General features: G+C 42.5%; 4 protein-coding genes across 4 annotated transcripts; 3 read left to right on the top strand and 1 right to left on the bottom strand.

Moving 5' to 3' along the window:
- The first annotated feature begins 51037 nt into the window (after positions 1–51037).
- Positions 51038–57558, top strand: Wwox (WW domain-containing oxidoreductase). Its single transcript, XM_080266141.1, has 9 exons — positions 51038–51199; positions 51816–51916; positions 52083–52147; positions 52831–53067; positions 54044–54239; positions 54751–54930; positions 55495–55634; positions 56398–56519; positions 56995–57558. The coding sequence occupies exons 2-9, from the start codon at positions 51828–51830 to the stop codon at positions 57490–57492; spliced, it is 1527 nt and encodes a 508-aa protein (XP_080122267.1). The 5' UTR covers positions 51038–51199; positions 51816–51827; the 3' UTR covers positions 57493–57558.
- A 1430-nt stretch (positions 57559–58988) lies between these two features.
- LOC145390767 (protein phosphatase 1G) lies at positions 58989–95841 on the bottom strand. The gene is made up of 8 exons (XM_080265572.1): positions 95648–95841; positions 92812–93070; positions 92173–92294; positions 81819–82447; positions 81239–81374; positions 69832–70066; positions 68413–68627; positions 58989–67230 (listed from the first exon to the last, which is right to left on the bottom strand). Exons 1-8 carry the CDS (start codon positions 95756–95758, stop codon positions 66949–66951), a joined length of 1989 nt encoding a protein of 662 aa, XP_080121698.1. The 5' UTR covers positions 95759–95841; the 3' UTR covers positions 58989–66948.
- A 7774-nt stretch (positions 95842–103615) lies between these two features.
- Positions 103616–113262, top strand: LOC145391142 (uncharacterized). Its single transcript, XM_080265823.1, has 8 exons — positions 103616–103671; positions 104107–104278; positions 104763–105014; positions 105716–105905; positions 108469–108602; positions 109100–109186; positions 109728–109949; positions 112267–113262. The coding sequence occupies exons 1-8, from the start codon at positions 103616–103618 to the stop codon at positions 113260–113262; spliced, it is 2109 nt and encodes a 702-aa protein (XP_080121949.1).
- A 12690-nt stretch (positions 113263–125952) lies between these two features.
- On the top strand, positions 125953–128544 carry LOC145391137 (uncharacterized). Its single transcript, XM_080265820.1, has 3 exons — positions 125953–126067; positions 126514–126593; positions 127266–128544. Exons 1-3 carry the CDS (start codon positions 125953–125955, stop codon positions 127431–127433), a joined length of 363 nt encoding a protein of 120 aa, XP_080121946.1. The 3' UTR covers positions 127434–128544.
- Positions 128545–144179: the final 15635 nt, after the last annotated feature.

Here is a 144179-nt window from a genome sequence, read left to right as displayed (position 1 = left end):
AAAATACTCAGTGAATCCCATGAAGAGCTAAGATAAAGAAAAATACAGAAAACTGCAAAATATGATGGTCCTGTCGCCTTAAGAATTACTAAATTTGGTTTGACTGAATTAGTATAGGTTAGTGGGAAGAAATCATTATTAACAGACAGATTTTCGAGCCAAATCAAACTGAAAGTCTGACATGGCAGGTGGCCACTTGCCACAGTATGCATGTAAAACTGACATGGTTGTATAATTGATATCTTTAAATTAGGCCCTTCTGCAACTTGTTATAAGTCACAAGGATAACTGTAATATCTATCTATCTATCTATCTATAGCCCGACGCCCTAATCCCGCAAAGGGTGGCCGCAGACAAAACGCCTCCAAGTCACTCTGTCACCCACCATTTGACTCCCCTCCCCCCAACTCACCCCCCCCTCCCTCATATACCTCTCAACTCCATCCCTCCACCTCATCCTCGGTCTACCCCTCCCTCTCCCTCCCTCCACCTCACCCACATACACCCTCTTAGTCAGTCTTTCACTCTCCATCCTCTCCACATGTCCAAACCACCTCAGTGTATTTCTCCTAATCTTTTCAACCACATCCACATCTACCCCACAACGTTCCTTCACTTCTTCATTCGTCAACCTGTCCCTCCATGTCACTCCACATGCTCCTCTCAAGTAACTCATTTCCACTGCTCTCACTCTTGACTTGTTCCCCTCTTGCAAGGTCCACGCCTCGCTTCCATATGTCAGGGTAGGGATCACAATACTGTAATATAATATATAGAAAAAAAATACAATTCTAAATTCTACGAATGGGAGCTCTCCTGCAGTTTCACCACTGTTTTTTGCCCAGTTTGGTCAGCAGAAAAATACAGCCTAGAGTCAGCAACAAAAATACAGTACTGTATGCAACAAAAATCAAATCTGTACCTGGCACAAAATCATGTGTGCAGCTTCTTAACTCCAAACAAGAGTTTCACAGCACTATCGGGTCGCTCCTGCAGACATGCAGGAAAATCTCCAAAGTATTCAGTGTATTGTAACATAAATGGGAAAAAGTACGATCAGAACACCCCTTCGGAAAAATTACAATCAACATGAAATTGAAAGGGGCCTATCTGTGACCCAGCTACAACCATCCTGCAAAGTTTCATCAAAATCTTTCTAAGTTTTGGTTCACACACACACACACACACACACACACACACACACACACACACACACCACTCGCCGGCTCAGTGGTAATGCTCTCGCCTAGCATCTGCCAAGACGGGGGTTCACGCCTTGCTCAGGATGCAAAAAGTTTCACTGACGAAATGGGAGGTTACCGTCCCACCTTGAGCAAGGAGATGGGTGTGTGCGTGTGTGAGGTTCAAGGTTTGCCCTGAGATTGGACTCTATGAGCTCTCAGCTCTATTCCAGGAGGGTAAAAATCTGTTGATCACAACCATCGCGTGATCTTGACTGACCCAGTGAATTACACATACAGAATTATCATATAAGTTTGAGGGACGCAGACAAAACAACGGCCTAATACCCTTCTGATGCAAACTGATTAACCCGCCCCGTCCCGACGACGTATGGGTACGTTGCAACGATTTGCATTTGCCAGTCCCGGCGACGTACCAGTACATCGTGCAATTGCAATGTGCATAATTTCGACAATTTTCAAATTTCGCGCTTGATTTGCGGTACGTACCCTCGCCTGACCTTCCCCTACCTGCCACCAGGCGGGGACACTCGGCAACCCCGCGTGACCCGCGCTAGCCCGCCACTCGTCCACTCACCTGGTAGCCACGGTCCTGCTCAGACATGGCTAAGAGAGGTCTCTCAGAGAGCGAAATTCAAGTCGCCCTGGACACCTTTACCAGCGACAGTGATTCCCCACTGGATGACGAGGAGATGGACAAGGATTATGTGCAGCCAGAGGAGGAAGAAACCACCAGCAGTGACGAGGAAGTTCCGTCACCAAGGAAGCAGCAGTACGTGACTTACCGTGCTGCTAGAGAGGGGCAGGAGGCAAAGAAGGCACGTGGTATGTCATATCCCTATCCCCAGCGTGCCTTGGAAGCAGAATTCGAGGTCGAGGACGAGGACGGAGCCGTGGGACGTGCTGCCACGTGGTATGGACGGGAGGTGATTACCCATCGTGGCCCAGAGCGCACACCAAGTCGTCTAAGCAGGTATGGGCCTAGCATTCTGTTTGGGGAGGTAGGAAGTGAAGTGGAGGGAGTGGGGAGTGAAATGGAAATTCCTGGGATTAGGGAAAGTGAGAGTGACATGGGTGAGTCATTTCTCTCCCTACGCAGTGTGAGGCGGCAGAGTGGATCACGTGGGCCAGTGCGGGTGCGTTCAGTATCACGTGGGGTTGTGAGGGAGGGGGAAGGTGGGGAGGAACCACTCCAAAGCACGTCTTATGCTCCCCAATATCCCCTAACACGTGGTCGAGCAAGGTTGCGTGAAAGAGCACGTGGTGTGGTAATGGAGGGGGAAGGTGGGGAGGAACCATTCCCCAGCACGTCTTCTGCTCCCCAATATTCCCCTATTTCATCCCCACAGCCCCCTAATGTTCCTCAAGGCCGTAAGGGTAAGGGAAAGGGAAAGGGTAAAGGCAGAGGGAAGAGGAGTGACAGTGGGGAAGCCCTCCATTCTTCTCCCCAACCTCCCCAACCAGGATCTCCTCCCCACCCAGACGAAGGCGGTGATGGGGACGAAGGATTTGTGTCGTGGGATTGGGAGGATGGGAGTGATTTTTCTCCCCTCATTCACCCCTTCACTGAGCAAGGGCGATCTGTCTGCATTGCACCAGGTATTCACTGCAATTCAAGCAGGTTGGATTTTTTCCACCTGTTTTTCAGTGAGGCCTTCGTCGATCAGATCGTTTTTCAAACAAACCTGTTTGCAAGCGCCCAGCGCCTAGAAAGTGAAAGATTGGGAACAAGGAGTAGGCATTCTATGATTTATGATTACCCTGTCTCCATTCCAGAAATGTTCTTATTTTTTGCCCTTGTCCTTTTGATGGGTATAATAAGAAAAAATAGAATTCCTGCTTACTGGACTAGGGACCCTGTTATGTTTACCCCCATATTTGGTCAAGTGATGAGCCGTAATCGGTTTCAACAAATTCTAAGTCGCCTCCATTTTTACGATGCTAATTACCCTGCAAATGCAAACAACACTGACAAAATGAGGCGAATTAGGCTGGTCTTTGATCACCTGAGGCAAACCTTTCGATCCTCATTCTATCCCTATAGAGATCTCGTCATAGACGAGAGTCTCGTGTTGTGGAGAGGCAATATTTCATTCAGACAGTATATACCCAGCAAAAGGCACCGTTTTGGGTTCAAGATCTTTGTTATGTGTGACTGTAGGACTGGATACGTGCAAGACATAGTCTTGTACACCGGTGCACAGACAGACATAATAGAAGATCGAAGTATAGGACTTTCGGGAGCAGTGGTAAAGACGATGATACAAGACTACCTTCATCGTGGTCACGTTCTCTACCTCGACAACTGGTACACTAGCCCTCATCTCGCTCGTTATCTTCACAGACATGAAACGGGAGTCTGTGGAACCGTAAAGGTGAACCGGCGTCACATGGTCAAGGTAGGGCGGAAACTTGCAAGGAGTGAGGTTGTCTTCTTCAAAGCAAACAACATCCTTGCAACAATGTGGAGCCACAACAGAGAAGTAAGCCTCTTGTCCGCGGTTCACCGCCCCTTGATGCACCGTACTGATTCTGTTGATTACCATAGCGAGAGCAGGCGTCGTGTTTGGAAACCTGAGTGTGTAATGGATTACAATATAAACATGCGCCTCGTGGACCAGTCTGACTCCATGATATCGACGGTAGAGTGTGCCAGGACCACGATGAAGTGGTATAAAAAACTGTTCTTTCACTTGCTAGATATCACTGCTCTGAATTGCCACCACCTTCACGCCATGACCACAGGAGTTCAGGAAACCTTTGAAGGGTTTGTGAGGGAGCTCACACGAGAAATCTTTGCTAAGTATGCTGTTGAAAGGCCCCAACAGCGCTCCCGCACTGCCCCTATTACCCAGACTCCCCAGAGAATATCCGGCCGCCATTTCCCCACTCCTATCCCTCCCCAGCCCAACAGACCTAGGCCCCAGCGCAGGTGTCACGTGTGCAGTAATTCCCAGGTGAGACTCACGACACAGAGGAAGGACATCCGCTATGAGTGCGTGCAGTGTGACGTGGGTCTGTGTATTCACCCATGTTTTAGTGAATATCACACGTTGCTGCAATTTTAGCATGGTGTGAATGCGAAAGGACGCTGAAATTATGAGGTAAATGCGACAGACAGACGCTCTGTGAAAATATCAGTCATGTGGATCGCCAAATATTAGTATAAAGTGCCTACGGGTAGAACATAAGTGAAAACATTGGGTGTAAGTATATAAATCTGCCCTAAGTTGAAACTTACATAGAGAGGGTTGTTTGATGCGATATTCTGTCGCTCAGTGCAATAAATACGGCCCCTTATTATATATTTTCTATTATGTGACATTCTTACGGGTATAATATAAGTTCAAATTATTGTATATGATGATGTATATTCTAAGTCAAATATTCATAGCGTGTCTATAAAGATAAGATTTCCTGACGCTTAGTCGAATGAATAAGGCACGTATTAGTCAAAATAAAAGTCAGCAAGTGATAAAGTGAATAATTAGTATATAAGTGTGTGAGTGAATTAGTATATAAGTGTGTGAGTATTATGTATGACGTAACATTCCTTGCGAGGGTATTTTCAGGCGATATTCTCACGCTCACTTGAATAAATAATGGCAGTATGTACAGTGCATTGGAGGGGTGTAAACGTGTGTAATGTAAGTGGGAAAATATAATTGGAGTGAATAAATAAAGTAGATGATGAAACACGAGTGTTTGAGATCGTGGTTGCTACGTGAATAGGCGCTAGCATATTGCTAAATGCCCTCGTAATGAATGAAAATAATTGAAAACCTTCACAGTGGTGGGGGAAAGGTTCTATGTAAATGGGAAAATAATTGGAAAGTGATAAAACAATTTGGTATGTTGAAATACGAGTCATAGCGAGTGCGCTTACTAAGCTGATGTGCGCTAAACTTATGCTGCATGTCATCATAATGAATGAAAACATCTGAAATCACTTACAAACAGTTGTAATTGGTAAATTGTCATTGAAACAGAAGTATACAAGTAGAAAAAATGATAGGTAGACTCATACCAGAAAATTAGCATATAGCATGTTACGACTCGGACCTAACTCGCTATGCTCGCGCGATGGTACAATGCTTATTTTTCCTATATATGTGTCTGAAATCCATTATATTGTTACTGTTATTGTTTATTAGTTCAAATTCAATAAATGTAGAGGTGTTGTGTGTTGTTTGTCCCATTATTCCTTACCATAGAAACGTTAACGCATATCCAGCCCATTACAGAATACGATACCTGCGGGGGGAAACCGCACCTGTATAGACCACTTATAGACCGCAGAGACCACTTTCTTCATGATTTTCCATCGTTTCTCGACCTAAGCGGAAGTTTTATAAGAAAATTTTTTTTTCCAAAAAGGCTCGGGACTGGGGGATGTCATAGGTGCGGAAAGGCTCGGGACGTGACGGGTTAAGGCCTCAGGTCAGACACAGGAGAGCTGCCCAGATTTATGGATGAAGTCAGACGTGTACCACAGACACACTGCCACAGCCAAAGGTCCCCATCACCTCCCCTAAGAAGGATGTGAAGCAACAGGCTCATGCTCGTAACTATACCATACGTATCAGGTATATACAGTAGTCACTACTTGTTATACGTTGAACCAGTACTGTATATGATAATTCGCTACAATGATAACAAAAGAGTTACACCCAAAAATCCAATTTACAACAAATTTCCCGCTATAACGACGTTTCCATACGAAAATTTCGTACGAAGCGCCAGGCACACGCAAAGCAACCGTCGCTTGTCTCAGGCAAGATGACGGCCCCAGCATGTAGAGGATTGTTTTGGTTCAGTTGCGCAGTCCCACCACCCCTTCAAACCCATCTTTTCCTCTCATTCACGTGTGCCCCCCTGCTATCGTCACCTCTCAGCCAAGCATCGTACAGTATGCATAGTGTAGCGCTAGGCCAACATTACGCAAGTGTGATTGTTGTGTTGTTGCAATGATTTACCGTACATGAGTATCGCTGCCTGTATTAGTGTGATAGTGTTTGTTTTGGTCTTGGAGACAACTTGGACCGACACAAGAAGTGATTAACGTGGGTTGTCATTTTTGTTTCAGTCTTGGGTAGGTGAGTTTGGGAAGTTGAGTTGACGTAACCCCCCTTTTATAATCTATTTCAATCTCCCGATTAACGATAAACTCACTATACGTTAAGGTATGACCTGATGTAACCCATCGTATAACGAGCGGTGACTGTATAAATATATATACACACACACACACACCTGTTTTTTTTTTTTTTTTTTTTTTTTTTTTTTACAAACTGCAGGTGAGCCCCCATTAGCAAATTATGAAAATTTTACAGCAAGGATTATCTTTCATACTTGTAATTTCATTTACGACATCAATTCTGCAGAAAAATCATTTGTTACTACAGCCTGTATGATCTACAAAAAGAACATGTTTCTCGGTCACAAAGTCTGGTTTGCTGCAGCAGCGGTGGCATTCGACAGACAGCACTGGGTCGACTCACAGCCAAATCTCATTCACTCCCAAACCGTTCGTTACTGAGTTTGGTTGAATGAGGTTAGGTTGGGTTTGGTTAAATGAATTATTAGTCAGGTTAGTGGAGTCAAACGATTAGTGACTGAAGCTGAATCAACCTTGAAAGCGGCCACTTGCCATAGTTTGCATGTGAAACTGGTGGCTTTATAGTTTTCTTCAAAATTACACCTTCCTGCAACATTTTACGGCTGTCACAATAACTCCATTGTAGTTTATTGAGAAAAAAAATAGAAAGCTGTAAATTTCACGCATAGGAGCTCTCCTGCATTTTAACTATGCCAAAATTACCTTACACCTTCTAGCAACGTTTTGAAGCTGTCACAATAATAGGTGAGTATGGAAGTTAAGAAGTCACTGCATGATGGTATTGTGATCCCTACCCTGACGTATGGAAGCGAGGCGTGGACCTTGCAAGAGGGGAACAAGTCAAGAGTGAGAGCAGTGGAAATGAGTTACTTGAGAGGAGCATGTGGAGTGACGTGGAGGGACAGGTTGACGAATGAAGAAGTGAAGGAACGTTGTGGGGTAGATGTGGATGTGGTTGAAAAGATTAGGAGAAATACACTGAGGTGGTTTGGACATGTGGAGAGAATGGAGAATGAAAGACTGACTAAGAGGGTGTATGTAGGTGAGGTGGAGGGAGGGAGAGGGAGGGGTAGACCAAGGATGAGGTGGAGGGATGGAGTTGAGAGGTATATGAGGGAGGGGGGGGTGAGTTGGGGGGAGGGGAGTCAAATGGTGGGTGACAGAGTGACTTGGAGGCGTTTTGTCTGCGGCCACCCTTTGCGGGATTAGGGCGTCGGGCTATAGATAGATAGATAGATAGATAGTTTTTTGGGGAAAAAAATATAACAGGGCTGTAAATTTCATGCACAGGAGCACTCCTGCATTTTACTTTTCAAAATTATGCCTTCCTGCAAAGTTTTAAAGCTGTCAATAATTACATTATACTTTATCGCAAAAAAAAAATAGAAAGCTGTAAATTTCATGCACAGGAGCTCTCCTGCATTTTATTTTTAACTCTGCCAGGAAAACCAACAGCTCTCTTGATGGTGCCTACTATTCTATGCAACTTATATTTTCTACTGGAAACCTCTGATCTTTGGAGCTCATCAAAATGGTGACAAAATTATGCATATAACCCAGATTACTGAGGTTCCTGCTGCTGAACAGTGCTAAAATCAAAACAGGGTTTCATTTCTCAAGAGGAATATATTGTACTTAATTAGATTATGCAAATATTTAAAAAAAAATCAAATTAAAAAAAAAAATCACATTATAAGATGGAAGAAATTTCACTGATATGCATGCAAATTCAAGTATGTCCAAACCTGTCAGCAAGTCCTAGGGCCTAGTTCACAACCCTACTTCATACCTTGCAACACTTTATTAACATGGTCAGTAAGTAAATATTCACAAATTTCAATTAACTGCACGTGAATCTTATTAAATACCTGTTCTAGAGATGGGTGTGTGTCCCTAGTAGTGCAGAAAATTGCGACGGGTGCATCCCTGACAGTGCAGGCCATTTTGGAACGCAGAATAAACCGAAACTGTTGGTATTTCGGCAGATTAGGCACTCGTCGTTCTTCTGTAAATCCTCGTGGACTGCCAGGAAATCCTACATCAGCCGTGGTCTTCTCTAAGGTAGAATTTAGGAAAGTCGTCGGTGTAAAAATTATTCTTATCCGCCATTTTGAGCTTCCTCTTTCCTCCTGTGTGTGACGTGGCCGGTCAAGATGCACATGCGCAGAAGTCAATAGGAGATCCAAAATGTTTTAGAATCTTGAAAATCTAAATATTAAACTTGTACGTGAATCTTATATATAGAGAAATATATAAAAGTGTACAAAGTAATATACAAGGGCGTGAATGACAATCATATGTTAAGCTGTTATTTGAATGCAGGCGCGAATTCAAACGAGTTAGCCTCCGCAAAACAGAAAGGCTCATCACTGCCTCTTCTGTTATGTTAAAATTATGCAAAAGAATCCTAATTTACCTCCGCCACGACCTAAGGAAGAATTGAACTTAATTACGATTGATTTCCCTTCGTAACTATTATTTTGCAGATATCAAAAAGTGAAGAATCTGCCTCTATTTTTCTTTTTCAGTAATAATACAACTTGGCTAAGAGAGGAAACATTACATTAATTGTTTATTTCTGCAAGGACAAAGAAAGGAAAATTAGATTCTTATACCTCCTGCTCTTCCTGCTAAAAGAAATCTGGACTATGAGGAAATAAATTGCAAGGTTGTTACACTTTGTGTTTGGTGCTGGAGGGACGCCTTCCAAGGGTGGCACTTATGATCAAGCTGTTCCACTGCACGCTTATATAAGTCCCTCATATCTTTTCCTATCCTCTGGAAGGATGATGGTGACTGAAGGGGTAGGGTAACTTCAACCACTGGGTACACTTTCGTATGGGTTTATGGTTGCAGCTACTAATACTAATACTTTTACTACTATTATTGCTCAGTTACTAATATTTCTACAATTACTGCTGCTGCTGCTACTAGGCTGCTGCTACTACTACTACTACTACAGTTACTACTGCTGCTGCTGCTGCTGCTTGACCTATAATTGCCGTCTCTCCATCTCGAATGCTGAGCAGTGATAAGATAACAAAATAACTACACTAGACACGAAGAAGTGTTATGGGAAGAACACAGATCCGCAGCATCGCCTTTTTCCACCACTGCGCTACATGAAGTAAGCTGTAAAAGAACGAAAATCTTGGCCAAGTTAAGGTGAAAGGACTATCTGATCGCGGAATTCACAAAATTGCGATCTGTTCTTTTTCGTAACCTAGGATTTTGAAATGCAGGAAAAGCCAGACATATAAAGTTTGTACACTGTTCTCTCCCGTGTCTTTCCTGTAAAATAAAAAGAATAAATATGATAGCTTTCCTCTCGTGACCCACTAAATCTCTCTCTCTCTCTCTCTCTCTCTCTCTCTCTCTCTCACACACACACACACACACACACACACACACACACACGGCCCATTTTTCAACTATTCCATTAATTTTCCTTCATAATAATCTTGCTTTAGGCTCTTATAAGGGAAAAATGATCCTTTTTGAAAGTAGGAATCATTCACGGGAACTGTATGCACGAAATTTCTTTATATTTTACGCTTTACTTAACAAATCTACTACTACTACCACTACTACTATTACGGTATTACCACTGCTGCTGCTGCTCCTGCTGCTACACTACTACTACTACTACTAGTACTCTCTCTCTCTCTGCAGGTGGCTTTTATAAGTTAACGTTTCGCAGTCAAAAATCTATTAAGAAAAGTCTAAGCAAAATAAATGTCATCAGGTGGGCGGCCGCTGAGTGGGCATGGTGTGGAGCGGGGCGTGTGCTGATGTGGGCGGGGAGAGGGGGTGGCAAGACCAAAAACACTCGAATTCTGTGTTATCGGGGCGCATCTAGGCACGACAATAGCGACAAGAAAAAGGGATAGCACGCCCTTCGCCTCATCCCCTACTTCCATCCCCACCATCCCATCCCAGGTATATAAGAAGCAGCGTCCGGCCCAGGGAAAGGACATAGAAACACAGAAAGTGGTTGAAGAAGCTAAGATCGGGCCGGGACGCGTTGGTGAAGAGGCCACAGCGATCACATTGAAGACGCCAGAATTAAAAAACGCAAAATGAATCCGGGAGTATGCATCAGGAGGAGGGAGGGACAGACCGAGAATGAGCCTCCTTATCCCTGTTTCATAAGGGGTAATGAAGGAACACGATTTGCTTATTTTTTTTTCCTTATTAGTGTAATCAATCAACAGTGCTGGTAGATCTGCATATATTCTGGTGTAAATAGATGTACATATCCTCTAGTATGAAGTAAATAGATGTACATATCATCCAGTATAAAGTAAATAGATGTACTTTCCCTCCAGCATGAAGTAAATAGATGTACTTTCCCTCTAGTATGAAGTAAATAGATGTAATTTTCCTCTAGTATGAAGTAAATCGATGTAATTTTCCTCTAGTATGAAGTAAATAGATGTACTTTCCCTCTAGTATGAAGTAAATAGATGCAATTTTCCTCTAGTATGAAGTAAATAGATGTACATATCCTCTAGTATGAAGTAAATAGATGTAATTTTCCTCTAGTATGAAGTAAATCTATGTAATTTTCCTCTAGTATGAAGTAAATAGATGTACTTTCCCTCTAGTATGAAGTAAATAGATGCAATTTTCCTCTAGTATGAAGTAAATAGATGTACATATCCTCTAGTATGAAGTAAATAGATGTACTTTCCCTCTAGTATGAAGTAAATAGATGTACTTTCCCTCTAGTATGAAGTAAATAGATGTACTTTCCCTCTAGTATGAAGTAAATAGATGTACTTTCCCTCTAGTATGAAGTAAATAAATGTAATTTCCCTCTAGTATGAAGTAAATAGATGTACATATCCTCTAGTATGAAGTAAATAGATGTACTTTCCCTCTAGTATGAAGTAAATAGTTGTAATTTCCCTCTAGTATGAAGTAATTAGATAAGCATATCTTCTAGTATGAAGTAAATACACCTACGTATCCTCTAGCATGAAGAAAATAGATATACACACCCTCCAGTATGTCGTAAACCGATGTACACCCTCTTGTATGAAGTAAATAGATGTACAGTCACGCGTACTAATTTCTGCTCAGGGGTTACCCCTTCCTTCCCCCCTCTACCCTGGACAGAGGGAAGGGGGGAATCGCGAACAAGTCTACCCCGCCTTCTGCCCCCAACTCCCCCACCCTCCACGTCCAGCTGCCAGTTACTGATTAGACGCAAATTTTCTCATGTCCTGTAAACATGACTAAACTGTCGTCGCACATGCTTTCAACGGCCAAGAGTTGGACTATATTTTTAGAATAAATTATTACCGTATTGAACTGCATTCTCAAATTGAAAATATTCACCATCATTGTAAACCAGTGTCGTCAGCTGCACAATTCTGGGCTCCAGTGCTTTCCTTTTCACTTCCCCCAGCTCTCTCTCTCTCTCTCTCTCTCTTTCTGAATTTACTTTTCCCACTCACTTTCTTTTTAAATTTATATAACTTTCTCTTTGCTTCTCTCCCCCTTCTATCTCGTTCTTTGTCTTAAGTCTTCCCCGCCTCTCACCCCTCCCCTCCCCCCACCTTAGGCCTGATCAGCAGTCAGTTATACCGTCACCGCTCCTCCGTCTATCGTGTGCAGGCAACATCTATCACCCACCCAAAGGTCATATGTATGGAAATCTAATTTATATATATATATATATATATATATATATATATATATATATATATATATATATATATATATATGTATAAAATTGTATTTCTCATTATGTGCCAAGTTCAAAAAGAGAACACCAGATAAATATTCGTAATTTTTATTAGAGTGACCGTTCCACTTCACATAGCTGGGTAGCTGGGCTTATAAACTGCACACACACACACACACACCGCTCGCTGGTGCAGTGGTAACGTTCTCGCTTGCCAACTGGTGGACGGGAGTTCGCACCTCGCTCAGCTTGCGAAAAGTTTCACTGACGAAGTGGGTGGTTACTGTCCCCCTTGAGCAAGGGAACGGGTGTGTGCGTGTGTGAAGGTCACAGCCTTGCCCTTAGATCGGACTATATGAGCTCTCAGCTCCCTTCCGGGAGGGTAAAAAGCTGACGATCACGACCATCAAGTGATCCTGACCGACCCGGTGAATTACACACACACACGACTTAAATTTTGCACTGACAGCGTGGCGACTACAAATATAGTCATTCTAACAACTGGATCTGCTGGCTCCAAACCATCCATGTCCCAGTCAAACTCCTCATTCAATAACCGGTTATTGAATGAGGAGTTTGACTGGGACATGGATGGTTTGGAGCCAGCAGATCCAGTTGTTAGAATGACTATATTTGTAGTCGCCACGCTGTCAGTGCAAAATTTAAGTCGTGTGTGTGTGTAATTCACCGGGTCGGTCAGGATCACTTGATGGTCGTGATCGTCAGCTTTTTACCCTCCTGGAAGGGAGCTGAGAGTTCATATAGTCCGATCTAAGGGCAAGGCTGTGACCTTCACACACCCACACACCCGTCCCCTTGCTCAAAGGGGACAGTAACCACCCACTTCGTCAGTGAAACTTTTCGCAAGCTGAGCGAGGCTCGAACTCCCGTCTACCAGATGGCGAGCGAGAACGTTACCACTGCGCCAGCGGTGTGTGTGTGTGTGTGTGTGCGCGCAGTTTATAAGCCCAGCTACCCAGCTATGTGAAGTGGAACGGTCACTCTAATAAAAATCACGAATATTGGTCTGGTGTTCTCTATTTGAATTTGGCACATAATGAGAAATACAATTATATATATAATTATATAAAAATTAGCTTTCCATACATCTGACATAAGTGTGTGTGATAAATGTTGCCTGCACAAGATATACGAAGGAGCGGTGACGGTATAACTGACTGCTGATCAGGCCTAAGGTGGGGGGAGGGGAGGGGTGAGAGGCGGGGAAGACTTAAGACAAAGAACGAGATAGAAGGGGGAGAGGGGGAGAGAAGCAAAGAGAAAGTTATATAAATTTAAAAAGAAAGTGAGTGGGAAAAGTAAATTCAGAAAGAGAGAGAGAGAGAGAGAGAGAGAGAGAGAGAGAGCTGGGGGAAGTGAAAAGGAAAGCACTGGAGCCCAGAATTGTGCAGCTGACGACACTGGATTACAATGATGGTGAATATTTTCAATTTGAGAATGCAGTTCAATACGGTAATAATTTATTCTAAAAATATAGTCCAACTCTTGGCCGTTGAAAGCATGTGCGACGACAGTTTAGTCATGTTTACAGGACATGAGAAAATTTGCGTCTAATCAGTAACTGGCAGCTGGAGGTGGAGGGTGGGGGAGTTGGGGGCAGAAGGCGGGGTAGACTTGTTCGCGATTCCCCCCTTCCCTCTGTCCAGGGTAGAGGGGGGAAGGAAGGGGTAACCCCTGAGCAGAAATTAGTACGCGTGACTGTACATACCCTCCAGTATTAAGTAAGTAGATGTCCATACCTCAGTGACCTCTATTCTTACGCTGCACTTCTTCGTGACTTAGCATCATATTCCAGTGTCAATCTACTGTTTACAACGCAGCATTTATGATGGAGAGATGGCAATTTTAGGCCAAGTTGGAGAGATGGCAATTTTGGATCAAGTTGGAGAGATGGCAATTTTGGATCAAGTTGGAGAGATGGCAATTTTAAGCCAAGTTGGTAAGATGGCAATTTTAGGCCAAGTTGGAGAGATGGCAATTTTAGGCCAAGTTAGGGTGAAAAGAGTATGGCAATTCCTCGTCACTGATAATTACAAACTCAGTTACTCTTCACAAGCTTTATTACAAATTATACCCCTTTAGACCCAGGATGTATTCATTATTTTATTCCGGCTACTAAAAAGGCGATGAAGTAATTTTTTTCTATTTTTTTTAGGGACCTTGAATGCAAAGTGGAATGCAAACTCCTAATTATAGAGGGCCATTTACGTAGTGCCTGTGGTTATTTGGTATCGTTAGCCTGCATCCCATATTACAGAATGCAGTTGGCAGCCATACAGGAGGGCTAAATATGTTCCACTATCACGACCTTTCAAATAATCATACAAAATTTGGGGTCTGCTTCCGACTTTGCGATTTCACACACACACACACAGATCGAGAGAGAGAGAGAGAGAGAGAGAGAGAGACAGCAATTATAACATTATTGGGGACAGCAAGAATAAATTAACAAGTCACCGTAATGAAAAGGTTAACTGTATCAGCAAGTCAGTTTCTGGATTCGTAAATGGGAGAAAAATTAACGAAACACTCAGCTATAATCCTTTCACCATAACTTGGCTATAATTGTCCTCTTTTGCATTTTATTTCACTTAGCTCAGTGACATAAGACAATACTACGGCTCTACATCCTTTCAACAGCACTTCTTCATGACTTGCATCGCGTTCTGGTTTTAATCTACTGTTCCAACTCTGATTTCAAGATGGAGTGATGACAATTTTGGGCCAAGTTAGAGTAAAAAAAAAAAAAAAAAAAAGTAGCTTACAAAATTTCTAAATCTAAAACAATAAAGGTATATAATTATATGGATTAAGTAAAAAAGAGAAAAGTAAACAAAACACTAATAATTTACAAAACCTTTAAACTCAACAAAAAACAAATGATTCAATCAAGACTTTGTTGTCACAGAAACTACATATCTGTTCCCACTTGATATACGGAATTAGAGGGATGATTACGAGTGAAATATTATATACATGTTATTTGTTACCGTAGGCACTTTTCCTTCCTTATATGAGTCAGTCTTTTTGTTTAATCCAATGGCTGTCTTCCATGTTGCACAATCTCCTTCCAAGTTGCATAATCTCCTTCCAAGTTGCATAATCTCCTTCCAAGTTGCACAATCTCCTTCCAAGTTGCATAATCTCCTTCCAAGTTGCACAATCTCCTTCCAAGTTGCATAATCTCCTTCCAAGTTGCACATTCTCCTTCCAAGTTGCATAATCTCCTTCCAAGTTGCATAATCTCCTTCCAAGTTGCACAATCTCCTTCCAAGTTGCATAATCTCCTTCCAAGTTGCATAATCTCCTTCCAAGTTGCATAATCTCCTTCCAAGTTGCATAATCTCCTTCCAAGTTGCACATTCTCCTTCCAAGTTGCATAATCTCCTTCCAAGTTGCACAATCTCCTTCCAAGTTGCATAATCTCCTTTCGAGTTGCACAATCTCCTTCCAAGTTGCATAATCTCCTTTCAAGTTGCATAATCTCCTTCCAAGTTGCATAATCTCCTTCCAAGTTGCACAATCTCCTTCCAAGTTGCATAATCTCCTTCCAAGTTGCACAATCTCCTTCCAAGTTGCATAATCTCCTTCCAAGTTGCACAATCTCCTTCCAAGTTGCATAATCTCCTTCCAAGTTGCACAATCTCCTTCCAAGTTGCATAATCTCCTTCCAAGTTGCATAATCTCCTTCCAAGTTGCACAATCTCCTTCCAAGTTGCATAATCTCCTTCCAAGTTGCACAATCTCCTTCCAAGTTGCACAATCTCCTTCCAAGTTGCATAATCCCTTTCCAATTTGCATAATCTCCTTCCATGTTGCATAATCTCCTTCCAAGTTGCATAATCTCCTTCCAAGTTGCATAATCTCCTTCCAAGTTGCATAATCTCCAAGTTGCATAATCTCCTTCCAAGCTGCACAGTCTCCTTCCAAGTTGCATAATCTCCTTCCAAGTTGCACAATCTCCTAAGCTGCACATCACCTTCCAAGTTGCACAATCTCCTTCCAAGTTGCATCATCCCCTTCCAAGTTGCACAACATTTTCCAGCATACCAGTTAAGTTCTCCTACCTTAAGTTCCTTTCTTAGATATATTATTATTTATTTTATTTATTTATTTACTTATTTTTGCCAGCATGGGTTGTCCTCTCCACATTTAGGTTTGTACAGGGCTTTATTTCGCTACTCTCATATACCCTCTTTGCACGTCCAAGCCACCTCAGCCTACCTATGGGCTTCACTATACTAACACTCACAATGGCCAGCGTCCTTCTCAGTTTGCACACGCAGTTCTGTTCCCCACCATAACACTACACATCCATCCCATCAGGTCATATTATTTGGCTCGACTCTGCAAATTTGAACCTCCTTTCCTGGCAATGTTTCCTTACTACACAGCACTGCACACATGAAGTACTACACAATATTAATTCCAGTGTACAAATTCTCTTAAACACACACACACACACACACACACACACACACACACACACACACACACACACACCCGGTAGAGAATGATCACTTCTGCTTATTAGAACACAAGTGGATGGAGGGCCCCCAGTATGACCCAGGTGCCAGATCTGGGACCTCTCCACTAGCACATGACCCAGGAGTTAACGTAGACGGGGATATAGCTCCAACTTCACATTTATGGAAGTGGCGAAAATAAACTTATAAATAGGGGATGTCTGGCGGCCTGGAAGAGTGCAAAGAGAACCCCTTGCAGGACCTAGAGACCCCCCTGGCACTGACATTTCTGACACAGGTTCTGATAAATCTCCACCTACAACAATGAAAAGAAAAGTAGATACGGTGGGAGAAGGTGTATCAAAGCGTCCAACAGCAAGCGTGGACAGCCCCCAGCAGGACCAACAGGACAGTAGACAGACAAAGGGCGCTGGCACTGGCACTCTTGATGGCGTAATTCCAGCCTCTCACAGGAAGGTCTGCAGAGGGGTGGCAACATCATTCCTCCATACACGGGCGTCATAAAGTCCTGTACAGCACCTGAAGGACTCCTAGCAGAACCCAGAGGCCTGACATCCTAGGGGCCCCACCACCGGCACTCCTGATGTAAGCGGTGACGGAGCTCCAGCCGCCACACTGTATTTCGTCTACACCTCCGTCACAGAACCGATCGCAGTGCCCTTCAGGAGCTCTGTCCAGGTCCATGGTTTCACTCCTCCTGTAGGGGTGGAAGGAGAGGATATAATGTTGTCCCCAATATGAATCTGTCAAGTGAAAATAATCCGAGAATAGAAACCAAGGAGACTCATTCCAACCTCATACCTAAGGCTTATATGATTTCAAGCAACCACGACGTAGTATTCAAGTTGTGGTAGTGGCAGTTCCATCAGGCAAAAAGTAAATAAATTAATTAAACCAACAGTAACCAAGGAGACTCATTCCTACCTCATAATTATGGCTTATACAATTTCAAACAACCATGACAGCTTTCAAGATGTTTTAATGGCCTAGTCCCATCGAGTAAAAAAAAAATGACTATAAAGCCGGTACAGCCACAGTAGCAATACTCAAAACAGCACACTTTCCCACATCCAGTCTATCTATCTATCTTACTTTCCCACATCCGCAATCTATCTATCTATGAATCTATCTATCTCACTTTCCCACATCCACAGTCTATCTATCTATCTATCTACAGCCAGACGCCTTAATCCCGTATGGGGTGGCCACAAACAAATCGTCTCCACATCGCCCTGTCCCCTGCCATTTCGCTGCCGTTCTTTCAACTTGCACCCTCTCTCTCATACACCTCTCTGCTCCATCCCTGCATCTCATCCTCGGTTTCCTCCTCCCTCTCCCCCTTCCACCTCTCACATACACTCTCCTAGTTAGTCTCTCTCTCCACAGTCGATCCTCTATACTATTACAGCCTATACTCCTACTCCAACTGGATCTAAAACTTCCATCTCTCCATCTTGAATATTGTGTTGTACTGTGATATTAACACTAGAATAAGATGCTAGTCACGAAGAAGCGCAAGGATAAGATTACATAGCCATAGCAATGTCTCTTGGGCCACTGAGCTACGTGAAATAAGTTGCAAAAGGACGAAAATCCGGGCCAAGTTAGAGTGAAAAGTCGTGCTGTTTATGAAATCCTGATGCTATACTCTCTCCAGTCGTAGTTCAACTGTACGAGTATAGCATGACACCAAAGTGAACATTTAGAGCAACTGTGCGTGTGTACTATTACACTCACAATCAACAGGTGTGGTATCTCGTTGTCTGTGTATGGCCATTGATTGTCTTTTTATATTGCCATCGTGTCTGGTTATAATTAGGAGGAAAGTTGTCCATCTTGCGAGCACATACTCTCTCTCTCTCTCTCTCTCTCTCTCTCTCTCTCTCTCTCAAATCTGGTTATATTTGGACGAAAACTATTTTGTACACACACACACACACACACACACACACACACACACACATCTACTTTTCCATCAAATTTGGTTAGTATAAGACGAAAACTGCATATCTTCCACACACACACACACACACACACACACACACCTCTACCTCTCCATCAAATTTGGTTCCAGTAGGACGAAAACTATCTTGTACTCTCTCTCTCTCTCTCTCTCTCTCACACACACACACACACAACACACACATATCTACTTAGACAGAGGAAAAGCAAGTGGTCCTGATGAAATTTCATGTTGGGTACTACGAGAATGTGCAAAGGAGTTAAGTAAACTATTATTTTTAATTTTCAAGAAATCCTTGAGTCAAGGGAAACTACCTGATATTTGGAAAAAAGCAAATATTGTCCCCTTATTCAAGAAAGGAAACAGACAAAATCCACTAAACTACCGACCAGTATCACTGACCAGTGTTGTAAGCAAGGTATTAGAAAAGCTTATAAGAAAAGCTTGGGTAAATCATCTAGAAGAACACAGTATGATAACAGAAAGACAGTTTGGTTTCAGAAAAGGAAAATCATGCGTTACTAATCTGTTGAGCTACTATGACAGAGTAACAAACACAATACAGGAATGGGAAGGATGGGTGGACAGTATCTATTTAGATTTCAAGAAAGCTTTTGACACAGTACCACACCAAAGACTTTTATGGAAACTGTACCATCAAGGAGGAATTCGAGGCAAACTGTTTTGTTGGATGCAAGACTTTCTCATAAAAAGAGAAATGAGAACAGTACTAAGAGGAAACTACTCATCATGGAAAGAAGTGACTAGTGGAGTACCACAGGGTTCAGTGCTGGCACCAATCATGTTTTTAGTGTATATAAATGATATAAACAGTAACACTGGAAATGAGAGCTATCTGAATATGTTTGCAGATGATGCAAAAATACAAAGGAGAATACAGACTCTTGTAAAGAGCTACAAGAAGAATTAAATAAACTTCATGAATGGAGTAGTACATGACAAATGGAATTCAATGTGGACAAGTGTCATGTAATCAAGTTTGGTAAAAGTGGAAAAAGACCTGATTGGGATTATAAGTTAGGAAATAAAACCCTATACACATCAGAAAGAGAGAAAGACCTAGGTGTGATCATCAATAACAGACTATCTCCGGCTGACCACATCAGCGAGAAGGTACGGAACATGTATACACTGTTTGCAAATATGAGAATAGCATTCACATACATAAATGAAGACATGCTAAGAAGGATAATAACATCATTCATTAGACCAACCCTGGAATATGCATCAGTAGTCTGGAGTCCTCATCTCAAAAAGCACATAGACAAGATTGGAAAAGTTCAAAGGGCCGCTACAAGATGGATACCAAGCTTAAGAGACCTAGGCTACGAAGAAAGACTAAATAAACTGAATCTACCAACACTACAGGAGAGAAGGAAAAGAGGTGACATGATAATGCTATATAAGTGCATATCAGGGAAGGAGAAAATAGACATAAATGATTACTTAACATATGGAGAAGCATCAGCAAGAGGACACTGCAAAAAACTGCATAAGAAGAGAGGTGATAAAGACGTAAGGAAATTCAGTTTCCCAAACAGAGCAACTGATCAATGGAATGCACTACCGAATGAAATAGTGTGTGCCAAAACAATTCACAAATTTAAGGATATGTACGATAAATATGGTTTAAGACACGGGACAGTACGAGCTTGACTCATTCCTGTAAAGACACAATTAGGTAAGAACAATTAGGTAAGAACAGACCTCACGCAAAACACAGCACCCGCGCTCTCTTCGCGTGTGCGGGTTTAAACATACACTTACCCACATCCACAGTAGAGCTTATCAGTATTTAGGAGCTTCACCAAGAGGACATCAGCTGCTGGGTAGATATGGGAACAACTGCGGGAACATACTACCAGCGCCACACCTTCTCCTTCCAAGTACATAGTCACTACATTCGACTCATTCACCTTCGTCTCATCAAAACAGCCGTGGAAGGTGAGGGAAAGTGACTTGGGTAGGGTGATAGTGGTGGTGGTGGTGTTTTGGGGATCCGTGGTGAAGGTGGTGGTGACTGTGGTAGTTGTGGTGGTGGTAGATGTGGTAGTGATGGTCTGTGGTAGTCGGATTTCGAAGCGAGGGCAGGCTCCGTCCGTATGGTGGATGGTGTAAACGCTGGATGCTTTCTGGCTCCCACACTTCTGACTATCGTGGTCTGGACACACGTAGCAAGAATAATAGTCCTGAATCATACCAGACCTGAAATGTAGTAATAGTAGTGGTAGTAGTAGTAGTAGCAGTAGCAATAGTAATAGTGGTAGTAGTAGCAATGGTGGTGGTGGTGGCGGTGGTGGTGGTGGTGGTAGTAGTAGTAGTAGTAGTAGTAGCAATAATAATAATAATAATAATAATGATGATGATAGTCTATCTATCTTTCTACAGTATCTATTGCCAGACGCCATAATCCCGTAAGGGGTGGCCATTTGACTGAGTTATTTGTTTTACGGGGAGGGGCACTAACCCTCCACCAACCCACTTGCTGACACGTAGGAAGCACGTATGGTTTGGTTATATGGTTACCAGCCAGAGCTGTAAATGGTTTCTTGGCTTAGAGGAAACCATTTAGCTTGTCACTCAATGTAAAGCCACCTGTAAAGGAAAGAATAGCAATAAGAAGTGACAGGAAAGATGGGAGTAATAGGAAGGGAGGAGGACAGGCACAGAAAAAGAATGATAAACGCTAAGAAAGAAGTAGGCAGCACTACATCAAGTGAGTGGATGATGGTCGCCACCTCCTATCGACTCCACGGGGGCCATCCAAAACTTAAAAAAAACAGCTTAGAATTAAATAAACTAATCCGAAGCCAGGCCTAAAAAAAAAAAAATGAAAAAAGAGGCTTACAATAAAAAAAAAAAAAAAAAAAGGCATTAACGCCTGTCAACTGCATTGAGAGGTAGTGTGCCGGCACAATGAGAGAGGGGGTGTAAGTTGGTGGGTGGGCAGCGAAATGGCAGGGGACGGCGACATGGATGCAATTTGTTTGTGGCCATCCCTTCCGGGATTCAGGCGTCTGGCTATTGACAGACAGACAGACAGACAGATAGATGGACTGACAAATAGATAGACAGACTACATCGAGGTGGAATGCATACTCCTTTCTTTCGATAATTTTTGAAGTACTTGAAGAAGATGGAACATGTCTGGCCTTTCTGTATGGCTGCTGACTGCATTCTGTAATATGGGATGCAGGCTAAACATACGTAATAATCAAAGGCATTACATATTGCTGCAAAAAATCATGAGATCTTTTGTGTCTGGTGCACGTTCTTCCATTTTTAAGTAAATTTCGTCACTAATACAGGTTTTAAAGCTGATTCCAAATTTAAACTTACTTTTTGGGAGAAACTGTACTTTAAAAAGTTGTTAGGATAGTTATTAATAAGGTAGGATAGTTAATAATAGTATGTGTTATTTAAATCATTCTAATATCACTGTACACTTCATAAATAACGTACAAATTTTACATCAACAGACCGTATCCAAAAAATAAATTGCTATGGAAGAAGTGCAACCATGATCCTAACTACCGACTTCACTTCTAGTTAGTAGTAAGCTTAGAAACAGAGCGTAAACTATCAGTCCCATTATTATTATTATTTACTCTACTACTACTACTGTACTATTACTACTACTACTACTACCACCACCACTACTACTACTGCCACTACTACTGATACTACTACCACTATTGCTACTACAATTACCATTACCACAACTACTACTACTACTATTACTGCTGCTGCTGCTGCTGCTATTATTACTACTGTTACACTTGAGAAAGCATAGTGAACGACAAATCCCGCTGTTTCAGACGTATTTACTGAAACATTATGAAAAATTACAAGCCAAAATCTCACTCAAATTGCACTACGTAACGTGGAGACGGACCGACCATTCCCTATCATCTTAAATGATATTCTTTAACTTACTCATATATCAGGGGCTTGTTTACACCTTGGGGCACTCAGTTTTAATTATAGTCCTTTACTGTTACGCGAAGTTTTAATTAGAGTCCTTTTATTTATAGCCCTTTACTGTATTGCTAAGTTTTAATTACTGAGTCCTTTTATTTATACAGTCCTTTACTGTATCGCTAAATGAATTGGGATAAGTCACTAGGAAAGTACTTAAACTCATCTTTCTTAAACTGTGCCTAAGATTGTTTGTGTATACCTTTGTCTTCGCTCCTACACCTACCATCCACAACTGCCAAAACCTGGGCGAAAAGTGGCAAAATACAGTACTCTTGCTAACATCTATAAGACGTTACCTTCCAAACTTTTTAGTTTCTTCTACGTTTGTGAAAATCCAGGAGAGCTACCATTCATATATTCACTTATCAAATACATTTTTATTAAAGCATATGGTTTAAAAGGTTTCAGAAATGCATTGTCTAATACTGGTTATAAATTAGAACATCCTTACTTCATTTTACAGGCAAACCTGGCCAAATGAGAGTTAACTTAGTGTCATATCCGTCGGTCCAACTCATGATAATAATACAGTACTTCCTCTCACCTGTTTCCTAGGGCTTGTTCGCTGCCACACCCACAGGTCAAAAGCTCGTTTACATTCACAAGCTTCGCCATTACAACTTCCACGTTTGGGTGGTGTTGCAGGCAGGTTACGGCGCAGATAGAAGCTGATCTCTCCTCGTCTTGGGGATTATACATGTCCAGCTGGCTCCAGTCGAGGAATAAATCATCGTAGCAGGCGTGATAGCTGAGACACACAGACCCTTCCCCCGAAACACGAGCAAAAACGACTAAGAGAACGAGAAATACAACTTCGTCCATGTTTGCTGTGGTATGATGGTGAAGCGGGTGTTAAGTGCGGTTCGACTGCGATAAAACCGATCGCCTAACTTTGCTGCTCAGATTATCATTAGTACCTTTTAATACCAATTCTAATTTCGTTTTTTATATTTTGGTTAATATTACGATCTTATAAATGACTAAGAGAAACTGGAAATCGCTCTTTCCATTTTTGTTTTGCAGCGGTGATGAGGCGAAGCTGTAATTCGACTCGGCTTCAATAACACTGATAAATCTAAATGCTGTTCAGTCTGCCACTTGTACTTTATCTTAACACCATTTTTGTTTCCTGTATTACATGACGATCACCTTATAAGCAGCTAAAGGAAACAGAAAAGCGGCTCCGTTATTTTGTTATCTTGGTGGTGGCGCGGCGGGGCGTGACTGCGAGAATGTAGCTTGACTCAGCCCTCGATAACGCGCTGATAACGCTAGATAAGGTTACTATTACCGCTCGCACTTTATCTCAAAAGATTTTTTTTTAGTCAGCCTTACGATCTCTTTAAAATTAATGTGCAGGTTAATCTCTATGCCTGTCAGCTATTTCCCCACAGTGGCGTAGATAGCAAATAGCTTTTGGCCATTTGGCGAAGATTAGTGTGTGAAGTGCCGTATATTCACTCGTGTTAACTCTGTGGAGGCTTTCCTTTTGCATACTTGGTTCCCGGATGGACGCTGCATTTGCGCCTTTCCGTCCTATTACCAGGGGCACCATAGTAGGCTCCATATCACCGTGTTATTTGGTTATATGGTTACTACTCAGCGCTGAAAGTGTTACCCGCTTCACAGGAAACAATTAGGCTTGCCACAAGTGTAGAGCCAACTGAGGTGGAAAGAAGAGTAATAAAGAGTTACGGGAATGATGGGAGAAGTAGGATGAGTAAGGGATAGTCACAGGAAAAAGATAAAGGTCACTGAAGAAGTAGGCAGCACTACATCAGGTGAGTGGATGATGGTCGCCAGCACCTACCGCCACGTCAGTACTTGTAAATAAATTGAAAACTGACATGCTAGTATTACCTTCACAGTCAGCGTTATCAGTGCCTATCCTGCATCATTCTTTCATTTCCTACTTCCACTGCTACACCCACGCCCACATCAGCAGACATTCAGCGTTATCAATGTCTATCCTGCATCATTTTTTCATTTCCTACTCCCACTGCCACGCCCACACCAGCAGGCAGTCAGCGTTATCAATGTCTATCCTGCATCATTTATTCATTTCCTACTCCCACTGCCACGCCCACACCAGCAGACATTCAGCGTTATCAATGTCTATCCTGCATCATTTATTCATTTCCTACTCCCACTGCCACGCCCACACCAGCAGACAGTCAGCGTCATCAGTGTCTATCCTGCATCATTTATTCATTTCCTACTCCCACTGCCACACCCACGCCCACACCAGCAGACAGTCAGCGTTATCAGTGTCTATCCTGCATCATTTATTCATTTCCTACTCCCACTGCCACGCCCACACCAGCAGGCAGTCAGCGTTATCAGTGTCTATCCTGCATCATTTATTCATTTCCTATTCCCACTGCCACGCCCACACCAGCAGACAGTCAGCGTTATCAATGTCTATCCTGCATCATTTATTCATTTCCTACTCCCACTGTCACACCCACGCCCACACCAGCAGACAGTCAGCGTTATCAGTGTCTATCCTGCATCATTTATTCATTCCCTACTCCCACTGTCACACCCACGCCCACACCAGCAGACAGTCAGCGTTATCAATGTCTATCCTGCATCATTTATTCATTCCCTACTCCCACTGTCACACCCACGTCCACACCAGCAGACAGTCAGCGTTATCAGTGTCTATCCTGCATCATTTATTCATTTCCTACTCCCACTGTCACACCTACGTCCACACCAGCAGACAGTCAGCGTTATCAGTGTCTATCCTGCATCATTCATTCACACCCTACTCTCACTGCCACACCCACGCCCACACCAGCAGTCAGCGTCATCAGCGTCAACCCTGCATCATTTATATTTGTCCTTCTCCCACTGCCACACCCACGCCCACACCAGCAGTCAGCGTTATCAGTGTCTATCCTGTATCATTTATTCACATCCTACTGCCACACCCACGCCCACACCAGCAGACAGTCAGCATTATCGGTGTCTATCTTGCTTCATTAATTCATATCCTGCTCCCACTGTCAACACCCACGCCCACACCACCAGACTAAGCCATCCCATCACCTTAAATAGAGCCAGGTGAGTTTCCAGTGAAGCTCTATGGATTACCCTGTATTAAATATGTATCAGACTCTATCTCAAGCTCTACAGTATAAGGAATCGAAGTCTGAATTTATTGTCAATAAGGAGACTGGATCTTGCAATTTCTGTCTGTATATAAAACTCATATAAATAATGATCAAAGGAATATTATTATTATTCAATTTTGTCTTTGATCTTAAAACTTCAATTAAAACTCCTATGAGTATTTAAAGCCTACCTGTAATTTCACGACACGAGAGAGAGAGAGAGAGAGAGAGAGAGAGAGAGAGAGAGAGAGAGAGAGAGAGAGAGAGAATAATCAATTGAATACTATATTCTGGTGAAATATTGAGAGAGAGGATGTGTGTGTGTGTGTGTGTGGAGAGAGAGAGAGAGAGAGGATGTGTGTGTGTGTGGAGAGAGAGAGAGAGAGAGAGAATAATCAATTGAATACTATATTCTGGTGAAATATTGACAGAGAGGATGTGTGTGTGTGTGTGTGTGTGTGTGTGGAGAGAGAGAGAGAGAGAGAGAGAGAGAGAGAGAGAGAGAGAGATGATTAACGAAGCTGATACAAGTTATTTTCAAGTTTATTTCAATTTTATAACTCCATGCAAAACCCATGTCAGTAAAGTTAACTTTCTTCATATTTCTTTACAACCTCACAACTTCCTCCTGTAAATCAAGCCTAAGCAAATTTTCCTCAAGTTTATTTTTTACAACTGCAAATAAAACTTTTTTTTTTTTTTTTTTTTTTTTTAGCACATCTGTGTTTTCTTCACTAAACCTTGATGGGGGTTATCTGGAACGCATTAGCCAAGCAAATTTTCTTCAAGTTTATTGTCATCGTTACAGATAAGCAAAACTGGTAAATAAAGCTGATTTTCTTACTGATTTTCTTTGTACACGCATTTTCTTCAGTAAACCTCAATGTGGGCTATCTGAAACCCATCACTCCCCGACATCTTCCGGACTGAGAGGAACCTGGCGGATACAGGGTACGGGGATTCCAATATGACCTCTTGATTGCTGGCAGCCTGACCCGGGAAGTCGCCAAAGAAGTCATAAGCTGAGATGTCCCCAAAGGATGTCGCCGCGATGTGCCCCGTTCGCACCTCAACGTTCCAGAAGCGAGATGCAGTCATAGCCGATGCAGCGAGGAGCACTACCCGTTGAAATGTCACCTCCTGGCCAAAATCCAACACGAACCACTTTTCACTGTTGGAATAATCGCTTTGAAAGGTGTTCTCAAAGTTGTAGTCATATATCCCATCCACTAGATTCTCCTTCACACGAGACTGCGAAGATCCAACAATCTTTCCCCCTGTGATGGCCGCCCCCGTTGCCATGTCTATCTGCTTGTGTGTGTGGCAGGTGATAGCGTCTCCTGTGCTGGTTTCAAGGTAGGTTGGCATGGCGATGATGTTGGAGAGGATGCAGGTGCTGGTGTTGCTGCCGGGGAGGTGACAGCTACTGGTGGGGGGACAGGCACACCATAAGTTACACCAGGGCAGACGTGTGCAGGTGAAAGAGCAGTAGAGGACCTGGCTGGCTCCCGAGGACACGCTGGGTTTCTCCTGGATCGTGCTTGATGGGGTGACTTTAATGTGGGAGATCTGGACTGGCCGCCATAGTCTCATCACCTTGTCGTCACCCCCCGTGCTTCTTGTTGTTAGAAGTAGAAGTAGTACAGCCTTCAACAATGGCCTCCCTCTGCTTCGATCTACGGGTCCGATCAACATCATAACCACTTTCTGTACCTGTGTGAATAAACCTGTCAGTCAGTTAGAAAATACGCTGAGAAGCAAAGCAGTGGGACACTACGATTAGTTAATTGGTAAGTTAGTTCGAGACAGACAGACAGACAGACAGAGACTTTAACTGGTGAGGGAGTTTAAGTACCTTGGTGCAGTAGTATAAAAAACATATATATAAGTGGTAAGTGGAAAGCAGCATACCAAAAGGGAAGAGAAGTAGTTGGTGCTATGAAGGGCTTGATAATGAAACGGAGATCTGCGTGTGGGGCCTTGAAAACAGGATTGCGTGCAGGTGCGTTAGTGTCCACGCTGAGCTGGGTACAGAATGAGGACAAAAAGTTTAGTCTCGTCCTGTTTTTGCCTTAATTTGGTCTAGATATTCGCCCTTTTGTAGCTTATTCCACGTACCTACTCGTGTCTCAAGATATACTGCGAAACTTCTCCATTCTTTCCACAGCAGCCCTTCGTGACATGCACTGTATTGGAGTGCTACTGTTAATGTTACAAACCAGCATGCAGGATGGAGAGATGGTACATTTTGGCCAAGTTAGAGTAAAAAGGTTTAGGTGGAAGAGTGTTTGTTGAGTGGTAGAAGAGTGTGTGTTGAGTGGTAGAAGAGTGTCGAATGGTAGCAGAGTGTGCTGAGTGGTAGAAGAGTGTGTGTTGAGTGGTAGATGAATGTGTGTTGAGTGGTAGATGAATGTGTTTGTTTTCAAAGACTATTTACTTCATCTCGTCACTTTAATTTCTCTCTCTCTCTCACACACACACACACACACACACACACACACACACACCGAGCTAAACAACACCCTGCTCTCTCCATCGCGACCGCGGTTGTAAAATGATGCTACCTCATTGGAGACAAGATATATTGCGTTTTCTCATCTAACGGAAGTCCTCACCCATTTCAGCTCAGGTGATGGCCGGACTGGAGGGTTGATTTGACTAGTAACCAAGGAGACTCATTCCCACCTCATAACAAAGGCATAATATGGAGGGTTGATATGACTAGTAACCAAGGAGACTCATTCCCACCTCATAACAATGGCATATGGAGGGTTGATTTGACTAGTAACCAAGGAGACTCATTCTTCCCTTATTACAGAGGCATATGGAAGGTTAATTTGACTAGTTACCAAGGAGACTCATTCCTCCCTTATTACAAAGGCATATGGAGGGTTAATCTGACTAGTTACCAAGGAGACTCATTCCTACCTCATAACTAACGCATATACTGTACATTACCCTGAACACAGTACCTTGAACGCAGTACCATGAACACATAGTACCTTGCACGCACCCACTGCAGTCTGTCAATGTAGTGGTCTCAGTACAACGTCCACACAGTTACTGACAGCGAGAAGAGCATGTCACGATTGTCACGGTACTATTGAGCAACGGTGATGACCCCGCACAGTCGTTAAAAAAAAAAAAAAAAAAAAAAAAAGTTTGCCTATACTCTTTTTACTTTAACTTGGCTCAAAATTGCCATCCCTCCATGATCCATCTTGAATGCTGCGTTGTAACAGTTCCTTAACGCTGGAATACGATGCTAGTCACGAAAAAGTGCTATGGCGAGGATGTACAGGTAGAGCCATAGTATTGTGTTTTTCTGGCAACGAGCTTCGTGAAATAAGCTGCGAAAGGACGAAAATCTGGGCCAAGTTAAGGTGAAAGAACTATAATATTTCACCTCCTCTACTTGTCACTTTCCTCTGCTGGCTAATATTCCTAAGCTGAGAGAGGCTTGGTATCTTTCTCTGTAATATTTCACCTCTTCTACTTGTCACAATTCTTCCTTCCCTGAAAGCTGGATGGTGGGCTGCAGAACAGAGGCAGTTTCAGCCTGTAGTTCACTGGGTACAGATGCAGATACGCCTGGGGTTGCAGCTACTACTACTATTATTGCTACTACCACTACTACTGCTACCACCACTACTACTACTATGGCGACAACCTCCACCAACACCACCATTACCACCACTACTACTACTGCTACAGCTACTACTGTTACTACCACTTATTAATTACCCTCTTCAGTAAAACACATCAGAGAAGAAAATGTCAAACCAAAGTGCGAAACAGAGGAAGTGAAATCCCAACCCAACTTAAAAATCAACTTGTACATTGATCAAGACATACACTATTGATAGCTGCGTGTGTCGTGTGGAGGAGTTATTCACATACTTTTCACGTGGTACAGCCGGGAGAAATAGTTCGCCTAGAATACACCAACACACTCCTAGCTTCCATATTTTTCATTCTCCCCCACACGATACAGTATTCTTCCTTCACATACTTCTTTGTCGTGTGTTCAAATTTTCTTTCACATACAAACAGTGCCTCCGAAAGCCATATTGATACAGTTGGGAGCGTCGGAAACTTTTGCTGATGGCTGTTCCTCTTTTCTGACTTTCCAATATTCATCTATAATAAATGTATCTAATAAAGGCGTTTAAGTCACGAAATGGGGACGATATTTTTTTTTTTTCTTTTTTTTTTACGCTTTCAAAATTTGGGTCCGTATTTCTTTATCTGCTCACCAAACATTTTCTATTTTCATTCACCTGTCTGTCTAGCTACCTGTCTCTATCTATCTGTTTATCTCTCTACCTATCTGTTTTTCCTATCTCATTCATGCATTTATAGTAGCCGCAGCGAGAAATGAACGCTGTGGTGGGGCAGCCGGTCATCCGGGGATTCCCCCACTGTAGCCATATCCTCATGTCACCGACCATAGAGGTAGGATGTCACCGACCATCGGCCACCACTGCAGCCCCGCTCCATGATCCTTACCCTGTGTCTCTGGCTTTCTCTTTCTCTCTCGGTTTCTATATAAACTGCTGTATTTCCGAAACTAATTATGAAATTATTATGACTTTTGTTCCACACCACCTTTGAGGTAAAAATCAAGGAGAGTTTTCTGTATAAAGGTTTCCCCCCCCTTGTCTGAGGGCAGGTCAGTTCTGGCGAGTGTATAATTATAGGTCAGGCGGAGGTATCGGCAAGGCCGCACTCCCCCGCTCATATGCCACATTTAGGAGGGGGGGGAAACCTTTATACAGAAAACTCTCCTTGATTTTTACCTCAGTGGTGGTGTGGAACAAAAGTCATAATAATTTCATAATTAGTTTCGGAAATACACCAGTTTATATAGAAACCGAGAGAGAAAGAGAAAGCCAGAGACACAGGGTAAGGATCATGGAGCGGGGCTGCAGCGGTGGCCGATGGTCGGTGACATGTAAATATGGCTACAGTGGGGGAATCCCAGGTCATCCCGGCTGCCCCACCACAGCGTTCATTTCTCGCTGCGGCTACTATAGCTATCTATTTATGTATCTACCTATTTGTTTTCCTATCTCATTCATCCATCTACCTTCAGACGTCTATGTCCATCTATCTAACTATATATCTGTTTTTTCTTCTCATTCATCCATTCATCTCCCCCCCTCTCTCTCGATCTATCTATCTTTGTTTTTTTCTATCTCATTCATCCCTCCATCATCCAACTATCTATCTGTTTTTCCTCTCCCTCATTCATCCATCCTATATCTACCTTTCCTCTCCCCCATTCATCTGCCTATCTACCTACCTATCTAGCTATCTATCTACCTAGCCCTATCAATTATTCCAGCACAACCTACAAACTCACGACACCCCAATCCCACTAAAACGCATACTTACGATCTCACCATAATTTACCCAAACTTAGCCGAAATCTTAGAAAAACTCAGATACTGTATATCGAAGACTGTGCATCTCTGAGCAACACTGAAGGGTGCTGACTCCGTTCTAAAATTGACCTATTAAACAGTATGCTTCTCTGTGTATATTTCTTCCCCTCCGCTTCCCTCTCCTTTTTTGTGTCCGACTCCGGGTACACAAGCTTTCTCTAATATATTGATGTCATTGTACATCATTGTCCACTCCTTTATTCCCCCATAAGGAGCATAGCACCCCAGGGCTAGGCTACTCAGTATTGACATTTAAGGTGAGGTAGACCAACCTCACACATCCTTGAGTGCCATTACAGTATATGAGTAATAAACCCCAACCACCCCTAGACGTGAACCCTCGCAGGCCCCATCTGGCTGGAACACCTTCACCCACTAGACCAACAGAGGTCACTTGGCTATATGATTACTACCCAGCACCATAAATGGCAAACTGGGTTTCATTAGACCATTTGGCTTGTCATTCAATGTAGAGTCACCTAAAGGCAGCACTACATAGAATGAGTGGATGATGGACCATATACTGATGTCCCCTATATCAGTCCACATGCCTCACCTAACAGTCAGCAGGTGATGAGTGCAACTGTGCAGTATAGCATGATATTACACATTTGAAGTCAATAATGTTCTGTTGGCTGAGATACTTTGCCTTGAATCCTTTATGAATTTAGTTATTGTTCTGTTAAGGATATAGAATAAATTGGCAGTTTTAGTAGACTCTATAGCTCTTGTACGCTAACTTGGGAATATATTGTACATGACAGACAGGAAATTAATAAGCTCTAATATGCAATGCGGAGAGGATGGAGAATGAGAGGCTAAGTATGAGTGTATGCGAGTGAGGTGGAAGGGGAAGAAGGAGACTGAGGATGTGATGGTGAGGTATATTAAAGGGGTCTCTAAGTTGCATAGAGGGCAGTCTGAGTGGCATTATGTGGGCAATAACATCCCAAACATCCTTCACAACTAGCTGGGGTGCCATAATCCACTAGACCACCAGGCCACCATCTACTGGTTATATGGTCACCACCCAGTGCTGCAAATATGTTGACCTCACTACCGCAAACTATTTGACTTGTACAGTCAGCTACTTTATAGGAAGCTCTAAGTTGTATGAGTGGATGGTGGATACACTCACCTATCACTACAATATCCAAGGTTCTAATGATAAAATATAGCACTGCTGCAGCTCCAGGCTCATCTGAACCTGAACCCAGTGCATTGCAGGCTGAAGTTATCTTTCTCCTGCAGTCCACCATCTTTGTTTTAGGGAACAACGAAGAAACAGAGGGATGTTTGTATGACCAGGCAGTGAAGCCATCAGATCATATCAATGCCACTATATGAAGGCATCCCTCTACAGCACAGCTCTAATATAAAACTACCATTTTCAACACTAAACGCTAAAGACCAAAATTTTTGCAGTGCTGTACACTACCTTTCATGCCTCTATTCCTACCAACCTAAAACTACAAAACACAAAAATCTCTCAGAATAATACTCACATAGTAAGCCTAACTGTTGACACATTTTGTAGTTCAGTATCGCATGGAAGGTGGATAGCAGACTGGATGGGAAAAAGAAAACAGAAATAAGGGATAGTAACTGGTCTGGAGGTTCATGATTCAATTTAAAACAAGAGAAATTGAATGAAGTTATTATTTATTCTTGAGTCATGTGGCATATCCAGGTCAAAAGAGCATGTAAGCACTCAAGTATACTGTCAAAATTGGTATTCTCGAATGCATCACTTAAACATAAGAAACACTTACTCTGGAAACTAAAATCTAACTTGCTTCCATTTACAGCTATAAAAAAATATGGTTCTTGTTCTAATCCTTTAAGAAATTATTACTGGATATATCCGTTAAGGTTCTTGCATAAAACATTACAGTACTATGAAAAAATAATATTCTACATGGCAAACCCAATACAGTACAATAATTACTTTCAAACATAAGGTCAATTTAAACTAACAATTGTTTGGTAATATGAAATAATAAATATTGTATTGCAGGCTTTATAACTGCTAGAAACGTGAGAATCTAATACAGTAATCACTCTAATATCCGGACGCCCAATAACCGAACATCCCCACTACCCGGACCTTATCGTCCTGGGATCCAACATTCCCAAAATGGTCTGAAAACCCCCAAAAATTTAAAAAAAAATAGATTTTTTGCCGTCCATCATTTGAACTTGCCGCGCGTGCCGCGGGAGAGCATTGTTTTGGTTCGTCATTCCTCCGACGTCCGATAGAGCGCCGCTGCATCCTCCCCACTTCCTGCCTGTCTCTCACCGCGACTGGACCTACGCTCTTCGCAATGGCTGCCCACGTGCTCGCTTTTGTGGAGGTGCCGTACTTGCTGCAAGGCCTCCTGCTGCTCTCTGCCCTCCTCTTAGTGTGTGTGATGATGGCCCCGCCACCTGAGAAAAGGAAGAGAGTGGTGTTGACTCTGGAAAAGAAGAGGGAGATATTGGAGAAAGTTGATGCGGGTTGGTCTTCTTCACGCATTCTCCGCGAGTTTAACCTGGCCCGGTCGACTTTGTTCGATATCAAACGTTCCCGAGACAAACTCATGCAGTACACGGCTGACTTCTCGTCGAGAAGCAAACGCAACGTGGAAAGGAAGGTTACGTTTACCCCCAAGTTTGCAGAAATCGACTGATCCACGTTGATTTGGTACTGACAGCAACGTGCAGCTGGTGTGATGGTACGTGGAACGGAGCTGAAGGCTGCTGCTGAGAAGTTTGCAAGGCTTCACGACGCCCTAGACTTCAAGGCATCCGAGGGTTGGCTCTTCGCGTTCAAGTTGCGACATGGCCTTACTAACCGTAAAGCACATGGCGAAGCATTGGACGCTAACGAGGATGGAGTTGACGAGTTTCGGCACAAGGTGAAAGGCTTGATCGACAGGGAGGGCCTCACTCTCGGTCAAGTCTATAACGCAGACGAAACTGGCCTATTCTATCGCTCGGTGCCAACGAACACTCTAGCCGATGAGACGGAGAAGCGTGTACCTGGCCGCAAGCTTTCTAAGGAACGGATATCTGCTTTGTGTTGTGCCAGTGCTAACGCAGCATGCACCGGCTTAAGCCCGTTGTTGTTGGCCGTGCAAAGCAGCCTCGGTGCCTTCGTGGGGTGATGGATGTCCTTCCTGTCGTATGGTACCATTCTTTGAAAGCATGGTTCACAGCTGTGATTTTCAAAGACTGGTTTCACCGTCACTTCGTCAAGGAGGTCATCCAGTACCAGACGAAGACACTGGGAATCCCTCGCGACCAGGTAAAGGCTCTCCTTCTGCTCGACAATGCACCTGCCCACCCGTGCGACAAGGACTTGGTTGCTGAGAATGGCCGTATTAGGTGCATGTTTCTGCCACCTAATACGACTGCTCTCATTCAACCCATGGACCAAGGAGTGATCGTGGCAACAAAGCGCCTGTACCGTCGGAAGTTCCTGGACAAGGTGATGGTTGTTCTCGAGGACGAGGACGAGTGCAGGGAAGGACGTGACACTCGAGGCCAGCGGACTTTGGAAAACCTTCGCCGCTACAACATCAAGTCTGCGCTGTACAACTGGGCCAGTGCATGGAAGGAAGTCCCTGTCAAAACTCTTGAAATTGGTTGGTCTCGTCTGCTTCTCGGAACAGATGTGGAGTACGATTTCCTAGGGTCTGACGTGGATGACTTCCATGCACGGCTACGTACGCACGGCGACGTTGTTGATGTGGACGATGTACGTGAGTGGTTGGACGACGACGAGGGCGATCCTGGGTATCAGACGTTGTCTGATATCGAGATCGCGTCTTCGGTTGCTGGTGTCAGTTCCAAACTTGAAGATTCCGACGACGAAGGCGACGATGATGCGGACTCCTCTCAGCAGGACACTACTCCAGCCATCCCCAAGCTGAGCGCACTCCGGGAACATCTAGAGTTCGTCCTAGACTACCTGGAACACCCGGACTGCGACAGGGAGATGGGGCCCTTGGGACTCGTGGAGGAAGTGCGTGCTTTCCGGCAGCGCATCATCAATCGCCAGAATCGTCGGTCCTTGCGTCAGTCAACGATTGACAGTTTTTTCAGGCCCGTGACCCCCGCTGTGCCAAGCCCTGGCTCCACTCCGTTGCCTCCCCAAGACAGGCCCTCATGCTCCGCGCCACAGCCCAGCACATCAGCTACAGTGGAGTCACCGCTCGATGTGAGTTTGCGGCTTTCGTCAGAGTCTTCTGTAGTCGGTACGCCATCACCACGACCCAGCGATGCACCCCTTAGTCGCCTGCCAGTGATACTCTCGGACTCTGACAGTGAATAAACAGCAAGAACTTCTCCACTAGACCACACAGGAATTTTGAGTGTTGTGCAGTGAAAAAAACGGTGTGTTGTGTTAAGGTTTTCGAAATGAGAGAAAAGACAGTGGAAACAAAATTTAACGTAACTAACCTTCTTTGTTTTGGCTTTGGAAATTTTGAAAAGATTGGGAAAAGTTAATGTGCAACACTAAATTTTACTGGAACATTATTTGGACTAAAGTGAACACTGTGAAGAGAACGGACTTCTGTGTGTTATTGACTAAGTTCAGTGCAAGACTTCAGGAAGAGTGTACTGCAAGTGCTTCAGGAAGTCGTTCTTACTGTCAGAGTCCGAGAGGAGGCGGTTATTCATCGAGGTGGCCAGGGACTTGCTGTAAGTAGCCGGAATGTTTCATATTGTACTTTTTTCCATACTATACTTACCAGAATGTTTCATACTGTACTTTTTTCCATACTATACTTACCTCATGCATGTGCAGTAGGAATGTGTTTTTCAGAGTTAGGCTAGGTTAGGGTCCATAGGTACCAGAATGTTTATTAATGTATGAACATACTTCTAAACCCTCATTTTATGTTTCTTTTGCATTTATTTCAGTCATTTATGTGCCTTATTGGTGTGATTTGGGTGTTAAATAGGTGCTCTGTATGTCCAGAGGGAGTTGTATAGGTGTTTCTCTGAGTTAGGGTCCATAAGTACAAGTCCATAAGCTGGGGCCCAATATCCGGACGAAACCAATAACCGAACCTACCGATGGCTCTATTGATCCGGATATTGGAGGGATTACTGTACTTACATCAGTATTCTAAAACTGCTTAGCTAAAACTGAAAAGAATACTGTATATAATAACTAAAAGGAATATAAAGTACAGAATTAATCTGATTAAAAAAAGGGGACACTGCAGTAATATATAAAGTTGGCATCCCTACGTGTCAAGTGGGGTTGGTGGAGGATTAGTGCCCCTCCCTGTAAAACAATTAACTCTGAGCCCTTGACCACCCCGTTGGGGATACATGGCGTCTGGCAATGGATGGATGGATTTGCGACTCTACTAAATACTGACAAATTGCAAAAGATAACTATAATAATCCACTCACTCAATGTAGTGCTACTCTTGGGTGTCTGCCCTGTCCTCTCCTCCATCCTTCTTTCCTTCCATCTTCTTCTGTCTTTCTTTCCTTCATTCTTTCCTCGTCTTTCTGCCTGCGGGTGACTTTATACTCCCTCTTCTGTCTTTCATTCCTTCATTCTTTCCTCTTCCTTGTGCCTGTGGGTGACTCTACACTGAGTGACAAGCCAAATGGTTTCCTGTATACCAGGAAACCATTTACTAGCTGGGTGGTAACCATATAACCAAATTTTGGCGCCTGGTGGTTTAGTGGGTAATTATTGTGCTCCAATCAGATTGAGCCAGTGAAGGTTTATATCCAAGGGGTGGTTGGGGTTTACTGCTCACGTAATACCACTCAGGGATGAGTGAGGCTGGTCACTCTCATCTTAAATGTCAGGACCAACTGCCTAGCCCGGGCTCCTATGCTCCTCATGGGGCAACGTAGGATAGGATGATGGATGGATAAACTACTAATTCTAAACTAATCAGATTTTATATTTACATCAAACATTAAACTTCCTGGCACAGACTGAAACTAAACCTTCCTACTTTTTCAATCTAAACACTAAGCTAAACGTTCAAAATTAAAATATTTGCAATACTGTACACTAGCTCTGTCTCATTCCCACCAACTACACTTATTCAAGACGATAAAGATGATAAAATAGAAGTTATTGCTCTAAAAATAATCCCTTCACTCTAATAACAAAATTCTCAGTTTACTCTTGCTACTATTGTATTAAGCTAGACAATTATATTCAGCCTGGAAGACGTATCAAACTGAGGTGTTACATATTTGTCATCCTATCACCCTGCCTTTTTCCCAGTCACTGGTAGAGTAAGACTGGGTCCGGAAAGCAGCAAAAATGAAATATGCTAGTGAGAGAGCGAGTCAACAGCATGGCCAAAAGAAATGGGTCACACACTCACTCCTTCACCTTTCAAGTCTCTCAGAATCCTAACTCATAGGCACACATTTCCACACACGCACGCACGCATGCACACACCCACACACGCAAAACCTCATAATTACTTGCCAGACAGCCCTAGTTAACCTTTTCAATATCACAGCTGAATAAAATAATTGCATAAAACTGTCTACTGACTGAATATCATTGTGAAAAATCCCTCACTGGAATGGATGAGTTAAAGAAAGCATAAGCCACTTACAAAAACATTTGCACTGGAAGCCTAATTGTGAGGTCACTTTTTTGCTGCTGAAGGTGAAAGACTGACTGGACAAGACAGGACTCAGCAATGGGGAATAAGAACCGGTCTGCAGGTGCATATTGAAGTCTATGAAACACAAAGGAGGATCTTGGGAAGTAATGAGCTAATTTGGCACCTGATTTAGCTTTCCGTCAAGAGAAAGCATCAGCTGTACCATGGCCAAACTTAATATGGGGATTCCTTTAGAAGTATGGCATTATTTGACTGATTAAGTTAGCATATGTAAGTACTGTAATTTTGAAGGCTCACTTAATCTTCCAGCATTTTTAGTAAGTCTTCTGTACATATTTCTTGCATTCCATCTTCCATCCCCTGTTCACTCTTTTTACTTGCTTCACCATTTCCTCCCATTTCCTGTCCTCTGTCTCTTTTCTCCTCTTTTCCCAAGGTTTTTTCTGCATCATTCAGTTTTTCAAGTGCTTCATCTGTTGTGGCATCAGTTTCTTCTGCATTAGTTGACTGGCTGCTACTGAGGGTGTGTTTCTTAGAGGTGTCCGACTGCCTCATATTCTTACTTGATTGAGCTTCCATACCAATTTCAGTAGTTTCATTCTTTTCATTCTCTGCACTTTCTGGCTGGATGTGTGTGTCAGATTCTATACTTCCATTTTCCAGTCCCTTATTTTCTGTGGATGCTTCTCCATTTTCACCAATTCCTGAACTCTCTTCTGAATCTACTCTGCTCTTACCCACACTTCTGGATTCAGCAATGTCGGTAGTTGTTACTTTTTTCACTGTTGATACTGAGGACAACAAATATACATCTGTTATTGATTCCCTGTTGTCCTCTACACCATCATCATTCACATCTATCCTTAAATTATCAGTTCCTTGAGATGTCTTACTTAGGATTTCATGTTCATCTGTTACCGATTCCCTGTTATCCTCAATTACAGCATCATCATTTCCATCTATTCTTACAGTGTCATTTCTTCCAGATTTCTTGGTTAAATCTACTCCCCTATCTTCGCTCTCTCCTTTTTCCAAGTCTGTGTCTTCAGTAGTACGTTTTTTGCCACTATGATTAGATTTATCAGGTTCTTCCCCTACAATATCATCCAAATTTGTCCCTACACTATCAAATCTTTTGGATTTTTTACTTGGTGATATTTGCCCATCTTCCCTCTCTCCCTCCTCAGAATCCATATCTCCAACTATACGTTTTTTGCCAGGACGATGAGATTGAGGTTTAGCAAGTTCTTCAAATTTCTTACTCGGTGATATTTGTCCATCTTCATCCTCTCCCTCCTCCGAATCTGTATCTTCAATTGTTCGTTTTCTGCCACCAGTATGAGACCTAATCTTAACGGGTTCTTCGTCTACATCCATGGCCTCAGTGCTGCCCCCGCCCTCATCACCATCCTGCGAGTCTTTTTCCTTGTTTCTTTCACTCTGGTGGTCTCTTGATCTCAGGGCATCTGTAAGAAAAAATATCATATCAGGACCTTCAATCCAGCGACATATTTTAATGATGTATAACTGCTACTTCCACACAGCTTCATTCAGCTTTAGGGAGACCTCTTGCAGTGAAGTTAATGATGACTATGGGTCATATCTAAGTGGCTTTGTAGATTTCATTATGCATCTTCCTTGGCAATTTATTCCCCACATTAAATATGGATATCCTCAAGTACTCATAGAAACTATGTCAATTATTTAAAAGATACTGGTATAAATAAACAACACTTGGGAAGAGGTGTTACAAAGTCTCCTAGGCCACTTAAAATACAACACTATAACTAATGTGAGTGAGGTGGAGGGAGGGAGAGGGAGGGGGAGGCCAAGGATGAGATGGAGGGATGGAGTGGAGAGGTATACGAGAGAGGGGGGTGTGAGCTGGGAACAGGGCAGTGAAATGGCGGGGGACAGGGAAACATGGAGGAGATTTGTTTGTGGCCACCCCTTATGGGATTAAAGCATCTGGCAACAGACAGGTAGAAAGAACTAATGACTCAAGCTTAAAATGTTTCTCCAAAGCTGACTAAAATTGTCTGAAGAAAGCATGAATAAAATTTTAAAAATGCATCAACAGACTGAAGAGGTCTACACAACTTGAGTAAAGGCAGTTCTTATCTATATTACACAATTATTCTCTCTTTTTCTATGAACTTAAAAGGTTGGGAGAGAGAGAGAGAAGGGGAGGGGATTTATATTGGTAGTTGTTCATATACAGTTAAAATGGGTGTGCTGCATAGTCACAGTATCAGAGAAATAGAACTGTTAGGTGTTTGTGTTTAACTAAATTCAACACAATGCCATGTCCTAATCAGTGACAGAGTTAAAGAATCCACAAAAATCAATAAATTTCATCCCTTCAATCAAATGACATAGTTTATATCCTTGTTCTATCTATCTATCTACTGCCAGATGCCTTAATCCCGTAAGGGATGGCCACAAACAAATCGCCTCCATGTCACCCTGTACCCCACAATTTCACGCCCTGCCCCCAGCTCACACCCCCCTCTCTCATATACCTCTCCACTCCATCAACTGCAAGGGTTAGATATAGCCTTAGTTAACCTGCACAATACAGAAGATTTGTTCCTATGGCGAATAAAATCATCTGGAGGTAGCAAGAATAAACTATTCTGTAACTTGAGTGAAAGGATTAACACTGAATTGAATTTTTCTAATTATCTACAGTACAGTATCTATCCTCCTGTCCTTTATTGCCCCCACAAGAATGCAGGGACCCCCGGACTAGGCTACTTAGTTCAAACACTTAAGGCAACAGTGGGCAGTTGCTATTCCCTGGGTGGTAGTATGTGAGCAATAAACCCCAACTATTCCTGGGATGTAAACTCTTATGGGGCCACACACAGTTGGAGTGTTTTTATCCATTAGACCACTAAGTGTCCATCTATGGTTACCATCCAGCATAATATATGGTTTCCCAGTTACAAAATATCATTTGGTTTGTCACTCAGTGTAGAGTTAACTTACCAAATGCATCCTCAACAAGCAAGTCATGATCCCTTTCTTCCTCCCTCTGCCTCTCCTCCTCCTCTCTCAGTGCCTCCTCCCTTGCCTGATCTTCTTCCTGCTGCTGGCGTTGTCGTGCCATACGTCTCTCGGCTGCCAGTCGACGGTTCCTCTCCAGACGCTCCTTCTGCTCTCCCGACAGTGCCTGCCAGGGTGAGATTAAGCTAGATTAGGGTCACATGAGTTATGAATTTCATAAGCTACACTCTGTCCACTTTGTCTTGGTCTACAACTGCCTTGCCTCCATCTTGAAATACCTTTCATTTTGTTCTCATTAATATAACACAGTTTTATGAGCCCCCAAAATTTCTGCTTCACCCCAGGAGTAAAGCATGAAGAAAAACCTACTGTAAAAGACATTACAACTCCTCCCACAAAGGTGAAAAAAAGTGCAGATAGTTAGGCCTATGAAGTAAACTGGTTCCCCCACAATTGTACCATCTCCTTCCTCGCTCCTGGATCCTAGTGCCTCAACCACTCTTTGGGGAAGAAAAATGGTAGTCATCGTCAACACTATAATATGATTTTAATAATAATGATGATGATGATGATGATGATGATGATGATGACAGTGGTGGATGACTGACTCACGGACTAACGAATGAATGATTGACTGGACATGACAATGACAACAGTGATGATAACTAACCACTGCCTAACAACTCACCACCTGTGTCTGTGAGGGAACAGGGAGAGGAGTGGTGATGACTGGGGGGTTGTCAACAGTTCCCAGGAGTTCATCAAACACGTCCACAACGGGTTCAGGTTCCGCCTCTTCCTCATCACCCCACCGCTTTACTTCCTTATCCTTTCCATCTTCCACCTCAGACTCCACGAACATATCCAGACGTAATCTCTTGATGTTCACCTATGAAAAGAAAACAGCTCACATCATCATTGCCAACACTGCTCTAAAACCACCTTCAGTCTACTTTTTCCTCACATGCTTCGCTCAATGTTTTAAACACTCCTCTTCCTTCTCTCTCACTCTACCACACACTCCTCTTCCTCTTTTATCTCTGTCCCATTTTCAAACACTCCTCTTCCTCTTCTCTCACAGACACTCTTCTTCCTCTTCTCTCACAAACACTCTTCTTCCATACATTCCCCTTGCTGTTCCTTCTCTCTCACACTTTCAAACACTCCTCTTCCTCTTCCTTCTCTCTCACTCTTTCAAACACTCCTCTTCCACTTCTATCTATCTCACACTTTCAAACACTCTTCTTCTCCCTTCTCTCTCACACTTTCAATTGCTCCTCTTCCTCTTCCTTCTCTCTCACACTTTCAAACACTCCTCTTCCTTCTCTCTTACTCTTTCAAACACTCCTCTTCCTCATTTTTCTCTCTGAAACACTCCTCTCTCTCACTCTTCTTCCTCTTGGGTTTCTCTTCCTTTTTCAAACACTCCTCTTCCTCTTCCTTCTTTGTCCACTCTTCTTCCTCTTTGTTCTCTTTCTCCAATTTTTACTCACATACGATACCTTTCCCAGTCTTTCAAACACCCCTCTTTCTCTCTCTCTCAATTTTTTAAACACTCCTTTTCCTCTTATATCTCTCTCAGTCTTTCAAAAACTCCTCTTCCTCTCTCAATCTTTCACATACTCCTCTTCCACTTCTCTCTCTCAATCTTTCAAATACTCCTCTTCCTCCACTTTCTTTCTCAATCTTTCAAATACTCCTCTTCCTCCACTTTCTCTCTCAATCTTTCACACACTCCTCTTCCACTCCTTTCTCTCAATCTTTCAAATACTCCTTTTCCTCTACTTCCTCTCAATCTTTCACACACTCCTCTCCCACTTCTTTCTCTCAATCTTTCAAATACTCCTCTTCCTCCACTTACTCTCTCAATCTTTCAAACACTCCTCTTTCTCTTCCCTCTCTCTCAGCCTTTCAAATACTCCTCTTCCTCTTTCTTCTCTTTCACCAATTTTTACTCACATACCTCTCAGTCTTTCAAACACTCCTTTTTCCCTTCCTCTCAATCTTTTAAACACTCCTCTTCCTCTTCTATCTCTGTCTTTCACACACTGCTTTCTCTTCCTTCTCTCTCACCAATATACTGCTCCACTCTCTTCTTCCACACCACATAAGGTCTGCCTCTACTAACACTACCTATTATCTCAAAGGTAACTGCTATGGGGCCAAAGTCTTGATGGAATACGAGGCTTCACAGAACTGCTTCCATATCAATTCTTTTGCATAATACACCATAACATTGATGTGTGTATTATTTATTCTGCTTCAGCATCACCACATTTTGCACCAATAACATAAAACGAGGATAATGAGGTGTAATGTACTAAATATCTCACGAAGAAAGATTTGCTACGAAATCTCTAATGCCACTTAAGGCCATCGTCTCTTTCGACATATTGCTCCTACACTATATGGGCCAGGAGGCTGCAATGTAAGTAACTTATTGACCTATATGATGGAGTGTTTGTGTATAAGTTTCATCAAATCAGGTTTATTAGATTTGTATTTAGAGATTTTTGTCAAAACTTTCTAAATAATTAACAGGTTCCTAAAATAATGCATAAAATTTGGCTTGCTATGCAGCAAACTAATAATAAAAGTTGCTCTACAGATTCTCTAATGTTTTAAGATATTTGCATTAGAAGAGTATCACTCTATCTATCTATCTTTTGCCAGACACCTCAATCCAGCATGGGGTGGCCACAAACAAATCGCCTCCTTGTCGTCCTGTCCCCTGCCATTTCACCGCCCTGCTCCCAGCTCCCAGCTCACATCCCCCTCTCTCAAATACCTCTCCAGTGCTTGATATGGGTGTCCAAAAATGCAATTTTAAAACACTTATACATTTCTGATGACACCACTTCACACAGAGACAGAGGAAGGATGTCAGAACTTCTAGGTATTTCCTCAAATTATTCAAAAATTCTTTTTTCTTCATCAAAAATGAAGACGATTGCATTAAGAGTAATAGTGGTAGCAGTAGTACAGGTATTTGTAGCCCCTGGTTCATCGGTAAAACGAACATAATGGATTGAAGACTGAAGTTGTTGTTCTCCTGCAGAGCATCCTCTTCCTTTCGGGGGGTAGGAAGGAAGCTGTCGGACATTTGTGTAATCAGACAGTGAAGTTGCCCAGCTACATCAGTGCCACCACATGACGACATCCCTGTCCAGCAGCAGAGCCACTTTGAAAATAACCCTTATCATCACTTCACTCTTATGACAACAGCTCTATAAATAAACTTCAAACCAATTACTTACTCATTAGTTTCATTCTTACCTCCTCTAGACAATTTAATTCAACTTGGAAATAATCTCTAGTAATCTATCTATCTACAGCCAGATCCCTTAATCTTGTAAGGGATGGCTACAAATGATTCACCTCTGTCACTCTGTCTTCTGCAATCAGGCTCTCTCCAACTCACATAATCCTCACTAACATACCTCACCACCCCACCACTCCATATCATCCTTGGTCTCCCTCTCCCCCTCTGCCATTCCACCTCCCTCAAATACACTTTCCCATGCAAGTCAAGAAGCTCCTCACAAATTCATCACCATCACCATCCAAACCTCTTCTCCCACTTATAGATGGAGTGAAGTAGGGTCCATAGAACCTGACTGAATGAGAAACTAATCAAAATTCTGCCAAATGAAATGGGTCACATACTCATTCTCTCCCTATTCCAGCCTCCAGAATCCAGACACACACAAACTTACAAGATCAAAACTACCAACTTACCTTCACATTCTTCTTCTTTCCAAGCTTCTCCACCTGTGCAAGAAAGTCTGAAAATGGCAAGGCAGGAAACAGTCTGTGGCCCCAGTGCTGCAGCCGTCGCAACAGTTCTTTTAAGTCCTCCCTCTCACGTCCCTTTCCGCCCCACTTCACGCCTTTGAAAATGCGCTGTATGGAAGGCACTCCACGTGGACCCATCAACCTGTGGATAAGATGATAAAGGTAAAAGCTAATCCCACTTTACCCCCACTCAATAAAGGGAGTACAGCAGTTCCCCCGGGCTAGATCTTATTAGATCATATAGCCCTGCTGGGTTACAGGAGGGTGTTACCCCTCCCAGTATGGCAGCTACCGGGTGCAGCTCAAATTCATGACCCTCTGGTCCCAAGCCTGATGCTCTACCACTGTCACCCTGCCCCCTTACTCCCACTGAGATGTAGGGGACAAAGACTATGTTACTGTTATTGTTTTGGCCCCAACCTCATCTACATGACTACCCGCTGTGGCTACCCCAATCCTGCAGTTCACCATCCTCCTTTTGAGGGACCTGAAGGAAGTTGAGGAATGCTGTTTAGTTATATCAGTGCCACCACATGAGTACATCCCTCTTCAGTACCTTGGGCACTGCAGACCAATAAATTTTTCAACTCCTTCACCCATCAACCTGGTAGATAAGATGGTTGTTGTTGGGGCTTTGGAGTTCATCAAGACTTGCACCTCTTGGACCACAGAATTTGGCTGTCATTCTAAAGTCAACCTTCCCCTTTTTGGAGGATGGGTAAGTAGCTGAGGGATGCTTGTATAAACTGACAGTCGAGCTGGGCAGTTGGTAAAACAGTGCCACCACATGAAGGCAACTCCAGCACCAGATAAGACTGCAATAGTAATAGCAATTCCATATCACCCCATCAAACACTAGGGACCTGAGGCTAGGCTACTGTAGTCCAGTACATTTATTCTTTTCACTTTGGTGACATAGTCTTCACTATATTCCTGCTATCTGCACTTTAATTCATATCAGGAGAGGTTTCTTTATATGAACTCATTAGACATAGCCTCCAGTAACCCCTGAAGCTGGGTGAGGTTCATTTTACGTTATTCTTGCTCCAACCCAAAAGTATTAAATGAACATGGGAAAGGGATTTGGTACTACTGAAGGTATCAAAGCAATATCTAGCACTGCACACTGAAAAGTCTATCCTATGCTTAACATACTGGTAGCTAACAGTAATCATCAGGTGAAGGTAAGAATAAAATGGAAAAGACAACCTTCAACTCAAAAGGTACAATAGATTTCACTTAAACAAAATAATATTGTCTGGTGGCCTTACTAAAATGAAATATGAAACCACTGAACTGAAGGGGTTAACAGCAGATGACCAGCCACTTCCCTTGGTGGTATATGACTTAAAAAAAAAAAAAAAAAAAAAAAAATCCAACCACCTCTTGGGACTTGAACCCATGGAAGGCCTTCAACAGGATGAGGAAATTTTAACTACCGTACTTGACCAACAGGTTGATGAGATATGGAAGGGAAATAGAAAATCATCATATACTGTGATATTATTCTGTTAATACTGTATGTCTGATGTACCTAATAAGGGAATGTACTCTCTCCTAGTCAGTCTTTTTTCCTCTATAAAAAGTATGTGAGTAAATAATAAATAAATAAACTGATGTGACTAATGAAGGAATATACTCTCTCCAAGTCAGTGTTTCACCCTCCACAAAATATACCATAAGTAAATAATACATAAAAATAGAAATTAAAAAAATTATAACATGCAAAGTAGGTGGGGGCACTCACCATCCACTAACTCGATGCAGTGCTGCTCTCAGGTGCCTTCCCTTTCCTCTCTTCCTTCCTCTTCTGTCTTTCTTTCCTCTTCCTTCTGTCTACAGGTGACTCTATACTGTGACAAGCCAAATGGTTTCCTTTACACCAGGAAATCATTTAACATACCGGGTGGTAACCACATAGCCAGATTATGGCGCCTGGTGGTTTAGTGGGTAATTACAGCGCTCCAATTGGATTGAGCCTGTCCAGGTTTATATCCAAGGGGTGGTTAGGGTTTATTGCTCACATAATGCCACTCCGGGATAAATGAGGCTGGTCACTCTCATCTTAAATGTCAGGACCAACTTGCCTAGCCCTGGGCTCCTACACTCCTCATAGGCCAACAGAGGATTAGAATATGGATGGATGGATGGATGAATAAATAAATCATATCTCTAACTGGGGTAAAAATAATCTTGTTGTTTTTAATGCATCAAAAACTCAGTTTTTGCACCTATCAACCCGACAAAATCTTCCACAGGTATACCCACTAATGTTTGATAATATTCAGCTTAATCCTGCATCATCCTTGAACATGCTTGGGGTTTCATTTACTCGGGACTTGTCTTGGAGAGATCATATTACATCTCTTGTAAAATCTGCTTCCAAGAGATTGGGTGTGCTAAGCCGACTCCGTTCCTTCTTTACCCCTGCACAATTGTTGACTCTATACGGGGGTTTTATCCGCCCCTGTGTAGAGTACAACTCTCATGTGTGGGGAGGCTCCCCACATACAGCTCTTCTCAATAGGGTGGAGTCAAAGGCTTTTCGCCTCATTAACTCTCCCCCTACTGACTCCCTTCAACCTTTGTCTCTTCACCGCACTGTTGCATCTTTATCTCTTTTCTATCGCTACTTCAATGGTCACGGCTCCTCTGAACTGTCTGCATGCATTCCTCCACCCCTACGACGGACGCGTAGCACCCATCTAGCAGCAAACTCTCATCCCTTTTCTGTCCAACTCTCTAATGCAAGAGTTAACCGTTACTCCCAGTCCTTCATTTATGCAACAGGTCAACTCTGGAACTGTCTCCCTCTGTCTGTATTTCCTATTTCCTATGATCTCCAGTTTTTCAAACGCAGTGTGTCCAGGCATCTGGAAATGATCGGATCTTGAATTTGGCTCTCTCTTATATTTTGTTTTTCTCTTGGAAGGAATAGTTTTACAGGCTCATTGCCTTTGGTTCCTTCTTCCTCACATAAAAAAAAAAAAAATAAAAAAAAATAAATAAATAAAAGGTAATCAAAATGAAGGGGTTAAGTCTTTCACAATCACCTCAGTGCATCCAGTTTGGGCTGTGGATTCCTGACGATTCTCTTGGGCTTAATTCCTGCCGCATCTGTTGCTTCACCTCCCTCACCGCCACCCTCTGCCAGACATGATGAAGGTCAGGGTTTGTGGTGAGCAGTGCCCTTGGATTTTTTATTATTATTGTTGTTACTATTATTATTTATTATTATTATTATTACAAGCATCTATAAAGGAATACCGTACTGTATGAGTGTGTAAGTGAATATGAATGTGAAAACTGATGGCAGTCCAGCAGTTCCTTGTTATATATTGCCTTTTTCTTGTCTCTTTTTGTAATCAAGTCCAAGAAAAAGGGGAAAAAAGATAAAGGAACAGCAAATCCTCATCATTACCACGGGGCGGCATTTCTATGGCCTCTTCTTCAGGGTTGTTACGTCCTCCATCGTCGTCGTCATCATCATCATCATCATCATCAGGGTTGTTCCAGCCTCTACGTTCATTATAAGGCTGGTTCTCATCCTCCGAGTCTAATTCAACCATATCCTCCACCTCACCACGTTCATTCAACCCAGAAACCTCCAGTTCCATGGCGATCTGGTACGTAAATCTGTAGGTAAAGATGTCTAGTATGTAAATCTGTGGGTATACTGTAGAGGTCTAGTGCGTAAATCTGAGGATAGGAAGGTTTAGTTAACATGTTGTGATCTATCTATCTATTGCCAGACGCCTCAATCCCGTTTGGGGTGGCCACAAACAGATCGCCTCCAAGTCGCCCTGTCCCCCGCCATTTCACTGCCCTGCTCCCAACTCACATCCCCCTCTCTCATATACCTCTCCACCCCATCCCTCCATCTCATCCTCAGCCTCCCCCTCCCTCTTCCCCCCTCCACCTCACTCACATACACTCTCTTCGTCAGTCTTTCACCCTCCATCCTCTCCACATGGCCAAACCACCTCAGTGTGTTCCTCATAACACTTCCTATCACATCCACATCAACACCACAACGCTCCTTTATATCCTCATTCGTCAGCCTGTCTCTCCACGTGACTCCACAGGCTCCTCTTAAATAACTCATTTCCACTGCTCTCACTCTTGACTTGTGTCCTTCCAACAATGTCCAAGCTTCACTTCCGTACATTAGAGTTGGTATCACAATACTGTCATGTAGTAACTTTTTCACTTCCATGCTCACTTCCCTGTTTCTTATCACTGCTTTCAAAGAACCAGCAACCTTTCTTCCCTGCTGTACCCTTTCAAGCACTTCACCCTCCAAACCTCCATCCTTACTCATCACACTACCCAAGTACTTAAACGTACTCACATTTTCCAATTCCTCACCATCCAACCTCGCTGCACATTTACTAACTTCACCTCTCTCAAAGACCATCACTTTACTCTTCCCTACATTCACCTTTAGATTCCGTTTCTTACACACTCTCTCAAACTCATCCACCAAGCCTTGCAGCTCCCCTTCGTCTTCACTCAACAACACAGTATTATCTGCAAACAACAGTACAGGGAGTTTCCAAACACTATCCTCTCTCACCAGGGCCACTCCAACATCCACTACCCTACCTTGAACCTCTTTTATTACCCCATCCATGTACAGATTGAACAACCATGGAGACATGACACATCCCTGTTTCAAACCAACTTTCAAAGAGAAAAATTCACTTAGTTCACCATCCACACGCACTGTTGTGATAAAAGTAATAATAAAACTATTGTAAAACCCTTTCAGGTAGACTGTTAAGGTGAAGTAAAGTCAGACACATTTTTTATGTGTGTCAACACGGGCCATGGGCAGAATCAGGAATATTTCTCATGTGTCGTTATATCACTTTCCTTTTTCCCTCTGCTCACCAAGTAATATTTGCTTCATCAGTCGATCTATCTATCTACAGTATAGTCATACGCCTAAATGTCATACAGGGAAATCACAAACAGGTCTCCTCCCAGGCTTCACATTTAATACCTAAGATGGTTTGACTCTTCCAAAGGCCATTTTCTAGTACTGGGGTATCAACAGACATACCTGGTACTCTTCCGTTCTTTCTATCGCTCGTTTAAGTAGGAAATCAAGTTTAACCATATAGCAATCCAATCTACCCTAACTTAACATAATCCAACCTAAAATAATACTCCTTTAACTTGCCCTAAACCAGCCATCTCTCTATACTCAATGCTGAGTTAAGATGATAAAAACATAGGAATGGAGAGACACATAGACAAATGAGGAAGTAAAGCAGCATTGTAGTACTGATGAAGAATTGTAAAAACACATTAATACAAAGGTTGAATGTGATACTAGTCTTGAAGAAGTGCTTTGAAAAAGATGGAGGGCTTTTTTTTTTTTTTTTTTTTTTTTTTTTTTTTTTTTGACAATAACCTGGAAATCTCTGGGCTGAGCTTAAAAGGTCTACAGTGGGGCCCGATCAAAACAATAACGTAGGCCTACTCCATCATATGGCATGATGAGTAGAAGTTTATTGAGAAAGCATTATCATCAGGAAACTATTGGCACAAAGAATTAAATTTTTTCATTCATTCATTCATTGCCAGACGCCATGTATCCCAAACGGGGTGGCCAAGGGCTTAGAGTTAATTGTTTTACAGGGAGGGGCACTAATCCTCCACCAACCCCACTTGACACGTAGGGATGAAGAATTAAATGCATGCGAAAAATATACCAAATACCCTAGAGGGAAAAACAAATACACATGCAAAGCTCCTGGTGATGCCCATGAACTTAAATTTCCCCCCATGACGTATTCACCCCAACTGAGGATGCTATTAAAATCCAACACAATAATTTCGAGCAAAAAATTTACTGGGCTGACCGTAAACTCAGTATCACTATATCCACTTTCCCCACATCTGAATTTCGGACCAAATACCGGACTAGGAAGCAAATTACCACTATCAAATCTTCTGAGTTTTTAAGAACCCGTCCCTTACAATGCAATCATACGCTCAGCCACATAAAATAGCACTTACCAAAGGAATACAAGACTATACACACAACTTGCTTTGATGGCGGGAACAGTTTTACCATATCGAGGAGAATTGATAAGTCTTATATTGATCAACTCTGTATGCATAGATTGGACTAAAAATTACCTTGAATCAATGTATATAATTATAATGTGCACTCAAAATTGTCCTTACTGATGTGTTTTGTAATAAAGTGACTATCTCTGTAGCGTTAATGAATAATACCTGTCAACGAGCAAATCTCTGTGTTGGCATCACTGTTAAAAATATATCTTCAATTGAGGACCAGTCGACTCCGTACTATTTTCAGTTTAATGCATCAATACAGCAGTTTCAAAATATATATCATTGCTTGTATAGAATCTTGTAACATAATCCATATTCCAATTAGAAATACAATGCTAAACAGTTAAATGATGACACTGTTTCACTGAATTATGACAGGTGTAAACAAACCAATATCTTATCTTAGAACAGGGACCAATTTCTTGACAGCTTTACCACCCCCACGAATATTTAACCCTCTCATGGTCTGGACAGCTCTAGTATCCCGTTGTAGCTAATGCCAGATGATTTTTCTTAGCTGAGAGTGAGTCATGGGAGGCTGAAAGTGGTAATATATGTGTGTCAGGCCCATTAAAGGAGACAAAAACAAGGGTAACTAATTCCACCAGAGCTACTCGACACGCCCCCTAAAGCCTAGATCGTCTGAAGGTAATAGATATTATAAGTTCTGCACTGCAGTAATCTTAAATGAGACGAAGCACAGTGTAGCAGAGTTATTATTTGACAAGCTAGGCTGACCACTAATGAGAAAGCCCTTTATAACTTGTTAGTTTACAGTAGTTCCCTTTCATTTCAGTGTCTTTGGAAATTGGTGGTCAGTTTGTGCTTCAGTCCAACCATATTTCCTATGATATTCTCTTGATGCTTTTAAAATTTACCCTCACCCCCTCATAGGCCTGTAAGGATGTAAAGTAATGTAGATGGGAACAAGTTGATCTGTTCCCTAAACTAATCCATTCTCATATTGTTTCAGTCCCAATCCAGTATGTTAGGTTTAAGTTGAGAATGAAACAGCTGGGGACAGATTAACTATAGTTCTCTCATGATACCTTGGCCTGGGTTTCTGTTCATTTGTAGCACATTTCACATAACTCAGTGGCAGAATAAGACAGTACTGTGGCTTTACATCTTTTCATAGCTTTTCATGATTAGTACCATATTCATGTTAATCAGCTGTTGCAGCCCCACATTCATGATTAAGAATGAAAGAGTATAGTTAGGGATGGATTGGCGTTGAGGCTGGAATTATGAGAAAACTTTGCAGGTCTGAGTAAAGATGGAGATGCCCGAGACTGACAGTGAGGATGAGATGGCACCAGGCTGGGAGGAGCGCTGTACTGCTGATGGATTTGTCTTCTATGCTCAGTGAGTTCAGCTGTGATGTATATAACCTCTGAAGGAACTTTGTGTTTTTTTAATAATGGTGGCCTGAAATGTTCTTAAATTATAGGATGCATGAATATTTTAATACAGATTTTATTTTTCCCCTTCTATTTGAGGTCCGTTTTGTAATGTAATATTTTCTGACCAGCCATGGGAGCAAGACAACTCAGTGGAATCACCCGCGCACTAACAAGAGGAAACGTGTTACTGGGGGTGAGGCAGGAATTTCTGTCTGGTTATCTGTTTACTGTATCTATCTGTTTTCTGTTTATCTTCTGTCTATCTACTCTGTCAACTAAGACCATTTTAGTGTTAAACTGGTGTTACAAATCACAGTGCAAAATGAAGAGATGTAAGCTTTAGGTCAGGTTGGAGGAAAAAGTACAGTATTATCTCTCTAAATAATGCTCATCTTTTTCTCCAGAACACTCTAAGTACTGTAATGCTCATCTTTTCTCCAGAACACTAAATACTACTGAATAAATATGGAAAAAAAAAATGCCTTAACATTAGTGTATGCTACTGTATGCATTTTCACATAAAGAAAAACTGCACCACTGCATTAATTTATACTGTATAAGAGAAAATTGTACAGACAGTTTGTAGAGGTCTATCTATCTATCTATATACCTAGGCTGCTTCCCCCAAGGAAAGGGAGGTAGTCGAGACAGAACGACACACTCCCCATTTACTCATCCATTCAAACACATTCATTCGCATCTTAGCCCCAAAGGGGAGAACGGACCTCACCGCACCACACCACACAAGGGTCAACTGAGCAATGCAATCAGTGACATTGTAGGGGTACAGTACTATAATACAGTTCATGAATTTCTAATAAATGTATCAGGTTCTAATAAATGCCCACCTGTCTCCTTCCTGTCATGGTGTTTCAGAGCTTCCATTTGGGTGGGAGCGTCAGATCACAGAAGATGGCAAGGTGTTCTTTGTTGACCACATTAACCGCAAGACCACCTACACCGACCCCAGACTGGCCTTTGCCATTGAAGAGTCCCGCTCACTGAATGACCTTCGGCAGCGATTCGATGCCTCTTCCACTGGGATTCAGGTGCTGCATGGCCGGGACCTGAGTGGCAAAGTGGCGGTAGTGACTGGGGCAAATTCTGGCATAGGTGAGAATGTTGTCACCCCCAGGGTCATATGAACATGAATCCAGTGAACTGCAGGCAGATTTTGCCCTTCTGCAGTCAACAGTCCTCCTGTAGGGGGACAGGGAGGGAGTTAAGTGACATTTGTATAACTGTCCAATTATTTCAGTGCCACCAAATGAAGGCATCCCTCTCCAGCACCTCAGTGAAAAGACAGAGACATTAGGATCAATTTGTTCAAGGTGCTCCAATTAGCTATGGGCTCATAAAGGTTTTAATTCAAGGAACAGTTGGGTTTTATTGCTTGCTTATGTAACACTGCTCAACAGCAAGCAGCTGGCCTCTGTTGCCTTAAATATCTGGATTGGTTATGTAGTCTCAGGTCCCCCTGCATTCTTGATAGGACAATAAAGGACTGGATGATGAATAAATGAACTTAAAATCTACGGCATTAGACAGCATAATTATTTACCTGTTATGAAAGAATTATTATATAGATCTGTCATGATATGATACCTTTCTGTCTGCCTATAGCCCGATGCCACAATCCTGTAAGGGGTGGCTGACTGACTTTTGAGTTAGTTGTTTGACAGGGAGGGGCACTAACCCAGTTGTTGACACGAATGGAACACATATGTGTTGGTTATATGGTTACCATCCAGCATTGTAAATGGTTCCCTGGCTTACAGGAAACCATTTGGCTTGTCACTCAATGTAAAGCCACCAGAAAGGAAAGAAGTGTACCTCGGACAGTTAAAAACTGGTGATATATAACAAGGACTTAATGGCACTGTATTTTCCACACACAAGACAGTGTGGCCACATGCCTGCCATGGATGTATGGTTATATTTGCATGTCATGGTGTGATGAAGCTTGAGAGAAAAAAAAAAAAAAAAGTAGCATATAACAAAAACACAGAAAAAAGTAATTAAAAAAAAAAAAAAAAAAAAAAAAAAAAAACAGCATATAACAAGAACTTACCAGCACTGTATTTCCCAGGGTATGAAACAGCACGGTCACTGGCCCACCATGGATGTACAGTTATATTTGCCTGTCGTGATGTGAGTAAAGCCGAAAAAACCATCAACCTTCTACAGTCCCAGCGTCCCAGTGCCATCTGCCACGCCCTGCACCTGGACCTTTCTTCCCTACACAGTGTGCGCACCTTTGCACACACCTTCGCACTCAGGTTCAGGTGGGTACTTCTTGGGTGGATCCAGGGGTGTGGTGTTGGAGGTGCCTTCAAGTGGTGGCATTCATATGAGTGGGTGGTGGAGCTGCCTGGGTGCATGACTGGCCATGGGAACGAGATCATCTTCCAAGTTGGCCATTTGTTGTAACTCTACCTCAATCTGTCATCTTTTGAGATTAAATTTAATGACCTCTGTGACCCTTAATTAACCTAAACTAATCAAACCTATACCTGATCAGACTTAACAACCTAACCTAACTCAACCAAATCAAACCCAACATGACCTAACCACACCAGACCAGACACAACCATACCTACCAAAGCAAACTGACCTGACCTGACCTAACCAAACATGACATAACATAAGCCTATTGTACCTTACGTTACCCAGTCTAGCCTAATGTAACTGCCCTACTGTACCTTACCTTACCCAGTCTAGCCTAACGTAACTGCCCTGCTGTACCTTACCTTACCCAGTCTAGCCAAACGTAACTGCTGTGAATTTCTCCATCAGCGTTTGTGACATGCTGATCCTGAATGCTGGCATCCTGGCATCGCAACATAGTGTGACTGGCGACGGGTATGAGAGCACCTTCCAAGTCAACCACCTGTCACACCTCTACCTCGCCATACTCCTTGCCCCGCGCCTCACACCCACTGCCAGGATTATCTTCGTCTCTGCTGAGGCTCACAGGTTAGTCTCATTCTTATATTCTTGCTCTTCCAGTCACTTTATAGTCTAGATCGTCGTTGTTTTTGGAAAGTCACTTAGATGTAATAGTAGTTGCAACCATAGGCTCATCTAAACATGAACCCAGTGGACTGCAGGATAAAATTAATGTGTCCTGTGGTCAGCCAACCTCCCTTTTGGGACCAGGGAGCATGCAGTTGTGAGAAAGTCCCCAATTTTTTATGATACTGTACAATATGACTGATTAATAGCCTCCATTGTATTGTAAAAGCTGCATTATTAAACCAGAACATAAAGCTGTGTGCAAGTCCTCATTTTTTTTTTCATTTAATGATAATTTATGAAGCCTGTGATGATGATACAACACTTCTGATCAAGGTCATCCTTCTCTCTGCCCAGGTTCACAGGCTGTTCTCCCTGTTATCTGTAGTCTCAGTTATATTCTGTTTTATTCGTGTTTGTAGTCTTGGTTGTATTCATTGACAGATAAAAAGGATTTGTATGGTGTATGGTACTTTGATGTATCAGTGAACATACCAGGTGATTTGTGTATTTTTTTCCTTTCAGATTCGCCAAGATAGACAAAAATAATATATCAGAGGAGGTTTTGTCGCCTCCCCATGCCTCTTCCTTCGTGCCCATTGAGGCATACTGCAACAGCAAGCTATGCAATGTTCTCACTGCACTGGAGATGCAACGCAGGTTTGGTGCGTATCCCCTTGTGGTTGTTGTGGCCCCAGGCTCAGCTGGATGTGAACCCAGTGGACTGCAGGCTTATTTTGCCCTTCTCCTGCAGTCCATCTTCTTTCTTTAGGGGGACTGGGAGTTGAGACATCTGTATGACCAGGCAGCTTCACTGGTGGTGGTGTTGACATGATGATAATATGGTGTTCATGTGGTGGTGATGATGATGGTTTTGTAATAATGATGATGATGGCAGTGATGATAATAGTAATACAGCAGCAATGTTAATAATACTAATGATGATTATTTATTCTTTCTAGTGGTAGGTGGGGACGCTCACCATCCACTCACTCAGTGTAGTGCTGCTCTCGAGTGACTGCCCTCTCCTCACTTCCTTCCTCCTTTTCTGTCTTTCTTTCCATCATTCCTTCCTCTTCCTTCTGTCTACGGGTGACTCTACACTGAGTTACAAGCCAAATGGTTTCCTGTACATCAGGAATCCATTTACTATACTGGATGGTAACTATACATAGTTACCATATTATGGCCCCTGGTGGTTTAGTGGGTAATTAAGGCTCTCCAATTGGATTGAGCCTGTGTAAGTTTATATCCAACAGATGGTTGGGGTTTATTGCTCACATAATGCCACTCAGGAATGAGTGAGGCTGGTCACTCTCATCTTAAATGTCAAGACCAACTTGCCTAGCCCCAGGCTCCTATGCTTCTCATTGGGCAACACAGGGTTAGATGATGATGATGGTGATGATCTTATTCCTTCAATTCCAGGTGACCGAGGAATAAACTGCTACGCTGTGCACCCAGGGAATGCTGTCTTTACCAGCCTCACACGTAACTGGTGGGGCTACTGGCTGCTCCATGCTCTAGTGCGACCCTTCACTAAGTCATTGGTTAGTGACTGCCTGCATGTGATACAGTTGAGAATATTTTTTAGACAGGAACTAAAATTATTGAGAAAAGGGAAAGTAGCAAAAGACTTGGATCTTATTGTGACTTGAACTAAGTTACTGCACAGGAATTATTTGGCTTGTCACTTGACGTAGAATCACTTGAGGGTAGCACATATCTTGTAATAAAGATCACCTATACGTAACTGCATTCCACACAGCCTACTTGTCCTTAGTTTCACACTTTCTGACAGTCTTATTGACTTAGGTAATTTTCATCTTATGGCTGAGATGCTGCATTACAGTTAGCAGCTCATAAATCATATTATTCTCCCTATTTCCTCCTGTGCTAACAAGTATGTGCAGCAGAAGAGAGTACTGTATATTAAAACAAATTATATTTATTTTGGCCATCCCTTACAAGACTAAAGGTGCTAGATAGATAGATATAAATATTTCTCTCTCTCCCCTCCTGCAGCAACAAGCATGTGCAACAGCAGTATTCTGTGCAGCCAGCACAGACTTGGCCAGGTATGGTGGTGTGTACGTCAGCAACTGTGTGCCGTGCCCACCCTCACCTGCCGCCCTAGACTCAGTATTGGCCAGCCGTCTTTGGGTCACCTCCGTTGGGATGATTGAACATGTATTGGGCAGACGATCATTCAACCTGCAACACTTGACTGGTGAACAAGGACTTGCACAGGAAGATACTGAAAAGATTTGGCATGGTGATGGTCAGGCCAGAGTTGGAAAAGATCAGTTTGGTGATAAATTTGAAGAAAGCAGTCCAGAGTATAGTCACAGCTTCCGAGGTGCTCTACAGTTAAGTTCCGATATAAGTGTGGTTGGTACAAAAAGTGGCAAGAGTTCAGAGTCTGGCCAGGATGACAGAGCCAGTTGTAATGTAAGCAGGACAGACCATGGAGATGATGATCCAGGCAAAGAACAGTGTAATGTGCAAGTGACAACATCATAGTTACTGAGTGATGCATTTACCACATTCACCCCTTGATTTCTAGCAATAATACACTTTTTTACTTTAACTTGGTCCAGATTGTCATCTTTTTGCAGCTTACTATGTAACGGTAGCTCTCTGGCAGAATAAGATAATACTACGGCTCAACATTTTTCTTAGAACACTCCTTGATGACTGGCATCATATTGTACTGTTAATCTGTTGTTACAACTCAGTATTCAAGATGGAGAGGTGGCAATTTTAGCCCAAGATAGAGCAAAATGGGTATAGTACTTGTAATTCCAGGTTCATATGTAATGTGAACCTGTTGGACTGCAGTCTCAACATGCCCTTTTCCAACAGTCCACCATCCTCCTCCAGGGGGACAGGGAGGTACTTGAGGGACATTTGTGTGACCAGACAGCTTAGTCAACAAGTTCTATCAGTGCCACCACATGAAGGCATCCCATCCCAGCATCATCTCGAGCTGTGATGTGGTTAATGAAAGCTCTGTTTGACCCCTCCAATTTTAAAACCCTCTTTACTCTGAATAAAATCCCTTAGAGACAATTATAGAGTGAAATATACACCATAAGATAGAAGGGGTTAATGAGCTATTGATAATGTACTTATAATTCTTTTTTCTTGCTCAACATATTTGAAGTACAAGATTTTAAAATGTAGCTCGAGTTTTAATGTACCAGTACCCAATATCTGACATTAAATCGTGAAGTGTAATCTGACTGTCCTTATGTAACCTATATTTGACATTTATAAAGGCAGCCAGTTTTAACATGGCTTTATTTTCCCTTGCATTCACTTTGTAATATCTCAAAACTGCACAGCCAATAAATACAGTAACTGTGATCAAATGTAAAAGGTGGCTGTACTTGATGCAAGAAAGTTTACATGAATGGAAAGAATAGTGTATATTATAACATATTTTAAGAGATTAGCAAAGTTCAAACTTTTGAAAATCTTGGCTACATCTATCCAGCATTATTGTCTTACATCATCATTCAAACCTTTCACACCCCAAGGTGGGATGAGGTAGGGTCCAGAGCCTCAACTTGGTTGAATGAAAAACTAATAAAAGCTAAAAGAGCCACACTCCCATTCAAGCACCCAGAATCCTGGCTCCACACACACACACACACACACACACACACAAAATCTTTACACTCAACTATCTAACAGTCAATCTCTACAAAAAATGGGTGCTAAGACCTGGCCATACACTACTCAGCAGTCACCCAGCCAGCCAGCCTTTTTTTTTTTTTTTTTTTTTTTTTTTTTTTTAAAGCAAAGAAGAAGGAACCAAAGGCTAGGAGCCCATAAACCGTCCAGACTACGGTCACAATTTCCCCACCTAAAAAAGAAAAACCACATAAGCTACAGCATACCATAGCCAGCCTCAATGTGGGGGTTAATTAAAATGGATGGCATCATTAAGACTGACAAAATTGTGAATCTTATCAGAACCAAGGGTAACAAAAACATCTGATGAACTGCACTGTTAGATATTACCAAAGGTACAATTGGGAGCTTAAATTAGAGTGCAAATACCTTTCTATACATACAGCATGCCCTCATTTTACAATTGGGAATTTTTGACAGACCATCATATAACTATTGATTGGACAATTATGTTAGGCTTTTGGCAACTGTATATGTGAGAAAACAATCATATAATGAGAAACCCAGGGAAAATAAGTGACAGTGAGAAAAAAATCCTTAATTTTTTTTATATCAAGCAACTGTGTAAATGATGGTGTGCTGTATCTAGTTCTTTCTTCATAGTGTCAATGATACACTGTTGTATATTGAAGAATTTATTACAAATATGCAATATTCTACCTGCTATGCCCATTTATTGAGGCAATGTTTACTTATTTGGAAAAAAGCAAGAACCTGGGGGTGCTCATTTCTCACAAAGAAACGAAACCGCAGCATCACAAACTTAGGAACAGCTTCATTATAAAGTGACTCCCATGTTGTTGCTCCGGGGAGACGCCGGCTCAACGCAACCTAAAGCAAGACGTCCAAGGTGCAATGCTCAGGTAATTTGTACTTGTGTGTGAACTAACGGTATCCATCAGGGCATGGATTCACAGACACAAACTTACAGCCAATTCCCTCACGCAATTAAGGTTTTCATAATTAATAATAATAATAATAATAATTATGTACAAATAATATAGTAATAATAAATCTGGTAGCAGTAGTAGCACTTGCATCTCCAGGTTCATCTGAAATGTAAGCCCAGTGGACTGCAGTCTGAATTTGGCCTTCTCCAGCAGTCCACCATCCTCCTTTTAGGGAACATGGAGGGAGTTAAAGGATGTTTGTATAACCAGGCAGTGAAGTGAGCCAGTTCTAGTGTTGCTGCCACATGAAGGCATCCCTCTCGAGCACCACTCAGTGTTTAATTTACAGGAAAAACAAGATGAAAGCTTATCCTTGTCCTTCCTGCTTAAAAAAAAAAATAAATAAATATGTGAAAAAATTAACAATACTCCCTTCATAACCAAGATTTCACTTTAGCATAAAAAATAAGTCATGGCATAATTCAACGCACTTTCTCTTTCCAGCAAATAAACAAATCAAGTGTCCAAGGCAAATCACTGTAAATCTGCCTAGAGAATCCTGGCCCATTACGTGCCCCCTCGTCACCAAGGAAACCAACTTTTGAATACAGTATGTGAGATTTTAATGGTGGACTAAAAAATTGTTACAAACATCAAATTTGTAAGGGAAATCCTGCACATTTATAGTGCATTTGTTCCCACCTGACGAAGATCCAGTCCCATTCAGCTCAGTGGGTGACTAAGTGATGTCAGATTAGAGGGTCGATTTGCCTAGTAACCAAGGAGACTCATTCCTATCTCATAACTAAGGCTCATCGTATTCTGCGTCATTACATTTAAGTGCTCAAGTGGCCCAGTTCCATTACATTTAAGTGCTCAAGTGGCCCGGTTCCATCAGGTAAAAACAAACAGACTATAACAACAAAACTGAACACACTCTAATATAACTTATAGAAGACATAACTTTACCACAGCCAGTACATAACTTGGCCCATTCAACCCAGAGATGCATTTTTCTTCTTATTCTGGCCATTTCCTGATTATTTTATTCAGCCACAGATAGATTATTTTGCACTGAGGGGTCTGATACAGCCTTAATAAAACCTCTTCAATACAAGGCCTTTCCTATGTTAAATAAAATAGTGTAGTGGCTAGAATTAACTAAGGCCATCACCTGTGTTAAATAATGAATGTAGGAAAACAATAACTCCATAATGATAATAATAATCCTGAAGCAACATTTCAATAGGTTAAATTCCATCCACTCCACACATAAAAGGTACTTGTATATTCCTTTACAGGATGGTTAACTATGCATAGTCACAAATGCTATAACATGGGGGTAAAAAAGTATTCCTCTGGTGCTGGGCTGCCACACATTTTGGGTACACAAGCAGGTGACACATACAACACTTCTGAGTCTGGGGATTCTCAAGTACTCAATCATTGCTGTTCTTCTGACTCCAGGTTCATATAAGCATGAACGCAGTGGACTACAGGCTGAAGTTGCCCTCATACTGCAGGGTAGGGTGGAAGTTGAGGTATGTTTGTATAACCAGACAGCTACACCACTAGGTTATAATCAGTGCCACCACATGAAGGCACTCCTCTCCAGCACAAAACATACAGCAAACTGCTATCACATACTGCAGGTATGTTCCAAACTATGAACTTTTTTCCATACAAGTGGTACTGTAAATTTGGGGAAGTTGGCAAATAAGTTTTATACATAGCACTGGAATATCAATGGATAAATTTTTCTGCAAATCACCGTGGATTTATTGAGCACAAGACAGTTGCAGAGGCAACCAACAACAAGAATGTATTTATAACTCATTCCTTCTTTTATCTCATTTATTTGGCATTGGAGAGGGATGCCTTGAAGTGGTAGAACTGATTATAACCAAGCCAGTCCAGTGCCCAGTTATACAAGCTTCTCTTAATGCCCTCCCCATCCCCAAAAGGAGGATGGTGGGCTGTAGGGTAAGAAGTAACTGGGCTGTAGGGTGAGGAGTAACCGGGCTGTAGGGTGAGAAGTAACCGGGTTGTAGGTTGAGGAGTAACCGGGCTGTAGGGTGAGGAGTAACCAGCCTGCAGTCCATTGGGTTGACAAACAATGGAGCCTGAGGTTGCAGCTACACTCATTTTTTTTTTGTTTTTTTTTGGAGACGATGATACACTTGACAGGCTGGTGATGACTGGCTGAATGCAACATGTCTGAATAACATCATTATATTTGAGTTGCTCGACAAGTTTTGATTTAAATTACTGGTAATTATTTGAAATACAATATTATTCGGACATATTGCATTCAGCCAGTCATCACCAGCCTGTCAAATGCATCTTCACCTCAATAAAAAAAAACTGAGTATACCATTAACTTATTACAAATTTATTTTTGCTGAAAACACAAGAACACTGTAGGATATTTCCCCGTCCCTAGTTCTTTCTGCAAAAACAAATCTTAATCATTATCATCATCATCCAGATCTCTCTTCCCACATACAGATGGGGTGAGGTAGGGTGCAGGGAACAAGAAAAAATCAACAGGATTTATCTTAGTTACAAACCTACCATGAACTAATTTTATCAGAGAGACAAGCAAAGGAGTGCGGAAACCCCTTGTCTCTTCCTTCCTTTCATGAAAAAATAATAATAAAAATAAGCCTCCCAAGAAAACAATAATAATAATAATAATAATACAGTACACTCTCAATTATCCATCATCACAATATCCAGTGCTGCTGGCTCTGCTCTATTAAAGCAATACCCGGTACTGAAACATGACGTAAGCGGCGGTTCCATGCAACATACAACGTTGAGATATCACCTGGTTTATAAACAGTAGCCAACTGGCACTGTATCACTGTACTGTATCATTTTTTATTGCATTTCATTCTTAATTTTCACCTTTTACTCATGAGAAAGTCTCTTGGATAGAGGTCTGAGACAGAGAGTAACGCAATATTGGGTTTGACGCTGAATATTGAGCTGATGGGGGGTACTACGCAATATCTGGCATTTTGCTTTACCAGCTTAGGGCTTGGATGAATTATGCAGGATGACTGAGAATTTACTGTACAGTAGTTGGGGGAGGAAAAATGTGGGGAAGTGATTGTAAATATGTTTGGGAATCCTGGTGCTGGACAAGGGCATCTTTTTGTGGTGGCATCAGTATAACACGGCAGTTCCAATGTCCAGTTAATCATACCTCAATTTCCTTCCTATCCCCTAAAAGGAGGATGGCAAATTTCAGAAGAGGAATCTCAGCCTACGCTCTCCTGGGTTCACATCCACGTGGACCTTAAGCGCTTGTTTTGTTTGTCTGGGGCCACAACAACAACCCCTCAAGTGTTTGTCTGGTTAGTCTGTGTTTGAATCACTTGTGCTCTTGGACAAATACTACAACACTGAACTGGCATTCTGGGTGTTTCCTAATTCAACTTTGCACACAGCCATCCAACCAGGGTCACCGGGAATATAAGTAATTTAAACCACTGTGTACAGTATTGGAAAATATTACACGGTACCTGGAAATATTGCCAATTACAAGAAAATATTGCCAAGTAAAGGAAAATATTTCCAAGTACAGTAAAATACTGCGAATCAAAGGAAAATATTGCCAAGTATGGGAAAATATTGCCAAGTACAAGAAAATACTGCCAAGTAAAGGAAAATATTGCTTCCTTGACAATCGCTTCTGATGTATTACTAAGTTTACCTAAGGAAGTACCGTAACATAATTGAGAAAGAAATTAAATAAACTACCGAGTACTTCACTGAGAAATATTGCCCAGTACTGAAAATATTGCAAGTACCAGACTCTTGCTCTGACGATCATTTCCGATGTATTACTAAGCACGTTTCTGCAAAGGACGTGCCGTACTTGGGAAAATAAAGAAAATAAACCCATAATACAGTACTGAAGAATATTGCTCAGTACTGGAATATATTGCCCCATTGACAATCACACCTGATGTGCTGTATTACTATGAATGTTGCAGCTAAAGTATTGTATTTAGTAGAGCAAAATGGCCAAGACCTGAGTTGTATGGTTTGTCTCGCCACCAATGCAATCTTCCTCCTTGACTCTCAGGGATTACTTTTTCATGTTATTCTTGCCATAGCCTGACAAATTTTTATATGTTTAGCTTTGAATATTCTTTATGAACTGGAGGGGTTAGACATTACCTTAAGCCTTCAATATTAAAGGCTTTTCTGAACTGAACAGGGTGCTGGAATGGGATGCCTTCATGTGGTGGTACTGATATAACCAAGCTGTACTGCTGCCTGGATATACAAATGTTCTTCACCTCCCTCTGTTCCAAAAGGATAGTGGACTACACGACAAATTCCACCTGCAGCTCATACCAGGTTCACATTTCAGATGATCCTGGGACCACAGCAACAATAAAGACAATGAAAGGCCTCCACACAGCTAAATAAGTTAGGTGGTTGAAAAATGTAACAAAAAATATTCCTGGGGTGAGAAGGCTGATCCTGGCAACAGCAATCCCAACGTTCACTTGAGCCTACAATGGCAGAAAGTAAACAATCCCATTATCTTAAGGTCACTATGTTTCTTAACCCTTTGAGTTGAAGTCCTTTTTTTTAGTTTTTTCTGCTGCTATCAAACAACTACGACTTACAAAAGGACACAGTAGTAGTAGCTGCAACCCCGGGCTCATCTGGATACAAACCCAGTGGACTACAGAATTTTATACTCTCTTTAACATAACTTGGCCCAGATTTCTATCCTTTTGCAGCTAATTTCATGTAGATCAGTTGCAGAATAGGATGATACTCCAGTTCTACATCATTTTCATTGCACTTCTTCATGACTAACACCATATGCTTGTGTTAAAATCTTGTAATACCTCAGCATTCAAGATATTTAGACAGTAATGTTAGGCCAAGTTAGAGCACAAAGAATATAACACTGCAATCAATCACTTTTCTTTCTGGAGAGGAGGGTGGGGTTGAGAAATATTTGTGCAACCTGGCAGGTCATCTGTCTGGGTGCATCAGGGCAACCACAGGAAGGCATCCCTCTCCAACACCTAAGACTAATATTCAAGGGGGCAATGTGAGCTATACAGTACCTAACCCCTCCATCTTAGTCGCAACTGAGCCAATTAAGATCACTTCCATGTCACTTCCAGGTAGCAAAGAATAAAATATAAAATACACCACTGGATTGAAAGGGTAAACACTGGCCAAAAACCCAAAAGATGAAAAGTAACTCAACTCCTCAACTCCTATTTGACATCTGGCAAATGTACTAGTAATAATGAATAGTACAGCACGAGGATCCACAGCGATACATTCCGAAACTGATTTTTTTTTTTTTTTTTTTTTTTTTTTTTTTTTTTTGAAGTAACCTTGACATTAAGACTATTTCCTTAGCACCTCACAATGATCAACACACTACTTGTAATATTCACTTAGTAATATTAAATAACTGTTCCTTGATTAGCATAACAGGTTAACCTCTTCTCATCGGCATGACGTCCATTTAGGCTCACTCTTGCTGCCACCAGACGATTTTATGCAATCTGAGGCTCGGGTTGGTGAGGCTGGTCAGTGATGCCTTAAACAGACTTGGAAGCCTAGCCCAGGGCCCCCATGCTCCTGTCTATATGGGGCAAAATGGAGACGACAATGAAGATGATGATGGTGATAACAGCCTCTCCTACTGAAGGGGTTTATTAGGGATATACAGCACATCTCCACTTTACGACTGGGATGCATTTTTGAAAACTGAACATATGATTAATTCAGCATCATAAAAAAAAAAGCCATAAAACAAAAACATCATAGTGATCATATGGGCGAAAAACGATTGTATAACGAGAAATACATCACAGGAATTGTATTTTTTTCGTATAACAAGAAATACATCAAGGGAATTGTATAATTTGAAAAAGAAATCATAAAATGCAAAATGATCGTAAATTCATCTTGATCGCATATGATCAGACACCAAGTACTGGCGGATGTATAACAAGGGTGACCTGTACTGTTGCTATCCCCTTCAGTTCATATTCTCTCTCCAAAGCTACATAAAATCATCTGGAGGTAGCAAGAATAAGCAACTATTACTTAAAAAAAAATAATAAATAAGATTCAGTGGATGCAAGGGGATCAAGTACACTCTGAAACGCTCCTCAGGCTCCTTAAGACTAATGGCTGTTGTCTGGTTGGCCAAGAAGACTTAATAACCCTTCCCTGGCCATTTATTTTTAGCCACAGACACCTTAACATCCACTCCTAGGCTACTTTATCATCATCACCATAATCATTATCATCATCATCGACACCTCCTTTCCAGAGAGACTTTAAAACAATCTGACAGACTGAGATACTAACCAAAGCTTGTCCAAGTAAATAAGCCACATACCCATCCACTCACAGTTCAAGCCGCCAGAATTCTGACTCCTCTTACACCCGTTTTAACATCAATGCACCTTGCATCAAAACATGGAGGAGCTAGAGAGAGGCCTTCATGTGGTGGCACTGATATAAAGATGTTCCTCAACTGCCTCATTATATAAACATCCTTCAACTACTTCCCTATCCTTAAATGGAGGATGGTGAACTGTAGATCAATTTGACCCTGCAGTCCACCGGATTCATGTTTCAGAAGAACCTGGGGCTACAACTACTACTCACTGGGCATGGGAAATCTTTGTCAGTTTTTTATGCAATTTCCTCATAACTTTATATTGTATTGGATCAATTTTCCAAAGCAAAGAGGTTAGATACACCCTAGACACACCCTTTCAAATCTATCTTTCTTTACTTGAATAAAATTATCAAGTACAGTATCAGGATGAATATGAAAGTTGTTTTGAATTCAGTGGTGTTTGAATTTAAAGGTATCTGGTTTTAGCAGTGCTTGAACTCAAAGGGGTTCAAATTTAAAGGCATTTGTTCTTAAAGACATTTTAATTTAAAGGTGTCTGGTTTTAAAGACTGGTTAAGGTGTGATGGGCAAAAATAAATCACTGAGGAAGGGACGTCACGATGACTCCGAGGCCAATGTGAAGTACAGCCCTAAGAGATTTGGGCTGGGCAATATTGCACCAACTTCTAAGCTACAAAAACTTGCTGATAAAACATTCACGGCACTTTTCCATCTGATCGGTTCCTTGAGTGGGTTCCCTGCTTGACATGTCACTCTTTGCTTTCGTCTCTGTAAACACGGGAAAAAAAAAAAAGCCTGATTCTTGGGCGTTTGAGGTTTCTAGTTCCATGAGGTCACTTGCATATTAATAAAAAAATTGTCCACAGTAATATCGTAATCCTAGGTAACCCCCCTCCCTCCCCTAAAGCCCTCGGAAATAAAATATGAAATAAAAATAATAGTACTGCCTAGTCTATGTCTGTCTTATTCACTAGGTTTTAACTTCTTCTCATCTGGTGAGGGGGAATCGATTTCTGCTTCATCCGAACTTCTCTTCACACCTCCAGTCACCCCTGTGGTTTCCTCTGCTTCTTTCTCCTCCTCCTCCTCTTCGTCTACTGTCACCTTCTCCACTACTACTCCCTCCTCCTTGCTGCCCCCCCTGGCCTCCAGTGCCTTGGGGTTGAACGTGACGATGATACAGGTCATGTTATCACACCCGGTACCATCGCCATGGGTGTGTGGTGCTAGGCAGTGGTCAAACAGCTGCAAGACAAAGTTACTGATGGTGTGATGAAGAAAAAATAATAATCCCTTGGTTATCATGCATAACTCATACTGCACCTAGTGAGTGATGATGAAACTGCACAATAACGAAAACACAGAACCTATGGCATTTATCCCAATTGGTACCGGGCGCCCCTCTCATAAACCCTAAATTTCCATTTTACAACAATTTAGACCCACTAAATACATACAGTTCACACTGCTCTGGTAAACAAAACAAACACACATTGGCATTGTTGGGTTAACAGAAAATTATGAAAAGGGCACAATAACCATTAAGTCCTGAGATGGGCTTGAGGTAAGGGGTTCTGAGGTAGGCCAATGGGGTTAAGAGTCAGTGGTCTCCACTATCTGGGATTAGGCTAACTCCATTAGGGTCTCATGTCTGAATCCCTCAAAGCCATCAGATGCCATAGATTTTGCACATAATTATCGGCAGAAACCAGCTCAGGTACATAATAACAACGTTTTTAGCAAAAAAAAAAAAACAAAATAATGGCAGGAGTGCTGATTTTCATCTAGCAGTGATGATAAAAACTGTTATAGCCAAGTACATTATAACCAAGAGATCACTGTACATGGTTTTCAAGGTGAAACAAATACAGTATACTTGCAAGTTTTGAAGGAACTGAGATCTGGGGCAGAATGACCAATGATGTTAGCTTAACAATAATATTTTCTAATTACCAACACTGTACATGTAACATAAAATTCAACATTAAAGACTGTGATTAAGATAAAAAGAAAATTACAAACTCTAACAACTGAATATGCTGGCACACATGAGGATGTGCAAGAGGAGATGGAATAATGAGCAGTTATAAACTTAGTGGCAAAATATCTTCCTAGTATTCCTAAAAAACATTTATTAGAAGATCTTGACAAGGTAAAACACACACACACACAATAACTTCCAAGGTTATATATCTGCCTTATTTTATTACTCCCATTTCAAAGCATATGGACAGATCAAAAATAATACACATTACTGGGTTACCAATCCTATTACAAGACTAAAAAAGAAAAAAGAAAATAAAAAGTAGCCCATCCACAAAGCCTTAATCACACACAAACACACACACAGGCACAACCCAACCTAACCTAACTCAGCCTAATATAACCTACTCAAATTTAATCTACTTGCATCCCCATATCACCCACCTCTTCACATATTTTTGAGAGCTTCTTCTCCTCGGCAAGGCGTTCAGACACGAAGTCACAAGCCTCCTGCGATGTCAGTGAGTTCCATATCCCATCACAGGCCACGATCATAAAGCTGTCTTCAGGGGTGAGGGCCAGGGAGCGGATGTCGGGCAGGGGACTTATCATCTGGTCTTTAGGGGATAAGCTTTTGTTCTGTTTGTACCCGTGGTCTCCTATACCAAGAAAAGAAATTTGTGGTCAGCATCATCATCACCATCATTATCATCATCATCCATCATCGTCATCACTGTCATCCATCATCATCATCGTCTTCATCATCCATCATCATCACCATTTACTGTATTCATGGTCTTATGTACTAAAATGAGATGCTAATACTGTACAAATATCCTCCTCCATGTTGTCATCAATTTTTACTGTACCTGTGATCTCCTGTACCAAAAAGCGAGAAAAATACAATTATCCTCCTTCCTGTCATCATCATCATTTATTGTACCCATGGTTTTGTGTATTAAATGAGGATATACTGATCATCACCATCATCTTCCTCCCAATTAACATCATTTACTACCCATGATCTGTACCAAACTGAGAAAAATAATGATAATCTTCCTTCCCTTCCTCCTACTCATCATCATCATCATCATCACTGCCCTTACCTCTTTTCTACCTAAGGACAGGGTGAGGTAGGATCCAGAAAACAAAGATCTTTCTGTACCATGATGAAAAAATTGATCATCATTACCATGTACTGCATTCCCCCATCCACCCACTTATGGATGGGATGAGGGAGGACTCAGAAAACAAGGAAAGAGTAAGTACTAAAAATATTATAAACAGAGAAATACAGGTCAAATTGGCCAACTTATACAGAGGACTGCTTGTAGTTGTTAAAAGATTAAGGCAAACTATATACAGTTCTTTGACAATGTAGTCCAGATTTTCATCCTTTTACAGCTTACATAACATAGCTCAATGGCAGAACATGGCAATACTACAGTTTTATATCCTATCCATAGCACTTCTCCACGACAAGCATGTGAGTGATAATATACTGTTAAACTAAGGACAGAGGATGGAGATAACAATTTTAGGACAGGTTAAAGTGACAAGTATAAGAACATGGCACTCACTGATGACCCAAGAGAGAATGAGTCTACTGCTGCCATCCAGTGCCCCCCCCCCCAGCTATAATAATTCTTGATAATCTGGGGTCATCCTAAAGATGGCAATTATTGTGTAAGTTTGTCTTCCACCCATCCATCCATCATCCAATCCTACACTGCCCCATGAGGAGCACAGGAGCCCGGGGCTAGGCAGTTGGTCCCGACATTTAAGATGAGAGTGAATGTTTGTCTTCAAGACAGCAATTTTGGGGCAAGTTACAGTGAAGAAAGTATATACTGTATCACTCACCAATAGCCCTTGACAGATTGAGTCCCCCATTGACTCTGCCATCTGCAGTGACCCTGCCTCCGGCTCTGATGATTCTCGCTGACTCAGGATCGTCCTCGGGCTTGTGATCAATGCTGAGGTCTAGCGCTGTGCCCTCCCGACACACCACACATCGGGAGTCACCAACGTTAGCCACATATAACCGGCCGTTTCTTACCACACTAACACAAGCTGTGCAGCCACTGTCATATCCAGGCTGAAAACATGACATGGCAGGTCAAGGTTAGTTTTAAAAGCCTCCACCAAGCAAAATACACATCAGGAATATCCAGCACTTACCATTTCTTACCACAATCTCACAAGCTCTAAATCTACCGTCATATCCAGGCTGAAAACATGAAACGGCAGGTTAATCCACTCAATCCCATGATGCATACTTTTATTATTGTTACCTTCAGATGATTTGATACAGCTGTGGGAGAAATCAGGCTGTGAAATGAGGGTTTAAATGCCCAATATCTGTATGTTATTTTTGGAACAGCTACAGTGGTTATATGAGATCAATTTGCATCTAGTATTACAGAGAAGTCAGCAGTGATACAGAAAGGTAACACATTTTCTATCAAAAATTTATGGAATACCTGAAATTATTACATGTGATTAGTGGACATCCTACATTACAGAATGTAGTAAGTAATGTTAAAAGTCTGACATGTTAAATCATTGCATTTATGGAGCACTTGTTAACTGTTTGTGATTAGCCTGCATCCCGTATTATAGTGCTGTTAGCAGTGATACAGATAGGCCAGATATGCTGTACCCTAATCACAAGCTTCAGTACTTATGTTAACTAATACTGGCCTTGTTCACACCTCAGAGCACTCATTTTTTTTTTTTTAATGGACCTTAGTATTTAACCCTTCGAGATTCCGATGATGATTCTGATCATTTCAAACTCAACCTCAGAGATTCCGATGATGTTTTTAATTGTCATTTTATGAAACTTTCGTAAAATATTCACCGTAAATCACGTTTACGCATCATAACAAAGAGGCTCGAACATGACATCACGGCATAGTTGCCCTATAAGTGGTGGGTACTGCACAGCTGCTCTAACTAATGGCTTTGTTTCTTTATCACTTTATTCTTGGCAAATTTTTTTTTACAGCAAGGTATAAAATTTTTTGTTTTTGCCTAACTTCAACTCGTCACTTTGACTTTTTATTTTCTTGTTTTCCCTTTTATGAACCTACAACAATAAAGTACAACTATTCACCTTCAAAATAACACCACATTCAGCATCCTATCATAAAAAGTGTATTTTTTTTTTTTTTTTTATGCGAGGAAGAAGGAACCAAAGGCCATGGCCCGCAGTAACAGTTCCCTCCAAGAGAAAAACAAAATACAATAGAGAGCCAAATTCAAGATCTGATCATTTTGAGATGCCTGGACACACTGCGTTTGAAAGACTGGAGATCATAGGCAGCAGGAAATACAGACAGAGGGAGACAGTTCCAGAGCTGACCTGTTGCATAAATGAAAGACTGGGAGTAACGGTTAACTCTTGCATTAGAGAGTTGGACAGAAAAGGGATGAGAGTTTGCTGCCAGACGGGTGCTACGCGCCCGTCGTAGAGGTGGAGGATGTCACGAATCAATTCGCGACATTTCATTTTTGTGAGAAGCCACGAACTATTAGTGGAAAACTCACTGTGTATCGCTCAGTTAACCGTTTCTCTCTCCATTTCGGGGTATACTTTTCAAATCATTCGTCACCGTTTTCAGGGGTGACCGATTTGATGCACGTCACTAAGTGCGCTACTGAGCGATACTATTGTTTCTTTATCGTTCACCTCTGCTTGCCTAAACCGTTAGCCACGCCTTCTGGTAGCTTGTGCATCCTGCCTGTACATTATTTGAATTCAGTCTGGTGTTTGCTGTGACGGAGAAAGGTTCTGTGCTCAGAAGTGGAGAGGTCAGCTAGCACCCCAAGCTCCACTAGTACAGTTAATCCCAGTACTCCCACCCCCCACCTCGGGTGATACATAGTATTCATCGACTGGTATTTCTTTTGTGTATTTTGTAGTTTTAAGAGCTTAGTTAAGGTGTTTTTTTTCTAGGCGTAAGTATTTAGCTTCTGTGTGAGTGAGCGAGTGCGTCTCATTTAATTGATTTGCATTGTAACGTTAAATTTATTTTTTGTGATTAATAAATTTAACAGTTCCTTTCTTGAGCTTAATGTAAGTAAACTCTTGTTTCATTTCTCCATAATTAAGCTTATTTTCCATATAGCTCCTAGCTTGCATAAACGTTTGCTTTCATAACTGGTACTTAGACCAGTCTTGTTGTATTAACTTAAAATCCGTTGTGCCAGGAGTTAATGCATCAGCAAGAACCTGATGTTGTTATTATTAGTATTAGTTATTTATTGTCAGGGGTGATGTAACTTTCTCCAGAGGCTAACAGTACAGTAATTCAGCAATTGTGAGTAATTAGTCTCTGCTGTGTACTGTTGAGAAAGTTTATGAATTCTCGTTCTCAGAGAGTCGTGCGAAGAAGCAGCGTAAAGTAATCATTGCTTGATGTAGCAAGACAATCATTGTCTATGCTCTTCAATATTATTGAATATTATTATCAATTTAACATTTAACCATTTATTTCAAAATTACCATGATATTATAAAAAACCCGTGACAATTGGCGACCTCATTCCAGGATATTAACTCCTAGCTCTAAAGCTATTCACGAGATAGTGCTCACTCATTCATATTTAGGTATTTATCATTAAAGTTTATAGGCACAAGCTTACTGGTGTTTACCCTTAATTTAGCAAGTGAATTTTGCTTTATTAATCAATAGAATACTTAACTCTAGTTTATTTTTGGTAACGCCAGACAATTTTATTCGCTTCTGGGAAGTCGCCGTACCATTGTGTTTATTATTGAGTCTTCCCAGTCATTTACATTTTTGATTTATTCTTTGCCAGTTAACTGGATAAGACTGGTCACCACTAGCTTGTGTCTGTACTCTTTACTTTTGTTTATTAGTATTAGAGTAAGCTAAGCAGTCAGTACTCAATTTCGGTTTGCTTAATAAATTAGCGAAATGGCTACTACTGTATTTTTACAGGAAGCCAAAGAAATGGGTCTTTCGGACCCAACCGAAATTAAAGAGTATATACTCTCACGGCATAATCAGGAGCAGCAGCGCGAGAATGATGCCCGTGAAGAGCGTAAGATTCAGCGCGAATGCGAGCGAGAACAGCGTGAGGAACGTGAAAGAGAGCGTGCTTATGAACAAGAGCAGCGTGAGAAAGAGCGCGAATACGAGCGGGAACAACGAGAACACGAACGTGCCGAGCGAGAAGCACGAGAAAAACATGAACTTGAAGTGCTGAAGCTCAAGCGAGATTCCTTGGCTTCAGACACGTCTGCTGCAGTTGGTCCAAGCTCCACGAGCTTTCTCCCTGCACATGTCCTGGCGACCCCACGCATCAAGCTTCCTTCATACAAGGAAAGCGAGCGAATCGAGCCGTACATAGCTCGTTTTGAGGACATGGCAGACATGTATCAACTGGATGAGGCAGCTAAGCGGCTTCAGTTTCTTAGCCTATTTGAGGGCCCTGCCCTCGATATTCTCCACAGAATTCGTGGAGACAATCTCACATATGAGATGATGAAAGCTGCACTCATTAAGGCGTATGGTCTCACAGTAGACGACGCCAGAGTTCAGTTCATGCGAGCTCGTCTCCAAGACAAGGAGACAGCTGTTCAGTTCCTTGATCGTCTCACAGCTTACTTAAATGAGTGGATGGAGAAAGATGAAACTCCTTCCATGCGTGAGGGGATAATTGACCTTATGCTGCGTACACAGCTAGAGAGGTCGTGGCCTGCTGAGCTCATAGCACAGCTTAAGATCTGCCAGGTGAAAGATGCCAGCCAAATGGCAGAGAAGGCTGACGCATTCTTTACTGCATACGGGTATCAAACTCGTAAGCAAAACACCTGGAGCAGAAAAGATACTGCCAAGTCTGGGAAGCAAGTCTCAGACTGAATCCCAGCACCAAGGCCGTTCTCAGAATAATGGCCAAGGTCCAAAACCGCAGTGGAAGGACCAGGGGCAAAACACTCAGAAACCTGAGTGGAAGAGGTACAACAAGTACCCTAACCAGCACCAGTATCAGCCACGCAACCGACCGTCGGGACAAACTTTTCCACCACCAGCTCAAAAGAGGCAGGAAGCGAATGCAGCCTTCATTCCTCAGCAGCAGTCTGGTGGTCACGTCCCTACCAGTGTGGGTACTTCCCCACAGTTCACTAGTCCCACAGTGACAGTGAACCCCCCTCCACAGATGGCCAATGTTCCATCTTCCCAATATAACCCTCAAGGCACAATGTTTGCCACATCAATTCAGCAGCCTCATGAGTGGCTAGCTGCTTCCTCCACAGGCCCTCCCACAGGTGACAGTACCTTCCTTGTTCAGCCAGGGTTTGTGGGAGGCATTCCTGTGAAGGTCCTGAGAGACAATGGTTCCTCAGGTTGCTCTGTTAAGCAGAGTTTAGTTCGGCCTGAGCAGTATACAGGTCGACAGATCCATGCAAAGCTTATTGATGGATCAGTGAGATTGTTCCCTGAGGCATGTATCCAGGTGGCATCTCCATTTTATACTGGTACGACACTTGCAGTTGTCATGCCAGAGCCTCTATTTGACTGTATAGTAGGCAATATTAATGGAGTCAAGGATAGTTGCTCCGATGACGCTACTCAGACTTCGGCTGCTGCGGTAACACGAGCCATGACTGAGGCTCCAGATTGTGTCACCCCAGTGATCATTGAATCGCCGCAAGATCTGATGTGTAGTCAACTTGTTGTGCAAGAACAACATTCTGACCCGACACTTGCTGCCGTGCGGAACAAGCAAAGAGGGTCGAGTGATAAAGTATTCACGGGGAGGTCGAGCAAGTTCCTTCGCAAACAAGGACGGCTCTACCGTGAGTCACGAACACCCGAGGGCGAGGTTCGACTGCAGTTTGTCGTTCCCGCCAAGTACCGCCTAGCAGTGTTACAATGGGGTCATTGTTCAGCCTCAGGAGGTCACATGGGCAAAAGGAAGACCCAGGGCCGTATCCGAGCTGACTTTTTCTGGCCAGGGATGGGACGGGACATAGATAGTTTTGTCCGTTCTTGCAGTGTGTGCCAAAGTATCACCACTAATCAGGGACGTGCCCTTCCTGTGCCATTTGTAACTACACCTGTAATCTCTGAGTCAGTTGAGAGACAGGGTAGTGGTGAAGTGGGTGCAGACCTGACGTCTCGCCCATTGGCCCCACAGGACGCATTATGTCCAGGGCCTGTACATACATATTATGTACCGTAGGTTAAGGGGGAAGTTGAGAGGCGACTCGAGGCTATGGAAGACCCGAGTTTGCACAAGGATTCTCAGCTTCCCGATACTAATATAAGTACTGTAGGTTAAGGGGGAAGTTCGAGAGAGAACTCCGCAGAGGCGACTTGAGGCTATGGAAGACCCAAGTTTGCACAAGGATTCTCAGCTTCCCGATACTAATATAAGTATTGTAGGTTAAGGGGGAAGTTCGAGAGAGAACTCCGCAGAGGCGACTTGAGGCTATGGAAGACCCAAGTTTGCACAAGGATTCTCAGCTTCCCGATATTAATATAAGTACTGTAGGTTAAGGCACAGGTTGAGGACCCGTGTGCAGTTCGAGGCTATGGAAGACCCGAGTTTGCACAAGAATTCTCAACTTGCCGACCATAATTGTGTGCTATAATTAATGGCGACCTCGAATGTACGTCATAGCACTGACTGCTAGGCAGAGAGTAATTGTAACATAATAAAATTATGTCCCATTGACACTTTTGATGCTCCACCTCAATTGGTTTTGCAGGTTCAGCAATGGGTGTAGCAGTTTTGCTGTGCGGGCCAGCTGATCGTCTGCCGCACGCTGCCGCCTCTTCTCCTCTGCCTTCGTCGTCGCCATGTTATTATTTACTGTGTCATTTTACACGTAGGTACAGTTACACTACAACTGTCACACCTACACCGTGTATTACATACACCACGCTACACAACAATTAGTTGTCAGTGTAAATGTAGCAAATTTTCGCTCAGTTTGACCTGAGTACAGGATTTTCACCGTCGTCACGGAGTTTTTCCCTCAAGCTTCCTTCTATTAACGTAAATACGAGGTTTTTTCACTCACTGGCGACTGCGATTTTCTCCTGTAGCAGGATAGCACACACACCACAGTGTGAATCTTGTGTGACTGAGTTAGGATTTATATGTATGTATATTGAAATAATTCTTCTGAAGGAAGAAAGATTTAATTTTCATGGGGCGTAATGTCACGAATCAATTCGCGACATTTCATTTTTGTGAGAAGCCACGAACTATTAGTGGAAAACTCACTGTGTATCGCTCAGTTAACCGTTTCTCTCTCCATTTCGGGGTATACTTTTCAAATCATTCGTCACCGTTTTCAGGGGTGACCGATTTGATGCACGTCACTAAGTGCACTACTGAGCGATACTATTGTTTCTTTATCGTTCACCTCTGCTTGCCTAAACCGTTAGCCACGCCTTCTGGTAGCTTGTGCGTCCTGCCTGTACATTATTTGAATTCAGTCTGGTGTTTGCTGTGACGGAGAAAGGTTCTGTGCTCAGAAGTGGAGAGGTCAGCTAGCACCCCAAGCTCCACTAGTACAGTTAATCCCAGTACTCCCACCCCCCACCTCGGGTGATACATAGTATTCATCGACTGGTATTTCTTTTGTGTACAGTAATCACTCCAATATCCGGATCAATAGAGCCATCGGTAGGTTCGGATATTGGTTTTGTCCGGATATTGGGCCCCAGCTTATGGACTTGTACTTACGGACCCTAACACAGAGAAACACCTATACAACTCCCTCCGGACATGCATAGCACCTATTTAACACCCAAATCACACCAATAAGGCACATAAATGACTGAAATAAATGCAATAGACACATAAAATGTGGGTTTAGAAGTATGTTCATACATTAATAAACATTCTGGTACTTATGGACTCTAACCGAACCTAACCTAACCGAACCTAACCGAACTCTGAAAAACCCATTCCTACTGCACATGCATGAGGTAAGTTTAGTATGGAAAGAAGTACAGTATGACACTTTCTGGTAAGTATAGTATGGGAAAAAATACAATATGAAACATTCTGGTAAATATAGTATGGAAAATAGTACAACATGAAACATTTTGGCTACTTACAGCAAGTCCCTGGCCACCTCGATGAATAACCGCCTCCTCTCGGACTCTGACAGTAAGAACGATTTCCTGAAGCACTTGCACTACACTCTTCCTGAAGTCTTGCACTGAACTTAGTCACTAACACACAGAAGTCCGTTCTTTTCACAGTGTTCACTTTAGTCCAAATAATGTTCCATTAAATTTAAGTGTTGCACATTAACTTTTCCCAAGTTTTTTTAAGTTTCCAAAGCCAAAACAAAGAAGGTTAGTTACGTTAAATTTCTTTTCTACTTAGTCTTTTCTCCCAACTTGAAAACCTTAACACAACACACCGTTTTTTTCACTGCACAACACTCAAAATTCCCGTGTGGTCTAGTGGAGAAGTTCTTGCTGTTTATTCACTGTCAGAGCCCGAGAGTATCACTGGCAGGCGTCCAAGGGGTGCATCGGTGGGTAGTGGTGATGGCGTACCGACTACAGAAGACTCTGAAGACAGCCGCAAACTCACGTCGAGCGGTGACTCCACTGTAGCTGATGTGCTGGGCTGTGGCTCGGAGCATGAGGGCCTGTCTTGGGAGGCAACGGAGTGGAACCAGGGCTTGGCACAGCGGGGGTCACGGGCCTGAAAAACTGTCAATCGTTGACTGACGCAAGGACCGACGATTCTGGCGATTGATGATGCGCTGCCGGAAAGCACGCACTTCCTCCACGAGTCCCAAGGGCCCCATCTCCCTGTCGCAGTCCGGGTGTTCCAGGTAGTCTAGGACGAACTCTAGATGTTCCCGGAGTGCGCTCAGCTTGGGGATGGCTGGAGTAGTGTCCTGCTGGGCGGAGTCTGCATCATCATCGCCTTCGTCGTCGGAATCTTCAAGTTCGGGACTGACACCAGCAACCGAAGACGCGATCTCGATATCAGACAACGTCTGATACCCAGGATCGCCCTCGTCGTCGTCCAACCACTCACGAACATCGTCCACATCAACATCGTCGCCGTGCGTACGTAGCCGTGCATGGAAGTCATCCACGTCAAACCCTAGGAAATCGTACTCCACATCTGTTCCGAGAAGCAGACGAGACCAACCATTTTCAAGAGTTTTCACAGGGACTTCCTTCCATGCACTAGCCCAGTTGTACAGCGCAGACTTGATGTTGTAGCGGCGAAGGTTTTCCAAAGTCCGCTTGCCTCGAGTGTCACGTCCTTCCCTGCGCTCGTCCTCGTCCTCGAGAACCACCATCACCTCGTCCAGGAACTTCCGACGGTACAGGCGCTTTGTTGCCACGATCACTCCTTGGTCCATTGGTTGAATGAGAGCAGTCGTATTAGGTGGCAGAAACATGCACCTAATACGGCCATTCTCAGCAACCAAGTCCTTGTCGCACGGGTGGGCAGGTGCATTGTCGAGGAGAAGGAGAGCCTTTACCTGGTCGCGAGGAATTCCCAGTGTCTTCGTCTGGTAATGTATGACCTCCTTGACGAAGTGATGGTGAAACCAGTCTTTGAAAATCACAGCTGTGAACCATGCTTTCAAAGAATGGTACCATACGACAGGAAGGACATCCATCACCCCACGAAAGGCACCGAGGCTGCTTTGCACGGCCAACAATAACGGGCTTAAGCCGGTGCATGCCGTTAGCATTGGCACAACACAAAGCAGATATCCGTTCCTTAGAAAGCTTGCGGCCAGGTACACGCTTCTCCGTCTCATCGGCGAGAGTGTTCGTTGGCACCGAGCGATAGAATAAGCCAGTTTCGTCAGCGTTATAGACTTGACCGAGAGTGAGGCCCTCCCTGTCGATCAAGCCTTTCACCTTGTGCCGAAACTCGTCCACTCCATCCTCGTTAGCGTCCAATGCTTCGCCATGTGCTTTACGGTTAGTAAGGCCATGTCGCAACTTGAACGCGAAGAGCCAACCCTCGGATGCCTTGAAGTCTAGGGCGTCGTGAAGCCTTGCAAACTTCTCAGCAGCAGCCTTCAGCTCCGTTCCACGTACCATCACACCAGCTGCACGTTGCTGTCGATACCAAATCAACGTGGAGCGGTCGATCTCTGCATACTTGGGAGTAAACATAACCTTCCTCTCCACGTTGCGTTTGCTTCTCGACGAGAAGTCAGCCGTGTACTGCATGAGCTTGTCTCGGGAACGCTTGATATCAAACAAAGTCGACCGGGCCAGGTTGAACTCGCGGAGAATGCGAGAGGAAGACCAACCCGCATCAACCTTCTCCAATATCTCCCGTTTCTTCTCCAGAGTCAACACCACTCTCTTCCTTTTCTCAGGAGGCGGGGCCATCATCACACACACTAAGAGTAGGGCAGAGAGCAGCAGGAGGCCTTGCAGCAAGTACGGCACCACCACAAAAGCGAGCACGTGGGCAGCCATGACGAACAGCGCAGGTCCAGTCGCGGTGAGAGACAGGCGGGAAGTGGGGATGATGCAGCGGCGCTCTATCGGACGTCGGAGGAATGACGAACCAAAACAATGCTCTCACGCGGCGCAGCAGAGTTCAAATTACGGACGGCAAAAAATCGGTTTTTTTTCCAATTTTTTTGGATTTTCGGACCATTTTGGGAATGTTTGATCCCAGGACGATAAGGTTCGGTTAGTGGGGATGTTCGGTTATTGGGCGTCCGGATATTAGAGTGATTACTGTATTTTGTAGTTTTAAGAGCTTAGTTAAGGTGTTTTTTTTCTAGGCGTAAGTATTTAGCTTCTGTGTGAGTGAGCGAGTGCGTCTCATTTAATTGATTTGCATTGTAACGTTAAATTTATTTTTTGTGATTAATAAATTTAACAGTTCCTTTCTTGAGCTTAATGTAAGTAAACTCTTGTTTCATTTCTCCATAATTAAGCTTATTTTCCATATAGCTCCTAGCTTGCATAAACGTTTGCTTTCATAACTGGTACTTAGACCAGTCTTGTTGTATTAACTTAAAATCCGTTGTGCCAGGAGTTAATGCATCAGCAAGAACCTGATGTTGTTATTATTAGTATTAGTTATTTATTGTCAGGGGTGATGTAACTTTCTCCAGAGGCTAACAGTACAGTAATTCAGCAATTGTGAGTAATTAGTCTCTGCTGTGTACTGTTGAGAAAGTTTATGAATTCTCGTTCTCAGAGAGTCGTGCGAAGAAGCAGCGTAAAGTAATCATTGCTTGATGTAGCAAGACAATCATTGTCTATGCTCTTCAATATTATTGAATATTATTATCAATTTAACATTTAACCATTTATTTCAAAATTACCATGATATTATAAAAAACCCGTGACAGAGGAATGCAAGCAGACAGTTCAGAGGAGCAGTGACCATTAAAGTAGCGATAGAAAAGAGATAAAGATGCAACAGTGCGGCGAAGAGACAGAGGTTGAAGGGAGTCAGTAAGAGGAGGAGAGTTAATGAGACGAAAAGCCTTTGACTCCACCCTATTGAGAAGAGCTGTATGTGGGGAGCCTCCCCACACATGAGAGTTGTACTCCACACAGGGGCAGATAAAACCTCTGTATAGAGTCAACAATTGTGCAGGGGTAAAGAAAGAGCGGAGTCGGCTTAGCACACCCAATCTCTTAGAAGCAGATTTTACAAGAGATGTAATATGATCTTTCCAAGATAAGTCTTGAGTAAATGAAACCCCAAGCATGTTCAAGGATGATGCAGGATTAAGCTGAATATTATTAAACATTAATGGGTATACAATGACTGATCAAAGAAAAAGATTGCGAAGTGAATATGTGGCTGAGACTAAAATTAAATTCTGCACCTCTTCCCTTTCGCTTTACTGCACAATAAAATGCAAAAATTACCATAAGCTATATATCACTGTAAAGGCAATTTATTGTAGTTTTGCACTGTTTACACCAGATTTACATATCTTTATTAGTTTTTTTTTAACAAATATTTTTCTACGGCAAGGTATAACATTTTTGGTTTTTGCCTAACTTTAACTTGTCATTTTGACACTTTATTTTCGTTGTTCTGCTTTTTCAACCTACTATGATAAAGTACAACTATTCAGCTTTAAAATGACACCAAAATCAACATTCTATCATGAAAAGTGTATTTACACAGAGGGATCAATGAAAACTAATGTGCCACGAAGATGTGGGTCAGCATGAGTGGCTGACTCTAGCACAGACATAATCTGCCCAGCCCAGAAACCTGATAGGGTTAATTATTGCACTTACCTCCTCCTTCATGTTCATGGCAAACTCAGTATAGGGATCCTCTTCATCCTCCACTTCAACATCATCATCTTCCTCCTCCTCCTCCTCTTCCTCCTCGCTCTCCTCACCATCTGCGTCCTCCTCTCCTTCTTCCTCACTGAGAAAATATACATACATTTACCATCATCATCAAAGTCTCTATTCCCACCTATGAATGGTGTGAGGTAGGGCCCAGGAGAAATCTATACAGTATATATAAAACCATACTTCTGCCCAATTAAATGGACCATACTCTCATCTGCTCACCATTCAAGCCCCCAGAATCCTGAAACCATCGGACAGGCACAAACATCCACACTTATTAAAGCAATACATACCATAAAACTATTTGGAAGTCATAAACAGCAATAACAAGAGTATCTAAGCAGTGACTGTGACTGGGTAAGGTGGTGTACAAATATAGACTGTGGAGTTCTGAAAAGTATTTTAAAAAAAAAAGTAAAATAAACTATAAAAAAAAAAAAAAAGAGGGAGAACTATCAAAAGCACACCCCATAAAATGAGTTAGTTCAACATGCCTTGTGTACCATACAATACTCACCCTCCTTCATCTTCATCCTCCTCTTCCTCGAAGTTATCATCCTCTTCATCTTCGTCATCGCTGCCCTCTTCCTCCATGGCTCCTTCCCTTCCCCCAGCCTGGATCTTTCTGTATATCTCAGCTGCTCGGATTGCTGCCTCCCTTCTTCTTCCTTTGGCCTTTGCTTCCTTCATAGCCTGGATTTCAGAGTTCTTGAGTAGAGCCTTCCCCTTTCCACCCTTCCCGCTGCCTTTTCCTTTACCCTTACTCTGTTGTTGCTGTTCTCCATTTATAACAGCATCTCCGTTCTCCTTTAATTCCTCCGCTTTAGACGAGTCCTCTTTATTCTCTTTGTGGTCTTCATCTTTTATACTCCCCTTCTCCTCTTCCTTTGTCTTCACCTCCCCATTCTCCTCCTCTTTCTTCACCTCCTCCTCTTCTCCATTCACCATGTGCTTGGGTCCCTCTCCATTCACTTCTTTGGCATTTGACTGATCTACCGCCGACTCTTCCGAACCAGGCTCCTCTTTACTGGCCTCATCCGCATCAGAAAAGTCAAATTTGACGGGACCTTCCGATTCTTTGTTACCACTGCTGCTGCTGCCACTGCCACTGGTACTGGTTTTTGCTTTAAGGAATGGAGAAGTTACCTGCAAGACAAATAAATCTGATGAATGTACGTGTTTAGCAGCTCCAAGATCACTAGAAGCCACTAATTATCAATGCTTTGAGTATATGGCAACCCCCTAACTAACTAAATAGATACAGTACATAAAAAATAAATAAATGAATCATAACAGTTATCATTCCGCCTCTTTTTTCCACCCACAGGCAGTGAGAGAGAGAGAGAGAATAATTAGATGGATGTGTAGTGCATCCTTGAGTGCGAGGCCTGGGGGAGCTAGGATTGCCACTGAAGAAATGGGAGGAAGGATGGGACTTGAATCTAAACTTGAATCTAATATATTATAGCACTAGCCGTGTGTGTGTGTGTGTGTGTGTGTGTGTGTGTGTGTGTGTGTGTGTGTGTGTGTGTGTGTATTTTGGGCAACCGAAATTACTTTCAAATCACACCAAAATTAGCACAAAAATTGCAAAAAATTCGCTAATGTGCAAAAAACTTGGTCCCATCACGATCGAAAAACTTTTACTATATTTAATAAGCAATCACATTTTGACCAAAAAATGCTGCTCCCGGAGCCCAGCATAGGATCTCTGTAGAATTTTTTGCCCATAGCTACAACTAAAACATACTACAGCAACATGAAAGCCCTCCGCAGGAGCAAGTGCGAGGGGCCCGAAGGGCCCACGTGCAATTGTGTATTGCTATTGTGATGAGGATGGGTAGATTGAGTTGATTTGGATATGTTGACAGGATGATGACAATTGGGTGTGAAATATGAGAAGTGTGACAGCTGAAGGAAGGTTGCAAATGGCAGACCAAAAAATACCTGGGACAAGGTCACAGTGTGACCTCAGGGATAAGGGACTGAATAAAAAGGCTGCCTGGGATTAAGCAGCAAGGAGAGTCACCATTAAGTGACCAAGGCCAACTCATGCAAGCATGTTGAAGCCTGTGCAAACAATACAATGGAAGAATTAACCAAGAGCATGCCCCGTTTACCCCCTAAAGTACTAAGCTCGACAATCGATGTTATTTCAGTTTTAAATGGACGAGGAACGCTGATCATGCAACTTCTACAAAAAACTGGCAACAGTTTGTTCCACCCCGGCTGTGGCATAGATGGCTTCTGTCCAAACAGAACTAAGTGTTGGACACATAAGAGGGAGGACCAAGACCCATACCCAGGCGGTGGGGGGTGTACTCCCACCTCCCTCTCACCGCATCCCTCTACTCCACTACGTTGTTACAACCCTACCTCCCTCTGTTCATACCACCACCACCACCCCTCTCACACCTTCCTCATGCATCCTCCACCCCTTCGATGTGGATCCCCCCATATATCCCCCCTCCAGTCATCTGGGGGGAGGATATTTCCCCACTACCTTCCCTCCACATCCCTGTACTCCACTGGGGCCCTTCCTTGGGTCTGGTGGTGGTCTCCTCCCATCCCTCCATCCCTGTACACTCTCTCCTGGTCTAACACCCTCCACCAGCACCCCCTCCACCCCCTAGCACAGAGCATCTTTATCCACCCTCCCCCCCCACCGGCCTCGAATATTTTGAGTAATTTTTACACTTTATGACGCGTGTTTTGAATCATTACCTGTACTTTCTTCGTGTCTTGGCATTCAGATACACACACCAAGCAAGGAGGAATACTTGTCTGCCAAGTGTAGGGCTAGAAGAGAGGTATACAGGGCAAAGTCTGAGTCACAGAGACTTTTACTTGATAACCTAAATCATGGGGAAGGAAAAACATGATATTTAAGGAGGCAAATCAGATGAAAAGGAATAATCGGGATATTATAGGTGAGCAGTGTGTGAAGAATGATGAAGGAAGGGTAGTGGTGAACAGTCAGCATATTAAAGATGCATGAAGCAAGCATTATAGCCGGTGCTGCATGAGGAGTTTGACTGGGACAGGGAAGGTTTGGTGCCAGCAGATCCAGTGTTTGGCCCTTGGCCTTTGAATGATGTTGCTACTGTGAGTGAGGCAATAGGCAGGATGAAGGTGGGGAAGGCAGCAGGTGTGTTTGGGTTGACTGCCGAAATGTTGAAAGCCTCAGGAGATATAGGGGTGAGATTAGTCACTGACCTGATAAATATGATTATTCATAAGTGTGTTGTCCCAGATGACTGGCTGAAGAGTGTAATTGTAAATGTGTATAAAAGGAAGGGTGATGCCCTGGAAAGAGGAAATTATAGAGGTATAAAGCTTTAAGATCAGATAATGAAAGTAATGGAGAAAGTTTTAGAAGGTATGATTAGAGAAAGAGTGAATATAAATGAGATGCAGTTTGGGTTTTTGCCAGGTAGGGGGACCACTGATGACATTTTCATTGTTCGACAGCTTCAGGAAAAATATATTGGTAAGAAAAGTGCTCCGCTCTGACCGAAGGGTCGGAGGATCGAATCCACCCAAGGGTCATTGGTAGACATCAGGAAGGGCATCTGGTCATAAAATGCTACATGCTCCAGTCCAAAGTCCTCTACCCAGAGGCAACGCCTTAGCCCTTCGGGGATACCTGGCGTAAAACCAAATTATTTTTATATTTTTATTATATTTTGTTTTTGTTGATTTGGAAAAGGCCTTTGACAGAGTCCCTAAAGAGGTGGTGAAGTGGGCAATGAGAAAGCTTGGCTTGGAGGAGTGGCTGGTTAGGATGGTTATGGCTATGTATGTGGGTGCTCGCACCCAGGTAAGAGTGAATGGAGATTTGAGTGATGAGTTTTCCGTGAACATTGGTGCGCATCAGGGGTCAGTTTTGAGTCCCAAGTTGTTTATCATGGTACTGTACTTGAAGCCCTCTCACGTGACTTCAGAAACGGACTCCCGTGGGAGATATTGTATGCTGATGAATGGTGTTGATTGCAGAGAACAAAAGGGAGGTGGAGGAAAGGTTTAGGAAGTGGAGAAATGGTATGGGGCACAATGGTTTGAGAGTAAATGCTGATAAAACAAAAGTGATGATATCCAGGGTTGGTGGCGGTACTGTCAAAGACAAGGGAGAGGGGCCATGTGCAGTTTGCCACAAGGGCATGGGAAGTAATTCTATCTTGTGCAGTGTTTGTGATAAATGGGTGCGCAAGAGATGTAGCGTTATCAGAGGTAGACTGCGAGATAATGCTGATTTTATGTATGCGGCGTGTCGAGGAGGGCAGATGGAGATTGTCAGGAGTGAAAGGATTGACCATGCTGGTGAATCTCTTGAGTGTGTGGAAGTGTTTTGTTATTTGGGAGATATGTGTGCTGGGGGTGGGGCTGAAGCTAGCACTGCGGCTAGGGTGGGAAGTGGTTGGAAAAAGTCCAGGGAGTTCTTGCCTCTCCTGACATTGAGAGGACTCTCCCTACATAATAAGGGGTCTTTGCATGCAGCATGTATTTACCTATTTGTATTTACCTATTTGTAGTATACAGGAATTGAGCAATGCTCGTGTTGTCCTGTCTCCATATCCACATTTATCAAGTCTACCTTTACACACATGAATGTTTTTCACATGCACCACCTCTTTGTCTAAGTCGTTCCAAATATTTAAGAATATACCTAATTGTGATATACACGGAATGTACTATGCTCGTGGGTTTCCGTCGCTGTTTCTCAATAAGTCGAATTTAACTTTAAACTCGTTTATGTTTTTAGACTGGACGATCTCTTTGTCCAGGCTATTCCATAAGTCTATACTTCTGTAAGGAAAGCTATATTTCTTGATATCCTTCAAGCAGCTTGACTTTTTCAATTTCATTCCATGTCCTCTTGTTGCTCTCTTATCCCATACAAACAGATCTTCTTTGTCAATTTTATCTACTCCCACCATGGTCCTGAACACATAATCATGTCTCCCCTCTTTCTCCTTTCCTCTAATGAAGGCAAATCCAGTTTTCCAGCCTCTCTCTGTATGACAGGTCTGTCAGACTGGGGACCATCTTGGTTGCTGTTCTTTGTATTCTCTCAATCTTGTTTATATCTTTCTTTTTGTGTGGGGACCACACTACCGCTGCATATTCTAACCTGGGGCGGATCATGGCCACTATCAATTTTTTCATCATTTCCTCATCCATATAATGAAATGCTACTCTTATGTTAGTCAAGAGCTTATAAGTCTCTCCTACTATCTTGTTAATGTGCTTTTCTGGTGACAAACTATCTTGGACCAGCACTCCCAAATCTTTCTCTTCTCTCCTTTTTTGTGATTAATTCATTACCCAAAAAATAATTCAGTGATGGTCTCCTGGTACTTTTACCCATTTCCAATATTTTACATTTCTTTACATTAAATTTCATTTCCCACGTCCGGCTCCAATTGTGTATCCTATCCAAATCCTCCTGCAGTATTTTACAATCCTCCTCAACCTCTATCTTCCTCAAGATCTTTACATCATCAGCAAACAGACTCGCATAACTGTTCACTCCATCTACCATATCATTTACATAAATCAGGAACATTACTGGCGCCAACACTGAGCCTTGAGGGACTCCACTTGTTACTTCCCTCCATCCAGACATCTTTTCCTTTATTACTGTCCTCATTTGTCTGTCTCTCAAAAAGTCTCTCATCCATTCCAGAAGTTTCCCCTTTAGTCCTCCTATATATTCTAGTTTCCACATTAGTCTCTTATGAGGTACCTTGTCAAAGGCCTTCTCTAAGTCTAAGTACACACAATCCACCCAACCATCTCTCTCCTGTACCACATCAATCGCTCTTGAGTAAAAGCTCAACAAGTTTGAAACACATGACCTTCCACTTCTGAATCCAAACTGACATTCAGCCAAAATATTCATCTCTTCCAGATATTTTATCCATCTGTCTTTCAGGATTCTCTCACACAATTTTGCGACCATGCTGGTTAGAGACACTGGTCTATAATTCAGGGGTTCTTCCCTGTTTCCTCCCTTGTAAATTGGTACCACATTTGCCCTCTTCCATTCTTTTGGCACTTTCCCCTCTTCCAGTGAGCATACAATTAAGCTGTGAATTTTATCCGCCAGTTGTTCTCTGCATTCCTTCAGTACCCAATTAGAAATTCCATCAGGTCCTGGGGCTTTCCTTACATCTTGAGTTTCCAGTAATTTATACACTTCCTGCACCTCCACTTTTATATCTTTCATCACCGGAACATTTCTAATCACTCCCTCCCCTTCCACAAGCTCCTTTTCTTTAGTGAAAACTGACTGGAAACGTTTGTTCATTATTTCTGCTTGCATTGCCGCATCATTAAAGACCTCTCCATCTACTTTCAGCTTGGTGATTCCTTCCTTTTGTTTCAGTTTGCCATTAACAAATCTATAAAACAGTTTGGGTTCATCCTTGCATTTGTCAATTATACCTTTTTCAAAATTCCTTTCTTCTTCCCTACGTATTCTTGTGTATTCGTTTCTTGTTCTTTTATATTCTTCCTTTGTTCTGTCGTTACCTCTCTTTCTCCAATTGTTCCACGCCTTATCTCTCTCTTTTTTGGCTATCATACACCTTCTATTAAACCACTCCTTTTTCCTGTTTTCTTTCCCTCTTACTCTTGGTACAAATTTTTCCACTCCCAAATTATAGAGGTCTAGAAAGATATCCCACTTCCTCTGTATCTCTCTTGTTTCTCTGAATTTTCTCCAATCCGCATTTTCAAAAAAGTTTCTCAATCCTGTAAAATTTGCTTTGCCAAAGTTGTATCTTCCCTGTCTATGAAGCTCGTCTCTTGGCTCGACGTTTCCTATTAACATCTGGAACTCAATGACCACGTGATCACTTTTCCCAAAGGACAGAGATATTCCAATGATTCTATTACATCAGGTTCTTTGGTGAACAGTAAATCTAACCTTGCTGGTGTGTCCTCACCTCGAAACAGTGTCTCTTCTTTGACCCACTGCGTCATCACATTATTCATTATTATATTTAATAACATAGTACCCCACGAATCCTCGCCGCCTCCCGAGTACCATTCCTCCCAGTTCACCTCTTTACAATTAAAGTCACCCACCAAAATTATATTATTGCTTTTCTCAATTATTTTTTGCAAGTAGCTAGCCATATCTGACAACATCTCATGGTATTCGTCATCCTTCCATGCTCTCGTCTTTGGGGAACATACACTACCGCCATATCTCTCTTAACATTCTCTCCAGTTTCTAATTTCATATATATCACTTCAGCCCTGCCTTCTCCCATTTCCACAGTATCTACATTTATGTTGTTCTTCACTGCTATCATCACTCCTCCTCCCTTTTTTCTTTTCTGTCTTTTCTCCACAGTTTGTATTTACCATCTCCCAAATGAACATCAATATCTTCTCTTAATTTGGTCTCTACAAAGCACATGACATCAGGTTCATGTTCTCTCAAGAAATCATTAATTTCGATCCTTGTCGATATGAAACCATCAACATTAGTATATATCACCTTCAAATTATTTTTGACATTATTAATACCCTCTTCTCTCCTACTCTCTGTCCGTACCACTTCCTCAACTTCTGATCTTTCACAACCATCCCCCCTAATTTCCTTCACTTCTATTTCCTTAAATACCATTTCCTTACTTTCATATCCAATACTCTCCAAAAAAAAGTATTACGTTCTTCCTCTGTCCTCTTATCATTTTTTTCCTTTACTTCTTCCTTTAATGATTTTAAAGCTTCTCTTTCTTCTTCATTCAGATCTTTTCTTATTATAATATTTTCCATCCCCGCCTCTTTGCTTAATTTCCAGTGTAATGCTATATGTTAGGAGTGTAATGCTATATGGTAGCAAGACCTGGGGAGTAAAGAAGGAGGATATTCGCAGGCTCAGACGCACAGAAATGACAATGATTAGGTGAATGTGTAATGTGTCCCTGCGTCCAAGGTCTGGGGGGGGCTGGGTTTACGATGGAAGAGTTGAGATGTAGGATGGGACTGGAGTGTATTGGTGTTGTGATGAGGAGAGTTAGATTGAGATGGTTTGGGCATGTGGAGAGGATGGGGGATGATAATTGGGTGAGGAAGGTGAGAAGTGTTAATACTGAGGGTGGGGTTATGAGGGGTAGACTAAGAAAGACATGGGACGAGGTCATTAAGTATGACCTCAGGGTCAAGGGACTGCACAGGGAGGCTGCAATAGATCGTGCAGCATGAAGAGCCGCCATTAGGTGACCAAGGACAACGCATGCAAGCATGTTGGAGCCTTAAAAACAAAACGAAACGAACAAACCACCACAATTACTTTATGTTTTTTTTGGGGGGGGGCAGGGGAGGGAAATCCTTGTTACCTGCCCACTTTACCTGCCTATCGACGTAAGTGTGTACCTGTCAAAGATTATAGCATATTTTCTTCATTCTTATGTATTTCTTTGTAGATTTTATATCTCTGAACTTATGGTAACACTCCTTATCACTTGTTTATAGTTTCAGCTCTACCTGCAGGAAAAGTAAGTAAAAATAATTTAGGCTATTTTGCCGTTACAAATAATATTTATTTATATTGTGAAATGGTTTCCTGTAAGCCAAGAAACCATTTACAACGCTGGGTGGTAACCATATAACCAAACCATACGTGCTCCCTACGTGTCAAGTGGGTTGGTGGAGGGTTAGTGCCCCTCCCTGTAAAACAAATAACTCAGAGTCAAATGGCCACCCCATGTGGGATTGTGGCGTCTGGCAATAGATAGATAGATAGATAGACTTTTTTTCAGACATACATAAATATTTAACTGTCTTTATTTGAATCCCACTCGAAAAAGAAATTTTATTTTCCCGTGCTTGATTTGACAGCTTGGAGGAGAGGGGAGGGGAGGTTACATGAGGGGAGAGGAGAGGAGGGGAGGGGGTGGGAGGTATGAGGAGGAGAGAGGAGGGGAAGGGGAAGGAGAGGGAGGGGATGGGAGGTATGAGGAGGGGAGAGGAGGGGATGATAATGTTTACTACAGTGAGTCCTCAAAATACAAAAACTCAATGTATGAAATTCCGATGGTACGAAAGCGATGAATGTAGGACAAATTCCACAATACGAAAGTATCTGTCTCGATGGTACGAAAAGCAATACGAGAGGAAATACGGATAATTCAAAATGGGCGCGCTGCACAGCGCCGCACTTGCTTGCGGCGAGAAAACGAGCTAACCCCTCTCTGGTAAACACATTTTCGCGTGCTTCTCAGTCAAGTCACATCCGTCTTCTCCTCTCAGCTTCGCTGTACGTTACGCAGTTTTTCACTGTTCTTCCTTGTTTTGTATTTTTGCCATGCCTCCCAAGCGCCCTGCATCATCTCCAGCATCCAGCAAATCAGCTGCCAAGAGGAAACAGCACCATACTCTGACTCTGGAGAGGAAATTGGACCATCAACAGCTTCAGAAACACCTGCACCAGTCAAGGAAGTACCAGAGGTGTAATAGGGTCCCACCATGTGACTTAGCACCACATCAACGACACGAATCTCCAGCCACAGCACAGGTCTATATTTAACCGTACAGTGTACTAATACTACAGTAATTAGTAGTAGGTTTTATTTTTTATGTCTGTACAATAGTATAGACACAAGGACACAAGTCAAAAGTGAGAGCAGTGGAAATGAGTTATTTAAGAGGAGCCTGTGGAGTCACATGGAGAGACAGGCTGACGAATGAGGATATAAAGGAGCGTTGTGGTGTGGGTGTGGATGTGATAGGAAGCGTTATGAGGAACACACTGAGGTGGTTTGGCCATGTGGAGAGGATGGAGGGTGAAAGACTGACGAAGAGAGTGTATGTGAGTGAGGTGGAGGGGGGAAGAGGGAGGGGGAGGCCAAGGATGAGATGGAGGGATGGGGTGGAGAGGTATATGAGAGAGGGGGGTGTGAGTTGGGAGCAGGGCAGTGAAATGGAGGGGGACAGGGCGACTTGGAGGCGATTTGTTTGTGGCCACCCCAAATGGGATTGAGGCATCTGGCAATAGATAGATAGATAGATAGATAGACAATAGTATAGTACTGTATACATGTATTGCCTACTTCTAAATAGGAGGGGTAAAGTTTAAGTGGGGGGTCCAATGGGGTCCTGGAACACATCCCCCCCTTTATATGTACTGTATATTTCAATGGGGAAAATCATTCCGATATATGAAATTTCGGATTACGAAAGTTTTTTGGGGTCCCTATCCCTTTCATATTTTGAGGACTCACTGTATTTATCATTTTTGGGGGGGTTCGTGACCATTTTATTTTTTTCTAAGAAGTTTACAATGCTCTATAACATCTATACACACCAAAAAATATTGATTTTGGTGATTTTTGTACGTATTTTTTAGAAGAAAACAGGTGCGACCTGAGTATTTTCTTTCTCGCACGGGCAGCAACGGGTAACTATAATCAACTTTGACTGGCCATAGCTCGGTAAATTTTGGGTCTAGGAGGCTGGGGTTTGTATTTCCAGGTGTGTAAATTCAAGCTCTATAAATCGGGCATAAAACTTTTAACCTTTGAGAAAGTCGAAAAATACACCTGTCTTGGCATCCTGTGGGGTAGTCGAGGCTGGAGAATTGCGTACCAGAGGGGTTAATCAACAAAAAGAGAAATAAAATTATATACACTGGTGAATTAACTGGAATATGTCAAAAGATATTCTGGCCTTAGCTATATTACATGTATAACAAAGTAAGGATAATGGAATAAAACTCGCTTGGAAAAAAGGAAAGGTGGAATACTGAGCTTTTATTCTGTTTTTTAGACATTTACAGGACAAAACACAAATGAGGAGGGGGAAAAGATAACGTTGGGGATGACATGAACTAAAGCCGAACAACAGTCTAGGCCTACCTTCTCTTTGTTGTGTTGAGCGAGGTGAGGGTATCGCGCCATCACCTGGTCCAAGGGCATGGTGGCCTCACGGTAAAGGTCCTGTACGTCCTCACCCTCTGAATCAGAGTCGTCATCCCCCCCTATAGACGGGAAAAGTATGTATTAGCCTCCTTGTCAATGATCATGTCTTTCATTCTACTCTTGCTCTACGTGGTATGAGGTACAATGAAAGGCTGCACATGTCTGGAGGTTTTCTACATGGCTTTGGGGAAACAACCTCAACCAGCAAAGCAAACAAGTCATGCACTTGTTGGATACTCTTCCACTAGATTATACATATGCATACCCATATAGAAATGCACTAGTACACATACATACACACACACACACATACATACAAAGAGGTATACAAAGGCATGAGGTTATTAGAGTTATGGAATGGGGAATGAAACCAGTGCTGAATAGTAAAAGGTGGTGAACTTCATATCTGATGAACTCAGATCATGTGCTATGCTGCATGCTAAAACTGAATATCAATTTTTACCATCTGGCTTCGTCAATGTCTGTATATCTACCTCACCCTCTTCGAACTAAACCTCTCTGCTGAAATATGAAAAACAATGAAACCATAAACAGCCTCTGAAATATCCAACTCACCCTGTTCTTCCTCATCCTTTGTGCCGGCAATGATCTTCAACTCGGAGATCACATCAGGGCGCACCAGGGTGGCATCGAGGCCCATGAATGTTTCAGTGAGGGCATGGGGAAGGTTGCCTTCTTTGTATGCTTTGGTGCTCTTCAGATAATCCGGTAGTTTGAGCGCCGTGTACGTTGATACCTCATGCCCCCCATGTCCATCATAAACAGCGAATACATGTGTGTCATCATCAAAGTCCAAGATGGAGTTGTGAGCATCCTAGAAATAGACACAGAGATCAATAATATTATGGTCAACAGCTGAGAGAGAAAATGCTTAAGAGTTCGTCCTCACCAAAGACCAAGATGCTATAACCAAAATTATATCATTACCTGTATTCTAGTGATACAACTTTGCACATAGCTGAGCCAAATTCATACACATGTTTAGGTCTGACTGAATATACTGTGCTGTATGGTGTGTTCTGGTGCATAGATACATTATACAGACACACATACTGGTATACCCTATACTGTACTGTTTATTACAAATGTATCAGGTAAGCCTACACATGAAACTCCCTGAAAAGGTATGGAGAAAAAAAAAAAAAAAAAAAAAAAAAAGGTCACAATGGTAACTTTATAAGAATAAACCACTAACCCTTTCAGTTCAATGACATAATTATTTCATTCTATCACCAGGGAGGTCTATTCAGCTTGACACCAATCTCACAGAAAATTGCTAGAAACAGTCTCCACCACTCTGGGTGCATCTTTTGTATTGCCATGACACTTCAAATTTTCAGTAAATAAACAAACTGTGGTAAACTTGACTAATGGTATAAAATCGGCCAAAAACTTAACACATACCGGTACTAATACATCTTAAAAACCACTTATTACAAGATGTTTTTCTACCCGACACCTGAAACAACTTATAAATGTCTGAAAATGCCTACACTTAGTATGAATGGAAGCACAAGCCAACTTTACCCAATCAGTTAATTTTACTCCATGTGGCACATGTATGAGGGGGAACGAAGTTTGTCACCACAGGAGGTAACAACCCAGAAGTCCTCATTTGTTTATCTAGGAGACATTATAGTCCGATGTGCCATTATGCAGCACAAACGAACGACCATTAAACAAGGTCAATATTGCTGTCTCCATTTATCAAACTATAATACCCATAACCGGTTACATTTCTCATTACTGTGGCCTCGTCTGGTGACATACTTATCCTTATACAGTGTTAATATACAAGACTGAAACTACAATTATCAATAATCCAAATCTGTCCTACCATACACACCTATTCTTGATATCCTTTAACATGTATCTAGGGCTTCAGACTAAATATGTGGGAGGCTGAGAACTGTTACATATACAGTATATCTTTGTTGTATGTTAAGTCTTTCACTGATACAGAGGCACTTCAATTTTATTTTCCAGCTCAATTCAAACTACATGTATATCATTCATCTCTGGAAAATATGGGCATTTGCAGGGTTAGGTGAGAAGTTTGAGCTACCGGTATCTCACAACAATTTCCCACAGCAAAACCCTAGTAAAAGACAGTAAGTCAATTCACCTATAGGAAACAAAAGGTTTAAATAACAATGCAACTTCTTTCATACAGCTGGTGCTCTACACTTATGGAAAATAGGGAGCATTGGAAGTTTAATTAGGAACCAATCTTTTTATTTAATTTACTATGCCACCCCGTCTGGGATACATGGCGTCTGGCAATGAATGAATGAAAAAAACTATGGCTTTATAGGTAAAACAAAAATAAATAAAAAAAAAGAAAATGCCACCCAACTTTCATTGGCAACCCTTTCATTTCAACTGCTAAGGTATGGACTTAACTGAATAAAAAGACTGCAATGAAACTTTACTAAGCAGCCTTTCTATTTTACTTACAATGATCCTAACTAAAAAGAAAATAAGTCAAAAAAAAAAAAAAATTGTTTAGGCTCTGAGAATTTTACTTTTTTTGTGGGGGGGGGGGTGTTATTTAATGTTGTGGGCAGTTGGAATCCTCTTATCAGAAATCAATAAGCTCATGTATACCCACATAAGATGTATTATGAGTGGGAAGAGGTATTTTGGTGAGGCATGGGGATATTAAATGATGTAAAGAACTGTACTGTACTGTAATGTGTATTCGGTACTACATTATGATCTCTCGGTCTGGTTAGATGAGGTTAATTTCTAAAAACGTTTCTGACCACTTTAATATCAACTCATAAAGGGGGGAAAAAAAGGTGAGTGAAAAAGAGAAACTGCCAAAAAGTGCCAGTAAAACAAATATTAATCAGGTGCAACACAAAAAAACACCATACCCCTACCCATATAACCTTCATTACATAAAGCAAAAAAAGCAGAGAGGGTGTAGAACATCACAAATATTAGATAAACAATATACCAATGCTAGTTACCTCTCCATTACATATATATTTCACATCTTATACAAATGGTCATCAAAATCATTCAAAACAATAAATAAATGCATTGGGCATCAGTAATTACATGGCGATACATGGTTGTAAACAAAAACAAAAAAAAAAACTACCCATTATAAACTTAGCAGTGCCCACGAAAATTAGACTGAAAAGCGTGAGATAAATGTGAAAAAGGTGGGAGGGGTGGAGAGGTAGGTCAAACTAAATAGTGGGGGGAGGAAATTCGGGCAGACGGGTCACGTAGTAAACAAATATCAGTGCTGCCAAATACACTCACACAGGCACAAAATGCAAAAAGGGTACAAACTAGCTCGAAAACGTAATCAAAGGGAAGTAAAACTGAGAGGAGTGGGATGGGAGAGGCAGGCAGCATGACAAAGGCGCCAACCTACCTCCTGTGAGACCCGCCAGCCCTGCATGGACGAGGCGCCATAGCTAAGCCACTCGCCATCTTTATCGCTACTCAGCTTCTCCGTGACCGGCTCTGATAGGTACGCGCCCATTTTGACCCGGGATGTCCAGCAACCACATGTATCACGCTAGAAAATAGCACGGTAAATATCGGGATGGGGAACACACACACGCCACCCGGCACTCACACCACTTGTCTGCCTCTTTCTCCTGGGTGGGATGAAAGCAGTGTTGCCATGTCCACCGGGAAAAAACTCGCCCAGTAGCCATAAAAACTAGCCCAGTCACTCCAATCCTAGTGTGTAGCTTTAACCATATTCTAATAGTATTTTTATCGTTTATTTTTGTCATTTTAGTATCTGTAATGTGGCCCAGAGCCCACGACGGTTTTAAAATCTTCCTAAATTAATATATCTCAAAATTAGCCCCCCAAAAGCCCAGTCACATTTCTGTCCCTCTGTCACAGTCTAGCTTTCGGCTTATTCCAATGGTATTCTTGTGACATTTTATGTAGTACCGTCAATGTGGTAAAATAGTAAAACCAGTAAGTATCCACAGAAACTATACTCCATTTCACCAAGTCTGGCACCATCAGTGATGTCCTCAGCGCCTGTAGTGTTGATGTAAATCCTCAGCACTATGTAAACCTTTATGTTTTGCCTTGACAACCAACACATAAAAGCAATACAAAAAGGTATATTCAGTACTGAGGACCTTTATCAATGCTACAGGTGTTGAGGACATCACTGATTGTGCCAGACTCGGTGAAACGGAATTTAGACCAACGTAGCCCAGTCACTGGGGCCTTCAAGTACCCTTACTCGTATTCTAATAGCCTAATATTTATCCAGACAGTAACATAACAGTGACCCTATCACTGTAATCAGCTGTTCTTCCATCAATGTCTAGCTTAAGCCTTACATTTATCCACAGGAGAGTTACTGATTCAGTGTGTGGATGAAGAAGACTTCGGGAATGGAAAAATGGTAGTAACAGGAAGGTATACTCAAAGTATATAGACTCTATATACTTTGGGTATACTTGGGTGCCAAGTCTAGGGCTAGAAAGGAGGTATGCAGAATAAAATCTGAGTCTTAGAGACTGGATAACCAAACAAAAAAGGCTGAAAGGAAGAATATGGTATTTAAGGTGGCAAATCAGGTGAAGAGGGGAAAACAGGGATATCATAGCTGAGTAGTGTGTGAAGAATGATGAAGGAAATATAGTGGTGAACAGTGAGGACATTAATGACGCATGGAGAAGCATTATAATCGGTTGCAGAATGAAGAGTCTGACTGGGACAAGGAAGGTTTGGAGTTAGCAGATCCAGTGTTTGGTCCTTGGCCTTTGATTAGTGCTGGTACTGTAAGCAGGGCAATAAGCAGGATCTAAGTGGGGAAGGCGGAACGTGTGTCTTGGTTGACTGAAATGCCGTAGGCCTCAGATGTAGGAGTAGGTTTAGCCGCTGATTTGATAAATATGATTATATGAGTGTGTTGTCCCAAATGACTGGATGAAGAATGTGATCGTAGATTTGTACAAGAGGAAGGGTGATGCCCTGGGAAGGCGAAATTATAGAGGCATATAACTTTTGGGTCAGATAATAGGGGTAATAGAGAGTCCTAGTTGGTATATATGATTAGAGAAAGAGTGAATGTTGATGAGATGCAGTTTGGGTTTATGCCAGGCAATGGGACCACTGATGCCATATTCATTGTTCGACAGCCTCAGGAAAAATATATAAGAAAGAAAAGGGATCTGTACTTTATTTTTGTTGATTTAGAGAAGGCCTTTGACAGAGTCCATAGGTAGGTGAAGTGGCCAATGCGAAAGCTTGGGTTCGAGAAATGGCTGATTAAGTTATTATGGCGATGTATGTGAGTGCTTGCATCCTGGTAAGAGCGAATGGAGATTAGAGTGATGTGTTTTCCATGAATTTTGGTGTGCATCAGGGGTCAGTCTTGAGCCCCTTATTGTTTGTCATAGAGCTTGAAGCCCTCTCACGTCGTGGCTTCAGAAATGGACTTCCATGGAAGACGTCGTGTGCTGGCGACTTGGTGTTGACTGCAGAGAATGAAAGGGAGGAGGGGGAAAGATTTAGGAAATGGAGAGACGGAATGGGTCACAATGGTTTGACAGTAAATACGGATAAAACAAAAATGATGATGTCTAGAGCTGGTAGCGGTACTATCGAAGTAGAAGGAATGTGGCCATGTGCGGTTTGCCACAAGGGTGTTGGAAGTAACTCCACCTTGTGTATTGTTTGTGAAAAGTGGGTGCATCAGAAATATAATGGTATTGGAGGTAGACTGCGAGATGATGCTGATTTCGTGTATACGGTGTGCCGGGGAGAACGTGTCAAAGACCTCAGGGATGAGACTGAAAAGGAAAGCTGCGAGAAATAGACCAGCGTGGAAAACCGCCATTAGTTGACCAAGGCCGATGCATGAAAGCATGTTGGAGCCTTCATAAACGAAGCGAAACAAAATAGACACTATAGGCCTAATAGCCCGTCACCTCGGTAGTCTTATTATAGGTTATCCAGAGACCAGCCTAAAGTAGTCCACACTCGTACCACCCGTCATTCTACTAGTGTATAGGTTTATCCTTATTCAAACAGTATTCGTAGTGTCGTGATTTTTTGAAATAGCGTTATTGTGGTATCTTTAAATCAACTCCAAGGCCGCTTCCTTTTCAAAAATCATCCCACAGTAAGCCTCACAACTCTAAAAGTAGCCCATCACTCTTTACCACCTGTCTTGTCAATGCCTAGGTTTATCCGTTTTTCGATAGAATTCTTAATATCGTGACTTTTTTTAATATTGTCAGTGTGATACCTGTAAATTAACCCAAACTGCACCTTTCCAAAAATCTTCCCGTCTTCAAAACTAGCCCAATGATGCGTCAAAACTACAACCTTGGCAACTCTGGATGAACCTGCCTTCAACCATTCATTCATTACTGCATTATTTACATGAGCATTCTTCAAGTATAACAAAATGCTCTCAGAAACAAAAACAAAAATCGGTTATTAAGGATAATTGCTGCTGATAAAAACATCATATAGCAATTACTTATTCTTTTTTTTTATATATATAGAATAGGAGTGTTCCTGTCCATATTTCTTCAACAAATTTTAGATTTCTATGCTTAGATCATTGTCTAAAAGATCTTCCTATGAGTAATGCATTCATATATCTTAAATAGGCTACAAAATATTGGCTCAATTTTGTGTAATAATTGGAGTGTTCCATTGAAACGCTCCGGCTACAGGTGCCAGGTGGTTATATAAACAAGAACGCAGCCCCATTGACGCCATGATATCGCCACCTTGATATACCACTGCTTTCTGTCATCTGCATATTAATGAGCTGCAGACGTAAATTTATTCCAGTATAGCTCCATAACATGAATTCGGCAAACTATTTAATACTGTATGTAGATCCCCCTCCCCTCTTCCTTTGACAGTGTGGAGCATCAGTTAAATAAATCGTCTGATACTTTTGGTGCTACCCAGAAGAGTAAAGTTGCTGGTAATCGTATTGACTCAGGCTCCTAGGACTTGCTTTCTGCTGAAGATAATTTATAATCGTCTAGAACTTGTCAGAGCGAAGGTAGCAGTCATAATGAAAATGCGTCATCGTATTTAGGCAACTCGTCTTTCCATGAACCCTGTGGACTGCAGGCTGAAGCTGCCCCTTCCCTGCAGGCTGCAGCCTACCATCCTTTCCGGAGACAGGGAGGGAGCCGAGGGGCGTTTTGCTAAAGCGTCTTCCTTTTGATAATGTATGACTGATAGGTAACCATGACCCTTCGCGGCACTTTTCTTGACGATTAATATTGGATTATAACATTTTGTAATGCTATCCGTATCGCTCAAGCACTGAATGAGTCGCTAAAAAAGGTGATACGAAGTAGAATAAATCGATAAGAAAGAGGTTCTACGATTGCACGCAAACCAATCGAATATGGATATTAATGATGAAAACGAAGTAACAAAGGAGACTCATTCGTACCTCATGCAACACGAACGTTCTGCCAGGTGAAAATAGGCCGAGTATAGTAGTCAAGGAGACTCACTCGTAATTACAGGAGTTTGAATAAATCCCGCGGCAGTACGCCATTTTATCCTATCGCGTCTCTTCTCATCTCTTTGTATCGACCGGATTAACATGTAAGTTCACGCCGTTATTCACGCGATTTATTGCTTTTACCCCACTCCAAAATCCAAATCAACTCGGAAAAATATTATCTTTTCTTTTTTTGTAGAATTTTGAGAGGACGTCTTGGATCCTGACTGTTCGAATATGCCAAAGTTTGAGAAAAATAAAAGGGCGAAATTTCCTCCTTCCTGACGCCGCGCCGCGAACCTCACCATTTTACCGTGAAAATCCTGGCTAATTTCACCTCCAGAGAACTAGAAATTTTGGTAAGCCTTTTTCCCATATAGTCTAGAGGGAGTTGGGAATTTTCGATGACGGGAAAAGAACTGACAAGTTAGTTAAAAGTGTGAAAATAGGGAGAGTTTTGTTAGGGGTGGATGTTGGTAATGGCTGCCAGCTTCGGACACCCTGACGTGTTTCAGACGCATAAAATAACTTTGCCTTTACTTGACTTTACCCGAAGCTGGTGATTTTGACTACTTTGACCTATTGCACAAGGATCCTGTTGCTCTTGAATGGACATAAGATTACACTGAAGTAAAAAATCCCACTTACAAGCTTAGGAAGAAGCCATTCCTCTCCCACGCAGATGACGCCAGATAGTTTATTGTCAGTTTATGTTTTATGGGTTTAGGTGTTTACTATGAATTTGTGGGTGATTAGGCTCACAGCATTACTTTTAGCTTGCTGTATGTTTGTATATTTCATTTCAGTGGGTTTACATGAGTCTCCAAGTAATAATATCGCTGGTATATGTAGCCAAAATACAGCAAGGTATACACTATGACTTAAAAAGTAGGGTTTTATTCACCATTGCAGTGATCGCATAGATTTAGTGCTTTGTATATTGAGCAGGCACTGGTTCAAGGTTGCTGGCCAGTTAAGTGTATCACAAGATCATTTTGAATAGTTATATTGAACATATGAGCATGAAATCTGCTGTTATAGTTGTCATAAGTCTAGTCCACCAGCATTTTTTCTTTGGGGGAAGAAGGCTCAGTATATAGATTGGTAGATATGTGAAGCATGGCAGTGATCCACCAGGTTTTTAAAAATATGAATCTTCCCTTGTCAGCAGTGTGTTAGACTGTTGAGGTTCCAAGACATGTACTGTATAACTGACTTAAGATTGTTGTAGTTACAGGAAAACAGTGTATGCCATAATTACATTCAGTGTTTTGGTATGAATGAATCACTGTTTATGCCTCTGTTTCAACTCACCTCAGCAGCTGTAGTTCTGTCTATCTATCTATCTATTGCCGGACACCATAATCCCGTAAGGCGTGGCCACTTGACTTTGAGTTACCTGTTTTACGGGGAAGAGCACTAGCCCTCCACTAACCCACTTGTTGACACGTAGGGAGCATGAATGGGTTGGTTATATGGTAACCACCCAGCGTTGTAAATGGTTTCTTGGCTTACAGGAAACTATTTGGCTTGTCACTCAATGTAAAGCCACCTGTGAAGGAAAGAAAAGCAATAAGAAGTGACAGGAAAGATGGGAGAAATAGGAAGAGAGGAGGACAGACAGAGAAAAAGAATGATAAAGGCTAAGGAAGAGGTAGGTAGTGCAACTCACCTCAGCAGCTGTAGTTCATCTGGTAAATTAGTATTTTTGTGAAACCACATAATTTTGGTGCCCAGTGTATTCCGTCATTATTTCTTTCTTTTTATGCTATTCTGAGCCTCACTTCTAATGGAAATGACCAGGTAAAAAAACACCATCCCGTATCAAGAATCTGCTGCCCTCCCATAGAAATTTCAGTCAGAATAGTTTGTAATATAGGCCTACTGGAAATAGTCAAAATATATTTTCAACAAAGCCTAACCTAACACCATAACCTAATATAGACTTAACATCGGCATTGTCATTTGTCAGGTCCTTGTCATTTTGGTACTGTTTTAAATTAACCTGCAAGCCTTGTGAAATATTATGAATGGACAGTGTGTAGGAGGAGGAAGCTGAAAGTTAATGTAAACAAAAGTAAAGTTATGGTGTTTGAGAGGAATGAAGTCACAGAGTGTGCAGTGAGGATATGGAGAATGTGAGTGCATTCAAGTACTTGGGTAGTGTGAGTAATGATGGAACTTTGGGGGATGAAGTACATGAAGGGGTACAGCAGGGAAGAAAGGTTGTTGGTACACTGAAAGCAGTGATGAGAAATAGGGAGGTGAGTACGGAAGTTAAGAAGTCACTGCATGATGGTATTGTGATCCCTACCCTGACGTATGGAAGCGAGGCGTGGACCTTGCAAGAGGGGAACAAGTCAAGAGTGAGAGCAGTGGAAATGAGTTACTTGAGAGGAGCATGTGGAGTGACGTGGAGGGACAGGTTGACGAATGAAGAAGTGAAGGAACGTTGTGGGGTAGATGTGGATGTGGTTGAAAAGATTAGGAGAAATACACTGAGGTGGTTTGGACATGTGGAGAGAATGGAGAATGAAAGACTGACTAAGAGGGTGTATGTAGGCGAGGTGGAGGGAGGGAGAGGGAGGGGTAGACCGAGGATGAGGTGGAGGGATGGAGTTGAGTGGTATATGAGGGAGGGGGGGGTGAGTTGGGGGGAGGGGAGTCAAATTGTGGGTGACAGAGTGACTTGGAGGCGTTTTGTCTGCGGCCACCCTTTGCGGGATTAGGGCGTCGGGCTATAGATAGATAGATAGATAGTTGAACCCTACACTTGGTGGAAACTTTAACGTGATTATTAATTTGCAATGAAGTGTACGGATGAAACGTTTCTCAGAATTATTGAGCCTATAGATTGCATGTCCAAAATTTCCAAAAGATCATAGTTGTTTAGAAGCCAAATAACAGCAGTATTAATGAAATGGAAACAACCAGTTCTTCTCTGAGCTGAAGAAAAGTGTCACAAGATGGTAAGACAGAAATGAAGACATTTGTAGACTGAATAGGTTAATCAGTAGACTCCAGATGCTATCATTGTATCATTATAAAGGCTCCAACATGCATTCATGTGTCGGCCTTGGTCACCTAATGGCAGCTCTCCAAGTAGCTTGATCTCTGGCAGCCTCCCTGTTCAATCCCATATCCCTGAGATCACACTCTGTGACCTTGTCCCAGGTCTTTTTGAGTCTGCCTCTCACAAACCTACCCCCGGACATTCACATTTCTCACTCTCCATACCCAGCTGCCATCCCCTTCCTCTCAACATGCCCAAAGCATCTCAATCTGTCCTTCCTCATCACAGCATCCATACACTCCTGTACCATCCTATCTCTCAACTCTTCAGTCATAAACCCAGGTCCTTCAGGCCTAGCATTCAAGGGTGCACTACACATCCATCTAATGATAGTCATTTGTGTACATATGAGCCTGTGAATATCCTCTTCCTCTTCCACTTCTGTTATGATAAAGTACAGCCTTGGAAATCCAAACATCTGTCTATCTATCTATTGCCAGACATGATTTCCAAAATCCTCCTTTACTTTCCACATTTTCTTCATGTAGTAGGAGGGAGGTGATATCATTTGTCTTTATATAATTCAGTGCATAGGCCTATGTGAAGATAAAGTTTATTTGTTATGAAGTTAAGCAACAGGTGACTTATTACTAATGCAGGGTAGTGTACTTCCTTGCATTTACTGTTCATGGTGCTGTAATTTTTTTTTCCCTCATAGTTATCATTCTATTTTACAAAATAATCCTTATTCCAGAAAGCCTTTTGAACTAAGTATTTTGGAAATGAGAGTTTATACTGTACAGCTTCCAGTGTTTTTGAGCATCGTACTGTAGGGGTTAATGTTTTGTTGCAGTGGTGGTGGCAAGATGGAGTACGATGACCAACGTCGTATGTTTACCATGAACCTGGCTGGCCACCCCCTGCTACCCCACCACACCACCACACACCACCACCATCACCACCAACAACAGCAACAACAACAACAACACCAGCAGCAGCAACAACAGCAGCAGCAGTTAGTGGTGGGAGGTCCTCTGGATGCAACCATCAACACACATACACCACATCTCACCACACTCCACCACACCCTCCCCCACCACCACAACCACCACCATCACCACCACCAGCACCATCACACTCATCACCAGCAGGTTGTGACGGGAATAACTGAAGGAGGGGAAGCTGGTGGAGGCTTAGTCGGGGTGCTAGGAGGTGATGGAGGTGCAGTGGAGGTGAAGGGTGGACCAGGAGAGCAACTGGTGGTGGTTGGAGGCGAGGGAGGTGGCGGGGAGGTGGTGGTTGAACAGAGAACAGTAAATGTGGTTCAACAGAGAACGGTTAATGTGGTTGAACAGAGAACAGTTAATGTGGTTGAACAAGGAACAGTGAGCGTGTCTGAGGGAGTGGTCAGCGTACAGGAAGAGACGGGAACAGGAACAGAACAAGTAACAGGAGGTGATTCAGATGATGGTTGGTGCCTCGTGTGCAACAAAACACTCCCTGCTTCACAACACACTGATGTTATTGAGGTGGGTGATGCTTTTTGGATGCAATATTGCTTGTGAATTGATGGTCATGTTGGTATTTGGTGGTTTTGAGGGGTTGTGATTATCATTATTATTTTTATTACTATTAATACTGATTAGATGATGAGGGAATGAATGAATTATTGTTATTATTAGTTACTGGTATTATTATTGTTATTATTTTTAATTAATGAGATTGTTATTATTATTATTATTATTATTATTATTATTACAACTTTTATTATACAAGGGATTAAATGGTAAGTGAGTGTTGTCTATTTCATTGGGCAAATTTTTTATAGTTCTCACTCTCTGAAGTTTTTTCATCCTTTCAGGACATTACCTCCCCTCATCCATAGGTTGGAAAAAGAGGTCTGTTGACTGTGGTTATCATTATTTTTGTTATTACCAGGTATTGCCACAGTTATTATTATTTTTATTATTATTGTTATTATCCTTATTCCTATTCTTATTCTTCTTATTATAGGTTCAGAAAGCTACTATGACCGTAAGCCAGCGGAGATTGGTGGGAATGCTTGGTCGCTTGGTGGGTCTAGCCGCTGCCACCGCCCATAGCCACCTGGTGTGCCGCCGCTGCTTTGGCTTGGTGGATCAGGTGGATGGGCTGGAGGTGGAATTAGCGGATACCAAGATGGAGTTGCTGCAGCGGTACCAGTCCACTGCTTCAGTCAGGCAGCCCCATGCACCACCCTCTACTGTTGATGTACACCCACCAACAGTCAGTACCTGCCTCCTCATTCCTCAGTAACATTGTGCAGTAGAGAGGCATTGTACAGAAGCAAAAATGATTTCGTCTCTGAGTCATTATTTCGGTAGTGATTAGTGGATGGTCAAGGTTAAAGCTTTATTTTATTGTATGAGCAGACATTACTAAGTTCCCAGCAAGTGTTTAAATAGCACAGGCAGTTACATTACCGTACAGCACGTGTCAAGTGGGGTTGGTGGAGGATTAGTGCCCCTCCCTGTAAAACAATTAACTCTAAGCCCTTGGCCACCCCGTTTGGGATACATGGCGTCTGGCAATGAATGATGAACATTATGTCCAGTTCATATTGTATCATTTATAAAGGCTCCAGCGTGCCTGCATACATTGATCTAGGTCCTCTAATGGCAGCTGTCCAAGCTGCTTAATCTCTGGCAGCCTCCCTATTCAGTCCCATATCCCTGAGGTCACACTCTTTGACCTTGTTGTAGGTCATTTTTGGTCTGCCTCTTGCAACATTCACACCTCTCATCTTTCACACCCACTTGTCATCCTCCATTCTCTCAGCATGCCTAAACCACCTCAGTCAATGCCTCCTTATCACGACACCAATAACTATAGTTTGAAATGCATGATCATTCTTTATCAGTATACAGAGACAGAACATTAAGTACAGTGACATGTAATGAGGATTTTCTTGTGTTTCATCCATAAAGCTTGAAGTAGATGTGGAGTGGGATGAATCTGGTGAGTCTGAGGCAGCGGTAGACAACGAGGAAGAGGACCCAGATGTGGCTGCACCAGGAACCAGACCCAAGAAACGCAAGGCACCGAAAGTGAAGAAAAAACTTGCTGCTCGTGCAAAGAAGGTCAAACTCACTACCAAGGTTAAGGTAAATGACACTTGCCGGTATCTGTTTATCCACTTGTCTGTCTGTTATTGTTTATCTGTCTGTCTGATCTATATATCTGTATTTTTGTCTTGTCTGTAAGAAATGCAAGGCCCCAGAAATGAAGAAGAAACTTGCAGCTCATGCCAAAAAGATCAAACTCACAATTAAGTGTCAGGTAAGTTACACACATCTGTCTTTCTCTCATGTACACTCTGTAATGTAAGGTGCAGTCTCATCACATCTAACAATTGCTGGTCTTCCATAATTAGCCATAAAAAAAAAATTGGACCTTTCCTGAGTTAGTTTTAATAATATGGATGAGAGGAAAAGTATATCACACTGGGAAACAGTCATAAACAAAGAAGGGAAATTGGCAGAGTGATGGCTACTGGTACCTATCAGCAGAGTCAATGTAGTGTCTATGTTCTAACCTGACGGATTTTTTAACCCCATTCAGCCTAATTGATTGCCAGATGTAGTCATATTGGAGGCTTGATTCGGGTAGTAATCAAGAAGAATCACTCCTGCCTCATAAGTAAAACCCCTTCATTTTACTAGTAACGGAGAAGAAGCATTCCTGCCTCATAAGTAAGGCTCGTTGAATGTCATGCAACCACAACAGTATTTAACCCCTCTGGTATGCAGTTCTCCAGCCTCGACTATTCCTCAGGACACAAAAACAGGTCAGTTTTTCAGCTTTCTCAAAGGCTAAAAGTTTTATGCCCGATTTATAGAGCTTGAATGTACACACCTGCAAACACAAGCCCCTCCCTCCTAGACCCAATAGTTACTGAGTTATGGCCCGTCAAAGTTGATAATAGTTACCCTTCGCAGCCCGGGCAAGAAAGAAGAATACGCCAGGGGAGGGTAAAGATACTCTGTGGTTGGGGGTGCAGTGTGGTAAGACCAGGAGGGGGTGTACAGGGATGGATGGATGGGAGGAAACCACCACTGGACACATAGGAAGAGCCCAGTGGAGTACAGGGGCTTGGAGGGAGGGTAGGGGGGAAATACCCTCCGCTCAGATGACTAGGGGGATATGGGGGGGATCCACATTGGAGGGGTGGAGGATGCATGGGGAGGGAGTGGGAGGGGAGGGGGTGGTGGTAAGAACGGAGGGAGGTAAGGTAGTACCAACGTAGCGGGATAGAGGGACGCGGTGAGAGGGAGGTGGAGGATACACCCTTACCGCCTGGGTACGGGCCTGGATCCTCCCTTCCGCATATCCAGCACTTAGTTCCAATTGGTCAGAAGCCATCTACATCATAGTCAGGGTGGAGCAAGCTGCTGCCAGTTTTTTGTGGAAGTTGTATGATCAACATTCCTCGTCCATTTAAAAAATTGTGAAAAACGTCGATTGTTGAGCTAGTTCTTTAGGGGTTAAGTTGTTGGAGTGGCTGGGTCTCAGTAGATGTATGGGGTGTGTGTGTGTGTAGTGGGTTCCATGTGTGAGAGGTAGGGTCAAGGGAAGCACAGTCGATGTAGCGTAGTGTATATTTCAGAGTACTGTACCAGTCGTAATACAAGAGAACAGTGAGTGCCTCGTTCGCTGGCCAGAAGCAGACTAACTCGGTGGGCAGCGATGCTTAAGAATAAAATTAAATTGATTCACTGATACACTTTTTCAGTACCTAAACTAAAGCTTCAAAGCCTAAGTACTTGAACTAAAGTTTCAAAACAAAAGTCATAGAACAAAAACTGAGTAAACCAAGCAAATGGAATAACTATTACAAATATATACATCCATCCATCCATCCATCATCCAATCCTACATTGCCCCATGAGGAGCGTAGGAGCCCGGGGCTAAGCAGTTGGTCCCGACATATAAGATGAGAGTGACCAGCCCCACTCATCCCTGAGTGGCATTACATGAGCAATAAACCCCAACCATCCCTTGGATATAAACCTTCACCGGCTCAATCCGATTGGAGCGCAATAATTGCTCACTAAACCACCAGGCGCCAAAATTTGGTTATATGGTTACCACCCAGTGTAGTAAATGGTTTCCTGGTGTACAGGAAACCATTTGGCTTGTCACTCAGTGTAGAGTCACCCACAGGCAGAAGGAAGAGGAAAGAATGAAGGAAAGAAAGACAGAAGAGGGAGTGTAAAGTTACCCATAGGCAGAAGGAAGAGGAAAGAATGAAGTAAAGGAAGACAGAAGAGGATGGAAGGAAAGAAGGATGGAGGAGAGGAAAGGGCAGACACCCGAGAGCAGCGCTACATCGAGTGAGTGGATGGTGAGCGCCTCCACCTACCACAATATATATACATGTAATACGGTACATATAATAACCAGATTATTAATACAATGTATGTCGTGGTGTCACCACAAATGAAAACAGACTCTAGTAACCAAGGAAGCTCATTCCTGCTTCATAACTAAGGCCATCAAATGTTATTGCAACTAGGAATTATTGTTCAAATTGTAGAATGGTCCAGGACTGTCTGGGAAAAAGGAAACCAACATAAGTATGAAACTGGTACCGATTTCCATCAAGTAAAACAAATTGGCTGTAATCCTTTCTTCCCACAGATGGACTCAGGTGGAGGAGGAGGCGGAGGGGGTGGCGAAGGGGAAGGAGGGGAGCAGGAGGAGATGGGGCGGCCAAGGAAGAGGGGTCGGGGAAGACCAAAGAAGAAGGATAAAGAAGAGGATGAGCACATACCCCCAGGTGCACCCACCAAGGAATGTCCTTCATGTAAAAAGGTGTGTAAAGGGTGAAAGTGTGTAATGTAAAGGTGTGTGAAATGTGAAGATGTGTCGAGTGTGAGGTGAAATGTGAAGGTGTATGGTGTGTGGAATGTGAAGTAAATGTGAAGGTGTGTCAAGTTTAAAATGCATAAAAAATGTCTTGTTGGGGAAAATTTGATACTGATGAATGTGCCTTTGTGTTTTTATATTTTTCCTTCTCTCATAATTTCTCTTTGGTTGCAATCTGAACCCAACCTCACCCTGTCCTTATGTGGGAAAAAGAGCCCAAGATGATGATGATGATGACGATGATGGTGGTGGTGGTGGGTATTATTTATCTCATATTTTTGGTGGATAGGAAATACCAGTAGGATGATTTTTATGATGAAGAAGATGAATTACATAACTGGTACTTCTTGTGTTAGACCTGCGATATTTGCACCATGTATCATCTTATTATACTGTTATCCGTTTGTCTCTTTCCCATCTTAACTCTTATATTCATGCCACAGACTGTCCATGCCAAGAGATACTTATTGCATCTCTCTACTCACCGCCTCTTCCCATGTCCCTTCTGTGAGGCAGTCTTTAAAAGGAAGGTGAGTCATTGTTTTTGGCTGTGGCAGCATTTCTTGGAGCAGCCATGTCCCTCTGGCTCTTGCTAACATTTTTCAACACACCAGACTTTAGTGAATCCCCATACAGTATTACAGCCCTGATGGTCCCACATCTATCCAGGATGTCTGGATGGAGATCCCTAACCCCTCCCAGTTTAATTGATGGCCAAGTGTAATCAGAATAAAAGATTAACTTAACTCTAAATTAAGGAGACTCATTCTTACCTCACAGCTGAGGCATATTAAAGTTCATGCAACTTCAGTTTAGTGTTCAGGTGGTGGGAGTGGCCCAGTTCTTTTAGGCAAAGACAAACTGACTCTAGTTTAGTTTGTTGTAGGGTACATCAATCACTCACTCTCTCACCATGATAAAGTGGGAAAGAGGGATAAGATATCAACAGAATAGAATCATTGGTATAGCCTGTCTGTTAGTGTTCAGGATACAGAAACACATCAGTTTGAGGTTTAACACAATAGATAGATAGAAGAAATCAGTATTACATTCTATCCATCTATATTTCAGGATATCAAAACCCATTTAGCTGAGGCCCACCAGGAGGAGATTCACTACCCATGCCCTGAGTGTTGCCAGGTGTTTGATACGTTCATGCAGCTGCGCACACACTGCCTGGTGGTGCACATGGGCGTACAGCGGGAGCAGTTTGCCTGTAAGACCTGCGCCAAGAAGTTCTCGTCACTTACAGGGTTAAAAGTTCACGTTGAGACCATACATGAGAAGGCTCAGGTAAGTTAGTTTTTTATTGATTGATTGATTGATTTATTTATTTATTTATTATATGACTGATTCTGGCATGAGAATGAGAGGCCAACTAGAAGAGTGTGTGTGTGTGTGAGAGGTGGAGGGGGGAGGGGAGGGGGAGACCAAAGATAAGATGGAGGGATGTGGTGGAGAGATACTGATATATGAGAGGAGAGGGTGTCTTTTGGAAAGAGGGCAGCCTGATGGCAGAAGACAGGGTGACATGGAGGCGATTTGTTGTGTGGCCACTCCATATGAGATTAAGACTTCTGACTATAGATAAATAACTAGATAGACTTTGTCATAAACTTGATGCCAGGAGTTTATTTCATGAGGCTTAGCAGTCATCCCATTACAAGTCTCATTACACAATGGATTTTTTTTTTTTTTTTTTTTTTTTTTTTTTTTGCAGTTCTGGCAGCTGTTGGGAGTATTTACCTGGTCTGGGGATGTGGTAAAGCTTCCAACCCATGTACAGTTTAACCAACATCTTTGTCGTGATTAATCCTAATATGGAGGTTCCTCAACAGGAAGTATGGCATAAATCTGAGTAATTTATTGATGTGTTTGTATTTTCTTACAAAAGAGAGTAGTATATGGCATATCAGTTCTAGAAAGATGGTTAAGAACTGACACTATATTCATTACATGTCTATCTATCCGTCATTAACCAGATGCCATAATCGTGTAAGAGTGTACTTTTGTCTTTGAGTTAGTTGTTTTACTGGGAGGGACACTAACCCTCTGCCAACCCACTTATTGACATGTAGGGAACACGTACGGTTTGGTTATATGGTTGCCACCCAGCATTGTAAATGGCTTCCTGGCTAACAGGAAACCATTAGTTTTGTCACTTTGATATAAAGCTACATGAGAAGGAAAAAAGAATAATATAAAGTGACAGGAAAGATGGGAGAAACAGGAAGAGAGGAGGGCAGAAACAGAAACAGTGATAAAGGAGAAGGAAGAAGTAGGCAGCACCACATCAAGTGAGTAGATGATAGCCACCACAACCTATCATCCACATTACAGGTAAATACATAAATGAATCAGGTATTCATTTCTAGTGCTCAAAGATATATATATATATATATATATATATATATATATATTGCCAGACGCCTCAATCCCGTTTGGGGTGGCCACAAACAAATCGCCTCCGAGTCGCCCTGTTCCCCGCCATTTCACTGCCCTGTTCCCAACTCACACCCCCCTCTCTCATATACCTCTCCACCCCATCCCTCCATCTCATCCTCAGCCTCCCCCTCCCTCTTCCCCCCTCCACCTCACTCACATACACTCTCTTCGTCAGTCTTTCACCCTCCATCCTCCCCACATGGCCAAACCACCTCAGTGTGTTCCTCATAACGCTTCCTATCACATCCACATCAACACCACAACGCTCCTTTATATCCTCATTCGTCAGCCTGTCTCTCCATGTGACTCCACAGGCTCCTCTTAAATAACTCATTTCCACTGCTCTCACTCTTGACTTGTGTCCTTCCAGCAACGTCCAAGCTTCACTTCTGTACGTTAGAGTTGGTATCACAATACTGTCATGTAGTAACTTTTTCACTTCCATGCTCACTTCTCTGTTTCTTATCACTGCTTTCAAAGAACCAGCAACCTTTCTTCCCTGCTGTACCCTTTCAAGCATTTCACCCTCCAAACCTCCATCCTTACTCATCACACTACCCAAGTACTTAAACTTACTCACATTTTCCAATTCCTCACCATCCAACCTCGCTGTACATTCACTGACTTCACCTCTCTCAAAGACCATCACTTTACTCTTCCCTACATTCACCTTTAGATTCCGTTTCTTACACACTCTCTCAAACTCATCCACCAGGCCTTGCAGCTCCCCTTCGTCTTCACTCAACAATACAGTATCATCTGCAAACAACAGTACAGGGAGTTTCCAAACACTATCCTCTCTTACCAGGGCCACTCCAACATCCACTACCCTACCTTGTACCTCTTTTATTACCCCATCCATGTACAGATTGAACAACCATGGAGACATGACACATCCCTGTTTCAACCCAACTTTCAAAGAGAAAAATTCACTTAGTTCACCATCCACATGCACTGCAGCCTTCGCACCATCGTACATACTCTTCACAGCATTCAACAACTTCCCATCTACTCCATATATTCTTAACACTTTCCACAATCTGTGAGCTACAACACACAGTAATGCTTTTAACGCTGATGTGTGAGCTATCTGTGTTTGCAACAGTCAACAGTATGAAATGTTTTTGCCTGTGCTACAAATTAGTAGGGGACTTGTGTCTTGCAGGTTTATGAGTGCCCAGCATGCAAGGAAGTGTTCAACCAGAAGGGCAACATGCAGAACCACTACCGCCGAGTACACCAGGGGCAGGAAGCAAGAAGACTGCTGTGTGACATCTGCAACAAGGGTTTCATATGTCCCAGTGACCTAAGGAAGCATGTGGAGCGGGTCCATCTCAAAGTGCGCAAGAATGAGGTCATGTGTGAGGTGTGTGGAAAGCCCTTTTCAGACTCTCGTGCCATGAGGATTCACACCAATGCAGTGCACACAAAAGAAGTACAGCATCCGTGTCCTGAGTGCAAAATGGTGTTTCACTCACTTACAAATATGGTGACGCACCGACGGCGTATGCACGGTGGGCCGGAGGGAAGACGAAATGTTTGTCAGGTCTGCGGAAAGGGTTTCTGCTCCCCCAGTGATCTGAAGACTCATGTGCGTGTGGTTCACGACAATGTGCGCAAGTATGTGTGTGACATATGTGGACAGGCATTTAAGGTTTGCTCCCACCTCAAGTACCATCGCAGAAAACACACTGGTGAGACACCCTACGAGTGCCCTCACTGTGGTAAATGCTTCCATGGTCCCAGCCACATATCAGACCATGTTAAAAAGGTGCACAAGACTGTCTATATTGGCACCAACCAGCGGAGGAAACTCAATCTTCCTGACAGTGCCCCTCCTCCACCCCCAGGAGTGCTTCCTCCTCGTGACCCCAAGCCAAAACCGAAGCCAACCACCCCTCCTGCCACCCACCCAGGATACGCCCAACCCGTTGCCTGTCCCGCCCCTGCCCCAACCACCTTCCCGCCCAGCCACCATCCCACCAATATGCTCGGTGCTCAGGCAACTCCACCAACCATGCTTCCACCTCCTCAGTCTGTTATGGAGCACCACAACCCTTACACAACATTCCAGTTCCAACCCCTCGATCAGACGCCACCCCAGCAGTCCCCTCCGGTCCCAATGGTGGTTCGGCTCCTTCATGACCTACAGTATCAATAAATCTCTCTCTAGTTTCCCCACCATTCTCCTTTTTGTTCCTATTTTCTTTTCAAGCCTTCGTCATTCACATTTCTGTTTCCCATTATAACTTCTGACCTTCCATTTTTTCTTTTTGTTCATTGCATCTTTCCCTCATTCCATTTCATGATCTCTGGTATCAGGAAGGCTCTAGTTTCCCTTCCATTCTCACTTTCCTGCCTCTTGCTTTATTTCCTAACTTTCCCCTCTCAAATTTCTAACTCAAATCTCCCTTTCATGGCCCGTGTTTTGTATCGTACCCCTCCCATCCTACATATGCCTTCCTCCTTTCTCCTGTTCCTGTTTCCTGTTTAGTTTTCAAACCCTCCCTTCTCACATTGCTGTCTCCTTTCATTCTCTCTATCCTGCCTCCCATTTTGTTTCCTGTTTTTCCTTTCTTATTTCTGTCTCGCATTATATTTTTTTTTCCCCTCCTTTCTACCTTTGGCTCATCATATCTTTCTCCCATTCCTTTCTTCATTTCGCCCATTTGATTTCTCTCTCCTGTCATGTAGCCTTCCATCCATTTTATTTCTTTCCCTCCTCTCTCCTTTTTGTCCATTTTTCTTTCCTTTCATTCTGGATTTCTTCTGTTTTTCCCTCCATTTTTCCTTCCTTCCATTCTTCCTTCCTTCCATTCTCCATTCCTTTTCATATCTTCCTTCTGGTGTTACAGGGAGCAAGGTTGTGAATGGTAGAAAATGTTCTGTAGAAGAAGTTACTATATAAAACTGGGCATTACTTACTGGTAACTAGAACCCGGTGTTAATCAGGTTCAGTATTATTAGGTGTCACTTGTATGATTTATATACCTGGGTGTTTGTGTATGGTTAGGGGAAAAGTTAGCCTATTATTTGACCTCTACTCATCATCATTTTCTTCTGTTGGCTGATATTTCAATGCTGGGAGGGGCTTGGTATATTTCTTAGTAATACTTCACCTCTTTTACGTGTCCCTTTCCTCTATTAGCTATTGTTTCAGTGCTGGGAAAGGTTTGATTCCCCCCCCAACCCCCTCTGCTGCCACTTCTCTGTTTGCCAATATTCCTAAGCTGAGAGAGACTTCATACATTTCTCATTAATATTTCATCTTTTCTACTAGTCTTTTTCCTTTGTTAGCTATATTCCAGTCTGGGAAAGCCTTGATATAATTATTGTAAAATTTCACCTCTTCTACTGTTGCTTTCCTGTCTTGTCTGATATTCCTAAGCTGAGAGAGGCATCATATGTTTTCATTAATATTTCACCTCTTCTATTTGTCACATTCCTGTGCTAGTTAATATTTCTCACTGGGGAGATGCTTTGTTTGTTTCTCTTCTGGATAGCAGTTCCAAGCTGCAAGAGGCTTCGTATGTTTCTCTGTAATATTTTATATCTACCGTTCTTGTCTTTTTCCTGTGCTGGCTCATATTTCAAAGATGGGAGAGGCACGGGTGTTTTTCTCTGACCATACAGCTATGCTTCTCTTTGATGTGATGTGTCAGGGAAGAAAGTGCCAGGCATATCCTAAGTGCAAAGTAGACACAGTGAAATAATAGGCACACTTTTGACCCTGCCAGTGCATGATATGATATGACTGTTGTACATGATGAAGCAGTGAGAGAAGGTTAGTGATAATGAATGTGAAGATTGTATGTAGTATGAATGTTGTGTGCTACATTTGGACAATGAAACTTATATTAGTGATAAGGGCGAAAAAAAGTGTATCTTAAAATATGTCAAGACATTGATTTGTATAAGTACTATCATAAATGTCATAATTATCATACATTTGAAAATGGTGTTGATAAAGTAGAATTGTTATGTGACAAATACGTGCATGTTTTATAAAGCCCTGTTTTTATTTTTTGCTTTATACTGTATTTATAAACTACAGTACTGTCTCGGGGTAGCTTTTTTTTTTTTTTTTTTTTTTTTTTTTTTTACATTAATGTGAAAATTGCATAGAAGATTACTAGATAGTTTCTTTTCATTGCTGATCATTAACTTCAGCATTCCTACCCAGTATCCCACTTGAGCGAAAGGGGTTTTTAGCACAGTACTCTAAGCTTTGTTGGTGTTTCATTTCATTTCATTTATAAAGGTTCCAACATGCTTGCATGCGTCTGCCTTGGTCACCTTATGGTGGCTGTCCATGCCGCTTGATCTCTGGCAGCCTTTCTGTTCAGTCTCTTGTCCCTGAGGTCACATGTGTAATGACAGAAAATATTCCACCCTCTTGCTGTAGGAAGAATGCGGTTGCTGGCTATGAAAGTGCTGGGACGAGGGATTGGTACATCGGCAGTTCCCCTTATACGAGTAGAATGTGTTAATGTTGGACTGCTTGGTATTTAAAAAAAAAAAAAAAAAAAAAAAAAAAAAAAAGGATTGCAAAACTCATGTAATGGATTATATAACTCAAAGGGGAAATAGGGGTGGGTTTACTGACCCTGTTTACATCACCGAATTTGGGTAAAAATTGCCAGTTCTCACATCATCAGATTTTCGTATAACGGATGCTCATATAACAGAGCCTGCCTGTATTCTCATGCCAGAAATACTATAATATAAGAAGTATAAATGGATAGCCAGTCTACATGGGAATCAAAGTTAATTTATTTGGTTAAGTTACTGAGTATGTTGGTTTATGCTGAGATGAAGTTAGGCCAATCAGACATGGACAGAACATTACAGCAGCCAGCATTTTTATTTATGTATTTATTTTTTGCATACATTATTATTATTATTATTATTATTAGCTGTATTTGTCTTTCTTAAAACATAGTAACATTAATCATTTTCATCTCAACCCCATCATGTGGTCAGAAGCACATATCACTTGAGTCTGACCCTTTCAGTCCAGTATTGTACTTTTTATTTTATTCTTCATTCATCGTCATCATCATCATAATATTAATTAACTCTGTGCCTGACAAGTAAATGAGATTGACCTTGACAGGATACTGTTATGAATGTATGCATTTATGACATTTGTAATATCTACTTAATGTGTCAGATTTGACTGATTTCACAATACTCATTTTTAATTATTACATTTTCTTCTAGGTGAGTAAACCTTCTCATAGTACACTAGTTTTGGGTGTATACAGTATTAGGATAATTTAACAAATATGTTGTTAAATCATTTCAGAATAAATTTGTTCATCTGCTCACTTGTAAGAACTCCAGTATGCTTGCATGCATCAGCCTTGGTCACCTAGTGGCAGCACTTAATTTCTAGCAGCTTCTTTTTATAAAGTCCCTTATCCCTGAGGTCACACACTATGATCTCATCCTAGGGTCAAAATACATTTTAAAAACAAGTATATTCTAATTTCTGGTGATGTTTTTGAGCATGCATGACTAAGTTAAAATATGACCAGAAAATGTAAAGACCTTGGACAAGGTCACAGAGTGTGATCTCAGGAATAAGGGACTGAAGAGGGAAGCTGCCAGAAATCGAGGTGACCAAGGCTGATGCATGCAAGCATGTTGGAGCCATTATAAATGATCTGAATGTATGGTACATTACACAGCTTGAGGAAATTTGTTGAATATGTGTCCATGTAATGTAGCCCATGTGAAAGATAAGAGATGACTGTATAATATCTTGAATCTAAATTATGTTTGTGGTGGAGTATCCGAGCTTAATATTTCATAGGTAAACAGTGGTGCTGGAAAGAGATGCCTTCATGTGGTGTTGGCAATATAACCAGGTAACTAAACTACCTGGCTATACAAACATCCCTCAGCTACATCCCTGTCTCATTAAAAGAGGAGATTGGACTACAGAAGCTCAGTTTAAGCCTGTTGTCCACTGGGTTCGCACTTCAATGAGCCTGGGGTTGTAACTACTACTATACTCATTTCGCTCTAACTTGGCCCAAAAATTCCAACTTGTATACTGGGATGCAACAAGATATTAAAGTGGAATATGATGCAAGTCATGAAGAAGTGCTATGGAAAGGGTGAAGAGCTGTAGTCTTCCAGTGAGCTTCGTGAAATAAGCTGCAAGAGAGGGCGAGAGAGAGAGAGAGAGGATATTTTTTGAGCCAAGTTAAGACGAAAGAACTATAGTACGTAAACATTTCAGAAAATATCAGTCTTTCAGTTGTGTTGAAAGAGTACAAACCCTCACCATTTTCCCTAACAACCATAAGCTGTTTGGTATCCTGAGCCCATTTTCATTACAGGCAAGGAGGCTCCCTAACACCTCTTCCTTAGCAATTTATTTTTGGATATGACTGGTTAATATTCTTTGATATGTTATTTATGCAGAGTATGGTGATATTGGCAGGATTTATGCTCCTAACACCTCTTACTAAGCTGTTTATTTTTGGTTATGGCTGGTTAACATCCTTTTATTCATTATTTATGCAGAGTTTGTCATATTAGAAGGATTTATATAATATAGATGAGGACAGAAGGGTGTAGTAAGCAAAATGAATTGCTGAGGAAAAGGTGTTAAGGAGCTTCCTTACAGATCATGGTGGTAGAGCTCTTGGGTCAAAATGTTCACATCTTAGGCCCACATTCTCGTCAGTTAAGGAAGCTCCCTGACACCTCGTAATCAATTTATTTTCCGTATTATGCCATACTGTCATGTTCTGTGTCACATAAATCCTAATGTCACCAAACTCTGCGAAGATAATGTAGAAAAGGATATTCCATCCATCCATCATCCAATCCTATGTTGCCCCATGAGGAGCGTAGGAGCCTGGGGCTAGGCAAGTTGGTCCTGACATTTAAGATAAGAGTGACCAGCCTCACTCATCCCTGAGTGGCATTACGTGAGCAGTAAACCCCAACCATCCCTTGGATAAAAACTTCACCGGCTCAATCCGGTTGGAGTGCCGTAATTACCCACTAAACCACCAGGCGCCAAAATTAACCAGCCATATCAAACTAAATTGCTAAGGAGGAGGTGTTAGGGACCTTCCTTAATCAACGAGAATACGAATCCTAGAGGTGACCTTTTTTGGGGGGAGGGGGGTGTAAATGCCACCAGGGACGTAGGTTGGTCTCCTATGTACTGTGGATCCCTGTGCTTTGAAGGGGACAAATTGGGATCGACATTTTTATTTATTTATTTTTATTGTAGCATGAGCAGTTCTCAGTATGTGTAGCTTTTATTTTTTTTTTCTCAGTGTAATTTTTTGGTATGTTGCACTTAACCCACTGACCCTGGGGATGCCTTTGTATGTTTTATTTATCATCATCACCATCATCCGGACCTCCTTTCCCACCCTAGGATAGGGTGTGGAATAACAGTGTCCAGACAGCCCAAATTTGCCCAATCCAATGGGCCATGCTTCCATTTATTTATTTATTTATTTATTTTATTTTTTCTTGTAATTTTCTGATGATTTAACTCAATCCAGGAGACATTTCCTGCACAACAGGGGTTAGATACAGCCTTAATAAACCCCCTTCAGTATGAGAGGAGGTTCCAAAATTGAATAAAATAATATGGTAGCATCAGAAGATATGTTGAAATCAGCCTCACTGGGCATCAAGGGGTTAAAATATTGCCCAGCATCTCATATTTATAAAGGAGGCAGATATGTACAGTAGTGTATAATTATGCTGATGTAACTTAGTGAATGAATGGGATGGTAAGGTTAGTTTTTATGTATGTAACAGTATACCATATTCAGTGCAATTTTATTTATATTTAATCATTTCATAATAAACCGCAAAATTTTGATTGTATATGATTTTAAAAATGAATTCTTAAATATATGTGGTACATATAGAGAGCCTGGGGAGAATGAAAGGAATCTGATTGGCTTTGTGCCTATAGAAAAATATATGAATGTGCTGGAATGTGGCAGGAAAAGTACCCTGAGATGGTTTGGCCATGTGGAGAGTGAGAAATTGATGAGAAGAGAGGAGTGAGAAAGACTGGGGATGGGGTGGAGAGATATATGAGTGGGAGTGGTGTGAGATGGAGGACAAAGTGACATGGAGGCAATTTGTTTGTGGTCACTTCTAGGATTAAAATGTCTGTCTATAATGTGATAAACATACAGACAAAAGGTAGTATGGTATATGTAAGTTATAAAATATATTCTGTCAGTACTGCAAGAGTGGTGAGAGAAGAGGCTGGAAGTTTTATATGGCCTATGTTTGTGGAATAAGATGAACTTGAGAGGAGCTTGGAGGGTGATGGATGAGAAGATTGCAGATGCCTGGTGGTCCGGTGGTAGAGCTCTTGGGTCCATAACCTCGGTTAAGGAAGCTCCCTAGCTATTCTTCCTCTGATTTATTTTTGGATATGGTTGTTTAGTATGCTTTCAGACATTGTTTATTCAGGGTATGGTAATATTAGAAGGAATTATGTAACACAGAAAGGGGTAAGAAGGTATAATAAACAAAATAAACTAATTAGGAAGAGGTGGAGAAAATGTGGCAATGCTGAGACACATATCAAAGCCAAAAGACTGTGAACAAAGGGTAGTTTAGATGTCAGGATTGGTATATTGAGTGCAAACAGCTCTGGTGTATAGTGTGTGTGTGTGTGTGTGTGTGTGTGTGTGTCAAAAATGCATACAAAGAGGATCTTGTTATGAATGTGTGTGTGTAAAATGCACACAAGGAGGGTTGGGTTTTGAATGCTAAAGCTTTATGGTGATGCAAGAATGTCCATTTATAAGAAGGAAAAGCTTGGTGAGACATGGACCACACAAGAACAGTAAAAAGAAAAATAACAATGGTTGGGATGCATGTAAACAGGAGCTCCAATGAAAGAGGAAAAACAAGAGTTAAAGGCTGGGATGGATGTAAGAGGAATTTAAGGAAAGAGGAAAAACAAGGAATATGTGGTTAGACATGATGAAATGATGTCGAGTTCCAGTGAAAGAGGAAAAACAAGAGGAAATGGGTGGGGTGGATGAAAGAGGAATTTTAGGGAAAGAGGAAAACAAAGAATATTTGGTTAGACATGATGAAATGATGTCAACAAGCAGGAAAGGCACAGGTTGGTGGGATCAAGAAGTGGATGAAACAACAAAAATAATGAAAAAAATAAGGAAATGGATGAATAGGTTAGAAGAGAGAGAGAAATTAAGGTGATAGATGAAGAGGTAGAACGTACACATCTACATACAGAGGAGAGTTTATGTGAGTGAGGTGGAAAGGGACACGGATAAGCAGAGAGCGGATGGGGTGGAGAGATATTTGAGTGAGGGTGCTGTGAGCTGGAAATAGCGGGGCCTGATAGCAAAGAAAAGGGTGACATGGAGAGGCTACTTGTTTGAAGCAACTCCTTCTGGGATTAAGGTATCTGGTGTGTGTGTGAGAGAGAGAAAGAGAGAATGCATCTGCACCATCATCAATTGCCACAATTCTTCCGTTTGACTCACTCTAGTAACAAGAGAGAATGTGTGTGTGTGTATGTGAGAGAGAGAGAGAAAGAGAGAATTATACCCCTATCAATTGCTATAATTTTCCTCTTGCCTCACTTTCCTACTTGCGTCAGTACTTTTTCTCAGAAACCGCTGGGCAGTTAACACCCCGAGGCTCCTGAGAGAGAGAGAGAGAGAGAGAGAGTGTGTGGAGAAAGAGAATGTGTGTGTGTGTGTGGAGAAAGAGAGAGAGAGAGAATGTATGTGTGTGTGGAGAGAGAGTGTGTGTGTGTGTGTGTGTGGAGAGAGAGAGAGAGAGTGTGTGTGTGCGCATTATTCTCTGACTCAGTTGAATGAAATCGTTTTACGTTAGCGGAAATAGACTGCTAGAGCTGTCCCAATCATGAGAATACTCTTTTAACTTGGCATAAACTCTCTCTCTCTCTCTCTCTCTCTCTCTGGACTGTCCTTATCATGAGAATACTATTTTAGCTCTAACATGAATTAAAATCTCCCCTCCTCCCTCTTCTCTCTCTCTCTCTCTCTCTCTCTCTGGACTGTCCTTATCATGAGAATACTATTTTAGCTTTAACATGAATTAAAATCTCCCCTCCTTCCTCTTCTTTCTCTCTCTCTCTCTCTCTCTCCTGATGATTTATTAATTGTTTTTTCTTGCTATGACCTGATGATTCGTATTAAGCTTATCATAGACGCTCAGGAGTTAGATACATAAGCTTGGTTATACGGAGGATGAGAGACTGACTAGGAGAGTGCATGAGTGAGACGATGGGGCGAGAGAAAGAGGGAGACCGAAGATGAGATGGAGGGAATGCGTAGAGAGGTATGTGAGGGTGTGCGTGAGGTGGAGAAAGGGCAGTCTTATGGCGGACAGTCTCAATCTCCCCTGAATCACCTCCATGTCACCCTGTCATTCTACCATCAAGCTGCCCTTTCTCCAGCTTATACCACCCTCCTTCATATTCGTATACCTCTCCACCTCATCCCTCCATCTCATCCGAGGTCTTCCCCTACACATGGAAAGAAGTAGTTGTCTAACGTTCCCAGGGGCAGACCTAGAATATAGTTACCGACTTACCGAGGGATCGATCTGAAATTAGGCCTTTGCAACCCTCCTGCAGCTTCAAGAACATCTACAGGAGGCTTCACAGGATCCCCTTAAATGACCCCAGAGATTTAAGTCACACGTAAAGTTCAGAATTTTTATAAACACTAAGATTTGTTTTGGATACAAATAAAGCCAAATTAATGGAATGTAATTTTTGGGCTATATTTTGGCCTTTTTGGACCCCGAGAGTCAGATAGCAAACAGCTCGGTTGTTCTAGTTTGACACGGGAAGTTAGGCGAGGGCAGGTTTAACATTGCAGTACATAATACGATAAATTGCGAAACAGTGATCAGGTATTTTTGAAAACCATTAATGCGATCTTCCAGGCCCAACATATTTTTCACAACGTTACGTAATAGTTTCATGGTTATTCGGCTAAAAAAGGAAAGTGGAGCGATACTAGTGTTGTAGATAAGTGTATTGAGGTAAGTGGTAAGGATGGGTGAGGGTGGAAGGGATGGGAAGTGGTAACACAAAGCCCAGTGACTCACCCAGCATCACCACCAGTCACTCCACAGTCGTTACAGAATTCACGACGCGACCACATTACACGTACGGTGAGCTGACATTATTTTGCGTGTGTGTGTGTGTGTGTGTCCCTTCTGTTTATTTGTGGGTCTATTTTGTGGGGGTCCATCCAATCCAGCCTCACATACACTATACTCCTTTCACTTATCTTGGCCTAAAAATGCCATCTATCCATCCTGAACGCTGAGTTGTAGAAGAGATTAACGCTAGAATATGGTGCTAATCACGAAGAAGTGCTATGGAGAGGAAGTAGAGCCACGGTACTGTCTTTCCCAGTCAGAGCTACGAGTACGTGAAATAAGCTGCAAAAGGGCGAAAAATCTGGGCCAACTTAAAGTGAGGGAACTAGAGCACTTAAACTGGGATTCTTATATTCTCGTCACTTAAGAGGGCTCCCTAACACCTCTTCCTTTGCGATTTATTTTGAGATATGGCTGGTTAATATCCTGTTATACGTTATTTGGGCCAAATTTAAGTGAATATAAAACAGTGATTCATCCGCTACGAAACTGAGCTGGTTTATTTTATTTTATTTTACTTTGTTTTTGTGCATGTAAAACACCCAAGTTCATTTTTTTCCTACTTCACTTTTTGCACATCGGCTCCCTATCCGTTTAGCCATCTATTTTTCTGTCTATCTGTCTATCTATTTGTCTATTTATCTGCTTTTTTGTGCAAAGGATTTCATTTGTCCATAGCCTTACACTATTAGTTCTCTCTCTCTCTCTCTCTCTCTCTCTCTAGCGTATATACAACATTTACCCATTTTATGTGCCTGTGCATCTATCTGTCTGTCTATCTATCTATCTGTCTGTCTAAGTAGCCTACACTGAATTAACTTCCCGTACACAACCCCATAGTGTCTGTGTGTACTGTAGGTATGTATATATGTATGTATGTATTCATGCATGTATGTCTGCCTGTCTATGTATATATCCATGTATGCGTGTATGTATGTATATATACTTACGGATGTATGTGCAATATATATATATATATGTTTGTACTTATGTAAATAAGTATGTAAATATGTATGCATGTATGTGCGTATGTATACGTGTGTGGAGGTTTGCGTGTGTGTACGTACGGCCTCGCTTCCTCGAATTTCCGTCCACTTTTCATGTGTAGTCGCCGGAACTTAATTTTTTTTTTTTTTTTAAATTCCATTTCAGTATTATTTTTTCCCGTCTGTGTGTGTGTGTGTGTGTGTGTGTGTTCCACCCCATCCCATCGCATCCTGTCCCATTCTATCCTCTTCTGTTCCATTCCATTTTGTCTCATTCCGTTCTTCGTTCATATCAGTGCCACCACGTGAAGGCCGCCCGCTCCCCTAAGAATAAGGACATTACTTATTACTATCTCTCTCTCTGCATTTAGGGAGTGCGTAATATTCACTGTACTTTTGCTCTCTCTCTCTCTCTCTCTCTCTCTCTCTCTGCATTTAGGGAGTGCGTAATATTCACTGTACCTTTTGCTCTCTCTCTCGCTCTCTCTCTCTCTCTCTGCATTTAGGGAGTGCGTAATATTCACTGTACCTTTTGCTCTCTCTCTCGCTCTCTCTCTCTCTCTCTCTCTCTGCATTTAGGGAGTGCGTAATATTCACTGTACCTTTTGCTCTCTCTCGCTCTCTCTCTCTCTCTCTCTCTCTCTCTCTCTCTCTGCATTTAGGGAGTGCGTAATATTCACTGTACCTTTTGCTCTCTCTCTCGCTCTCTCTCTCTCTCTCTCTCTCTCTGCATTTAGGGAGTGCGTAATATTCACTGTACCTTTTGCTCTCTCTCTCGCTCTCTCTCTCTCTCTCTCTCTCTCTCTCTCTCTGCATTTAGGGAGTGCGTAATATTCACTGTACCTTTTGCTCTCTCTCGCTGTCTCTCTCTCTCTCTCTCTCTCTGCATTTACTGACTGCGTAATGTGTTGTGCCCTTTGCTCTCTCTCTCTCTCTCTCTCTCTCTCTCTCTCGCATTTAGGGAGTGCGTATTATTCACTGTACCTTATGCTCTCTCTCTCTCTCTCTCTCTCTCTCTCTCTCGCTCTAAGGAGTGACTGCGTAATGTTTTCTCTCTCTCTCTCTCTCTCTCTCTCTCTCTCTCTCTCTCTCTCTCTCTCGGGGTCGGCAACCGTATAAAGACAGTAGGCCAATTTAAATTTAAGAAAGTCTGCAATTTTACTCTCCTTCATGTCAAACAAGTTATTATTTTCGTTTGACCCTATTTTAGAGCTAGTTCACTCGAGAGAGAGAGAGAGAGAGAGAGAGAGAGAGAGAGAGAGAGAGACAGACAGACAGACAGACAGACAGACACAGAGCAAAGGGTAGAAAGAGAGAGAGAGAGGGGGGTACAACACATTACGCAGTCAATCCCTAATGCTGTGAGAGAGAGAGAGAGAGAGAGAGAGAGAGAGAGAGAGAGAGAGAGAGAGAGAGGTAGCGGTCCTTCTGAAGCAATAAAGAGAGGGTACTTAATCTGGCAATAGCTGTCCGTGTGTCAGTTTACTCTTATTTAGTCTCTCTCTCTCTCTCTCTCTCTCTCTCTCTCTCTTGGCATTTATGGTAAGAGTGGCCAGCCTCTCTTGCCCCTGAGTTGCATTAAGTGGGCAATAAACCCCAACCATTCCTCTGATGCAAACACTATCTAATTATGGAGGATGGTAGGTTAGGGCGTTCACCATCCACTCATTTGATGTAGTGCTGCCTGCTTCTTCCTTCCCTTTTCTCATTATCTCTGTCCTCCTCTCTTCCAATTGCCCTCTTTCCCTCCTGTTACTTTTTATTGATCTCTCCAGTTCAGGTGGCTCTATGAGTGACAATCCTAATGGTTTCCTGCAGCCCAGAAAACTATTAACGACGCTGGGTGGTAACCATAGAATCAAATTAAGGGGTGAAATGGAGCTTGCTATGGTGCCCCCGTTAACTAGTTGGAGAGATGCAAATGTAACGTCCACCCAGGAACCAAACCTCCCATAAAGGTGAAGGCAATCGCCTCGTAGCAGCAAGAAAAGCCTAATAAATGTCCTTACCATTGTCTAGAGGGGTGTATGTGAGATGGGGGGAGGGCAGCGAAATGGCGGGGGACAGGGCGAGGTGGAGGCGATTTGTTTGTGGCCACCCCATACGGAATTAAGGCGTCTGGCAATAGATAGATAGATAGATCAATAACTAACAAAAAATAACAAAAGCCTCATTAATAACGGAAATAACAAGTAAAATTATCAGCAACAGTAAACTGTGTTTACATGCTCGTGTGACGTCATATCCGGTGTTATCCAAGATGGCCGCCAGGGGACAGTATCTAAGATTGTTATTCTTTCACAGGTTAAGTAAAATCGAGTGGAAAGCAGGAATAGACGTTTGAGATAGATAAAATAATGGTGTATGTGTGTGTGTGTGTGTGTGTGTGTGTGTGTGCAGAATGAGAGTATCGGGTACTTAACTTCATGTTTTTCTTCCCTAGAGAGCTGATGCACATAGATAGAGACAGATAGATAGATAGACACAGATAGATAGATAGATAGACAGACAGACAGATAGATAGACAGGTAGCTAGATAGATAAATAGATAGATAGATAGATAGATGGGTAGATAGATAAAAAGATAGGCACAGTAGATATAGAAATAGATAGATAGAGAAATAGATAAAGTTACATCTTATGGGGAATGAGAGTATCGCGCGCTTAATTCCGTTTTCTTTCGGCAGATGATGAAGGCGTTGGTTGGCGTGTTGGTTTGCTGCCTAACTCTTCTGCCTCACCCATCCCAGGCTGCCTCACCCCTTCTTAGGCAGACCAGGCAGGCAGAAGACTTTACTACCGGTGAGAGAGAGAGAAAGAGAGAGAGAGAGAGGGAGAGGGAGAAGTATAATTTGTCTTTTGAATATGTAATACAGGAGAGAGAGAGAGAGAGAGAGAGAGAGAGAGAGAGAGAGAGAGAGAGAGAGAGTATAATTATTTTGAAAATGTATTACGTGGGAGAGAGAGAGAGAGAGAGAGAGAGAGAGAGAAATTAATCTCTTCGTTATCATCATCATCTTTTTCTTCTTCTCCTCCTCCTCCTCCTAATCCTCATTCTTCTTTTTCTTCACTTATTCCTTTCTTCTACTTCCTCCTCCTCCTCCTCCTCCTCATCATCATCATCATCATCATCATCATCATCATCATCTTCATCTTCTTCTTCTTCTTCCTCCTCCTCCTCCTCCTCTTCCTTCTCCTCACCTTCTTCTTCCTCACCTTCTTCTTCATTAATTGTCTTCCCTCCTCAGCTCTCATCGCGTCTGGAGCCACTCAGGTTGGTGGTAGCGAGAGCCAGTCAACGATATGGCAGTTGCCCTCCACTCTCAAGGTAAGAGGAGCTCCCTAACACCTTTTTCTATACGATTTAGTTTGATTATTACACCTTACTGCCCTCAAACATCGCCGTACTCTGCATAAATAAATTACAAAAGGATATTAACCAGCCATACCCAAAAATAAATCGCTAAGGAAGAGGTGTTAGGCAAGGAAGCCCCCTAAGACCTTTTCCGAAGCGATTTATTTTACTCATTGCACCTTACTCCCCTCTTCTGTTTCATAAATCCTTCAAACATAGCCATACTCTGCATAAATTACAAAAGGATATTGACCAGCCATATCCAAGAATAAATCGCTAAGGGAGAGATATTAGGAAAGGAAGCTCCCTAACACCTCCGCGATGTAATTTGCTTACTACTCTTCTGTGTCACATAATTATATCCTTCCAACATCGCCATACTTAGCATAAATTAGAAAAGGATATTAACCAGCCATATCCAAGAATAAATCGCTAAGGAAGAGGTGTTAAGGAAGGAAGCTCCCTAACGCCTTTTTCTAAACAGCTTATTTTGTCCATTTCCTCTTGTCACATACCGGCAAATCCTTCCAATATCGCCATACTTTGCATAAATTACAAAAAGGGTATTAACCAGCCATTTCCAGGAATAAATCGCTAAGGAAGAGGTGTTAGGGATCTTGTTTAACCTTGTCCCTGCCCTCACAGGTGGACGTAAACCAGTGCTGGTATGAGGGAAGCGGTATATGTCCAAGTAGCAGCTGTTTCCACCACCGCAATACCGTTACCATCAAAGAGACGCCTGTATCGTGTGGCATATGCTTTTGGAAGAGGAGGTGCAAGACGCAGATATGTTGCACGCACAAGGGGTTCTGACGCGCTGATGTTGCAAATTTGGACCAGTGTTGCAAGACTGTGAGATTGGATAAATTTTGGAAGAATGTGAGAGTGGATGAATGTTGCATGTGATAAGAAAGATTGGGAAGACAGAGTGAAATTAAAGTACGCAGATATGTTGCACGCACAAGGGGTTCTGACGCGCTGGTGTTGCAAATTTGGACCAATGTTGCAAGAATGTGGGATTGGAAGGATGGTGAATGTAGTATGAATGTGAGATTGGATGGATGTTGCAAATTATTAGAGTGTGAGATTGGATGAATGTTGATAGAGTGAAACTGAAAGATGAACATGTTGCACACACAAGGGGTTCTGACGCGCTGGTGTTGCAAATTTGTACCAATGTTGCAAGACTGTGAGATTGGAAGGATGGTGAATGTGGTAAGAATGTGAGATTGGACAAATGTTGCAAGAATGTGAGGTTGTGAGGCCAGTGAATATGAAAAGAATGTGAGATTGGACCAATGTTGCAAAAATGTGAGACTGGGAGGATAGTGAATGTGATAAGAATGTGAGATTGGATGAATGTTGAGAGAGTGAAGCTAAAAGATGCAGATATGTGAAACTGGGGGGACAGTGTGGATGATTAGAGTGATAGAGTGAGATTAACAGAATGAGAAGATAGTGGATATAGGAATGATGTAAATGCTCCCTAACACCTTTTTACAAGCGATTTATTTTGGTTATCGCATCTTACTGTCTTTCTCCGTGCTACATAAATCCAATATCGTCATACTCTGCATACATAACGTACAAAATAATATTATGCAGTCATATTCAAAACTAAATCGCCGAGGAAGAGGTGTTAGGGAGCACCGAAGAGAATATGGACCTTAATAATGATGATAATGATGAATGATGATGATGATATTAAAGATAATGAATGATGGTGTGATGATGATGAATGATGATAATGATGAATGATGATGATGATAATGATAATAAAGATAATGAATGATGGTGTGACGATGATGATGAATGATGATGATGATAATGATGAGAACGATGATGATGATGATGATGTAATGATGATAATGATAACGATGATGATGATGATGATGATGATAGAAATATTGTTTTATATTTTCGACATAACTTTGTAAAATAAATTAATAAAAAATGTTTCCCTATTATTTGGATTATTTAAACGTGAGAAAGATCCCTAACTTCTTTCAGCTGGGTTGATGGCCAGGTGTAGTCAGTTTGGAGGGTTGATTTGACTAGTAACCAAGAAAACTAGTTCCCTCCTTGTAGTACTACTAGTAGTAGTGGTGGTGGTAGTAGTAGTAGTGGTAGTAGAAGTATTAGTAGTTGCACCCCCAGCACCACCTGAATGTAAATCAACAGGACTAACGCCTTACATTGCCTTCTGCAGTCCACCATCCTCTTTTCGGGGGATAGGGAGATAGTTGAGGAACATTTGCATAACCAGGCAGTGGAGCCGCTTGGTTATATCAGTGCTACTACGTGAAGGCGTCCCTCCAGCGCCAAATTGAGGTGCAGTAAAAAATAAAACGTCACGAATTTGGCGCCAAAACTCGACAGCATCACAATATCAACAACACCTAAATCGCCTTATCTTGCCAAAATATGATAAATTTTGGATAAAGAAAAATGAATAGTGTATAAAAATATATTTCGGGACACAGAAGTTAATAAAAATTATAAATATGGCTAAGAACCGTCAACTAGGAGAAGGGGGGTGGGGGGAGGAGGGAGGGCGCGTCACTTGGCGGGAAAACGTTGATTTGAGTGGGTGTGTGACAGTGCTTGTGCTTAAAACTTCCCTCTTTATCTCCTCCCCACGCTAAGGTATTTTTTCAACCGCTTACATTTTTTTTTTCTCTCTCTTTTCTTTTATTGCTACGAAATTATTAACACAACGTGTGGAGGATGTGTATTTAGTAGGAATTTAAGTTGCAGTTTCAAATTTGTTAGCAACGCCGAACGTCTAGTGCGATTGCTTCTGCGTTTGTATACATTCATATCTGTCAGTTCATCAGTGTATCTATCTGTCTACCCATTCATCTACCTATCTATCTTTCTATCTACCTATCTGCACATCTACCTGTTGATCACTATGCGACTGTATTCATCTTCGTACATCTACCTACCTACCTATCTATAAATCTTTCAATCTAATTCTCTCTCTCCCTCTCTCTCTCTCTCTCTCTCTCTCTCTCTCTATGTCTGTCTATCTATCTATCTATCTATCTATTTGTCTATCTCAGTGTCTCTATCTATTCGTCTGTCGGTCCATTCATCATTCTGTATCTATCAGTCTCTATTTATCTACCTACCTATCCATCATATATACCTATCTGTTCATCCATCGTCTGTTTATCTGTCTAGCCATCCATCCATCCATCTATCTACCTACCTACCCATCCATCCTTCCATCCATCTATTGTCTATCTGTCTACCTACCTACCTACCCATCCATTCATCTATCTGTCTGTCGATCTCTGTATCTATCTGACACCACAATCCCAGATGGGGTGGCCAAAAACGAATCGCCTCCGTGTTACCCTGTCCTCCGACATCAGACTGCTCTCCCTCCAAGAGCCCCTCACTCACACACCTCTCCACCCCATCCCTCCATCTCATCCTCAGTCTCCCCCTCCCCAACGTCGCTCATGCTCTCCTAGTCAGTCTCTCATTTTTTAATTGCTCTTTAATAACATACAGCGTTTGATCCCTAACCCCTTTCAGCTCGATTGATGGCCAAGGGTAGTCAGATTGGAGGGCTGATTTGACTAGTGACCACGGAGACTCATTCCTATCTCATATCTAATTAAATTTCATGCAGTCGCCACTTACTAATGCCATATTGTAGTCAGATGGGAGATTGATTTGACTAGTAACCAAGGAGACTCATCCCTACCTCGAATTTCATGAAACCACGACTTAGTAACCCAGTTTGGTCAGATGAAAGAGAACTGGAAGGAAAAGGATGCAGAATTTCCTTCTCTTCCTAAATACTGCTACTGTTACTACTACTACTACTACCGCCACTACTACTACTACTACAACTGCTATGTACTACTGTCGCTACTGCTATTACAACTACTACTAACTTATGCTACTACCACTACCACTAATAATAAAAATAACAATAATAATAATAAGCTTAGGAATTTCGCTTCTCGAGTAAACGCGGGTCATATAGGCAGATAGTCATTCAGTTCAGTCTCCCCCACAAAAACAACAAACTCCGCCATTTTGCCTTTGTAGCTGCTGCCATCTGTCGGGGTGAGAGGAAATTAAACGTTTATCCATCAACTAATTCTCCTTACCTAGGTGCTGTAAGATGATTGGGGAGCCTGGGAAAAATAAAAATGAATAAGTAGATAAATAAATAAATAAATAGGTGGATAGGTAGATAAAATTATGAGAGACGAAATAAAGACGGACGAAACTCGAACTCAGTAGAGGAAAGGGGAAGTGAGACGCTGGGTTTTGTTTGGGTGTGTAAAAATTTGAAATATCTGCCAGACCATTTGATTTATGGCTAAGTCTCTGATCAAACCGTGTTGGCAGTATCATTTGTAGTGTTGTCAGGATAGAGTGTGTGGTTGAAGCAGTCTATTTGTCTATCTATCCATATCCAGACGCTTTAATCCCGTATAAACAATTTGCCTCCAACCCTGTCCCCTGCCATTTCTCCTCCCTTCCCCATCTTACATCCCCCCTCTCTCATATACCTCTCTACTCCATCCCTCAACCTCATCCTCGGTCTTCCTCTCCTTACTCCAACCCCGCATCTCATCCTCGCTCTCCTTCCTACTCCATCCCTCCATCTCATCCTCGCTCTCCCTCTCCTTACTCCATCCCCGCATCTCATCCTCGCTCTCCTTCCTACTCCATCCCTCCATCTTATCCTCGGTCTCCCTCTTCATAATCCATCCCTCCATCTCATCCTCGCTCTCCCCCTTCCTACTCCATCCCTCCATCTCATCCTCGGTCTTCCTCTCCTTACTCCATCCCCGCATCTCATCCTCGCTCTCCTTCCTACTCCATCCCTCCATCTCATCCTCGGTCTTCCTCCTCCCTACTCCATCTGTCCATCTCATCCTCGGTCTCCCCCTTCCTACTCCATCCCTCCATCTCATCCTCGGTTTTCCTCCTCCTTACTCCATCCCTCCATCTCATTCTCGGTCCCCCTCCTCCTACTCCAGCCCTCCATCTCATCTTCGGTCTTCCCCTCCTTTTGAAATCGCTGTCGTCTCATATGGTTGATGGTGAGGCTTTAGTTTACCTTATGGAGCCGTATTCTCGTCGATTGAGGAAGCCTCCCTAACGCCTTTTTCAAAGTGATTTGTTTTGCTTATCACACCTTACCCTCCAATCTCCCTAACACCTTTTCCAAGTGATTTGTTTTGCTTAATGCACCTTACTTTCCAAGCCCCCTAACACTTTTCCGTAAGTGATTTGTTTTGCTAATTACACCTTCCTTTCCAAGCTCCCTAACACCTTCGTAAGTGATTTAATTTGTGTATTTCACCTTACTTTCCAAACTCCCCAACATCTCCTCCTTAGAGATTTGTTTTGTTACACGTTACTTCAGGTTCCCTAACACCTTCGTAAGTGGTTTAATTTGTGTATTTCACCTTAGTTTCCAAACTCCCCAACATCTCTTCCTTAGAGATTTGTTTTGTTACACGTTACTACTTCAGGTTCCCTAACACCTTTTCTTAAGCTATTTGTTTTGCTGATTACACACGTTACTCTCAAAGCTCCCAAACACTCGTACTAAGTGATTTTTTGCCTGTTACACCTAACTCTTCAAGCCCCTTAACATTTTTTCCTAAGTGATTTGTTTTTGCTTATTACACCTCACTCTTCAAGTTCCCTAATACCTATTCCTAAGTGATTTATTTTCCTTATTACACCTTACTCTCCAAACTCCCTATCACCTATTCCCAAGTGATTTGTTTAGCTTGTTACACCTTACTGTGCAGGCTCCCTAACAGATTGTTTTGTTTATTACACCGTTCTCCAAGCTCCCTAATACCTTTTCCTAAGTGATTTGTTATGCTTATTATCCTGTACTCTCCTCTTCTTTGGAATATGAATCCTTCCAATATTGCCATACTCTGCATAAATAACGAACGTAAGGATATTAACCAGCCTTATCCAAAAAATAAATCGCTAAAGAAGAGGTGCTAGGGAGCTTCCTTAACCGACTAGTGGCCCAAGCATGTCAGGGAAATTCCATGACCCTTATTTATGTGGTAGGAATGAGTCTCCTTGGTTACTAGTCAAATTCATCTTACAGTACCACAAAAATGAAGTAGGAATGCATATCCTTGGTTATTTTTCTAACTCATCCAACAGTGCCACTACACCCAGCAAAAAAATGAGGTCGGAATGAGACTCCTTGGTTATTAGTCAAATCCACGCTACAGTACCACTACACTTTAGCTTAAAATGATGTCGGAGTGAGTCTCCTTGGTTATTATTCAAATCCACCTTACAATACCACCACACAGCTTAAAATGTGGTAGGAATGAGTCTGCATGGTTATTACTGAAATCCACCTTACAGTATCAACTACACTTTAGCTTAAAATGAGGTAAATGAGTCTCCTTGGTTACTAGTCAAAGTCACCCAGAAGAGGACAGTATGATGTAATAAGCAAAATAAATATCTTAGGAATGGGTGTTAGGGAGCTTCTTAACGGAAAAAAGACTACACCGCAAAAATAGTCATGAGGATGGTGGTTAAGTGTCTGTGGGGATTGCGTAACTCTACTTCTTTAGCGATTTATTTTGCACATTACACCTCAGCATCATGTGTGCGTAACCCATCTCCATTAGCGATTTATTCTGCACATTACACATCAGTATTGTGTAACTATGTAACCCTTCTCCTTTAGCGATTTATTCTGCACATTGCACATCAGTATCCTTATGTGTGCGTAACCCTTCTGCTTTAGCGATTTATTCCGTACATTACATGTCAGTATCGTGTGCGTAACCCTTTTCCTTTAGCGATTTATTCTGCACATTACACGTCAGTATCCCTGTGTATGCGTAACCCTTCTCCCTCTCTAGCGATTTATTCTGCACATTACTTATCAGTATCATGTGTGCATCCTTCTGCTTCAGCGATTTATTTTGCACATTACACCTCAGTATCCCTGTGTATGCGTAACCCTTCTGCTTTAGTGAATTATTCTGCACATTACACCTCAGTATCCTGTCGGTGCAAACTGTGTCGAGATTGAGAGGATAGAGAGGGATTTGAGGGAAGTTTGTATAACTAGACAGATCCACAAAGCGTCTATATCGGTGCCACCACGGGAAGGCGTCTCTCTCTCTCTCTCTCTCTCTCTCTCTCTCTCTCTCTCTCTCTCTCTCTCTCTCTCTCCCTCTCTCTCTCCAGCACCAATTAATAATGCATGATGAAGCGGAGATATAATTTGCAATCACCCTAGTTTATATATATTTTTCTTTCATGCTTCGATAGCCCGCTGGAAAATATGTTAATAGTATTTTTTTCCCGCCTGTGTCCATGCATAAATATATTGGTGGTAATTATTCTCTCCAGGCGTGGATGGTGTATGAGAATGTGAGGGGGAGAGGGAGACCGAGGATGAGATGGAGGGTTGGACTAGGAGGGTGTATGTTTGAGGTGGAGGGAGAGAACTAGGGTGAGATGGAGGGTTGGACTAGGTGGGTGTATGTGTGAGGTGGAGGGAGAGAACGAGGGTGAGATGGAGGGTATGACTAGGAGGGTGTATGAGTGTGTGTGCGGGGTGGAGTGGGAGAGGGAGGCCGAGGATGGGATAGAGGGTTGGACTAGCAAGATGTATGAGTGTGTGAGTGAGGTGGGAAGGGGGAGACCGAGGATGAGATGAAGGGACGGGGTGGAGAGGTATATGAGGGGGTGTGTGAGTTGGAAGGAGGGCAGCCTGATGGTGGACGACAGGGTGACATGGAGGCGATTAGTTTGTGGCCACCCCTTCCGAGATTAAGGCCTGTGACTACAGACAGACAGATCGATAGATAAATACATACATACCAAGACAGACAGATTGATAGATGCACACAGATTGACAAACAGATAGATAGGTAGTTAGGTAGATAGTGGGGAGATAGGTAAGTACCGGTAGGTAGATGGTAGGCAGATAGGTAAGTGATAGTAGGGAGATAGGTAGGTAGGTCAGGTAGGGAGATAGGTAGGTAAATAGAATAATATCGTATGCCTTTAAAAATATGTATGTGACATGAAACAACTCTCTTACCTTCAGACCACATGCAACTTTAATAAAACCTTAGTTAGGGGTCATTATCAGCCAGTCAAGTGAGTTTAATATATTTCTTGATCGTTTTCTGTATTTTTCTCATTATTTTAGACGCTGACAGGCATCTCAAAATGGGCGGATCTTGAATTTGGTTGTCTTATTTTGTTTTTATTTTTTCTTGGTCAGTCTTGCAAGCTTCTGGCCTTTGGTTCCTTCTTCCTTGCATAAAAATAATCTAAATAATTTCACTCTTACTGGCTGACTGACTGTAGCTGTGTCTATAAGTAAGCAAAATACCGACATGTGTGTGTGAAAGAGTAGCATTATTGTTGTACTATATTTATCATTTTATCTGAATTTAACCAAACTTGGGGAATGGGTTGAAGGACAGCGAAGGGCCCAACCTATTTTTTTTTTTTTAAGGATATTTGAGAGGTCAGGGTCACATGGCTAGGTCATTTTAAAGTTTTCATCCGATTTAGATCTGACTGGAAGGTTTTGGGGTCAGCCAAGGATGAAGAGGTTCGGTTTTGAGATCAGTCAGATGTCACAGGGTAATATCAACGTTCGTCCTGTGTGTGTGTGTGTGTGTGTGTGTGTGTGTGTACTATAATATAGTGTTTACTTGTTTGTCAGCAGTGTTGTGCATGCCTTCACTGTGTGTGTGTGTGTGTGTGTGTGTGTGTGTGTGTGTGTGTGTGTGTGTGTTGTGTTGTGTTGTTTGTCAGCAGTGTTGTGCTTGCCATCACAGTGTGTGTGTGTGTGTGTGTGTGTGTGTGTGTGTGTGTGTGTGTTGTGTTGTTTGTCAGCAGTGTTGTGCTTGCCATCACAGTGTGTGTGTGTTGTGCTTGCCTTCACTGTGTGTGTGTGTGTGTGTGTGTGTGTGTGTGTGTGTGTGTGTGTGTGTGTGTGTGTTCACTTAATTTTGTGCTTGCCTTCACTGTGTGTGTGTGTGTGTGTGTGTGTGTGTGAGTGTGTGTGTGTTCACTTAATTTTGTGCTTGCCTTCACTGTGTGTGTGTGTGTGTGTGTGTGTGCTTGTTTGTCAGCAGTGTTGTGTTTGCCTTCAGTGTTTGTGTGTGTGTGTGTGTGTGTGTGTGTGTGTGTGTGTGTGTGTGTGTGTGAGCAGTGTTGTGCTTGCTTTCAGTGTGTGTGTGTGTGTGTGTGTGTGTGTGTGTGTGTGTGTGTGTTGACAAAGGATTTTGCTTTTTGCTGACAGTGAAGCCCTACAAAAACCCTGCTAGTAAATTCCTCCACCCAGTTAAGTTAGTTTAGGTTATAATAGGTTAGACTGGGTAAATTGGACCTCCACTTCGTTAACCTTACGTAGAAAAACATAACACGCCAAGAAAGAGTAGACGAGATTGGTTATTACTGATGATTCCCTTTATTTTTAACGTAAATTTAGTGTATTGGTCTAGGGCTCGTATTTTCGTTGGTTAAACTCCCTAACACCTCTTCCTTTGCGACTTATTTTTGCATATGACTGGTTAATATCCCTTTGTACGTTATTTATGCAGAGAGTAGCGGTAGTGAAAGGATTTATGTAACGCAGAATAGGACAGTAAGGTGTAAAAAAAATAAAATAAATCGCTTATTGGTCTAAGGCTTGTATTCTCGTTGGTTAAGCTCCCTAACACCTCTTCCCTAGCGACTTATTTTTGCATATGGCTGGTTAATATCCCTTTGTACGTTATTTATGCAGAGAATGGCGGTAGTGAAAGGATTTATGTAACGCAGAATAGGACAGTAAGGTGTAAAAAAAAATAAAAAAAAATAAATCGCTTAGGAAAATGTGTAAGGGAACAGCTCGTGAAATTTTACCTTTTATTGGTCGTAAAGTTGCTTGACGTTGATTCATAGAAAACGGATATATATTGGAACGTGAGAGAAAATGAAAAACCTACGAGGGGTGACTTTATTATGTTTGGGGAACAGAGAGAGAGAGAGGGAGGAGGGAAGAAGGGATGGAAAGGAGGAGAAACGAGAGAGAGAGAGAGAGAGAGAGAGAGAATCATGTTATTTAAGAATGCTGGAAAAACAGAGAGAGAGAGAGAGAGAATTTCAAGGGAAGGAGATAACCAGGGAGAGAGAGAGAGAGAGAGAGAGAGAGAATTTCAAGGGAAGGAAATAACCAGGGAGGGAGAGAGAGAGAGAGAGAGAGAGAGAGAATTTCAAGGGAAGGAAATAACCAGGGAGGGAGAGAGAGAGAGAATTTCAAGGGAAGGAAATAACCAGGGAGAGAGAGAGAGAGAGAATTTCAAGGGAAGGAAATAACCAGGGAGAGAGAGAGAGAGAGAGAATTTCAAGGGAAGGAAATAACCAGGGAGAGAGAGAGAGAGAGAGAATTTCAAGGGAAGGAAATAACCAGGGAGAGAGAGAGAGAGAATTTCAAGGGAAGGAAATAACCAGGGAGAGAGAGAGAGAGAATTTCAAGGGAAGGAAATAAGCAGGGAGAGAGAGAGAGAATTTCAAGGGAAGGAAATAACCAGGGAGAGAGAGAGAGAATTTCAAGGGAAGGAAATAACCAGGGGGAGAGAGAGAGAGAGAGAATTTCAAGGGAAGGAAATAACCAGGGAGGGAGAGAGAGAGAGGGATTTTAAGGGAAGGAAATAACCAGGTAGAGAGAGAGAATAGCAAGGGGAGAAAATAACGAGAAAGAGAGAGAGAGAGAGAGAGAGAGAGGGATTTTAAGGGAAGGAAATAACCAGGTAGAGAGAGAGAGAATATCAAGGGGAGAAAATAACGAGAGAGAGAGAGAGAGAGAGAGAGAGAGATTTCAAGGGATGGAAATAACCAGAAAGAAAATTTCAAGGGGAAGAAATAACAAGGGAGAGAGAGAGAGAGAGAGAGAATTTCAGTGGAAGGAAATAACCAGAGAGAGAGAGAGAGGGGGGGGTTGTTGTATGTGTGTGTGTGTGTGTGAGAGAGAGAGAGAGAGAGAGAGAGAGAGAGAGAGAGAGGGAGGAACCACACAGCATAACCCACCATCCCCGCAATACCATAAGCCAGATCGAACTATTTTAAAATTCCACCGAAGTTTTTTGGGAGCTTCGATTAAAGTTCATGAGTTTTTCCCACTGAGTATCGCCCGGGTTCAGTTTTATCGTTCAGCTGAGAGAGAGAGAGAGAGAGAGAGAAGAGGTGGGAGTTATGTAGAAATGTATTTATGTAACGAGATGTAGATAGGTAGTGCCAGGTAATATGAGAGAGGGGGAAGGAGGGAGGGAGAGAGAGAGAGAGTTAGATTATGTAAAAAAGTATATATGTAATGAGATGTAGATAGTGCCAGGTAATATGAGAGAGAGTGAGAGAGGAGGGGGTATGTAAAAATGTAATTATGTAATGAGATGTAGAGAGTGCCAGGTAGGCTAGTGTGAGAGAGTGGGGGGTGGGGGGAGAGACGTTTGCTTATCGGTTTGAATTTCTCTCCATTTTTTCCCGACCTGGAGAGATAGTGAGTGAGTCAAGACATTTGCTCACCGTATTGGATATCTCTCTCCATTTTTTCCCCACCAGGCTCTCCACTCCAATACCTTGATCCACCTGAGGTAAAACTTGGTTAAGCTGAAAATTCCCTCATTTTACAGCGGGGCGGAGTAATACACGGGGAGGGCACTACTTCGCGTCGTGCCCCTCCCACATTTTACCTAATATTTCCAACTTGCTGAGGCCTTGGGTTCCTTCTTTCGTCTAAACTTTTACCCCGGCTCATTTTCCTAAAGCATCTCTCTATTATGCAAGCTATTGAAGTCTCCACGTTCTAAAAATCGGATTAATCTTGGCGTGACCGCATGTCTGCCATTTTTTATTCTTCTGCCTCAGCTACTCCTCAACTACTTTCTCAGCATTTTTCTTCCAGCTACTTATCCCGCTTTTCTTCCACCTCTTCTTGCTATGTCTTAAGATGGTTTGGGAGGACTGGTGTGCGGGGGAGAGCCTTCTTATCCTTATCTTCGTCTATACCCCCTTTTACTTTAACTTGGCCTAAAATTGCCATCTCCATCTTGAATTCAGAGCTGTTACAAGAGATTAACTCCAGGATATGGTGCTAGTCACGAAGAAGTGCTAAGGAAAGGATGTTGGTCTGTAGCACTGTGTTTTTCAGCCAGTGGGTTACATGAAATAAGCTGCAAAAATTGAAAATCTGGGTCAAGTTAGAGGAGTATAGTAGTCTAGGGCCTGTATTTTTGTTGGTTAAGGAAGCTCCCTAACACCTTTTCCATAGCGATTTATTTTTGGATATGATTAACTAATATAATTTTTACGCAATTTAAGTAGAGTACGTATGTCGATACTGGAATGGTTTATACACACAGAATAGGACTGTAAGGTGTAATAGACAAAATAAATCGCTTAAGAAGAAGTGTTAACCGTAGACCATCCTGCCGACTGCAAATATCATCCTGTATTAATATTCTTATTTTCTTGGATTTTTCTTGGAAGTAACTCCTTAACTCAGTGACATACCTCAGAAACCCCTCTCTCTCTCTCTCTCTCTCTCTCTCTCTCTCTCTCTCTCTCTCCACCTATCTGTCCGTGTGTATTAGTATGTATGTATGTATGTGTGTGTGTGTGTGTGAGTGAGAGAGAGAGAGAGAGACGCTGGGAGGGGGGGGGCTAGCACCCCTTGATTGAAGCGTCTGACACCCTCTGAATTCTGATGCTGCTTCCTCAACCCCTCACCCCTCCTCTGTCTTCCCCTCCCTCACCCTCCTTCACCCCATCCTTACCCCTCCACTCCGTCTGTCCTCCCCCCCTTCACTCCCTTACCCCTTCACCTCTCCTATGTCTTCCCTTCCCTCACCCCCGTTACCCCGTCACCCCTCCTCTGTCTTTCCCTCCCTCATCCCCCTTCACCCCCGCACACGCTCTGTCTTCCCCTCCCTCACCCCCCTTACTCCTTCACCCCTCCTCTGCCTTCCCCTTCCTCCCACCCCTTACCCCTCCACGCCCTCTGTCTTTCCCGCCCTCACCCTCCTTCACCCCATCCTTACCCCTCACCCCTCCACACCCTCTGTCTTCCCCTCCCTCACCCCCTTTCACCCCACCCTTACCCCTCACCCCTCCACACCTTCTGTCTTTCTCACCCCCACCCCTCCACGCCCTGTCCTCCCCTCCCTCATCCCCTTCACCCCTTCCATACCCCTCCACGCCCCCTGTGTTTCTCCCCAACCCTCCACGCCCTTTGTGGGGGGGGGGAGCCTTCCTGCTGTGCTATCCTTGTCTTTAACTGATAGAATAGTTCTTAGTTATAACCTTCCCTCTACCAAACAGCCACGAAAGGACCAGTAGGGTGTTGCTGTTTGCTTTCCTTTGTACTCCTTTGTGCTTTCTACCCCTCCCCTCCTCCATGTTCTTCCTCACTCTCCTTCTCCTCCCCCTCTCTCTTTCCTCTTCGTCCCCTTCCCCTCCCCTACCCTTGCCCCTTCCTGTCCAACTACCCCTCCCCTCCATCTTGTTCTTCCTCACTCCCCCTCTCCTCCTTCTCCCTTACTTTCCTCTTCGTCCCCTTCCCCTCCCCTGCCCGTGCCCCTTCCCCTTCAACTCCCCTTTCTTCCCTTCTTGTTCTCCCTCACTCTTCCTATCCTCCCCCTTCCTCACTTTCCACTTCGTCCCCTTCCCTTCCCCTACCCGTGCCCTTTCCCTTTCAGTTCCCCTTCCCCATTTCCCCACCCCTTCCCTCCTTCCTATCCTTCACTTTCCTTGCCCTCAACCTCCTTCCTACCCTCATCTTCATTCATGCCCTCGCTCTCCCTCCCCTCTCCCCTTCCCTTCCCTTCCCTTCCCTTCTCCTCCCCCTTCCCCTCCCTTACCTCCATGTCTCTCAATATCTCCATAATTGCTCCTCTCTTTCCTACGCCATTTTCTCTCCTCCCCCCTCCATGCTCCTCCCTCTCTACCTCCTTTACTTATATTCTCTCTCTCTCTCTCTCTCTCTCTCTCTCTCTCTCTCTCTCTCTCTCTCTCTCTCTCTCTCTCTCTCTCTCTCTCTCAAAATGCCTTTTTAGTTGCTCTTTCGCTCAACAGATGGCTCCATTGATCTTTTAAACATACTGGGAGGAACCTGAGAGAGAGAGAGAGGAGAGAGAGAAAGGGAGGGAGGGGGAGAAGTTGAAAGGTGTATAAGAAAGGGAGAGATGTACGGTATGGAAAGAGAGAGAGAGAGAGAGAGAGAGTTGCCTAACCCAGCTATGTAATCTACGGTAATCAGTCTTAACTACTAAATTTTTCAGCTTTAGAAAAGTTAGGATAAAATGGGATTAGTTATACACATTCTCTCTCTCTCTCTCTCTCTCTCTCTCTCTCTCTCTCTCTCTCTCTCTCTCTCTCTCAGTGTTTGATTATAAGTATTGTGTAGGTTAATGTCTCCTTTCTTCTCTCCCCTCCCCTCCCTCCCTCCCCTCCTTCCCTACCCTCCCTTTCCTTCCCCTCCCCTCCCCCTCCTCTCCTTCCTTCCCTCCCCCTCCCTCCCTCCCTCCCTTCCTTCCCTCCCCCTCCCTTCCTCCCTCCCTCCCTTCCTTCCCTCCCCCTACCTCCCTGCCCCCTCTCCCTCTTCCCTCTCCTCCTTCCCTCCCTCCCTCCCTCCATGTTGCTTCAAGAGGAAATTTCCCTGACTTGGGGGAGTGGAAATTAGGGAGGAGGCCTGGAAAATGGAGGCTGGAACGTGCGTGGGGTGAGGAAGACGGGAGGGAAGAGGAGGAGGAGGAGGTAGGAAGGAAGGGGAGGAGAGAGAGGGGGAGGAAAGGAGGAAGGAAGAGGAGGGGAGGGAGCGAGGAGAAAAATGAGGTAGGGATGAAGGAAGGGGAGGGGAGAGAGGGAGAGGGAGGGAGGAGAAAGATGAGGTAGAGATGAATTAGGAGGAAGGAGGATTCTGAGGAGGATGGAGGGGAGTCGGAAGGAAAAAAAGGGGGGGAAGGCAATGGGGAAAGGAGGGAGGGCGAGGAAGGGGAGGGGAGGGGAGGGAGGAGAACGATAAGTTGGGGTAGGAGGATGATGAGGATGGAGGGGAGTCCGAAGGAAAATGGGGGAAGACTGTGGGGAGAGAAGAGAGGGGGAGGAATGGGAAGGGGAGGAGAGGGGTGAGGTAAGAATGGAGGAAGGTAGAGAGGAGTGGGAAGGAAAAAAGGGGGGGGGGAAGAGAGTGCAGAGAAGAGGAAAAGAAAAGGGAGGAGAGAGGTGAGGTAGGGATGAAGGAAGGGGAGGGAAGGAGGAAATGGATGGGAGTAGGAAGGAAAAAGAAAGGGAAGAGAGTGGGGAGATGAAGAAAGGGGAGGAAAGGGAAAGGGAGGACAAATATGAGGTAGGGATGAAGGAAGGGAAGGGAAGAAGGAAGGGAAACGTGGGAGGAGGGGAACAAATGATAGGAAGGGAGAAAGAAGTTCAGGAAAGGGGGAGGGTGAAGGGAAAGGTGAGGAGGAGGAGGAAAAGGGAAGAAGAGAGTGGGAGGGGGTGGAGAAGGGGAAGGGGGAGGGTAGGTGAGGAGGAAGTGAAAGAGGGAGAGAGAGGGAGGGGGATAGATAGGAGAACTGGGGAGAGAGAGGGAGGGGGATAGATAGGAGAACTGGGGAGAGAGAGGGAGGGGGATAGATAGGAGAACTGGGGAGAGAGAGGGAGATTGATAGAAGTTGAGAGAGAGGAAGGGGGAGGGATAGAAGTGGAGAGAGAGGGAAGGGGAGATAGGAGGAGAGGAAGGGGGAGGGACAGGAGAAGGGGAGAGCGAGGGAGGGGGAGGTAGGAGAAGGGGAGAGTGATGGGAAAAGGAAGGAAAGGTGAGAGGAAGGGGAGGGGAAAGGGAGAGGGAAAAGAGAGAGAAACTGCAGTGTGTGAGAGAGAGAGAGAGAATAACCCCATTACCTAATAACATTCCTATCCTTAAATTACATTACCTTTCGGTCGTTAGGGTAAACTAAGGTAGGGAATTATTTTGAGAGAACGAACATTATTGAAACTCTCTAGTTCTCACAGATTTTTACGTCCTTTGCCGCTTAAATTCACCTAACTCTGTGGCAGAATTAGACAGAACTACAGCCATACACCCTTTCCATAGCACCACCTGTCTATCTATTTGTCTCTGTTTATCTATCTGTTTATCCATCTCTGTCTATCTTTCTGTCTATCTATCCCCCTATCTGTCTATCTATCCATCTGTCTGTCTGTCTATCTGTATATCTGTCTGCCTGCCTGTCTATCCATCTATCTGTCTGTCTGTCTGTCTGTCTAGAGCTAGAAGTCTTAATCCCGTAAGGGGTGGCCACAAACAAATCGCCTCCATCTCACCCTGTCGTCTTCCATTACGTCGCCCTCCCCCCTTTTCTCATATACCTCTCCACTCCACCCCTTCATCTCATCCTAGGTTTCCCTCTTCCTCTACCCCCTCTCCACCACATTCACATACACTCTCCTCGTTAGTCTCTCACATTCCATCCTCTGCACATGGCCAAAAATGGGAAGGAGGAATAGAATTTAAAGACAAGGGAAAATGAGACAGTTTATTAAAAGGATAAATACTGAGCTGTGACTGGCTGGCGTCTGTGTCTGGGACCCAATCACAGAACAGCTTTAAAAATATCATCCTTAGTTTAGAGATTTATTGCTGGAGAGAGATAACAGTGTAGGATATATATATATGATGTTATTTACAGACAAACCTAACCTAACCTAACCTAACCTAAGACCAGTGTAATGTGGCTAAACTTAATCTAGCCTGTATAGCGAGAACATTGGAATATATGTAATTTTTTCAGCTTACGATTTTATAGTTAGGATAAAATGAATGGAGGATGTAAAAAGTTATTTGCAGATTAACGTAACCGGACCTGACCTAACCTAAAATCAGTGTAATGTGACTAAATTTAATCTCCCCTGTATAGTGAAAACAGTGGCATATATATATATTATTTTTCAGCATACGAGTTTTATAGTTAGGATAAAATGAATGTAGGATATATGACATTATTTACAGACTGACTTAACCTAACCTGACCTAACTTAAGATCAGAGTCACCTTCGTTTAATCAGTTTTAGCCTAACCTAGAAAAAAATAAGTTAAAAAGAAGATGGTGTTAATACTGAAATAAGAAAATTCAGAAATGTTACCAAGATGAATAAGGATCCGTATTCTCCCTAGCACCATCTCCTAAGCGCTTTATTTTATTTTATTTTTTAGTTACACCTCATTTTCCTCCTCTGTGCTACATAAATCCTTCCAGTATCACCACACTCTGCTTTCATAACGTTAATTCTTTGTCTCTACTCTGCCTTCCTCTACCCCTCTACCCTTTCATTCATTCATTCTCTCTCTCTCTCTCTCTCTCTCTCTCTCACACACACACACACACACACACACACACACACACACAGCGTCCTAGAAAAAAGATGAAAATTATATGGAAAAAGAGTATGAAGATTTGAGTTTTTTTTTACTTTAATATATATACTTCAGAAAAAGAGTTGTAGAGGAGAGAAAAAGAAAAA

Source organism: Coenobita brevimanus, chromosome 2 (assembly GCF_032717465.1).
Source record: "Coenobita brevimanus isolate Jiangsu-jjx chromosome 2, ASM3271746v2, whole genome shotgun sequence".
NCBI lineage: Eukaryota > Metazoa > Arthropoda > Malacostraca > Decapoda > Coenobitidae > Coenobita > Coenobita brevimanus.
Note: the sequence above shows the minus strand (reverse complement) of the source record. Positions and strands in the feature narration are given on the sequence as shown.

What these genes read in the sequence shown, in the direction of transcription:
- Wwox (XM_080266141.1), top strand. Translation starts at nt 51,828, where the DNA reads ATGGAGATGCCCGAGACTGACAGTGAGGATGAGATGGCACCAGGCTGG. An exon ending in GGATTTGTCTTCTATGCTCA is followed by an intron (nt 51,917 to 52,082) that starts GTGAGTTCAGCT and finishes TTTTCTGACCAG; the next exon opens with CCATGGGAGCAAGACAACTC. An exon ending in GGAGATGCAACGCAGGTTTG is followed by an intron (nt 55,635 to 56,397) that starts GTGCGTATCCCC and finishes CTTCAATTCCAG; the next exon opens with GTGACCGAGGAATAAACTGC.
- LOC145391137 (XM_080265820.1), top strand. Translation starts at nt 125,953, where the DNA reads ATGATGAAGGCGTTGGTTGGCGTGTTGGTTTGCTGCCTAACTCTTCTG. An exon ending in GGCAGAAGACTTTACTACCG is followed by an intron (nt 126,068 to 126,513) that starts GTGAGAGAGAGA and finishes TTCCCTCCTCAG; the next exon opens with CTCTCATCGCGTCTGGAGCC. An exon ending in AGTTGCCCTCCACTCTCAAG is followed by an intron (nt 126,594 to 127,265) that starts GTAAGAGGAGCT and finishes CTGCCCTCACAG; the next exon opens with GTGGACGTAAACCAGTGCTG.
- LOC145391142 (XM_080265823.1), top strand. Translation starts at nt 103,616, where the DNA reads ATGGAGTACGATGACCAACGTCGTATGTTTACCATGAACCTGGCTGGC. An exon ending in AACCTGGCTGGCCACCCCCT is followed by an intron (nt 103,672 to 104,106) that starts GCTACCCCACCA and finishes GGTTGAACAGAG; the next exon opens with AACAGTTAATGTGGTTGAAC. An exon ending in CCATACATGAGAAGGCTCAG is followed by an intron (nt 109,950 to 112,266) that starts GTAAGTTAGTTT and finishes TGTGTCTTGCAG; the next exon opens with GTTTATGAGTGCCCAGCATG.
- LOC145390767 (XM_080265572.1), bottom strand. Translation starts at nt 95,758, where the DNA reads ATGGGCGCGTACCTATCAGAGCCGGTCACGGAGAAGCTGAGTAGCGAT. An exon ending in AAAGGATGAGGAAGAACAGG is followed by an intron (nt 92,295 to 92,811) that starts GTGAGTTGGATA and finishes TCCCGTCTATAG; the next exon opens with GGGGGGATGACGACTCTGAT. An exon ending in TCTCAAAAATATGTGAAGAG is followed by an intron (nt 67,231 to 68,412) that starts GTGGGTGATATG and finishes TTTGTCTTGCAG; the next exon opens with CTGTTTGACCACTGCCTAGC.